The 143,982-nt window shown below is 39.2% G+C and overlaps 1 protein-coding gene and 1 non-coding gene across 2 annotated transcripts; both read right to left on the reverse strand.

Moving 5' to 3' along the window:
- Positions 1-14,798: 14,798 nt before the first annotated feature.
- On the reverse strand, positions 14,799-14,872 carry TRNAL-CAA (transfer RNA leucine (anticodon CAA)). The gene has a single exon. It is a non-coding gene; the product is annotated as a tRNA-Leu (tRNA).
- A 2,315-nt stretch (positions 14,873-17,187) lies between these two features.
- Positions 17,188-85,794, reverse strand: LOC136881828 (zinc finger protein 782-like). Its single transcript, XM_067154263.2, has 4 exons — positions 85,714-85,794; positions 72,980-73,060; positions 66,438-66,520; positions 17,188-18,379 (listed from the first exon to the last, which is right to left on the reverse strand). Exons 1-4 carry the CDS (start codon positions 85,792-85,794, stop codon positions 17,188-17,190), a joined length of 1,437 nt encoding a protein of 478 aa, XP_067010364.2.
- Positions 85,795-143,982: the final 58,188 nt, after the last annotated feature.

The following is a 143,982-nucleotide window of genomic DNA, read 5'->3' on the forward strand; positions in this document are numbered from 1 at the left end:
TGCGCGATGCAGGTTTAAACTTGTTCGATAAAGCTATGCCTTGACATAGGAGGTGGAGGGGGTGGTGGAGGAGGAGGAGGTGGAGAAGGAGGAGGAGAAGGATGAGGCCTTATCAGCCTATGTATAGCCGCCATTGTTTAAAGATGACAGCTGTCTTAAAAGCACGTAGAATTTTTTCAATTACCTGTCACCACATTTCAACAGTATGAGGTATAGTGCTGTAAAGATAGCAGCATTATGGTCTGTCAAAATTGCACATTACCCTCCACCACATGTATAAGGATGAGGTTTAGTGTCTTAAAGGTAGCAGCACGATCCGTTGTTGTTTAAAGATGGTGGTCGACAGCTATCAAAACCAGGTAGAATTGTTCAAATTGCCGCCACCACATTTCAAAGGTAGAAGCTAAAGGTGGCAGCACGGTGCTCTGTTAATAAAAGATGGCAGCTGTCACGTGGACATAGCCGCCTCCACATTTCAAAAGTAGTAGCTAAAGATGGCAGCACGGTGCTCTCTTGATTAAAGATGACCGCTGTCAAAAAGAACGTAGCTTTGAAGAGCACGTGGAATTTCAAATTGCCCTCTACCGCATGCATAACAGTAGCGGCTATCTTGCGCAGTAGCCTCTAGGCTAGCTTTCTTCATAAGAGCCGCCACCATCTAGTGCGAGCACCCCTAGGCCATCTCGTATAGAGCTGTGTATAGCCGCCATCTTGTCGCTGCCATCTCGCTCAAGCATCCCTAGAGCGTCTCATAAGGGAAGCAGTCATCTTGCGCAAGCACCCTTAAGCAGTCTCATAAGAAGCTATGTATAGCCGTCATTTTAAGTCCACCATCTTGCGCAAGCATTCCTAGGGAGTCTCATAAAAGCAGCAGCCATATTGTGCAAGCACCCTAAGCAGTCTTATAAAAAGCTACGTATAGCCGCCATCTTGTAGAATTAGGTAGCTATCAATGCCAAAGGGCCTAAGTAGGAACCGAACCGTTGATCTCATCATTAGACTACTTTTTTTCTTATGCTGTCATGTTCCTGATACTGCGAACCTGGCTATTAGGTGGAAAATATTTGTCCGTTTTGCTCTACGATGCACCGTTTTCGAGATATATAACATTTTGCATTTAAGCCCCAAATTGCATGAATCGAATCAGCACGGCCCGTTATAATCTCTACCATAGCAAAATCTAATCAAGTTACGAAAACTTGCTTCAATACAAGCTAAAACTGACTAAATGCCAAAAGGCTTAAGTAGGAGCCGACCCGTTGATATCATCATTAGACTACTTTTCTCTTATGCTAACATGTTCCTTATACTGCGAACCTGTGTATTAGGCAGAACACTTTTGTCCGTTTTGCTCTACGATACACCGTTTTCGAGATATTTCACATTTTGCCTTTAAGCCCCAAATTTAATGAATCGAACCGGCTCGGCACGTTAGCCTCTAAGCTAGTTTTCTTGATAAGAGCAGCAGCCATCTTGCGCAAGCACCCTTAAGGCGTCTCATAAGGAGCCGTGCACAGCCGCCATCCTGTGTCCGCCATCTTGCGCAAGCATCCTTAGGGTGTCTCAAGCCATCTTTTGCAAGCACCCTTAGGCCGTCTCAAGCCATCTTTCGCAAGCATCCTTAAGGCGTCTCATAAGGAGCCATGTATAGCCACCATCTTGCGCAAGCATCCCAAGGGCGTCTCACAAGAACCTATGTATAGCATCCATCTTGCATCCACCATCTTGCGTAAGCACCATTAAGGAGTCATGTATAGCCGCCATCTTGTGCAATTAGCGTCGAGAGATGTTTGCTGTAGAATTTTTAAAATTATCGCCACCATATTTTAAAGGTAGTAGCTAAAGAGTGCAGCACTGGGGTTTGCGATGCAAGATGGCGGTTGACAGCTGACGGAATTTTACAAATTGCCCGCTACTACGATAAAGATAGCAGCACGGTGCTCCGTGGATTAAGGATGGCGGATGACAGCTGTCAGAAAAAAACGTGGGCTTGTTTCCAAACAAGAGCACGTGGAATTTTTTAAATTGCCGCCACCAAATTTCAAAGGTAAATAGCTAAAGAGGGCAACACGGTGCTCTCTTGATTAAAGATGGCGGATGAAAGCTGTCAAAAAACCACGTGGATTTGTTTCCAAACAAGAGCACGTGGAAATTGCCGCCACCACATTTCAAAGGTAAGTAGCTAAAGAGTGCAGCATCGAGGTTTGTGATGCAAGATAGCAGATAGCTAAAGAGGGCAGCATGGTGCTCTCTTGATTAAAGATGGTGGATGCCAGCTGTCAATAAAGCACGTGAATTTGTTTGCAAACAAGAGCCCGTGGAATTTTTCAAATTGCCGCCACCACATTTCAAAGGTAAGTAGCTAATGAGTGCAGCACTGAGTTTTTTGCTGCAAGATGGCTGATGGCAGCTGTCAAAAAAGCACGTGGCTTTGTTTACCGATTCAAATCTCGCGCTAGTAAGGTTTAGTTGGCAGCACTGAGGTTTAGGCCCATCAAGATGGCAGCATTGAGGTTAGCAATACGGTGTTGTCAGTGATAGCTGCCAAAAGCACGTGGCTGTCAAAAAAGCACACGGCTTTGTTTACTCATTCAAATCTCGCGCTAGTAAGGTTTAGTTGGCACCACTGAGGTTTAGGCCCGTCAAGATGGCAGCAGTGAGGTTAGCGATGCGTTGTTGTCGATGACAGCTGTCCAAAAGCACGTGACTTTGTTTACAAATTCAAATTTCCTGCGGGAGGCGTTAGAGGCCCCTGGCAAGGCCCCTCAGGAGGAGGAGGAGGAGGAAGAGGCCCCTGGGAAGGCCCCGAGGAGGAGGAGGAGGAGCGGGCCCCTGGGAGCCGGAGGTGGAGGAGGCGGCCGAACCCGTGACTTTATCTACTGATGTCTATACAAGACCTGTCCCTTCTGAAAAGAAAGCGAACTACTCTGCGAGCAAATTTAACGCGCTTTGTCAATCTTTTTTAAAGACAAAACAATTACACCAGACTATGACGAAATAGAATATCATCGTAATAGACTTCAGAACACTTTGCAATTATTAGGTTTCTCAGATGATCTTGTACACGACCAGTTACCCGACACAGATTATGAAACAGATGTACAAGCATGTGACTACTATGTCGACAGTGCAACAAGAGCTATACACCATGCTGACAAAACTCTTACACGGAAATCAGCAGATACAAATGCGTCAACTTCCATTCCCAGTTCTAGCCATTACGTACAACCCCCTGTTGTTCCAGAAGTTAAACTCCCGACAATACACATCCAGCCATTCTCAGGTGACATCGAGTCCTGGTTTTGTTTCTGGGAACAGTTCGAGACAGCAGTTGACAAGAACACTACGATTCCAGATATAAGCAAGCACGTGTTATTAGGAGGTTATCTACGAGGTGAACCCAAGCAACACTCGATGGTATAGCATTTAGTTCAGAAACGTACGCCCAGATTAAGACTCTACTTACTGGACGTTATGGCGACAAGGATAAAATAATTCAGGCTCCTTTCAACTTCCTGGAGAATTTACCACCCACCTTATAACAGAAACCTGATGACCTCAACGTGACATACGTGGGGTGCCACCGTAGAGTTCAAGCCCTCAAGGCGCTCGGCGAAGACATTAATGTTTACGGACGCGTGATTGCCCCAAAGATTTTACGAGCTTTTCCAGCGGCAATCTGCACACGTTGGCTACTTCACGCAAAGCGCAACATAATCTCCGAAGGTCATATGATGTCTCTGATAGAATTTCTTCGTGAGGAGGTAGAAGCGGCCCTTAGCACTCAGAAAATCAGGGGGGAGGCCAGCATCGCACTTCCATCACTGTATCCACCTACAGCAGCTGCTCTCCAAGTCAGTACTAGGCCACAAAAGTTTAGGAGGGAGCAGAACAAGCCCGCAATAACACCATTCTGTGCCTTCTGCGAAAGCAGGGTTCACTGGGCACAGGATGCACACAAGTAGTCCTACCCCAAGCTAGGGTGGAGAAGCTGAAACTAACCTCAATCGAGGTCACAACGTCCAGAACTCCAACAAGAAGGGCAGAGTGTCATGCTCTAAATGCAAACAATTTCATCATGTATCCATCTGCAACCAGAGCCAGTCCCAGTCAACTTCTGTCGGAAAGATTGAAATAGGGCCACCCAGTTTCTCATTTCTGCAGATAGCCCGTGTTCAGTACAAGGACCAACAGGGTCACACAAGATCATACGATGCCTCCTAGACGCTGGAAGTCAATCAAGTTTTATTGCCACGTCATTATTGGACACTCTACAACGACCAGTAATATGTACTCGAGACCTAGCAGTCACAGCCTTCGAAACATCTAGCATTAGCTTACAGCCACGTCGACTCACCCAATTTGAAATGATCGGATTTTCGACAAAAACCGCCGTCACTATCACAGCTTTTGAAAGTGCCAACACTTATTCATCTCACCCAACAGTCACTCTTAACCACAGCATTCTAACACTCGCTGATCCAAAAACCAACGACGTCGATGACTTGCCGATTAAAATCCTTATTGGTGCAGACAATTATTGGAAAGTCGTGAAACTAGATCCTTCACAGCCCATCACACCTTCCTTAGTCCTACTTCCAACAATCTTCGGTTGGGTCCTCACAGGCAACCGTTTTGGTACCACTGTCAATCATGTCATGACGAACCACGTCTCCGTCAACAATGACGAGATATCTGACGACTCCATGCGACGGTTTTTGGGACCTTGAGACAATTGGCACTCGAGAGACGAAACACAGACAACTAGACGACACGGATGCTGCTATTCTCCAAGAGTTCCACGACAGTTACGGCATCCATGACGGACGAAGAGTCGTGACCCTTCCTCGCAAACGGGATACAGTCTTATCCGATAATTTCGCAACAACCGAGGCAAGGTTTCGAACATTATAGAGACCGCTACATCAAGACGAAACTTTCAAGAACATGTATCACACGCAAATGTTGGACTACGTGCTTCGAGAGCAAGTGAAACAAGGCCCTGATACCGTAATCCCCGGAAATATATTTTATCTGCCACACCATGCCGTCAAGAAGGAGAAACGAGATGCCACTAAATGGAGAATAGTGTACGACGCTTCCTCTCACGAACCAGGATTTCCATCCCTCAGCGATGCCCTCCACATGGGTCCAAATCTCCTACCCGAAATTTTTGCCAACCTTTTAAGGTTTCGATTACATAGAAAGGCCATCGCATGTGATGGTACCCAGGTATTTCTCCAGCTATCTCTCGACGAAAACGATAGAGATCTCACCAGATTTTTTTGGTACCGAATCGACACTACTACGGACGGAACCTACACGACAACAGAGGACGTCGTAACGTACCAATTTACCCTCCTACCTTTTGGCCTCACCTGTAGCCCGTTCCTCCTCTCGGCTACTCTCCGTGAACTAGCTACCCTACACCATAACACGTATCCCACGACAGCCCCTCTCCTAGATGCTTGCATATTCATGGATGACTTCACTGCCAGCGTAGAAGATGACAATACGGCCGTTATTCTTTATTATGAACTAACAGCCCTTCTGCGCCACATTCGACTCCCACTCTCCAAATGGGTCACGAATTCCTTGCCATTAATGAACATTTGGAAAGCAGAAAGTCGAGAACTCGTACTGCAGACACGAGTATTAGGTATCGACTGGAATGCGGAATCAGACCAACTCTTTACAACCCCAGGTGACGTCACTGCAAAACTACGTGCCGGGCAACTAAATGACAGTTACTGAAAGCCACCGCACGCTTCTACGACAGACTTGGACTATTTTCACCCGTGTCGATCACTGCCAAAATCCTTTTCCAAGACACTTGGTGCCAAGGACTGGCATGGGAAGAAATTTTACCACCTAATCTCACCCATCGATGGAACGATTAGCTCTCACACCTACAGTAACTCTCTCCAATCCGGATACCACGATTGATTGCCATTTCGAATTCCGGCACAGATTTATCACTGCACTTGTTTTGCGACTCCTCCGAAAGAGCATACGGCGCCGCATTGTATGTCCGGTCACTTGTCGACGACGCTTACACTGTTCGTTTAGTCTGCAGCAAGGCCAGACTGTCTCCTGTGAAGAAAGTGACCCTTCCCAGGCTCGAATTGTTAGCAGCCTTGGTCGGATCCCGACTTCTACATTATTTTTACGAAGCCACTGGAGTAATGTCCATCCCTGCCACGTTATGGAGTGATTCTACAGTCACACTAGGGTTGATAAGAAGTAATCCCAACCGTTGGAAGACATTTGTCTGTAACCGAGTGACTGAAATTTGACTCATACCACGTCCAGTCAGTAGAGACACTGTCCAGGAATCAACAACCCAGCTGACCACCTTTCTAGAGGACTTCAAGCACATCAACTAGAGTCCTTGGACTCATGGTGGCACGGACCTTCGTGGTTGAATGGACCTTCCTACTCATGGCCCAGAGATGTCATCCCCAATAATATGAGTCTACCCGAGGAAAGAAAGACCACTCAAGTTCTTGCAGCCAACACTCCAGAATCATAGTTTGCTGCCTCACGATTTAGTACATACTGGAAAATTTTACGAGTTACTGCGTGGATTCTACGATTCGTGAAATGCTTGAAGGAGAAAACCAAGTATTGTCACAACGTCACAGCCTCAGAAATGGAAGAAGCAAGAACGTACTGGGTAAAGCAAGTGCAACAGGAATGCTTTGCTTCTGAACTGCAAGCCCTGAAGCATAATCTTCCACTAGCACGAGCGTCGAAGATCTTTCGCTACAATCCATTTCTACAACATGGTATCCTCCGACTAGGCGGACGGCTACAACATGCAGACATCTCGAGCAACAAAAGCACCCAATACTTCTGGATGGCTCACACGCTTTCTGTAAACTTCTGATGAAGCAAACGCACGTAAGACTTCACCATCTAGGTGTTCCCGCTATCCTAACTGAACTACGTACAGAATTCTGGAACTTGCGAACATGCCAAACAATCAAGAAGATCTTACACACTTGCCTTCCGTGTAAAATTGTTCACCGGAGGAGACTGGCGGAATTAGAAGCACCACTTCCTCTGGATCGTCTACGTCCTTCCAGACCATTCGAAGTAACGGGTCTAGACTTCGCAGGACCACTGTACGTTACTTCTGGCAACCTCATGAAGAAAGCATACATTTCATTATTCACCTGTGCAACAACGCGTGCACGCGTGCATTACATTTGGAACTGTGCAGTGATATGTCAACAGACAATTTCCTACAGGCCTTAACAGATGTTTATAGGCCGACGCGGTATACCACACACGATCTACAGCGACAACGCTCAGACATTCCATTCAGCGAACACAGAGTTAACAGACTTGTGGAGAGAACTGACAGCGGCACGGGCACAGCACTATATAGCCCAACAAGGTATTACATGGAATTTCATTGCCGCACGTGCCGCTTGGTGGGGAGGATGGTGGGAAAGACTGATCAGCCTCACCAAGCGATGTTTGCGGAAAATAGTTGGACATTCCACTGTTGATGACGAAGGGTTTCGGACTGTTTTGACCAGCATAGAAGCCGTATTAAACACAAGACCCTTAACGCAACATGATGACAATGGTGGTGTATTGACTCCAGCCCACCTCCTCGTTGGCGATCGACTCACCACGATACCTACTGGACCAGAACCACCTAGGCGAGACGTTGTTAAAACCTTCAGACTACTCCAGCGAATGACTGACGACTTCTGGAAGCGTTGGAGTTAAGAGTATTTGCTACTATTACGGAATTTTCACGAAGTTAGCCAGCCCCGAGACCGCGGCTCAAGAATCAGGGTCGGTGAAGTAGTTTTACTACAAGAGGATACGTGCCCAAGATACGTGTGGAATAAGCACGGGTCGAAGAATTTCGCGAAGGACGTGACGGGAGAACTAGAACGGTTATTCTTCGCACCTCGGACGTAAACCATGTGACACGGCCTGTCCAGCTGGTCATCCCACTCGAGATAGACCAGGGTGGGGAGGATGTTGTAGATTCATAGTAAAGGACTCATACACACACTATCGGGGAATATGTGTACTTGAATCGATAATCTCTTTGTACTGGATTATGGTAAGTAATAATTTAAAAAATGCTAGCCGTAACGAAGTGAAGTGATTCAGTATATTATTTACTAGTGATATCCCCTACAGCTGTAGCCCTTGAGTTTGAGTGTCGTGCGCGGTAAACGTGTACCATAACGTTCGTGCGGCCCACTAGTTGGGAGAAGCGTAAGTGAACAATTACTAAATAGCACAATGTTTTATGTAGCAGTGACGTATTTTCCTACCCATGAAGAATAAATCCTCACTAGTATGGTGGTCGATATCACAAACGCACCCATGCACTTCCCTGAAGTCAATATTATCGCCATGAAACACTAATCAACAATAAAAGACACTACGAGGCCCATGTACATCACAAGATAGATACGAGGTTAGTACTAATCGTTATTTTTTATTTTTATTTGGGAAAGTAATAACCGCACACGGTCATCTACATAAATCTATAAATATCAATCACTTATGTTTCATTGTGGCGATTTTAAGTTTCCTAATTACCTCACACAAATCCCGAGGCAATAAAGCTATTATACAACTTCCTTGTAAGAAGTCGGCTGGAATATGCACCAACCATTTGGAATCCCACCTTTAAACTATATGAAAACAAAGTTGAAATGGTGCAAAACAAATTTCTTAGATACCTTACGTACAAAATAACTAATAATTATCCTAAATTTGATTCGTATGATGACTTAATGAAACAACTTGGCTATAAGTCCTTAGCAAAAAGACGAGTAATTGCAGTTCTTCTATTTGTCTACAAATTATTTAACAATATTATTGGTAGCTCTAACTTGCTCTCTCTGTTCAACTTGTCTGTCCCTAATCCATCTACACGCCCGAAATATGTTACTTTCTACTGCTCTAGATCAAGAACCCAACAACATAGTAATTCACCAGTGTTAAACTCAATGAAAATATTTAATAAATATAGCAATGAGTATAGAATAGATATATTTGCAACTACATACACATCCATAGTAAAACAATGTAAACAAATAACTTAATTGTTTTCTGTTTAAGTTAAAATCCCACTTTGCTGATTCCCATTGTTAGCCTCATAACTTTAGTTAATATTCTAGTTTCTAGTTATACCATCTAGCTCATCATCATTATTATCTTCGATAACTTCACTACCATCATGTATAATTACAGTACTAATGCAGCTTTAAAGCAGTTCGTAAATAATTTTAATTGTAATATTTTAAATACCTTGTTATAATATGTGCATATGTAACTGAATATTTGTAATACTATGTTACTGAAGAAAAGTGTATTTTTTAATTCATTTATGACTTTATTTTACAAGGACTTTCATAAGAGGTATTATAATTTTAATTTAATATTTGTTTTTATCTAATGTAATAGTATATGTATATGTGTTTCACATCATTAGGTTTGTACCTGTCTGAAGCACAATAAATAAATAAATAAATAAATAAATTATATAATATATAATTGGTTTAATGCATGTCCTCTTATGGTTGAGGGATTGCCTAAGTGAGTATTACTAAATGCGGTGTAAATATTAGTAATCACGAGTGTACAGATGTATTTGCTTAATGATCAGTCGACATGAAATTACTTTAGTTCAGAAAATATTATAATGTAGAAAAATTTATTTATAGGTTGTCATAGACTATTCACTGCCTGATCAAAAACATCTCAGGCATCAGCAACCATGGCAAAGCTATCAGCAAGGTAAAATTAACCGAATCAAACATTCCATGATGATCGGGCTGAAAACTATAATCTCAGTGGAAGAAGGAAGTTCAGAAAAGCACTAATATCTTAAGACTGAAATATTTAAACTTAATTTCAGCTCTTCCCCAAAGGAAAGCAACCCAGAAAACTAGGGTATTACAAAAACCCATAGCACTACAATAAGAAAGCTTACTATTAAAAGCTATATTCCTCATCTTGAAAGTAATCAGAAAGGAAACTGTTTTATTGCATAGCTAAGCAGGATATTTCTGAAGAAAAGGGGCGGTAGAAATCTAACAAAATGTTATATGGAATGGAAATATAAAAATAATTGTCAACAACAAAATTATACGAGATTCTAAAATTAATGTAACACTGTTTGGGAAATAATAAATTATGTAACTGGTAGGAGGTAATACGAGAGTCAACAGCCATTCCACCACATATCCTGATTTACTTATTTATAAACAAGGACAAACTGGAAAATAATTTTGAAATCCTTGAAAAGAATTACAGTTTACCTCCTGATATTCTGAGTTAACATTAATTACAGATGTAATGATGTAAATTGTATGTGACATGAAATTACATTTAAATGTTCTGTCCACGGTAACTAGTAGTATACATGAATTGTGTACGACTAGTGGCAAGTAAATAATAATATCCTTGTCTGTAATTCCTATTGCTCATTTCTCTCAAGTTGCCATCGTATTTGTGATGCTTTTCTTCACATGAATTCCTATTCTCTGATACTTCAAATTCTCGTTTACTGCAGTACGAAGGTATTTACTCCTCTTATGTCGTGTCCTAAAATAACATTTTAAACAGGAATTACCTGCTTGTGCCGCCGTGTCTCCCCTCATGATATTGTACATCACAATTACAAACAAAACAGGTGACTATATATTTAATAGATTTCAGACAACTTAATTATTTGTAGACTATAGCACGGAGCACTATTATAGAGTAAATACACGTGCATAACAGTATTTTGGAGTGTCATCGAGCTCGAACTGTGGAACTATAGGTTCCTGAGCGGCAACAATATTATTCATACAAGAAAACAAAGATCTACTTCCACTGTTGTTTTCACACAATTAAACTTTTAAAGATATTTCCACAAATCGAACATCTAATCAGCCATACTCCACAGTAAGTAGAAAGAAGGGAGTCAAATGGAACTTATTGGACAAACAAACCTTCAGGCACAGCAAAACTCCACGACACTTCTCCAGAGAGATAAGAATGTGATGTAATATTAACAATAATGTTACTAAGCCACACATCCCGGCTGTTGTTTAAGGAAAGACCTGTTAGAAAATCTTGGCACTGTATACATGAGAAAAGTGCGGCCTGAATCGTGTGTTAGTGGACTGGTAACATCGACGATTTTACCACTGGAAAAATGTATTATTGTATACATCGTTATCACAAACCATGTTAACCCTAGAACAATACTGCGAAAATCGTAAAATCAACGGTCGGGCTAGGTGTGATGGACGTAATATCAAAATAATTAGGTAAAGCATTTTATTGATTAATTTTGCACCAAAAATATTTTACAACAAAATGGCATGTCAATACCCTGAATATATTCTTAGAATAGTCGACTCAATTAAAATCTTTAAAATGTCCACTGAAAAATCAGCATAACGTTTAGGGTTCAAAACACACACGGATATGAAAATTTATGGCAAGCAATATGTACTTAATGCATTTATCTGTTAAGAGTATTGTCCAAAAATGAACACGATGATTCTCAATATGGCAAGCAAAATGTAACATGTACATGACACTTAGAGAAGTTCCAACTGGATCACATTCTTTGCTTTCCTCTGCCTTTATCAACAAAATAACGAGGAGAGCTATTTGCTTTTGAATCCGTAGTAATCACCGTAAAACTAAAATTAGCTATAGTCGCATCTCCAATGTCTTCCTCTCCTTCAATAAATTAGCTGTTGGATTCAATATTACTGGTTATCAGAAAAACTGGATCAGGGTATGAATCATCATTCTAGGGTTAAACAGTCGTCTTACAAGGTGAGGCTTCAGACATAAAGATATCTGCACGTTGAATACAAGGGTGTAGCCGTCCTATAAAATCTCTTCTTAGATTAAGAATTCCAGAAAATAACGTTGAAATGTACCATATAACAACATGAGCGTTACCGATAGGGTCTAAATATGTGTTCCCTGCTAGTGTACTTACAAAAAGAACAAACGACCAATGATACATAACATCAGTGTGGATGTTCACTAAGGTGAGCAACCAGGTCTGTCCGAAAATGAGTCTTGTGGGAAAACGTAATTAATTCATTTATTAAAATGGCTTGATCGTTCTGCAGTGTTAGCAAGTGAGTTCTTCTTAAGATAAAACTACGAAACGTAATACCACACATATAACACAGAAGCATCTATGCTGGAGACTGAGTGAGCAGGTGTTTATAAAATTGCCACACTCGTTACAAGAGTAAGAGAGGTTCCACCAAATTCTTCAGAGAAACGTCCCCGTTCCACACCGCAAGTCAGCATATGTTGTTTTATTGCACGCTTGAGAAAAATTACCATCATATTGACATCAACAGAGTGACCGTAGCTTGGAAAGACTCACCGGATGTTTTCCAACTCGCCTCTTCCCTAAATCTTTTACCTCATTGGTTAAACCAGTGGGAACGTTTTCCGTTATAAGTGACCTTGTGCATTCGAAAATTAGATTTTTGAATTACTTGCTGCCACATTTTTTACAAATTTGAAGGCGCCCAGCAATTTGCGTGGGCAGGTGGGTTTGAAGACTAGATATCGGGGGAAACTCACCTCAAGACTGCGGAAGCTCTACAATGTCTTTAAGCAGTTACTCATTAAGCGTGCACTTTTCACGAAACATTTTACCATATTAGTTACGACAGTTTGAGCGACAGATGTTTCCGAAAAATATATTGGTGGAAAACGCACTATAACATTCAGCATGAGAGTGTGACCAATATCCATCCAGTGTGTGTGTGTGTGTTGTGATAGTACATAAATCACACCCTCGCACTATATTCAAAAGTAGGAGATACTTTTGTCAGTATTTGATTTATTATTATTATCATCATCATCGTTATTTCATTTATATATTTATCCCTAATATTTTAAACTGGAAGGTATCCATATGTGATATGAGTATTTTTTTGTACAAACGGATGGGAAACAGTGCTAATTACAACTCGGAATTTGTATGAGTCATGCGGATATCCCAGAGTCCGATAAGGTGACCTTGTTGATGTTCTACTCGGAAAGTTCCTATGATTCATGTGAATAGCCCAGAGTCTGATGGGGATGTGTTGTTGATGTCATGAGATCCGCAAGAGGTTCGGGGCGTAGTCTTGACAAGATCTTCTACACGTGATTGGATGGCCAGGATCATCTAGACGTATCATATAAGAGGCCTATATAGGCATGTGATCAAACGGCGAGAAGCATACTGGACTTGGCTTCATACTGGACTGGATTTCAAACGTTGGTGCAGAAAACTTGACTTCAAACAGCAAAGGAGAGGAGATGAATCTTATAGGAACCTGGCTTTATTGTGTTTGTGAAGTGTGGTAATAACCTATAACTGTGGAGTGCTTAGGCACTTGGTATTGTACCTAATAAGGCAGCTTTGTGCTACATGTTGGTGCGAGGTATGGGGTGCTGTATTTCAGACTTTGCAAAATTTATGTTCCGGAACAACAAGCGTGTGTTGCTCGAGTGATGTGCCTTTAAACCAAGTGTTGAAGTAAATGAACACAGTATTACAACGGCACAGTATCTATCTGTGTGTTATGACACGTACCAATAATGAGAATATGCTACTGGTGCTGATATACAGAGAAAGTTAAGGGTACTTATTACACCCTCTAGCAGATAGAGCTGCGGGAACTTATCCTGGTTCTTGGCTCGGAGGCTGTAAATAAAATATACTTACCGCTACTGGAGATCCTATCTCATTGGTGATCAGTTCTTCGTCGCCTTCAGGGTACTAATAAGGATTGTCTAACTACGGGCTATCTATACTAACGAATAAACGAAATCTCATTTGACTCCGAGTGATTTTTAAATATAATTATTCTTTATGAACCCAAAAGGAAACATAAATACCACATCCTATTGATTGATGAAATAAAATATAAACAAAACTTGTTTAAATGCGAGCTTGCAAGCTTTACAGAAATTTTAAATTCTAAAATCAGTTTTACAAAATGTATGAATTAATAAACTATCACATTACTAATTCATCTTACATTTGACAAGGCTGTAATTATTATTTTGATCATCATTAATCTAAAGTGCATTACAATTGGTTAATAACCACCAGTTAAATGTTATGACTGATGCTTAATGTCACCAATTATTTCATTATAATAAATTATAATTTTACATCATGGGTTATTAACTTTTCATTTGCTTAGAACATTCCAATATGATTTGCTGGAGTCATTTCTCCCTTTTTCACCATTCTCTATTATTGAAATATGACGAACTTTCCTTGAAAATATAAAATAAAATAATAATCATTGTGTAACTTTCCATCATTTTACATCGGGTTTTCGAAACTGTTGTTACTTAAAATCTCGGGAATGACTGAATTTTGTTTTAAAATTTTACTCGAAACCGACATTCAACCTATTAGGTCGTAATACGTACATTTAGTACGTGTTGAAGAGATGTTAAGTACAGAACAAAAATGGCCAACCAGACACCAGTGGGATCCGAACCCATAACCTCCCGATTTCGCGTCGGTTGCTCTACCAATTGAGCTATTGTGGCCTAGGCTATCTTTGTTCTGTTGGAAGGGATCTAAGCTACAGGTCGGGTACTACTACCATCACACTGTAGAGTGCGTTTAAGTTGCCCGTTGAGGGCCAAGTCAATGAATATTGAATTTTCACGACCGCATTGTAATCGAAACCGACTTTCAACCTATTAGGTCGTGTTACGTACATTTAGTACGTGTTGAAGAGATGTTAAGTACAGTACAAAAATGGCCAACCAGACACCAATGGGATCCGAACCCACAACCTCCCGATTTTGCGTCGGATGCTCTACCAATTGAGCTATGGTGGTCCGTAGCTTAGATCCTTTCCAAAAGAACAAAGACGGCCTAGGCAAGTTACATCAATTGATCTACTAATATTCAGCTTCAGCACGTTTATGGATCTTCATACGTGTTCGATTGTGTTATGACATTGTGCCTGACAGTGTATACAAGCTAGCTCATTTAACCGTTCTCCGCTTTTCATAAAAATCATTATAAGACTTTGCCTAACACTGCGTGTGCCATACTGCCGCTCAGAAAATCTACGCACTGTTTCTATTAAGTGACATTTTACTTCTTCTGAATTTTACAGTGTCTACCCCCGTCATCTTTTATATCGCCTCTTCTACTGATCCGCAGTGAACTTGATCTTTTATTTTCTTTTTCCTATGCATTGTTTTTCATGTTTTGCTCGGCTGATGATGACCTGGACTAGCATTTTCCTCCAAACGCAGCTCACATATTTCCACACATATGAAATTTACTGCCTGATGAGTTTGCGTCAGCTTGAATACTGTCTGTCAACTGTTTTTTTCCCTGGCTACCTGCTCCTCGGCAAAGTCGTCCCGTTAATCCTATTATAAAATGTAATTCACCCCTCTTGTACTCGCCTTCTTATACACTTGACTTGTAGTACAACTGTTTGTTTACCATTACTCAACTAGTTATGTGCCCCCAGTCTCTAGAAAATGAAAGTATTTCCTTTGCAACATGCTGGCTGATCGCCATTGAAATGAAAGTTCCACCTTCTATGAACTGCCATCCACAGTTAAATATATCAAAGTGTTGTAACAGGAAAAATAATATTAATGATAACTGTTATTATATTAAAAATGAATAACTGTTCCTCGACGTGTGCTTATTTTTTGCCTCATATCTGCTATGATGGTGCAGTGTCATTATAAAAGCACAATCCATAACCCTATTCAATGCTTACATACTGCACAAAGATCTTCAAGTGTCCCATAAATACAATACATGAGCGTTCTCAGATCACGTTTTCATCTAACTACTTCCCAAATAAGAGTGTTCTCACTGGCGTGGCGTCTGTTCGCAGGTCCTGACACAGGTGCGGAGTGATATCCCTTGACTTACTCTGGGATTTTATGGTTGCCAGAGCGTCTTTTTTATTTACACACCAACTCTTGTCACTTCACTAATCGCACTTATAACAAACAAACATATAGCGATTCCATTGTTATGTCGTGATTGCAAAGTTGATAACTGACCTTTATATAATTCTGACGGCTTGGGTTCAAATACATTCATTCTCAAAAATAATGCTGATATATGGTGAAACAAAGCTATGGTGGGCGGTTTTCGGTTTTATATCATTTCGGGGCATGACCATATGGTGCATTTGACCTGCGGTCGTCGCACGGTAGCGCTCGCAGGGATCCAAATACGCAGAGGTGTGTTGGTGCATGTCAGAGTACGGTTCAGCGAGTAAGTGTGCAGATGTTTTCAGACGTGCTAATTTATGGCAACCATGTGTGAGGCGATCAAGTACGGTACTTTATTCATATTTTATTTTCGTAATATTGCAATGGTTAATTACTAACATTATATTACTGATGGCACCCAGCGTGAGGCGCTTAAGTATTTGAATTTATCATTTTCGTCATATGGCAAAGGTTATTAATGGTTTTAATTGTTATTCACATATATAACATTGTGTGTAAGATATTGTATTTTCGCTTTGCACAGTTCAAGAAACTTCTTACTTCATCCATTACGCCCATCTGGGCGCTATCCATTAATAACAAAAATCTGTTGTTGAATATTAGATTAGGTTGAAATATTACCGCATTGAACACAATGACGTGGACGTGTCTAATAACCGTTGTCTTTTTTCACGCAAGTAAGATATATATATAAGCAAGTGCATATTCAACTCAAGACTTTTCACCAAAATTGTTACACACATCGTTTTCAACGAATTGGGAGAGCTGCAATGTATCTTGTGTTTTCGAAGACTGGACTTGGTAATGACACTAAATATCGCATTGATTCCAGGAATGTACACGCTCCCCAGTATGGTTCAGCTAATGTTGTCCAAACGCTTCCTTTTCCGAAAACGTATTACGACATTGAACACAAGAATATGGACGCTCAACCAGTATGTGTAACACAGTATTGCCGACGATGTGACTTCAACGAAACCTTGCTACTACAGTAGCTACAAGAATATGGACGCTCACGAGTATGTGTAAGCAGGTAGTGCCGAAGATTCATATCAAAAAACTTCTTGCAGCATTCTCCACAGAATGTTAACGCTCACGAGAATATATAACCGGGTGTTGCCGAAGATGTGACACTTGAATAACGATAGAAACACATCGATCTCAAGAATCTGGACGTTCAACAGTATGTGTAAGCACGTGACGCTGAAGACGTGCCTTTTTAGAAAATTTAGAACCACATTGATCACAGCAATATGGACGCTCATTAGTATGTGTAAACAGATGTTGCCGAAGATTTGACATTCGATTAAACTTAGCACCACATAGATCACAAGAATATGGACGCTCAGCAGTATGTGTAAGCAGGTGTTGCCGCAGATGTGCTTTTTGAGTAAATTTAGAAGCACATTTATCACAGGAATATGGACGCTGAAAGATATGTGTAGTCAGGTGTCGCTGCAAATTTTGCTTTCGAGCAAACGTCTTACCACACTGTCTACAGGAATGCGAACGCTCACCAGTGTGTGTAACAAGGTGACGCCGAAGACATGTCTTTCGCTTAAACTTTGAACCACACTGATCACAAGAATGGGGACGCTGATCAGTATGTATAAGCAGATGTTGATTCAGGGCTTTCTTTAGAGAAAACTTGTTACCACATTGTTTACACGAATAAGGCCGATCATTAGTATGAGTAGCCAGGTGTTGTCGAAGACTTGACTTTAGAGCAAACTTAGAACCACACTGATCACAAGAATGTGGACGCTCCCCATTATGTATAAGAAAGTGACGGCGAAGAGAAGACGTCTGTGTAAATTCCTTACCACATAGTTTACAGGAAATTGAACGCTCCTTAGTATGAGTAACGAGGTGTTGTCGAAGACTTGACTTTAGAGCAAACTTAGAACCACACTGATCACAAGAATGTGGACGCTCCCCAGTATGTGTAAGAAAGTGACGGCGAAGAGAAGACGTATGTGTAAATTCCTTACCACATAGTTTACAAGAAATTGGACGCTCATCGATATGTGTAACCAGAGGTTGCCGAAGACTTGACAGTTGAGTAAACGTAGAACAAAATTGATCACAGTAAAGTGGACGCTCACCAGACGGTGTACTCAGATGTTGCTGAAGATTCCATTTCTGAGAAAACTTAGAACCGCATTCATTACGACCGAGTTCCAATTGGCTGTTGGGGTGGATTGGGCTTTGACCAAAGTCACAGAACATGCGTAGGCTGCATTCATTACGACTGGGCAAAATGCACATTACTTCACTTACTTCCATCAATATCTTGCACCTACTGTTACATGTACCCTCTTGACTTCCGGTCAATAGAGCAGCATTCCCAAATCTAGAAAACAGAAAACAAAGAGTTATCAGATTTTACGATTAAATAAAAAAATCTAATACAATATCGAGAAGTATACACAATATATGTAACAAGATTGCTTCTATCCTATTACATAGCACTCCAAATCTCAATAATTTCAGATGAAGCCTCTAACATTCACTGAAGAAAATGGAAATTGCGACACCCAGAAGGAGTGGTGCTACATTGCTGCAACTGAACATGCAGGACGAGTGTTCGGTTGTGATTCGATGATTACACTTTCAGGTCCCTCTGACCGCAAGTTTGGACAACAATCAATACAGGATGTGCCCACCACGAGCTGCAATACATTGATGAATTCGTCGAGGCATGGAGTCAATAAAGCCTTGGATCGCTTCCTGAGGAATTGCGGCCCATGCTTGCTGCACTGCACGGGTCAGTTGTTCCAGAGTTGTGAGTGGCTGAGGACGGTTGGCCAGTTGTCGACCCATCATTTCCACACATGCTCAATAGGACTGAGTTCCAGGGATCTGGCGGGCCATTTTAAGGTTGTGATATCATGGAGAGCTTCTCTGGAGATGCGTGCAGTGTGAACCTGGGCATTGTCCTGCTGAAACATCCCATTAGCAATGTTCACCATCATAAGGACAACCACTGGATTGAGTACCCTATCAACGTACTGCCGAGCAGTCATAGTGCCTTCAACAAGCACTAATTGTGCTTTCACATTAAAGCCAATAGCTCCCCAGACCATAATGCTTGGTGATGGCCCTGTGTGCCTCTCGACAATAAGATCTGGGCGGACCCTCTCCCCGTTACGTCAACGCACACGATTCCGACGATCACTGCGGGCAAGACAGAAGCGCGATTCATCACTAAAGACGAACCTATGCCATTCGTCGACCCACGTTGATTTTTCTCGACACCAGGCCAGCCTTACACATAGCTGTTGTGGGGTCAATGGAACACCTTCTGCAGGGACACGGACTCGTAAGCCAGCTGCATGCAGGCGATTACCAACTGTTTGTTGTGTAACGTGGGGTGGCACAGCTGCTCGAAGTTGCGCTGCTGTTGCATGGGGTTCCATCCGGGCCATCCAAATGATGCGGCGATCCTCTCTCAAGGTTGTCTGTCGCGCTGGGCCTGGGCCATGTCTACGAGTGTGGGTACCTTCATTTGCCCAGTGCTGCCTTACACGTTGTACCGTAGATGCCTGTCGGCCAACATATGGAGCGATAATCCGGCCTCAGACAGCCCAGTTATCCGAGCCCTCTCAAACAGCGACAGTTGTTGATAGCGTGCTCTTCTCTGTCGTCGAGGCATGTTTGACGGGGAACACTTCACTGCACAGACTGCAAGTCAACTACGCTACACCAGAGTCCGTATACTGGAGTTGATTCCTCCGCGACCAATCACGCGGGGAGACCTGTAGCAACAATCCAATGGGTCTGAAACTTTGATCGTTTACATACCAGTATGGCATCATTTCATATCTTGAAAATCAACACAAACGACCAATGCCTTCATGGTGTTGCAATTTCTATTTTCTTAGAGATTTCCTTACGTGCATTTTCCAAGTTTATTTTAACTGAGACTCATCACATTTAGGATGGCAAATAACACCTAATGTTTTAATAGCTTCATCCTTAATAAGGTTTAATGCTGACAAGATTTCCCTATCATTTACAGGGACATTGACCAGGGCTTCTGGACAATTGTATGTCCAACTTCTGAGATACACATCTGTACTATAAGGCCGGGAAGAAGTTTCTGACTGAAGCTCCCGGCCTGTTTCCATTGAGCTAGTACCTGTCAACACGATATCACCGTAAAAAGTATGCAGTAGGGTGAGATTCTGTGTGTCCTGCAGCAAGTTGAACTAGAAATCACGGAGCAAGAAATGGGGCAGAACTTGTAACAGTAGTAAGGTCCTTGAGCTCTTCATCAGAGGATTCATGCCATGCAATATTCTGAAGATTCTTGTGGTCGGGATGTATTAACACACATTTGTATACCTTAGGAATATCAGCTGAATGAGTAACAAGGTAGTTTATGAACCTTAAAACAACAGACAAGAAGTCAGGCTACATTTCAGGGTCAACCATTTACAAAGAGTTCAAAGCTGCCCCATTTCAAGATTCACAACATCTGTCAAACTCAATTCTTGGCTTGCTTGTGATGCTAGAATCTTTGAGGACACAATGATGGGGCATATGAAAGCTTGATGAGTTAGAAGTCACATGTGTCCCATCTCACTGTATTCACACATAAAGATACATACAGCTGTTTCAAATCTTGAAATCTAGCACACTTATTTTGAATATGTTCAAGAATTTTAACAGCATTATGCTTACACTGAACTACCGGTGACACTTCAGGACGATTAGGAAATTTGCCATTAAACTCGCCAGAATCATCCATTTCATCATTATTCAAGAAACTCTTCTTCACATGCCCTTTCTTCAGGAGTAAGAAATGGTTGATGGAGGTCTTCAAGCTTTCAAAACCTTTGCAATTTTGTGTAAAGAGAATCAAGGTTTATAAGCCTGACACACCAAACCTTGGCATTATTCCTAACATGAAACGCAGGGATGGTTCCTGACATTCCCCAACCAAATTTGGTCATCTAACAAGGTGAGATAACCTTTCTTATACAAGGTATTAAAAGACAAATCATAGTAGACTTCAGCACATAGTAAAATATAAATAGCGGAACACATAAAATGACATCACGAGCAATACACCAACTGGAACAATTCAATTTGCTGTGCAAGAACTTCTAAAATTCATATCATTATTGAGAATTGTTTGTCTTTACAAACCAATAAGGTGTGGGGTCCATTGTACCGGGAGCACTTGTGTCGCTTACACAGTTTAGTTAAATGAGAAGCTAAAAACTTAGATACCAAAGTTTACTTCCCCTCATAACGTTGCAGTGATATTCAATGTTTGTTCGAAATTTCTAACATTAGAATTGCTATGATTATCAAGTTTTCAACACTTACAATTAAAGGAAATGTTATTGTTGGTATTGTGAAATAAAACCTAAAACGAATGACAATGACAAAATGACCATGAATCAAAGACAATCAGTGGATCCAATTCACAATGCCTTATTTTCGGGGATGCTTATTGTCCAAAAGGTTCCACGATCCGTGTCACTGAACCTTCCAATAGTATTAATTACTAGTAAAGCAGAACCATGAGCTCCCACCTATAGTGGTACTAATCACAGTTAATATAGACACATGGCATGTCATACGTAATGGCACCACTCACAGGTAACACAGACCAATGGTGTTCCCCATATTATGGTACTACTCACAAGCAATACAGACCGATGGTGTTCCTCACATAGTGGGACTAAACACGGTCACCGACTAGACCAATGATGATGATGATGATGATCATAATTCTGGTTTAAGCGGCCTACCCGCTAGGTAACCAGACCCTATTGGTACGAGGTGCAACAAAATGAAGCAATAAATAAAACTTCATCATGAATTCATTGACAAGAATCTAACGTAAGTGATGATGGAAAATTAGCATGAATTCAAAATAATCAGTGGATCTGATTGAGAATACTTTAATGACGTCACTATGCAGGGTAGGATTAGAAAGAACTTTAGGATAAAACATACAACTTAGCTTGGATTCCCAATGCTCAATGCTGCATCAGCCTCTTTGCATCCCAGAGTCGGCGTGTTTTCCTCCTCCACAGAGCGAGTTTGCTACATGTTTTTCGGTCCTATAGCCAAGAATATCCACCAGAGGGATGGTAAGTTCGAATCCGCAGTTAAGAAGATAGTTTTTAAGTGGTTCCACATTTTCATACCAAGCTGGTTAACATAACGTCATTGTAGTTTGAAACTCCTTCTCCTCAAAGATGTAGTAGCGCTTGACCTCCTCCTTTTGGACACAGTAGTGTAAGACCTCTTCCTTCTCAGTACTCATTTCTGTTACAAAATTGAGTCAAGCTCAGATTTATCTAGACAATCAAACACCTTTTTCGAATAGACCTAAATGAACTGCTGTTAAAATTTATACTTCATCCATTCAGATTGAAATAAGTATCTCCATCACAACCACCATTAAGAAACAAACGCTGAATCTCTGAGTTCTGAGATAGAGATTTGAACCCCAAAAGCTACAACAATAACTACACTCGTTTTCACTCAGCAAACTAGTATTGATATAATCTTTTATAGAGAATCGGTTCATCATGAGATTCGAGTATTGAGTAGTATCACTATTATAATTAAACTTATGTTTTAATGATCCACCTTTTCAATCCTATATTATGCAATGTGTACAGACTATATGGTATTGGAAAGGTGGACCATTAAAACATAAGTTTAATTATTATTCAATGCGGATCAAAACCATGAAGTTTATATCCTATTATGTTGATTATTATGGCAAAGCAACTATGAGCTGCGACATAACATCTTCAACAGAAACCAACAGAGAGCACCATCAGTAAGGAATATACCACCTGCGGGAAATGCTTCTTCCGTGTGTGTCTGGAATTTCTATACCATCACCACCACCATTAGGACAACAAATTGCGATGGAGGAGAACGCAGGGAAGCAGGCTAGGAGCCTGGAAGACAGTAAATCTCCAAGCCCAAATCATTGCACGTACCTTGCTATTGCTCCTGAGGAATAAATCCCACTTGCATTTACTGGCAGAACACACACTCCACTCTCAATCAGGCAGCACATCACATATCAACATTAGAGTGATACTCTAGCACAGTTCTATTTGCCAGCTTCAAACCGCTTGTTGCTGTTCATACCATTAAATATCAGGAGCTAAACAGGGGCAGTAAAAAAACCCGCACTGCTCACACAAAGTACAACGTAGTAGCACAACAACGAACACTGGTCTTCCTGCCCCATTCTTTATGGTGAAGATGAGAAATCTGAACCGGATATTAACCACTGGCTCCAAACCTGCAATAGATTCACCGAGCTTCTTCCCAATGCCACACGATATTATCCCCTAGAAATTCAGTATAGCAAAGATGGCCAATTAATCAAAAGTTCACGAAATTATTACACAGTCCTAGTCAACAAAATAGGACTAGCATATTTTGGACACATTCTGCACTACAGAACCTGGCTCAACAATGCGGCAAAACTAACCGCGTTTGCGTCCTGCCTCCATCTGGTCAGCGGTGGCACATGGGATTGATAGCAGCTACACGGAGGACGTTATCACTGGTCATCTTCAGAAACAGGGACAACAAACATTCCGGGCCATTCGGATCCGGAATTCTAACTTACACACCTCGCTGCCGCGTATCCTGCCCCGGATTATTGCAACAATGAACCAGGTACTGAGGGAAGGTTTGCTGATCTATGTGAAGAGACATCATGTGGAGGCCTCTTGGTCTTTTTGACCACAGCGCAGACACTGCGATTGCTGCCAATTCTATGATCATCCTACTATTGCTTTCTTCAGAATGTATGTGCGAGTTGTAGTGGTCAACACACCTCAAGAGCTTGCACGAGAAAGGGATCACTAAAATGCAACACTTGCAGTGAACATCATCCCACTTTCTCAGTTAAGCGTAAGGGTAAAAGTCAACCTTCTCCCACTCAGCCGGAAAAAGTGTTGCATATCACACCAACTGACATCCCTGTCCCACCATTCCCTTGCACCCTTCCCCTCCTTCTACTGAGACCATTCTGAAAATCGTCACTATGGAGCTCGAGAATACTGTCCCATTTCAACGTCCTGACGTTCTGTATCGGATCCAACTAGCGGCCCGATTGATCTTCCAGACTCACTTTGACGGAACTTTCTCTGGGACGCGAAAGCACTGTGCATTATTTCTCCTTGATCCTAGTCGCAAATGAGTGTTTATTACATTAAATGTGTATTCTTTAAGGTTCAAGTGACTGCTGCCCCTATAGATGTCAGGGAGGGGTAGCAATTAGTATTCATAAATCCATCCCTTCGGAACAACATTATAATTCTTTAAATGAATATCTATCTGAAAAGATAAAAATAGAAATCAGTATTGGAAATCAAATAATAGCTTTAGCAACAATTCATATACCTCTTGGCTATTCCCCACATCAGAAATTTGTAGAAAATACTGATCGTAAATACAGTACTTACATCACGAGCACGGATTTTAAAATTACTTCATATACACAACAACAACAAGCTATGTACGATCAACTATTACATGATATACTCACCCCTCCCTTCCCCCAACCCGCCCTACATCAAATACAAGCCCTGAATTTCTCATCCTGAGCCCTAACCTAGCAATGAACCGTGATATCACCATGCTACCTTCAATGGGAAATGACCATGTCCCTGCATTACTAAACATAAAAATGTACGAACAAACCGATAGCAACATAACCGACGTCCCCAGTCATACGGTATACACGAAACTATTTGGTAGCAACAAACAATATCAGACATAATATGCAATACTTAACCACCTACTTCACAGCATGAATTAGAAGATAAAGTTAAGAAATTTCTTTTTTTGCTATTTGCTTTACGTCGCACCGACACAGAAATGTCTTACGGCGACGATGGGATAGGAAAGGCCTAGGAAATGGAAGGAAGCGGCCGTGGCCTTAATTAAGGCACAGCCCCGGCATTTGCCTGGTGTGAAAATGGAAAACCACGGAAAACCATCTTCAGGGCTGCCGACAGTGGAGCTCGAACCCACTATTTCCCGACTACTGGATACTGGCTGCACTTAAGCGACTGCAGCTATCGAGCTCGGCAAAGTTAAGAAACTAGAATCCACACTAGCTATTGTCAACCGACTCCACATTCCTGACCACACCTGCCATCTATGCGAACCTCCCCTGCCTCCCAAAACACTTCAAATATTAAAATATTCCCATGAACATTACAAGGCAAATATTCGGGAAGAGAAGAGTTCGAACCCTTTTTTACTCTTCCTTCCGCGTTTGTAATTCCAACATGATTAATTTGGCTTTCATCATTTTTTTCATTTTTTATCAGGTTTCCATGGTCCAATATCGAACTGGGAATCACGCATGGTTTCAAAATAAGATCTTGATATGACCATACTATTTTCTCTGGAACCACCTGAATTAAGACCTCAAATGCCACACCTTATACAAACAAGAGTTATTCTTCATATGAATGATATATGCTTTGCAATTTTTATTTACCAGGACAATGATATAAACATTTTATAACATATGCTTCAAGCTGGATCATCTCTCATGTGTGTACGGACTTAGCAACTGAGTTTCTCACCTTAGATATTAAAGAATTTTACTTCATGGTCTGACGCGTCATAATCTCATTCCATATTTTTGTACCATAATTTTAAGTTATTTTTCATCACGATTATACGTGTGCTAAGTGTTTGATACTGTTTTTGGATGTTTGTATTTTGTTTAATTGTATCACTGGCTGATGAAGACACGTAATTAGTGTCGAAAATAGTACAACTCTTTTATGAACCGCATGTGGTATAATTCACACCAATAAAGTAGTACTAAAAATGTGAACACAAAATACCTTTAATTCACTGACAAACATAAAGCAATCCTACCCCTAGAATCTACTAATGCATAACAAATCTGCACTCAGTGATAATAAAACAGTAACTGACATTTTTGCAGATCAATATAAAGTAATTTTCTCACCACCGACCGATCCCATTATCTACCATCCTGACCACGATGCAATGTCGGAATATTCAGGTATCATACAAAAACCTCTTCACCTTACCTTAGTATCCCCTCCAGCTCTTAACTCACAGCATCCCCTAAATGCTCCTATTACATTCTAAGATATAAAAGACGCACTCAGGACTAAAAGAACACTGCCCCTGGACTAGATAAAATTACTTACCGACACATTGAAAGAAGCTCCACGTCCCTTCGTACAACTCAAAAATGAAGTATAGATCGTAAATCTCCATACTGGATTCTTCCCCACCCCTCCCCCAAACTGGATACATGCCAAAAATTTGTCATTTTGAAAACCCCCAAAACTACCATCCCAATTAACTTCATATTGTCTCATAAATCTTCCAACAGAGTGTTCTAAATCTTGGAAATCATCTTAGCAAACTCTATATATACCTGTCTCGACTCCCTCCATCTCATACCTCAGTAACATGCCAGTTTCTATGCTCAGCACTCCATACATGACCACGTCTTTCATATCTCTGCATCTATCACAAAATATTTACCTACAAAAATACCCGCAGCACTTACATTTGGATCCAATTTATAAAAAGGCAACCCACAGGATTCACCTCCTCCCCTGGGGATTAAAAGCCATACAAATCACACCTCCTACCAAGCATCACTTGCCGCTTCCGAGTCAGACCATAGATAACTTTAAACTCAAAATGGAATTATGGTCAAATACAGATCGCACAACTCTGGGCGAGGTTGCCCTTGTTATTTTTTCCTCAGAAATTATGACAACTTGGCTTATTCACATGGAGAAGAATTAGTTAATAACTTTACGTCATCGACTGTATACTGAAACTTAAAATATATATAACTGTATCTAAATTAATATATAAAATAAATATATTTACCATTGTTTCACATCGAGAAAGACAACGTTTTTTGTTCTGTTATTATATTTTTAGTGATTCAATACTTTAACAAGAAAGCTATTTTTATTTCTGACAACGTGTTTTACAAAAGCTGAAGAAACGTTTTTTTATTTACTTCCATAAAACATGTGAAATTAGCACGCAACCATAACTGAAAAAAAATCTGCAAATGTAATTGGCCAAAGAGTCAATTCGTTAAACTGATGGTTCGTTCATGTAGTGGGGAGAATGTAATAACTATTACACTAAAATGGTTCGTTCATCTCTCTTTGCCTCTCTCTGTCTTTAGGAAAATATCTATCATGAAACAACCTACCCCGGGTTATATTTGCAAAGATTGTGGAAGAACCTTTCTCTGGGGGTACAACAAGAGTGCCATAAGATGTCGTGTAGTGCAATTTTTTGAGCAAACACGGTAAAAGTCTGTTCTACTACCCTTCCAATGGCAAACATCATGAAGAAGTTTGTAGTGTAGCTTCATCAAGAAAGAAGTTTAAAGAGCTGAAACGTATTCTACCAGATAATTATTTAATTATGAATAGTAAACCTTAACAAATTATTTCAAAATCTACTTCATTGTCTAGATTTACAACAAGTTCTGTTCCTATGCACACATCTCTAGAGGAAGAGAAGCAAGATAAAGAAGAGGAAGAAAAAGATGATCTCAATGGTATTTAAAATCAGAGTTTTTAATTTTACTTCATTGCCTAAGCCTACTACGTGTTCTATCGCAGTGCAAACATCTAAAGGAGGAGAGCAGCAGGATGAAGTACAAAATAAAGAAGGCGATGAAAAAGAAGACGACCGAGAAGCTCTCAACCCGTTTTTACCACCAAAGCAGTTAAATATAGTTTTCTACATATCAACTCTCTGCACGTAGTCCGAAATGTTAACAACAAGCATCTGTTACCGCATGTAGATGTAAGATCCCAACCTACCCGTAGAACGTTTGTAACTGACCAGAGACGATCTAGATTGTCATTACACAAAGCATGAAGCAGAGATTCTAGAAATAGGGCAAGAATTACATTATGTGGGTATTACTGAATAATAGATTTTACGGTACAGTCAGTACAGTACCTTTCTTTTTTTCTGTAGCATACAGTACACTATAATGTTGGAGACTCTTCAATAACCTACATCTTTTAGGGTGCTGTCTCCAACTCTATCTGTAGAGCAGGTCTCAAGCCCGGATAAAGCAAGAGAGACATCCGAAATAGTAGGCTAGCTAAAATTGTAGTTTAGAGGGAAGTATGAAATGTAATTCTTGTATATCAGTGTTAGTAGTCATTTTATTGATCTATACTACATAACTAAAAATGTAAAACATAACTTTTCTAATGAATTTTGGCCGAACTTGAGTTTTCAAATTTTTGTACAGGCTATATTAACACAGATAATCATGAATATAAACTTAACTGAGTTGTAAGGAGATAGTTGCGTAAAATGTAAAAAACTTGTAATGCCCACCTCATTAATCCACACTTTTCAGTCACTGCTTATTAGACAGCACTCATTAGTAACTGCTAATATGCCTTGGTCAATTGCCCCCCGATCATTTGCAATTGTTTATTAGACCCTGCTCCTTAAGTCATGATAACTGATCGTTGCTAATTAGCGACAGCTCATTGCTGACGACCACGCACCTAGGCAGTTTATCACACTTGGAAGATGGATGGGTGTTTGTAGCATATTTAGAATTTTTTTCTAGTTGCTTTACGTCGCACCGACACAAATAGGTCTTATGGCGAAGATATATTTAGAATTAGATGACATTTTCTCAGCCTAAGTCTATACAAACTAGATATGACAACATGGCACTGGTTGAGTAGTGGGTGTGTGACAATAGTGCTCCTCAATAATTTGTGATTATGGTTTTACCTAGTTTGAATAACGAAGTGAAACTGTGTGCCGCTGGTTTACTAAGGTTTCAGTCAAATTTCATCATTTGAGGAAGAATCTGTGTATATAAACATTGAGGTGAACTGCTACCAACTTGAACATATATCCAAAGAGTAGTGAAGTGCGTTACCCTGAGTCTACACAATCAATTTCTATATCAGTCATGATACCATTCTTCACCACCATGAGCTCTTGTGTAGCATGTTAGAAGGCTGTTTCTGGGCAAAATATAAATGCTAAGATTCAGAGTAGTAACTGTCAACATTGGTTCCATTGCAAATGTATTAATATAGGAGACGTAGATTTACATTTTTCTGTCAATCTGAAAATTAAGTTTGGAGGTGTGCTTGTTGTGAAAAGGAAAGACGAAATAATGTACATGGCTTGGAACTAGCAACAACACAATCTATTGGGGAAATCTATCAGCTCTTACATGGGGTGAAAAAAGAAATTGCAGAGCTTAAGAAATCAAGTGTAGAGGTTGAGCGAGAGTTAGGCAAACGTTTGGAGTTAGCTCACGTAAAGTTGGATGAGAATGCAACATTTATTTTAAAAAGTCAGAAGAAATAAATCAATGCATGGAGAAAATGAAGAAATTGAGAGAAGAAAATTTAAAACTTAAGACTAATGTATTAAAATTTATACAATATGTGTATGCTGCTTTGAATAGTCAAGGACATGTCGACGTAATATACACAGATTTCTCCAAAGCTTTCGACAAATTAGATCATTACATTACCTAGCCAGCACTGGAAACAATCTTCGAGAATGGGACCGTTAAATTGAGAAAAAACTGAGAATGCTGTTATTCTACAAATTTTAAGTACAACGGCATTTTTCCATCACTTATCACATGCATTTCATCTGGCACATTGGCTCCTCTCAAAATTGGTTTCTCAAGATTTTCGCTCCTCTCCTAGCCGTTCGTGTTGTTGGCATTTCTACAAAATACATACTATCAGCCTGAATTTTCATCAGTGTTTTCACCTTGTTTTTTGGATTGTTATCAAACTAAAATTTTTAGACTAACAGGTCTGCAATCTTACCATAAGCACTTATTGTCCATTTCCGTCTGTATCATTTGTTTTCATTTCTTTTCTTCTCAGGCTAGCACAATTTTGAACTCAATTATGTTTTATATTAACCCTTTTTTCACTGAATTTGTCCAAGCGAGTTATTTATTGCTCCTTCTAAATGTAAATATTGTATGGTACATTGTTATTGATTTTATTTCCGTCGTGTCTCTTTTGCCTTTCATTTGTTCCTTCATTATGTTTTTAGCACATTTTTAGCTTGTATTATGTAGATTAATCCCCATCCTTCTTTCACTGAAGATGGCTCAAATGAGCCGAAACCTGTTTGAATTTTATTGTTCCATATAATGATGGAATTATGCTTTGTACTGAATTAGGACACATTTAATTTTTTCCTTTGTAAATTAGATCATGGCATATTAATGAGAAAACTGTCGTGTTTTGGTCTGACCCATCCTTGGATAAAACTGCTTGCATATTATCTTAGTGCACGGAAACAATATGTTTGCTATCATCAACATGAGTCTTAGGCATACAATGCTACTTCTGGTGTACCACAAGGGTCAAACCTTGGCCCTGTATCTTTTATTGTATATAATAAATATTTGCCCGCTATAATTAGATGTTCTCAATGTTTATTATATGCTGATGATGTCAAACTTTATAAAGAGATTAAAAATGTTGATGATATGTTAAAATTACAGTATGATTTGTATTACTTATATGCATGGAGTATTGAAAACTGTTTGCAACTTAATGTAAATAAATCCTGTTTCCTTCAGATTTCAAATAAGAAATATACATTGAATTATAAATATAAAATTAATAACGAAGAATTCAAATACATTGAATTATAAATATAAAATTAATAACGAAGTCAAATTTGTTCACTCTGTTAATGACTTAGGGGTAATTGTTACAAGAAATTCATCTTTTAAGGAGCATATTAATACCATGGTTAATGATTCCCATAAAAATTGGGTTTTTAAAATAGAAATTCAAGAGATTTGATAAACACGTATGCACTCACCTTATTGATCAATAGTATTGTGTGATCAAAACTTGAGTATTTATGTATAATTTGGTCTCCATGTTATACATATTATCGAAATCAAGTTGAAAGATTGCAGAAACGCTTTTTAAAATATCTTTATTATAAAAATATAAGATATTCCCTTTTAGAAATTGTTTCATATGAATTTTTGTTGAATGAATTTAAATATGTATCACTAGTCAGTAGGCATGTAGTAGCACAAGAAATTTATCTCTATAAGATTGTTAATGCATTAGTTGACGATAATACTTTGCTTCACGAGTTATGCTTTAATGTTAGAAAAGGAAATTTAAGATTTTGGCAATTGTTCATATCTCCAGTCTACAAAACTGTATTTTTTTAAAGAACTCTCCCTTTATCAATAAGTGTGAAACATACAATAACTTCATTCTTCTTCTCCTTCGTTTTGCCCCATGACTGAGGCGTTGTGACTATCATAATATTCAGCCCTCTAGCCGATGAACCATACTCCGCCATTCTTCCCTATCTAAAGCTTTCAATGTGGTTGCTCTGAGAGAACTCTGTAGGGGGCCGTTCACCATGTCAATCCATCGTGTTGGTACTCGTCCTCGTTGTCTGGTTCCCTGGACTTTGCCCTCAACAATCAGCTTTTGAAGACTACCATCTCGGCGCATTATATGTCCAAAGTAGCGTACAATACGCTGAGAGACCTTACACGATAGACGAACTTTTATCTGAAGTTGGTTCAGGATTGATGTATTCGTGCGATGAGCTGTAAAAGGAATCCTAAACATTTTCCTGCGGCACCACATTTCACAGCTTTCTATCCGTTCACGATCACATTTGAGGATGGTCCACGTTTCTGCGCCATACAAGAAGACTGAAAAGACTAGAGATTCAAAAAGCTTCTTTTTTGTATTGATGGTGATGTTATTATCTTTCCAGATCTTCCGCAGATGGATCATCGCTACCTTTGCTATTTCAATTCTTCGCTTTATTTCATTTTTGGAACCACCAGAATATGATAGTAAGGAGCCTAGATATATATACATATGTACAACTTCACACCCTCCAATCTGTTTGATATGTGGACTGTTGTTCTTACGATCAACAATCATGACTTTGGTTTTCTGTCGATTTAAGCGTAATACAATTTCTAGGCTTGCTTCCTCCACTCTCTTGATCAGCTCTGTCAACTCTTCTTCAGATGATGCTATCAAGGTGGTGTCATCAGCAAATCTCAAGTTGTTGATCTTGCATCCCCCAATGGAAAACCCTTTGTCCCAGTCATCTAACGCAGTTCTCATTGCATATTCACCATAGAGATTGAAAAGTAACGGTGACAGGATACATCCCTGGCGAACTCCAGCCCTTGTACGAAACTGCTGAGACTGTTTGTTTTGAATCTTCACAGTGGCTGTATTGTCCTTGTACAAGGACTTGAGGATACCAATCAAATGGAGTGGCAAACCCATGTCATCCAAAATTTTCCAAAGATGGTTCCATTTGACAGTATCGAAGGCCTTTTGGTAATCAATAAAGCACAGGTATACCGGAACACTGAATTCTCTAGCCTTTTCTATGATTTGTCTTAGACTTAAGGTCTGTTCTCGAGTGCCTTTTCTTTCATGAATCCAGTATGGACTTCAGGAATTTGATACTCTAGGAATGCCCGGAGTCTCTTGTGCAGGATATGAAGCATAACTTTACTGGCACGAGAAATCAAAGCAATTAAGCGATAATTTCCACTTTTTTCCTCGATCCTTTCTTGTGGATTGGGACAAAGATTGACTTTACCCATTCCTCGGGCCATCTTCTAGAATTCCATATTGCTTGACAGATTTTCCACAGCATTTCAATTACAGCATCGTTGGTAGCTTTCAAGACTTCTGCACTTATTCCATCAGGTCCACACACTTTTCCGGTTCTCAGCATTTTCAAAGCCATTTCTACTTCATCCCGGAGGATGTTAGGTTCAGGATCTGATTGTTTGTCTATATTCACCTGGTCTTGTGCATTACATTGTTCACTGTACAGATCCTGGCAGTACAATCTCTATGTTTCCAGAACATTCACTATATCCACATCATCATCACCCTGTGAGTTCTGTATATTCCAGGAATATGGCTTGAATTCTCGAGTGATTATTCTAATTTTGTTAAAAAAATCCTTGCTGTGATTTTGATTTGCATGGTCTTCAATCTCAAAAGAAATGTTACTATGGAAATTATTCTTATCTCTTGTACAAGAAGACTGAATCCTTTTATCAAGATCAGACATTTGCTCTTTTTTTTCTTTAGTGTTAATGTCAGATATTTTAAGGCACCTTCTTTCTTCTACAAGCTGAAGGGTCAAGTCAGAGATCCACTGTTGCCTTCTAGTATTTCGTACACGAGATTCATTCAAAGAGGACTCTATCCAGTTTTTAGTCACAATCCACAGCCCTTCTGCAGTTGTTACTGGTTCCTGTACGATGGAGGCTCTTCGCGCCAATGATTCCTTGAATGGCGACACATTAACTACTTGTGGTATCCTGTGTGATCTTTTAACTGGTGCTTGAAGTTTTATTCTTATTTCTGTTTTAAGAAGCTGGTAATCACTGCCACATACTGGACCTGGACAGGTTTTGGTGTCTATTACAGAAGACCTCCATCTTGAACTGATAAAAATGTAGTAAATCTGATTTTTATATTGACCATCAGGCGAAGTCATTGTGTACATGTTCCGTATGTGATGCTTGAAGACTGTATTAGTTATAGTGAACCTGATTTGAATTGCAAACTCAAGAAGCCTGCTCCCCACCGTTCATTTCTTTCTCCAATTCCGTACCTTCCTATCGATGTTCTGACATGCTCACCATGTTGTGTTGAACCAATTTTGGCATTGAAGTCGCCCATAACAATAGTTATTTCTCTGTTTGGAAAAGCTAAAGCAGTAGCATCAAGATCTTGATAGATGTGGTCGATTATTTCATCAGACGCATCAGCTGTTGGGGCATAAACCTGAATGATGTTGATTGAAAGTGGCTTGCATTTGAGACTTAGTGTTATAATGCGATCATTAAGAGTTTTATATCCTTTCACTAGGCCGTTCAGTTTGTCACTGATCACAATTGCGACCCCGTTACTGCTTTTTTCTTCATTTCCAGAAAAGTAGACCCAATGATTACCACTTCTAAAATTGCCATTGTTTTCCCAGTGAGTTTCACTTAGCCCAGCCACTCCTATATTATACCTTTCCAGCTCTTTTATTATTAGGAGAAGTTTTCCTGAAGCTAAAAGTCCTCTCACATTCCCAAGTAGCCACATTCTGCTTTGTTCTTCCAGTCACAAATTTCTCATATGCAGCCTGGTTGCCTACATGCACATGCCCAGTAGCACATTTCACACTTTGCAGCCAGGAACCGCAAACGCGCCAGTTGTCAGCCGGGTCGCATGCCGAATTACATCCATTTAAAGCAGCTATCATGATAGTGTTCATGGGAATAATAGTGTAGTGAGATCCCTCTCTCTTCCACACCGCAGTACCACAACCGAAAAACCAGTCATTCTGGTGACGCTTCAGGCTCCCCGCTCTTGACCCATCTCGAGCATGAATTGCTCTGCGCATCAAGGCGATACTGATGGCGCTGCTGCCCGACATAAGGTTTTCAGTAGATTCCAGTGGCATTTTCTCCACTGAGGGACCATCGCCCTTCCTCAAGGAGCTCATCCGCCCGAAGCCGTTGGCTCCCTGAGGGTGTCAGGTTATTTCTCGCCGCCTAACACTCGGCGTGGAGTTGCTGACAGTACGGTCTACTCCATACCGTCAAAAATACGTCCATTGTAATGGTGTAAACAGGTGTAGGCTTTAGTTACTTGGCAACGTCGATAAGAGCATGCATAGTTTCCATCTTTGTCATAGTTTCCATGGCATTGATGGCAGATAGAAAAAAATGGCTGACACTTATTTATTTATTTATTTATTTATTTCATGCCTTCATTTGTGGCGAAGGTAAGGTTCACGGCCCTCTTTTACACTTAACCACACATCTAATAAACTTTATAAAACAGAACAATGAAATAATATAACAAAATATAAATCCTAACCTCATTCATTCTTCCATTCATACTGACATTCATACAAGCTGGTTATACATTTAATAGGTAATCTCGGCAAGACCGTTTGAAAGAAACTAAGGAAGTGCAATTCCTAACACTAACTGGAAGGGAATTCCATAGCCTTGCACCAGACACTTGAAAGGAGCGGTTAAATGAAGATGAGCGATCCACAGGAATTGAGAGTGTATTAGACGATCGTGTGTTGTGTTCATGAGAGGAGGAGAGTAAATTAAACTTTGAGGATAAATACTGGGGTTTAGATTCATTCAGCAGACGAAATACGAGAGTAGCAACGTGAAGATGTCGTAGTTTATCGATTTTTAACCAGGAGAGAAGTTCATAATAGGGGGAGATACGAGTTGAAAATTTAATTGAAAATATAAACCTAATGCATGAGTCCATTGCCCTCTGTAATTTTAGTGTCTGTTCCATGGTGGCATCTATCATTACAATATCACAATAATTAAGTATGGGAAATATGAGGGTCTGGATAAGTTTAATTTTCAAGCTTAGTGGAAGAAGTGATTGGCGAGTTTTGAGAGGGTGAAGTGACGAGTGAATTTTCCTACAGGGCAATGCAAATATAGAAAATAATTATATTGAGTGTCTGTCTTAGTAATGTTGTCTATGGATTGAGGGTAAAACAAGATGACTATCGCCTATGGCATAAAAACACAACAGACCCACGTTAAAAATCAATATCAAATGATCCCAAATTCACTAGACAACACTCACACACAGCAAATACATGCCACAATGCCATGAACACTGCCAGGAAGCTTCTGACAAAGCACAGTTCCCCCCCATATACAGACATTTGATGCTCAAACACCATTTCATTAATAAATATCATACAGATGTTGACTGTGTGTATGAATATGACACATATGTATAAATATTACAATAATTGTACTTGTCAAAGTGATTTGTTTATATGTATAATATTTACATGATTTGTTTACAATTTATTTTTAAATGTAGCAACAGACTTCTGTATATGAGATACTGTTCCATCCATTTCATCATCCCATTTACATAGCATCTTCATATTTCTTCTTTATGGTATTTCTGTGTGACTGGTGTAAAATAATTTGTAAAAGCCACCTATAACTGGAGTGTGTCACAATAAATAAATAAATAAATAAATGCTACTAAGTATTTAAGTTCACTTCTGACTATCATTTTTAGATCAGCGCCATGCAGCATTTCAAGACTCAAAAAGCTAGTGCTCTGCCACTTAAACTACTCAGTCTAAGTTAGTCTGCAATGTTCCAACATCACCTCTGCCCAGTGATCCTTAGATTAGCCCATTAGGCTCATGACAGTGGAGTGCTAAACTCCTAAGTTAGTCTACACAGACTTGATAGCTATCTTTCAACACACTTTTTTTAAATTCTGAAGCCAAAGCTTTAATCTCTAAGGGCCATTTTCTCCAAATCGAGTTAAACCTGGTATAAATTAAACCCGTTTAACTTTAGAACCTAGTGTAAACCTGCGTCCATTTTCTCCACCAATTTCTGACACTCGTTTAGTTTAAACGACAGCTCGCCCGTTTAAATTAATGATGTCAAGTTTGCGCTAGCGTTGGCTGCACTGAAGGAATAGTCGAAGGCATGGTCGATTGGAACTGTCCAATCAGAGCGAAGTAATTCAGTGACCGACATTTTTGTATTAATATCAGCTGTTTGTGGCGAATTAATGCTGTCGTACGTAGTGAATAAAGAAGAAATTTGGCGGGATATTAGCTTTACTGATAAATACACTGACTGACAGAGCAAATGCAACACCAAGAAGGAGTGGTCAGAACTTTATGCCAATTGCAGGGTAGACTGACGTCACTGAGGTATGCTCATGATATGAAATGCGCCGCTGTGCTGCGCACGTAGCGAACGATAAATGGGACACGGCGTTGGCGAATGGCCCACTTCGTACCGTGATTTCTCAGCCGACAGTCATTGTACAACGTGTTGACGTGTGCCACAGGACACGTGTATAGCTAGGAATGCCAGGCCGCCGTCAACGGAGGCATTTCCAGCAGACAGACGACTTTACGAGGGGTATGGTGATCGGGCTGAGAAGGGCAGGTTGGTCGCTTCGTCAAATCGCAGCCGATACCCACAGGGATGTGTCCACGGTGATGCGCCTGTGGCGAAGATGGTTGGCGCAGGGACATGTGGCACGTGCGAGGGGTCCAGGCGCAGCCCGAGTGACGTCAGCACGCGAGAATCGGCGCATCCGCCGCCAAGCGGTGGCAGCCCCGCACGCCACGTCAACCGCCATTCTTCAGCATGTGCAAGACACCCTGGCTGTTCCAATATCGACCAGAACAATTTCCCGTCGATTGGTTGAAGGAGGCCTGCACTCCCGGCGACCGCTCAGAAGACTACCATTGACTCCACAGCATAGACGTGCACGCCTGGCATGGTGCCGGGCTAGAGCGACTTGGATGAGGGAATGGCGGAACGTCGTGTTCTCCGATGAGTCACGCTTCTGTTCTGTCAGTGATAGTCACCGCAGACGAGTGTGGCGTCGGCGTGGAGAAAGGTCAAATCCGGCAGTAACTGTGGAGCGCCCTACCGCTAGACAACGCGGCATCATGGTTTGGGGCGCTATTGCGTATGATTCCACGTCACCTCTAGTGCGTATTCAAGGCACGTTAAATGCCCACCGCTACGTGCAGCATGTGCTGCGGCCGGTGGCACTCCCGTACCTCCAGGGGCTGCCGAATGCTCTGTTTCAGCAGGATAATGCCCGCCCACACACTGCTCGCATCTCCCAACAGGCTCTACGAGGTGTACAGATGCTTCCGTGGCCAGCGTACTCTCCGGATCTCTCACCAATCGAACACGTGTGGGATCTCATTTGACGCCGTTTGCAAACTCTGCCCCAGCCTCGTACGGACGACCAACTGTGGCAAATGGTTGACAGAGAATGGAGAACCATCCCTCAGGACACCATCCGCACTCTTATTGACTCTGTACCTCGACGTGTTTCTGCGTGCATCGCCGCTCGCGGTGGTCCTACATCCTACTGAGTCGATGCCGTGCGCATCGTGTAACCTGCATATCGGTTTGAAATAAACATCAATTATTCATCCGTGCCGTCTCTGTTTTTTCCCCAACTTTCATCCCTTTCGAACCACTCCTCCTTGGTGTTGCATTTGCTCTGTCAGTCGGTGTAAATTGTTTACATTTGTGCGAAGTGTTGTGTCATATAATTTTAGCCATTTCTGTCTACAATTTCTTGGAACGCACTTTTATGCCTTATTTTTCTCTGTCATGCTTTAGGCCTACCGTGGGCCTAATATGTGTCTTTTGATGTCTGTATTGTCTTACGGAACACATGGGAACGTTGAGATATTAAAATCCTAGTCTTTTAGCAATACGGTATTCCTTTCCTCAGAAAATCAACATTTATGTGAATTTCAAGTAAACAAATTCCAATCATGCCCGGGATCTATCTCCTATTAAAATCCATCGCCCTCGGCCGGGATCAATCTCACAAATCTCGGATCCAGCAGACAGACCACTGAGGATGTATTATTTGGAGATGTGTTACTTGATTCTATATTCGTTTATAACATAACCAAGTTCGCAGTATGTCGTACTGTATGCATAATACTCTTCTCCCTATTGCATTAATATTTCTTTTGCTGGTATGCTGGCAATAGTTACGATGAAACATTTTATTATTTTTCTGATCCTATAAATATATGATCTAGTGATTAGAAATTGTATACCACCACCTCTCCTGCCGTGCCGGCCAACATTCTGATGGTAAAAATACTTTTGACGAACTGGACTCGAACCGTCTAATCACAGCTTCGGAGGATACTGCACTGTGAGTGGACGTATTACAGCTCTTATGTAAGAATAATTTTTATGCTTCACATTACAGTATTTATACCACCAACAGTATTTTATATAATATTATAAAAAGACTGCAATTTAAGGCCCGTGGTCCCCGTTGTTAATGAGAAAATTACCTACTGCATAATATCTTAAAGCAACCAGAATCATTGCTACTAGCGGAATAGCATTATTTCGTGCAGTTGACATTTTAAATGAATCCTTTGATACTAGACAATCCTTGCTGTTCGCTTATGAATTATAAATCCATCAAAATACTCCGTTACATCCGATTTTCCATGATTGTAGACTTTTGTTGGAATGTGGCTTCTTAATCTCACTTGAATCTCAAAATTATTTCCTATTTAACCAAAGACTTCAATAAATTCTTCCATTTTTCTAATGCTAACACTACGTTCTAATTTTAGTACGTTTTCTGTTAAAGTGCTGCAGTACTGGTAGTCAAAACTAACCCTTCTACTAGGAAAATCACAGATACGTTAATAAAATGTCAAGAAGGTTGAATATAAACATCAGTTTAAACCTACAATATAGAAGGTTTAACTTTGAACCAAGTTTAAACTTGAAACAAAGTTTAAACCAATATGGTGAAAATGAATGTTAGTTTAAACTCAGACTTTAACCAGATTAAAATAAACCAAGTTTAAACTCATTTGGGGAAAACGGCCCTAAGTGATGTAAACAATATGGAATGCAATTAGAAGTCTCTAAAGTTCTAATTTATAAGCTCAAAAAGTTAAAATCAAGAAGTGAGTGACTCCGTGGTCGCTCAGCTCTGAGATCGACCTGTATTATATCCATACAAGCAATTCAAATGTGTTAGGCTTTACACCACATAAACATATAAACAATGTATACACACTATCATGTACAGAACAACTAGTTCAACTCTGATTCCCTCAGGTTGCCTTCCATAATGCCCCTATCAGTATTAAACGTTACACCATCTCCCTAGTTCCATCAGCAAAATGTGCAGCCACCATCTTGTTCCAAGTTCAGCACCGGGTCCCAAAGATCACCCTTCAGTCTTTCCCCTCTATGAGTAAATCATACTTATTAAGCCTTACACCATGTCCCCAGTCTCATTAGTACAATGTGTAGCTGAAATTTTGTTCCAAGGTCCGCTCCGAGGTACATTTTATGTTATAGAACATCGAATATTGATGTACTATGTGTTACTAGTTTTTATCACATCCATATCTTGGAATATTCTAGAATGCTGGGTACAAACATATCCATGAATGTATGCAACGATTTACCAACATGAATTAAACTCGAAAGTGTACCTCAGAATGCTATAAATATTTAAGTGTAAAAATTGTATTTTAACAAATTATCTGTTACTCACGAACAGTACACCAGAATTTTAAGTAACATATGCATGTCATAAAATATCGACGCTTGTTTTTTAAACCTGAGGACACATAATATCATTGTATATTTTAATATTATCACTCTTATGTGACTTTCTAGTAATGTTTTAAATTATATGTTAAGTTAACTTTGGATCTCATGACTAGTTAAGGATGACCTTTGTGAAAGTCGAAACCGGTACTGAATAGTAATATGTCATAATAAAGTATTGATTAGATGGATGGTACCCATTCTTTGTAATTGCGAATACAAGTATCAATAAGGACATGACACGGACAGATTATAATATTGAAGCCAACCAGGCAAAACAGAATGCATAAGATACCAAAATTTAAAGATCAAAGTAACGAACGGAATTAAAAGCATTGCTTTCTGGAAGGAATGCCTATAGAATGAACTAACACCAAGATTTCTTATGATATACAACAACAAACATAGGAATACCACCCAGATACACAATACACAGAGAAAGACTACTAAAATTTGGTTAAAAGATGAAATAAAATATCTATCCGGAAATTTTTTATTTTTTTTTTGCTAGTGGCTTTACGTCGCACCGACACAGATAGGTCTTATGGCGACGATCGGAAAAAAAAATAATTCCTCAACATACAACTTTATGAAGCACATTTAAGACCCTAGCAAAATCTACCACGTAGCTATTGGGATAACTTCCTAATAACGTCACAAAAAAAATGAGCAGACATAGCAGTCCAGAAACAAAATACATTAGACAGGAAATTAAACGCACTTAGACATTCACACAATCAAAGCACACAGGACAATTCTCTCGATGAAAACATCTCACATAATCCTAACAAAGCTGTTAAACATATATTTCACCCACCTATAAAAACTTAACAAAGACAAACTTTAATGAAATAGAAGCTGACATATTGAGTAGAGGACCCAAACACAACTGGGGGGTATTCAACCTTTCAAATCAACACGACCATCATCACGGAAAGTGAAAAAGCCCTAAACAAAATTCCGCATAACTTACAAGACTACCGTAATATAACAACAAGATTAATAATAATAATAATAATAATAATAACTGATTTGATGGACAGTGGTGAATGAGGCCAAATGAGGATTTGTACAGCAAGACAGAACCTCTCACAGCGTCAATTAAGAAGAGACGGCTACTATTTTACGGTCATCTCTTGAGGATGACTGATGATCGACTAACAAAAAGAATATGGAATTTTATTCAATCTACGACAACAAGGCCGAGATGGTTCCAGGAATGTGAAAAAGATCTGAGGCAGATTGGTATTTCAGACCAAGAAATTCATGACAGGAACGCATTCAGAAGATTGGTGAACAACTACCAAGGTTTCCAAATGGCATCAACTTCCAGAAGACGGAAAGGACATTTGTCTGAAGAGCATAAACAGGCATTCGTTGCAGGGCTCAGAAGATACAGGCAGGAAGTCAAAGCCAGAACAAGAACAAGACCTAGACACTGACATGAAGTTGGTTGTTACCACGCAGTCCATAGAGGCTCAACTCGATGTATAAAAAAAATAACAGAAATACTGTCAATATCACACAAATAAAAACTGAAAGACAAAATCAAGCAAAATAATTTAATAGTGATGAAAGCAGATAAAGGCAACACTACTGTCATAATAGACAAAAATGAATACATAACCAAAACCAAACAGTGTTCTCTAGATAGTACTTTTCAAATTAAACGTAAAGACCCCACCACCAATATCCAAAAAAATCTGAAAATGTGATTGAAGAATACTCACTTTCTTTTAAATCAACAAGAAATCGTGAAGTTAACTCTAATGAACCCAAAACTACCGACCGCAAAAACTTTCTCCCAAAAATTCATAAAGAAAATATACATATGAGACCAATCATAAATTATAGATCTAGCCCAGCTTACAAATTGTTGCAGATTATTAAAACATTCCTGAAAAAGAATTACACATTTCTAGCCATGAAAATACAGAACTCTATATAATTTTGCAACATTACCAAAAACTAGAAATCAAGCAGTACCATAGTCTAGCATCATACGATATAACGAACATGTACCCTAACATACCTACTCACAAAACAATAAAATTAATTGAAAATAACTTAAACCACAGTAACTTAAGCATCCTCAAAATAGAAGAGTTTATGATTTTACTTCAATTTACTTAACCATCAATAATAATTATTTCAAATTCCATACACTATTTAATAACAACAACAAGGTCTTCCTATGGGATCTCCTGCTTCAGGTATACTAGCAGAAATCTACATTGACCATTTAGAGCACAAAGAGATAAGCAAAACTGAGAACATCTTTTACTGGTGCAGATTTCTAGATGACATTTCTGTTATTGTAGACAATAGATTCACCAATGAGGCAAATGTATTAGAACAACTAAATTAAATAGACCCACATATAAAATTAACATTAGAAAAAGAAAATGACTGCACTTTGAATTATTTAGAAATATCCATCACTAAACAGCATGATCACCTGACATATCAAGTATATAGGAAACCACACAAAACTCCAATACAATAAAAATAGATTCTATCCACTCTGAAACCCACAAAATATCAGCTTATTACACTGTGGTACTCAGAGCATTCAATATAACTCTTTCCCATGAAGAGCTGAAAAAAGAATTAAACATGTTTTAAGAAATAGCCCATCAAAACGGATTTAATAGAGAAATGGTCAATAAAATAAAAGATAAAATATCAACCCAAATCAAGACTAACCAGAGCTAATGACTCCAAGAAGGATTACGTACTTTTCACATACAATAATACCCATGTTCATTCCATAACTAATATAACTAATATGTCTAAAATTAGGAAATAAAACCACGCATAACAGTGTCAACATTTTGCACAACACCAAATCCGTTAATGATAATAGTAGATACAGTTGTTCAGGAGTGTATTGAGTGAAATGCGACAATTGTGAGGCTAGCTAAATTGGACGTACTGGAAGAAATTTCTTTATCTGTTACAATGAACACATTAACACCTTAAAACATAATCACTTTTCATCTAGAGCTCAACATAACGAGAATTATACGCATAATTTTACATATATTGAAAATGAAATGCAGATTCTAAATCTGATCTCCAAGGACCCTCCACCCAATATAACGGAAGAATTTTACATTAGTATAGATCAATAGGCAAACCCAAATTTTAAATGAAATTACAGATAGTTAATATTCTCTTCAATACAGTTATCCCGATTTTAAAAAACACCTACATAAAAATAGTTAAAAAACAGAATCCAATACATATCATGGAACCTCCCGAACACACGCCCAGCTCTACCTCACTTTCTCCAATCATTACCCCTATTGCCCCTCTACTTCCCCTCTCCGTCACCTCTACCTTACCTTCCCCAAACAATACCCCTCATGCCACTTCACTTCCCCTCTCCATAACCGCTAGTACCAGCCCTAGACATACACGAAGCAGTGCACGATGTGCTCTCTAACAGTACACATCGACCAGTCAACAGTACTATGTAAGCACGCACTTATTCCACATGTTCAATAGACATTCTATTGACAAAACACTTATACGTCATTTTCTTCTCTATTCTCACAGATAACTAGCATGTCCAACAACACAACTACAAGGAGGGAGCATCTGCACCTATTCAATATCTTATAACGAGATTAGTAAAAAGAAAATTAATGACACACCACAATATTTCGATGTAAATCATCCAACATTCTCAACTGTATGAACGCACAAGATAAACAATTCACATTATTGAACATTATAGAATGCTTGGTACAAACATACCTGAGAATGTACACAGTGCTTTACCAACATTAATATAACTCCAAAGTGTACCACAAGAATACTGTGACATTTTATGTTATAGAATATTGTATTTTAATGTGCTGTGTGTTACTAGCTTTTATCACATCCATATCTTGGAATATTCTGCAATGCTTGGTACCAACATATCCATGAACGTATGCAACGATTTACCAACATGAATTAAAGTCCGAAGTGTTCCTCAAGAATGTTATAAACATTTTAAGTGTAAAAATTGTATTTGAACAAATTATCTGTTACTCACCAACAGTACACCAGAATTTTAAGTAACATATGCATGTCATAAAATACTGACGCTTGTTTTTTAAACCAGAGGACACATAATATTTTAATATCATCACTCATATCATGTGACTTTCTTCATTAGATTTAGTAATGTTTTCAAATTATACATTACGTTTACATTGGATCTCATGACCAGCTGAGGATGACTTCTGTGAAGGTCGAACCCGGTACTGCATAGTAATAAGATATAATAAAGTATTGATTAGGTGGACAGTGCACATTCTTTGTAACTGTGAATACAAGTATTAATACGGACATGAAAATGATAGATTATAATATAAAATTCTGCCTTTGTTTCCAGCAGCTCAAAGCGCACACCGTTGAATTCGGGTTTCATGGCAATAAGTGTTCCTCCCCCTGAAGTTTCCTAAATACTGCGTATGACTGAGGCATCACTTCTTTGCCATAGATTGACGAATTTAGCCAGGATCCACTAACGAACACAATTGGTGGGTCTAAAGCAGCAAGAGGGGACAGAACACCTGTTTACACTCCATATATTTCAGGCTGTGAGCACTAAATCAAAATGAGCAGTCCAATTTTCTGAGTTGCTAACATTATTATTTACACTGCTTGATGTAATGTTAAAAAGTGATTCTGAGATTGAGGAGAACTACATTTCCAACATGACTATGTCTGCACCCCTGAGTTAATTTTCTACAGTAGACAAGTATTAATCATTGCACATGTCCTCCAGACTGGTGAGTGACAAAATATACATGTCACAAATAGCTGATTCACATGATGTTGCACCATCAGCTAGGTAACCCGAGCCAACCCAGCTGATCGGCAGTAAAAACTGCAGTACACAGGACAAAAGGTCCAGTGCAAGAGAAACAAACAGGAAGCATCACATACACTACACACCCAGTACACCAATAAAGAACATAGAAACACAAAAAACTTACCTCCAGGTGGTAGAAAACAACAAAACGGGTGGATCAAGCTACCAACTAACAGTGTGCCAAATAATTGTTGAGCAGAAAACAAGACAAATATTTCTTTTTAAAAATAAATATAATTCATGAAACTCAAAGAGAAATTAAGACAACGAATTACAGGTCATCCTCGCAGTTAGTTTTACCAAGACGAAACAGGTACCAGAAACTAAATTAAATCAGATTGAAATAGAATAAGAATAAAGAGGTCATTTAAAAAACCTCAAATTAGATTAAATTTAAGTAACCTGATCTCAGTAAATCCACAGGAAAACTCCCATTAAATTCAAATTGAACACCAAAGGTAAATTAAAGGGAAATTTATTTAAAAAACCGCCGTTCGGTAAGAAATTAATAAAAGAACTGAAGACCTTAAATAAACTAAATTAAATCACAAACCGCCGGTCGGCAAGAAATGATTTAAAAGAAAGGAATGTTACAATCATATCTTCAGTTTACCTTCGCAACAAACTCAAAATCCTTTTCCTTAATAGACGAAATAATTCATGATTTAGGAAAATGACACTTGCTAAGAAATAAAATATACCAACTTTCACTACTTCTTCGATATACTTTGAGAGATGGATACTCTCTTTCCGATTTACATCAGTTATAGGGTAACCAAAATACAGTGGGAGGTCCAGCACAGGATATCAAGTGCTTCTAGTTAAATTTTCAAAGGAAAGGAAAACCACCACCACAAATCCCAAAAGGAAAGGGAATGAGCGTAAATGAGGGCCAAAAGAAACAATCACACTCAACACGCTTTCATAAAATTACAGAAGAAACATACGACAGGGCTGTCTCCCTATATAAAAATCATCATCACCATCACTTCTTTTGAAAAAACAATCATCATCACCAAGGCAACCATAATTAATTGTTAAACCAGGGGAGAACCAATCCCGTTAGTGGACCAACAATGGTAGGAAAAATGGAGGAAAATAAACAACAAACCATCCCTAGATACATGTAAAAACCTAAAATAAACGATATTAAATAAAAGCATAAGAAAGAATTTAGAACAACCGGCATCGCACAAATAATCCTTACTAGAACTCCCATGTATTACTCCACATTTAAACCAAAGATTATTTCAAAAGAACAGTAAAATCATTACATAATAATAATAATAATAATAATAATAATAATAATAATAATAATAATAATAATAATAATTTACATTTCTTACTTTTCTTTACAATTCAGCCAGGTAACATATAAATTCCATCAAGAAGTAAGTATAAATAACCACCTAATCAATACTTTATTATTGCCTCAGGCAAAATTGAATATAATTAAAACCTAAATCTTCTTTTAATTGTGAAGAATTCCCACCCCCCGTCATGAACTTGTCGAACACGATGTTTACAGAACAAGAAATACAATTATTAAGCAAAGGGCCTAATCACAATTGGCATAGTTTCGATAACAGACAAGTATTAATACAAACTTTAGCAGAAACAGAGACAGCCATACAAACCCTTCCATTCGACATTCAGAATCACGTACGGTACGAAGCAAAGAAAAAAATTCCCTCCATACTTAAAGGGTTACTAATCAATTCCACAAACACTAAGATCGAGAAGGATCTTCAGCGTAAAATTAGACAAAGTGATGTAGTGATAACGAAAGCTGATAAAGCTGGAACAGTAGTAATATTAAATGAAACAGAATACATCAATAAAACAGAAACTTTTTTCACTAACAACAAATTTAAGGTAATTAAGAAAGACCCCACCCTAAAAATTCAAAAGAATTTGAAAGGGATACTGAAGCAAAGCTCCTTCCTTTTTAACAACCAAGATATTAAAAAATTCATTAATATGAATCCAGGACTTCCTAAAGCAAGAGCTATGCCTAAATTACATAAAAAGGATGCACCTATGAGACCTATAATTAATTTTCGGAGAAGCCCCACATACAAAATATCCCAATTTATTCATACTGTAGGTTCTTAACTCATAATTACGTATTTTATACCAAATCTTCGATAAAAAACTCCAAAGAGTTCTGCATTGCTATTAAAGATTTCAAGTTAACTTCATCTCATGTAACAAGTTCCTTCGACATCAAGGACATGCACACGAACATTCCTATTAAGAACACCGTTGAGATTATAAGGACGAATTTATTAGTTCACAAACGTATCAGTATACCTGAAATAGAAAACTTCATTACTGTCTTGGAATTCGTTTTGAACCACAATTTCTTTTCTTTTAATAATAAAATATATCAGCAAGATGGACCTCCAATGGGAGGCTTCTGGAATTTTAGCTAACATTTACCTCGACTATTTGGAACACACTCAGATAGTAGGCCACATTAAAGGACTCGATCTCTGGCTTCGATATGTTGATGATACCTATGCCATAATTAACAAGAAAATAAATGACAGGCACAGTATCCTTAATACTTTGAATAATTTAGACCCAAACATAAAATTTACAGCTGAAGAAAAAGAGAAAGGCATACTCAATTTTCTGGATATCCAAACATTTCGGAAAGACAACCATTTCCAATTTAAAATATACAGGAAACCCACTTTTACCCCGACCACAATCAAAAGTGATTATTTACATCCCATCTCGCAAAAGAAATCCGCTTATTATAGTTTCGTCAACAGAGCCTTTGAAATTCTGCTAACAGAAACAGACAGAAAAAAGGAACTTTCTTTCATTCGTCAACAGGCTCTACATAATGGTTTCAGTTTGAAATTCATCAATAAAATCATCACTAAATGCAAATACCAACAACAAATTAAACTTAAACAGCATTCAGAAAAAGAAAGAGGATATGTAAAATTCACCTTTAATAACCCGAAGATTTAAGAAATCACCAACTTATTCAAGAAACACAATACCAAAGTAGCCTTCTCTACAAACAACAACACGAAACATAGATTCTTTAGTCACAATAAAGCTAATAAACTTAAAGATGACGAATTCCAGGAATCGGATATTTATAAGCTGACTTGTGCCCAATGTAAAAAAACTTACGTGGGACAATCTGGAAGGAACTTCTTAATTAGATATCAAGAACACGTCAATGCTGAAAAATACAAAAGATTCTCTGCCATGGGATCCCATATGAAAGAGTCCAACCACAAATTCACCAATATAAAACAGGACCTTCAAATTATGTGTATGATAAATAAAGGTAATCTTATGAACAACCTGGAAAACAACCTGGAAAATTGGAAAACGGTGAAGAGAATCTCAACGAAAACAACGAGCATAAAAATATCTTATACGAGAATATTAGCAAATACTTAGAATGGGTAGACATGAAACAGACTAGACGAACAAGAGATATAATCAAACACGACATCGCAGAAGCACAGCCCAATCTCCCTCCTCCCTCACATGTTATTTTAGATGACGATAAAACTCTACTTCCCTTCTCTCCAGAGCTTACCATGAACTGTCAGACTATCACATCGTTACTTCATCAGGTCGCGCTCAAAGACGGACCCAGTAGACAGCGCAGAATAAACATCTTTTCCAAACAAGAACGAGAGGCAAGATGTCCTATTCTGATGACCTCCATTTTTATCAAAGGAGTCTCCAAAGAACATTTATTTGTGCTTATTGTCATAATGTTTTTTCTTCTCAATTCTTTATTTATACAGCTGAAGAGGACCACTAAGTGGTTGAAACATGTCCTGTAAGTTTTAATTATATTCAAATTTGCCTGAGGCAATAATAAAGTATCGATTAGGTGGTTATTTATACTTACTTCTTGATTAAACATCGATACGGTCATGAAATGGACAACTTGTAATATAAATTCCATATCGTGAAAGATTACACACTAGGTGCATAAATTAAACCAAATTAATACATTTTTAACCCGATCTTGTTTGCTTGAAAAGGTTCTTTAAATTTAGGTACCTAACAATGGTCCACATAATTTTGCTGCGTACATCACTTATTTTGGTGATTAAAGGGTTTCTTCGAAGAAATTACAGAAGCAGTTCACCGCCGATGAAAATAGCAATGTAAAAAAGAATGTTGACTTACAGTTTGGTTGCTCTAGCAGTAGAAAGATTTGACATGGGCAAGCCATGTTTAGCTTACCAGATGAAGATCACATTTTCAAGGTAAATAATAAATTATACACTACGAGGATAAAGGTAGAATCTTCAGAGGGTGTGGAGCACAACCCTACATCATTTAAAACTACTATCCCAAGTCCATGTCGCTACTCCAATACATCACTTGGAGACTGATACACCAACGTCTCCTTTCCCTGTTAGGAAGACAGCGAATGCAAGGCTTCGCTTCCCTCTCTCACTGGAGTTGAGAGTTTCCAAAATGGCCGACTCAAGCGTCTTGATTGGCAGGAGCAAGACTAAGAGGGAAGGCGACAAATAGTTCCCACAGTAGCCGTAAGATAGCAGTAACAATCAGAGCTTACATGCCCTCGCAGAATGAAACATCAAAAATGTGAAAACACCGTTTAAGCTGTAGGAAAATAAGTATACTGACTTCTATGCCGTGACAGGCTATCCCAAAACGTAGATGGTGCGGAGACTAATACAAAACTTCAGTTTCAGCCTCCCCCACTTGAAGGGTTTCATATTTTCATTCGTCACCCTTAGACGTACACCAGTGTATGAAATTAAGCTAGTTTTTAGGTGTTTTCAGTCCACAACAAATAAAAGTCACTGGTACCGAGTCCAACTTCAGATATCCATAGCATGCAGAAGTGAAGGCATTCCTAAATCAGCAATGTTCATAACTCACCAACAATCATACCATTAAGTTGATAGATAACTAATATCTTTAAACTTACACTGTGCTGCAACACTGTTTTCCTTTTGAAATCCACTTTTCCGAAACCATTCAGGTTTCAATTTTCCTACATGTTTTACACCAAGTTCACTTTAGATATACTTTTCGCATACAGTTTCATAGTAGAACCTTTACCATTCCCCAAGTTCATCAGGAGTTTGATAAGTTTTTGAAATTTTACACATAACTAGAATAAATGTTCTTCGCTTGCAGACTTCAATCACCAAACACCTTCTTGATTATAAGAGAAGTTCAAAGGACCATTAAAGATCAATTAATTAAGTCCACTACAGTTCAGGATAGATCACCTAACACTTCTTACAATACCTTTCCAACTATTAAACTTTTTTTTTCATTAAATTGGGTTGTTAATAAAGAAACGCACCATCAATATAGTTTCTATTGCAGCAAAATAGGCCACAATATATAATGAAAAACAAGCACGATTGGGAGGGAAGGAAAATGCAATGTTGGTGAGTGATCAGAAATAAAAGTGATAAAGTCCAAAATATACAGTTCACATCATAAATTAGGTTGGCACTAGAGTATATCTTTGGCTTAAGAAGGTATCAAAAGTGAGGAAAAGCAAGCGACCAGAACCAGATGAAACAAACACAAAATAGGAACAGTAAGATAGAATGTACCTCCCTAAGAACATCAACTACACAGGGCAGAAGGGACTTATGCAGAGAAGAGCCCAAAACCCCAATGAATAAACAAATTAAGAGGAGGAAAGGAACATTACCAAACAGAATATTTTCCCTTTTAAATAGTAAGTTCCAATTTTACAAGAATTAGAGAATTCACATGCACACTATCGAGCTCAATCAAGGTTTCCAATACCACAAGTGAAACGCATAAAATAAAGTACATAAATATTTACACCAATTAATTAAGGAGAATCAATGCACCCAACGAAGGAGCGCACTCACAATTAATGCAACAAAAGTAGTTAGGCTACTCACAGACACAGCTTAACCTTAGGAAAGGAAAGCTAAACGAACCCCAAATCCTCACATAAGGAAGTTCAACTAGATGTCTTGAAGGTAGGTACATTCTTGCAATGTTAAATACAATGTATCAAAGAAAGGTATAGTTTAGGTTATAGACAAAATTTTTGATAAAATTCCACAGAACTACCACAGAACCACCCATAGTTGAGCCAACTAAAGGCCAGCTTATCAAATACACTACAGAAATCTTCCAGAAAATAGTAATTATCCTGGTTTACAATGCCACACACATAATCACATACATAACCAAGTAGAATGAAAATATGAAACAGTAACAGTGAACAGAGTAGGTTAGCAATAATCAAATCCATGGCTACAGGGTAATAGTTTTACTCAGCAAATGCAAATTGACAGAACAGACGGAGACTTCTAGAGCTCAAATAGATGGAGGGTACGCGTTCAAGTTGGTCATCCATAGCCAATCAGTCAACAGCATCAAGCAACGAGTAACAGGGATGGACAGAATGAAATTTCACCAGACCATAGCAGTACCATGGGAATAACAGAACAGGAAAGGTTTTAAAAGATAAATAACATGAGGGTAGACACAAGTACAGCCAACAGACCAACCAACTTCAGCAAAGCACAAGTTAATTCCCAGTAGGACACCTAATCAAAATGAACAGAAACGTGAAATATGCCTCAGATCAGTAGACCAGCAGGGAATAGGGAACCATGTCCTGCACAACATAATCTACGGGTTGCCCGTTTGGACCTCGACACAATTCGGACTAAAAATAAGTGACATAATAATCACTCTGTTGCTCTACAGCAGACAGGTACCTATTTCCATTTCCCAAGGAAATGAGGAAAATAAAAGAATAAATGGCAGAAAATGAGACAGGACGATAGAGAATTTTCCATAAGACAAGGAAAAAGGCAGGAAGGCTACCCACATACCCCATGATCTTTAAGCGGAAAGACGCTAGCATTCGTCCAGAGTTTCAGCAAAATAATCCCATACTTATTCGATGAAACACACAACAGTAGATGTTAAAACACCCATATCAACAAGCATCAAAATCCACTAAGAAACACCTAGAGCGGCAGGTTGACATAAATGAACTTTACAGTATAATAATGGAATACATGATGATGTCTGAGAAACAGGTTATGCATGAAAACAAGGAGATGGCAGAACCAGAACACAACAGTAAACCAGTTAGATAAATCCACCTTCATACTATTCTACAAGAGTTGCAAGTGCAAGAAAATAAACAATTCCCAAATCTACCAGGACACAGGCAAAATCACAAGGCCATACAACTTCTATCAAGTGCCATCACTGCCCAATAACTACTACACAATATCAGAACCACAATAACTTCCAAGAACATGTGTCAGCCCTTCAGGGTTTAAAGGAATACACAATCTTCAACAACATGCTAAGAAGTCATCATGCGACCATCAAATTTACACTCAAAACAACACATCGGTACCGAAATAACATCACCAGATACAGGCCCAGCACCAAACCTATCACGGCTAAAGAAGTAGAATTCTCAGGTTAAGGACCTTTCTTTGACAACACAACACTACAACAACAGGTAGATATAGTAGGATATACTAATACTACAACAACACACAACTCGAGTAGAGTGACACAGAACAGGAAATTAAACAAATAATTTGAAATAATGAACCTGGCGAATAAAGCTTCCAGCAGAGCACAGAACTAAATGTTGGACGTGGGGCTACAGAAAACAATAATGGAAAAGATACATTCAATAGTTATCCAAAATGAGTACGAAGATCTTTTAGGTAGGACGAACTGGAGACGAGCCAATCTCAAGAAGAACACACAACTCCGAAAGAGATGGGAATAGTTGAGAACAGGGCACTAGAAGTATCAACAATAGAGGAGCACCTATTACCAACAGTCAGAAAGCAGAGAGCCAGAAAGACAGAAATCCATGCACAAGGCACAGAAGGTTACCCCTCCCAACACTGATTGATAGAGCTCCTTCACAACTAATAACAGCTGCCAAGGATTTGATATAGAGAAGGCGTCACTAACAGTTAGTAAGGGTTTTTCAAACCTACACCAATAAATAAAATGATATTACAGGGCAAAGCATATCCTGCGATGAGTGCACCATTGCCCTACTACCAGCACAAGTGAACAAACATACAGTAGAAAAGAAACCAACAGCCATAGACAGAAGAACAGAGATGAAAACAGAGATAATCATAATGCACAACATCCTTAAAGAATGCCAAAACATAACAATGCTTTCTCAAATCATGATCAACTTCGATAACTTCAAATTATGCAGATTTAGAATTTTTAGGAAGAACAATCCAGGGTCGTAGACAAACCAAACCAACCATAGGATGGTAACAAGAAATACAACCTTGCAGGGCACGGAAAAGTAGCACAGGCTGGACAAATATAACCAACAAAATTTAAATGAATAGTAGTAGATTGACAAGTAATTCATAATATACCAGAGCTACAAGACCTTCGTATGGTAATTAAACTTCACATGCCAAATCCTCTTCGCCACGAAATATCAATAAGAGACCATTACAGGATAATTTTTCCACACTTATCAAAGGAAAAGCTCATGCAGAAAACCATCATAAGCCAGGGAGTCAATACAGACATTTGAAATCAGAAAATATTACATGGTTTTTCTCAATCTTAGGACAACCCTCACACCATGTTTTCCTAATCAAAACCATTTTTAACAAGAATAATTACATTACACACTACACATGAATTAACCATAGTTAGCTCACAAAAAGGTAGTTCTTAGGCACATGTTCAGACAGTACACCACATCCTACCCAAGGTTGCACCAACACTGAAATTTTAAAAAAAGAAACTTAAGGGAAACTACACCTTATACAGTTTTGATCTGAGACAGATGAACTCGCCTAATTCTCTTAGCGATGGGATCACTAAATAACACAGATACAGGAGACAAGAACTGTAAAATGGTACAAGGTCCTTGATACCTAGGAGCCAGTTTAGCAGTAAATTTATTGATAGCTTTACTAATTGGGTAACATTTGATGAAGACTTGATCTCCAACCTTCAACCTTGTTGATTTTCTACCTGTGTTATACCATTTCGTAGCCTTCTCGTACGATACAGACAAATTTCTCCTCACTTCATCCCAAATATTCTGAAGATCATTGGGTTTGGACAGGTCAGGAAGAAGGTCATCAATACCAAGTAGGTTGGACATGGGTGAATACGGGGGGCAACCAAACATGAGAGATATGGGCGTCTTACCATGAGATTCATGTAAAGCTGAGTTGAATGCATGGGCCAACCAACGCAGGCAAGAGTCCCACCTGGACTGATTGTTGTGATGATACGCAATCAAGGCTGACTTTAGATTCCTGTTCATTCTCTCTGCGTAAGATGGGTTTGGATAGTATGGAGTGGTAATAACATGTGAGATGCTCAACTCAAACAAATATTTTCTGAACGAATGGCTGGTGAAAGGACTGGCGTTGTTGGTGACTAATAACTTGGGAGTACCAAAGGATGCAAAGATTGAGTTCAAACAATTGATTGATGTTCGAGTGTTAGTAGATCTCGTAGGGATAATCCAGCTGAACCGAGAAAAAGCATCAATGCACACGAAAATATGGGAGTTTCCCAAGGTAGATCGGGGGAGCGGACCCAGGAAATCGATGAAAAGCCTTTCCATAGGGCGAGAGACTTGTGAAGAAGATAAAAATCCCACATGGTTGTTCAAGCTCGGTTTACTAATAGCACAGGATTGACAAGATTTCACCATGGTTCTAATATCATTGTCCGTCTTTTTGCAAATGAAGAACTGTCTAATCTTTTGCCTTGTTTTGAATGTATCCAAATGTCCACCAATGGGAGAGCAGTGATAATATTTGAAAATGACCAGGACGAGTACCCTAGGAACAACAATTTTGAAATCACGCCCCTTTTGACCTTTACAACAAAGAACACCTTTAACTAGAGAGTAAGGCTTTACCACAGACCCATCGTTAATTTTATCAATGATCTCCTTCAAATCTGGATCAGTTTTCTGATGATCTCCAATTTCATGATATAGTAGAGGAAGATCCGAAAGAATGGCATTGACTCCAAGAACATTAGTTACAAATTTTTCATCAACAGATTTTACATCGGTACCATAATTATCCTCAAACATCCTACTTAGGCCATCGGTAATGACATTTTCAGAACCCTGGATATGCTTGACATTGAAATTGAAAGATGAAATCCTCAGAGCCCATCTAGTGATTCGACCAGTTCTTTTGGGCCGATTTAATACCCACGAGAGAGCTTGGTTGTCGGTCTCAAGATCAAAACTGACATGCTCGATGAAGGGCCTGAACTTTTCCAGGGCAAACAACATGGCCAGACATTCCAACTCATAAACTGAGTATTTATTTTCGAGGTTGGTAAGAGTCCTAGACACATAAGCCACGGGCCTACGTCCATTCTCATACTCTTGTAGGAGAACACCAGCTATCGCTTTGCCAGAGACGTCAGTTTGCACAATGAATCTTTTATTAAAATTTGAAATAGCCAAAACAGGAGCATTCATCAGAGCGAGCTTTAAAGCTTCAAAAGCTTCCTGCTGAGGACGACCCCAGAAGAACTTGACATCTTTACGTCTGAGATGATTTAAAGTAGCTGCAATCTCTGCAAAATTAGGAATGAACTTCCTGAACAAGTTTACCATCCCTACAAACCGTGCGATGCCTTTGACATCTTTAGGGGGTAGAAAGTCCCTAATAGCCTGAGTCCTAGAGTGGTCAATGGAGATACCATCGGAGGAAACCACATGTCCAAGGAAAGACATACTCGGCATAGCAAACACTACCTTCGACAACTTGACAGTTAGTCCAGCTTTCCTCAAGCGATTCAGGACTTCTCCAACGTGTTCGACATGTTCTTCAAAGGAATTTGAGAATATAATCAGGTCATCAAGGTAATTAAAGACGAATTTGAACTTAATATCTGAGAGAATCGAATCTAACAGTCTCATGAGAACTGCCGCACCAGAAGAGATCCCAAAGGGAAGCCTCAGAAATTCGTAAAGGTTCCAATCAGTAATGAAAGCAGTCAGTGGAATGGATGACTTAGACAACGAGACTTGAAATATGCTTGATTGAGATGTAACACTGTGAAAAACTTGGCAACCGAGAACCACCCAAAACAAGTGTGCACATTGGGTAAAGGGATGGATTGCAAGATAATAATAATGATAATAATCATCATATGGCCTCAGCTACTGTGTGCAGACGTTTCAATTTGACACCATCTGGCTGTCTGCTCGTCAATTTCGACGTTCCGTTTTACTCTAGGCCCCCACTAGATGGCAGACCGAGTGAACCGAAACTCTCTTGGGCGTCTATGGCTGAGATTTAATGAATTTCGTCGGGTAAACACCAAATGTGTCACCAGAGATCTTGTACATGCCGACATCGAACATCGTACGACATGGAGTGTCGAATGGACTTTTTTCCGCCCTTCAAAAATCCGACTACCTCTGCCGGGTTTGAACCCGCTATCTTGGGATCCAGAGGCCGACACTCTACTGCTGATCCACAGTGGCAGCTGACTGCAAGATGATCTTGCGGTTCAAAGCCCTGTAGTCGATAGCTGCCCTGAACCCTCCAGAGGGTTTAGGTACCAGGAAGACCGGGGATGCATAGGGAGAGGTAGATGGTCTGATGACTCCGTCAGCTAACATTTGGTCAATAATCTTTTTAAGCTCGAGCATACGAGGAGGTGAAAGGCAGTAAGGAGGGTATCTGACAGATGTGTTATCTGATAACTCAATCCGATACTCGAGAACATCAGTAACTCCTAACTTGCTAGTGAACACATCAGGGAAATCATTACATAGAACACGAATACATTCAGTTTCCTCCTTACTTAAATGGCTGAGATCTAATTTATCAATTTCATTAATTTCTTCCAGTACTGATTCATCTACACAGGAAACCTTCATTGCACATGAGGGAAGATCCCTTAAGTTAAATTTAGAATCAGGAGAAAATTTATCTTGAAGATCCAAAACTAGTCCCGTTTTCGACAAGAACCCTGCCCCTAAAATCATGTTGCAAGACAGGTTAGGTGCCACAAGGCACGTGATTTTCCAGGTGAAATTCCCTATTCTTAATTTTACTTTTACAGCCCCCACAATTTCCAACTTGTTCCCATTAGCAGCCACACACTTCACACCAACAGGTAATAATTCATCCAATTTACAAGCACTCTTCAGCTTGGAATACCATGCAAAATTAATCACATTGACAATACTACCCGAATCAATCAATGCTAACAGAGGTTCATTATTTACTTCAACTTCAGTAAAGGTACTCTGGGTAACACCACTAGTAGTAATCTTATTACACTCCTGTGGACAGATAACGTTATCAGAACCTGGAGAATCCTAAGATTAGAGTTTTTACTCTTTATTTGGGGAACTTTTAGTCATTGACCACAATTTGGAGCCGACAAGGGACAATTATTCTTAAGATGCAAAGCAGATCCACAGGTATAGCAACAATCCCTAGAGTTGTGCTTAACTACAGTACAAGCATTCCTCAGGTGGTTCCTAGAACCACAGTTAAAACATTTCTTGGCATTCGCATTCTTAGACATTGGAGAGGGGACAGGATAAACAGGTTTGGCAGGAGGAGGTAAACTTACAGGTCTGGAGGCATCTCCATGCTTGACATCTTCAGCAAAGGAACATAGAACTTCCAGTTCATCAAAAGTGGTTGGGCATTTACTCAGGGAAAGGTAGGATCTGTATGAGGGAGAGAACCCTTTTAAAATCCTTGCCACCATTTCTTCTTTGGGGACAGATATTTTGAAAACTTTACAGTAGAATCTGAGGTCAAGGATATACGCAAGCAAATTTTCATGAAGGAACTGTGTCCGAAAACAATGTTGAGGTATTAGGCTCTGTAGCGCCAAAGAAGGAATACATTTTTTCAATACCGATTCATGAAATTCAACAACTTTCAGTTTCAGGGAAATAGCCTCCGAAATTTCCCTTTTCAGAATACCTTCACAATGGGAGTAAAGAGCACGAAGGATGCCCAAATCATCGATTGAATACACTTTACCAGAATCCTTCATTTCTACTAAAAACCTCAGAAAACGAATGATTTTCCTCAATAGAATCTACAGAGAAATTTTTCACCCCATGGAAAAGTTCTTTTAAAGGGCTGTAAGAGGGAGTAAGGCTCATTTTAGACAACAAAATTTCCAGGACAGGAGAGGTAGCACAACATAAGGCAGGGTTATTAGCAGAGGTAACTACATCATTTGAGGAGCACTGAGGAATAGGGTCAGATGGAATTCCCTTTTGACAGATTTATAACTTATCCATTTCTCTGCTGGCAATCATCAGATCCAGCTCAGCAGAGATGCTAGAGGCAATAGTCAATAATTTGGTGCATTCAGATATAAACTCAGGTTCATGTTTAAGCAACAACAAATCATGCATCCTTCCCAAGTAATGATATACTCTAGCCTTTAAACGGTCAATTTGTGCTTTGGTGGGAGACAATTCCCAGAACTCTTCCCGTACCACCTCGATTTCGGTTAAAGCATCACTCACCAACATTGCTGGGGCGAACACGAGAAGGATTAATAGGCACCTGAATTAGCTCAGAAAGAAGGTTAGCACACTCAGCAACTGAACCAGCAGGATTAGCTCCACTAATGGCTAACTCATAAATTAACTCTGCCTTATGGAGCTTGTGGGGAAACAGGACCGCTTGAGCCATCGTGAAGGTACATGCAACAAAATTCCAACAAATTAGTTAAGATTTTTTTTTTTTTTTTTTTGCTAGGGGCTTTACGTCGCACCGACACAGATAGGTCTTATGGCGACGATGGGATAGGAAAGGCCTAGGAGTTGGAAGGAAGCGGCCGTGGCCTTAATTAAGGTACAGCCCCAGCATTTGCCTGGTGTGAAAATGGGAAACCACGGAAAACCATCTTCAGAGCTGCCGATAGCGGGATTCGAACCTACTATCTCCCGGATGCAAGCTCACAGCCGCGCGCCTCTACGCGCACGGCCAACTCGCCCGGTTTAGTTAAGATTAATTAGCTTCTTTTCACAAAAATAAGTGACCTTTAAGACCTTTTGCCCTTCTTCCACCACTCAACCATTTGACACACTGATCAGTTTTCAAAGAAAGGGGGATACAACTGACCTACAGGTTATTAACAGTAGCAAAAGCGTAGTTAACATAGGAACCATGCTCTAGAAGCTGCCACAAACTGCCCCACCAGCTAGGTAACCCGAGCCAACCCAGCTGATCGGCAGTAAAAACTGCACTACACAGGACAAAAGGTCCAGTGCAAGAGAAACAAACAGGAAGCGTCACATACACTACACACCCAGTACACCAATAAAGAACATAGAAACACAAAAAACTTACCTCCAGGTGGTAGAAAACAACAAAACGGGTGGATCAAGCTACCAACTAACAGTGTGCCAAATAATTGTTGAGCAGAAAACAAGACAAATCTTTCTCTTTAAAAATAAATATAATTCATGAAACTTAAAGAGAAATTAACACAACGAATTACAGGTCATCCTCGCAGTTAGTTTTACCAAGACAAAATAGGTACCAGAAACTAAATTAAATCAGATTGAAATAGAATAAGAATAAAGAGGTCATTTAAAAACATCAAATTAGATTAAATTTAAGTAACCTGACCTCAGAAAATCCACAGGAAAACTCCCATTAAATTCAAATTGAACACCAAAGGTAAATTAAAGGGAAATTTATTTAAAAAACTGCCGTTCGGTAAGAAATTAATTAAAGGAATAAAATGGTACCTTCAAGTAGAACTGAAAAACTTAAATAAACTAAATTAAATCACATAAGCCGGTCAGCAAGAAATGATTTAAAAGAAAGGAATGTTACAATCATATCTTCAGTTTACCTTCGCAACAAACTCAAAATCCTTTTCCTTAATAGACGAAATAATTCATGATTTAGGAAAATGACACTTGCTAAGAAATAAAATATACACTTTCACTACTTCTTCGATATACTTTGAGAGGTGGATACTCTCTTTCCGATTTACATCAGTTATAGGGTAACCAAAATACAGTGGGAGGTCCAGCACAGGATATCAAGTGCTTCTAGTTAAATTTTCAAAGGAAAGGAAAACCACCACCACAAATCCCAAAAGGAAAGGGAATGAGCGTAAATGAGGGCCAAAAGAAACAATCACACTCAACACGCTTTCATAAAATTACAGAAGAAACATACGACAGGGCTGTCTCCCTATATAAAAATCATCACCACCATCACTTCTTTTGAAAAAACAATCATCATCACCAAGGCAACCATAATTAATTGTTAAACCAGGGGAGAACCAATCCCGTTAGTGGACCAACAATGGTAGGAAAAATGGAGGAAAATAAACAACAAACCATCCCTAGATACACGTAAAAACCTAATATAAATGATATTAAATAAAAGCATAAGAAAGAATTTAGAACAACCGGCATCGCACAAATAATCCTTACTGGAACTCCCATGTATTACCCCACATTTAAACCAAAGATTATTTCAAAACAGCAGTAACATCATTACATAATAATAATAATAATAATAATAATAATAATAATAATAATAATAATAATAATAATAATAATAATAATTTTATTTATTTATTACCGTTCCGGCCATCTATGGACCACGTTTTACAGTCTTTACGTTATTTTTCACCAGTCCTGACTTCACATTCTGCCAGTACTTCTTCATCCTTGCACTGACTTCTTTCTTCTGTTCTTCTGTGTAGGTTCTCTTCTTCTTCTTCTTCTTCTTCTTCTTCACAAGTTCTTCCCCAGTCTCCTGGAAACCCTTGAACTCCTTCACTTTTTGTCTAAATTTGTTTCTGTCCAGTACGTCCTCTTTTTCTACTCCTATCCGGGCCAGGGCGGTCCTTACTTCCCGAAACCATTTTGGTTCCGTCTTCCTTAGGCTGAAGAAGCTGAAAATCCTTTTTGTCAGTCGGTTGAGGTCCATTCTCTGTAGATGTCCATAAAATTGAAGCCTTCGCTTTTTCATCAGTACGACAACTTCCTCTGTCTTCTGGTATAGTTCTTTGTTGGGTCTAAGTCTCCTCTCCCCACCTTTCATTTTCGGGCCCAAGCTCTTCCGGAGCATTTTCCTCTCTTTCTTTTTGATGTTCTCTAGATCTCCTTTTCCAATCATGTCCAATGTTTCTGCTGCGTATAAGCATTCAGGTCTGATGACTGTGTCCAGATGTCTTAATTTGGCTCCATATGATAAAGCTTCCTTGTTGTAGGTGTCTCTAGTGAGCTGATATGCTGTTTCCATTTCTCTCGCTCATTCTATCAGAGCTAGCTTCTCTGATCCATTCTCTTGAACTATTTGTCCAAGATACTTGAAGCTCTTTACTCTTTTGACTTTCCCCTCTTTCAACTTTAACATTTGGGGAGCCTCTTTGATGTTGGTCATAAATTCAGTCTTACTGTATGATATTTGCAGTCCAGTCATTTCTGCTATGCTATGGAGTTGTTCCACTCTTTTCTTTGCTATTTCTATGTCACTGGCAAAGACTGCGATATCATCAGCATATGCCAGGCAGTCTATCCGTATAGCACCTGCCCCTCTTCCAATACGGAATGCTTCTTTGTCTGGGATTCCTTCTTTCCACTTCCTTATCACCTTTTCCAAGACACAGTTGAATTGGTGAGAGTCCATTCCCTTGTCTCACACCAGTCTTGACTTCAAAGGACTCCGATATTTCACCCATGAACTTGACCTTTGACTTGGTATTGGTAAGTGTCTGTTTGATGATATTCCTTGTTTTACTGTCCACACCAAATTCTTCCAGTATTCCGAATAACGTCTCTCTATCTACCGAATCGTAGGCCTTCTTAAAATCCACGAAGACTACAACATATTTGCTTCGTCCCAGCATCTTGTATTTTATGATGTTCTTGAGATTAAAAATCTGCTCAGCGCATGATCTGCCTTTCCAGAATCCAGCTTGGTACTCGCCCAGTTCTTCATCGAGTCTTTCTTCAACCCTGGTTTGAAGGGCTTTAGACAGCATTTTATATGGGACCGAAAGCAGCGAAATTCCTCTATAATTATTGACATCCTTCTTGTTCCCTTTTTTGTGTAATGGATGTATTAAAGCAGTTAGCCAGTCTTCTGTAATTCTTTCTGTTTCCCAAATAATTTTAAATAAATGGGTCAATGATGAGATTAATTCTGCATTACCCATTTTGAGCAGTTCTGCCACAATACCGTCTTCACCTGCTGCCTTGTTATTTTTTACCTCCTGGATGATTTTGGATACCTCACGTTCGTCAGGTGGCTTTGAATCTGGCATTGTTACCTGTGGTCGTTTAATTGCCCGTCTTTCCTTATTGTTCATTCCTAGTTTACCCTCTTCATCCTCAAAACATAGACCAGGTGATTGATATCCTTTTAACCGTGACTTAAAGGTCTGATAGAAATTTCTGGTGTTATTTTTCTGGAAATCTTCTGAGGTCTTCTTCAGCTGATCTGTTTCATATTGTCTTTTCGCTTGCCTGAAAGTTTGTGCTGTCAATTTTCTTTGATCTCTGAAGGCAATCAAGTCACAGTTCCTTCTGGTGGAACTCCATTTCTTCCATGCCTCCATTCTGCGCAAGAGTGCATCTTCACATGTTTCATTCCACCATTCACGTATCTTTCGTTTCGCCAAGAGAATGGTTTTACTTGCAGTATGTTTAATATTGTCTCGAATGTCATCCCAGTTTACTGAATTAATGTTTTCCAGCTCTTTTTGGTATTGATGCTTTATTTCCTCACTAAGTTTTAATCCTCCCATATCGTATCTTGGTACGCTTTTCCCCTTTTGTCTTTTCCTGACTGGGAGAAGTCTCATCTTTATTTTGGTTAAATAATGATCAGAATCAACTTGGGCACCTCGTAATACTTTCACGTTCATGATTTCTTTTTGCGCTTGTTTAGAGATCGCCACATGGTCAATTTGGAATTCACCCAGAATCGGATTGGGAGATCTCCACGTTTTTTGTTTTCTTGGCAAGTGTCTGAATTTAGTTGACATGAGTTGTAGATTAAAGGCTCGGCACAACTCAATAAGCCTCTCTCCATTCCTGTTTGTCCGCCTGTGTGCCGGATATTCCCCTACTATTTTTCTGAACTTTTTCTCTCTTCCTATCTGAGCATTGAAGTCCCCCATTCATACCTTCACATTTCTTTCGGGAATCCGAGAGATCTGATCTTCCAATTCCTCCCAAAAACTATCAACTTTGTCTGCTTTTTTGCGGTTGTCTTCATTGGTCGGGGCGTGGGCATTGATTAATGTGTACGTTTTGTTTCCACATCCTAAATGCAGAAATGATAGGCGTTCAGAGAAACTCTCGAAACCTACAACAGAGTCTATTAAACACTTGTCTACAATGAATGCTGTTCCGAATAGTGGGAGAGATTTAGTGTGGTCCACTATGATGGCTGGTTTTCCTTTATATATCCTAAACTTTCCAGTATCGAGTAAGTCCTCGTCTCTGTATCTTGTTTCTTGAACAGCCAAAACTCTTATTTCTCTTTCTTCCATTGTCTTTGTTAGTTCTTTCAATTTTCCACCCTTAAGTAGTGAGTTTACATTCAGAGTTCCTAGCCAGAACTTGCGTTTCATCTTGAGTCTGTGGTTCCCAGGGGACAAAATTTACATTTCTTACTTTTCTTTGCAATTTAGCCAGATAACATATAAATTCCATATCATGAAAGATTACACACTAGGTGCATAAATTAAACCAAATTAATACATTTCTAACCCGATCTTGTTTGTTTGAAAAGGTTCTTTAAATTTAGCTACCTAACAATGGTCCACATAATTTTACTGTGCACATCACTTATTTTGGTGATTAAAGGGTTTCTTCAAAGAAATTACAGAAGCAGTTCACCGCCGATGAAAATAGCAATGTAAATAAGAATGTTGACTTACAGTTTGGTTGCTCCAGAAGTAGAAAGATTTAACATGGGCAAGCCATGTTTAGCTTACCAGACAAAGATCACATTTTCAAGGTAAATAATAAATGATACACTATGAGGATAAAGGTAGAATCTTCAGAGGGTGTGGAGCACAACCCTACATCATTTAAAACTACTATCCAAAGTCCATGCCGCTACTCCACTACATCACTTGGAGACTGATACACCAATGTCTCCTTTCCATGTTGGGAGTTGAAAGTTTCCAAAATGGCCGACTCAAGTGTTTTGATTGGCCGGAGCAAGACTAAGAGGGAAGGCAACAAATAGTTCCCACAGTAGCCGTAAGATAGCAGTAACAATCAGAGCTTACATGCCCTCGCAAAATGAAACATCAAAAATGTGAGAACACCGTTTAAGCTGTAGGAAAATAAGCATACTGATTTCTATGCCGTAACAGGCTATCCCAAAACGTAGATGGTGCGGAGACTAATACGAAACCTTGGTTTCTATGTTTAGATTTACACATGTTACACAGGCATTTGAATACGACTTTTGTGGTTGGTCCTGGGTTCAATTCCACATCTCCACTAAGGCCAATTGAACACATCACAAATTGGGGAAATGATACGGGCGGTTTGGCAAATTTGCTCCCTTCGGCAACCCTCCACCCCACCAGAAGTCCGATGCCCATTCCTACGGTGGACTGTAGACCTTCATGTCTACACCATGCCCAACAATTAATCTCAGAAATAGATACTACTAATAAGCACTTATTAATTTTTAAATCTGTGTACAATTCTCTGTTTGTCAAGGAGTACCTTCATATACTTTTGCAGATGTTATTACAATTTTTATTGTTAAAAATACGACACAAACTCGGAGAATTCGTATTACAACGGAGCTGCTTGCCACCATCTGGAACTATTTTCTGGTTATTTTGTTGTGATGAGCTGCAGATTTAAATATTCACGAATAGCATTCTTGCTAAACTAAACATATGAATTCGTCACCTTCATACAACACAGCCAGACAAGAAGCCGTGTTGCCAAAATTCCTATTCCAGAATATACTTTCTACCTGCCTGAGCAATGAGAATGCCGAGGCCAACCTCTCACTCTGGATGAACCCCACTTTTGCCTTTGCTTACTCACTTAATTTCACCATACCAGGATGCATTTCTAAAATAGGTTGCTTACCTGTTACTCATGACCATATTTCAGTTTTATTGATTGGATAGTTCTTGGAACATTGTGATGAGTGAGTGAGTGGTGCTTTGCATTTCTACCATGCATTGCCCGTGATTGTGCAGAAATCAGCTACTACCTACACTGTCAGATGTAGATTGTGAAAAAGCAACAGGAGGAAAGTTAAATGTTGGAGAGCGATAAAGACTTGACATTTGGACACTGAAATATCTCCAAACTGCAAGGAGCAGTGTTCGTAATGAGGTGATAGAGGTGAAGAAGAATAAACAAAATACAGATGATGGAATATAACGCAGCAGCTACAGTGGATCATTGCTGCATTTTCAGCCACTGGATCCCAAGATCAAATTTTCAAAGGTCAGACTAAATTCTGCGTCCGGAAAGCAAATTGAGTACATCAGAACATCGTCATCCAACTGCTAGGAATCAGGCCTTGAAATACAGTATAAGAAAGATTCCAGGCAGGCTTTTGATGTTATTCATCCACCTGTAACAACATTAAAAAATATGTACCTAATAACACCAAGATAAAAATTACTATGCCATCATACGAGCCATTATATTTAATGGCTTTGAAACTTAACAAGCCACTGAAGGCGACAGTAAATATATCGATATCACAGGAAGATGGTATTTGTGAAGTGTCACTAATGAAAGAAATAGGCGTTTCAAAAGAAAAATCATAAAGATTTGCAGAGGTATGAAAGGAGACAGATTAGAGTACCTAACACACAGCAGGTTGATTCTCTGGACTGGTCATGTTTCAAGAATGGCCAACAGCAAAGTCATGGTCAACCAGACACCCCAAGAACACCTATTACAATATGGAGAAAAGAACTGGGATGGTAATATTAATAATCACTGATTGGTGCCAACTAGGCGGCCTGCTGATCACTGGATACCACAGGTCAACTTATTTTAATTTTGTGAAATTTTCTCACGAGCCATGATCAAACCAACAAATTTGGACCATGAGTGAAGTACAGGAGACAGAATTCGAGAATGATCTAGATGGACCTGCCCACGTCTTGAACCCAAGATATTGGGATATCGAGGACTTCACTCCACCTTTTGTCTGCAGAGGGAGCTACTGAACATACCAATAGCGAATTCCATACTGTCGAGGGTTAGGGGTGTAAAATCTAATTACGCTAAACAGTACTTACTTGTCTTCTTCTTTGAAACAAGTGACCAACTGACCTACTGGGTGTTCATCTACAGTTATTTCATTCTTAATATTGCTGGAGGGCTGTAATGAACAAACATGCAAAACAAAGTAAGAAATGTTGAGTAAAGAGATAACTAAAATAAAAGTTCATAAACAGACATGACAGCTGATAAAATAAACTGCATATTTGCACAATAAAAATATCTATTTTTTCTCCCAATGTAAAAAGGAAAAAAGCAAACTAGTGTCAAGTCAAAATTATATGAAAAACAGGAACAAGAAAAGGAAATCATAATAAGGTAAACAGGACAGCACTAAACTTGAAGGACACATTAATCTCAGCCATTTTTTTCTTCTCTTCCTACAACTTCCTGTCATCGTGTTCATCCTATTATGTGTTCTTAATTGACTGGTCACTTGTTTGTTTCCTGTGTTCCCACAGATGACTCCGATTGTCAGATAGACATACATTGAATTTTAACCTGAGAAAGGTCAATCTCTTGCCTACCATGTTCAAGTTCGTATAACAAATAGTCAGTTGTTGGACTTTTCATTGACTCTAGACAATCTGAAGGCTTTATTAATATAGACTTACAACACGAAGTTCAGATTTTAAAGGACAATGATGGCCATGCTTTCTACAAATAGCAACTTTACTGCATTCCCTGACGCCCCAGAATTGATTCTCGGACAAGTCAAAGATTATTATCAGACTCTGACGGCTAGTTGCTGGTCCAGTCAGGCTGTATGAGAACAAAGAAGTTTTTAATTGATAGAGAGGTAGAGTCCATAGTCTAAAAAGCCAAGAATAATGGCTAAGAAAATTTGTTTTTCTCACCACACACCAACTTATAAGCTGTAGGCCATCAGACTGAGCAGCTGTTGCCTGACAGGATAACGCTTATCAGAGCTGTAGAGCCACAGGTTTTGGTTTGGTCTTAAAAGGACTCTTTTTAGAGAGTTTAAAACTACCTAGTATGTTTTCTAAAAATGACCAGAACAGCCTAACCTTTTAAAAAAATTATAATTCAACTGAAGTAGTCAACACTTGACTTTGTATGCAATGTTAGATTAATGTTATCTCTTGGAATTTTTGAACGAGAGAAACCTTACACTTTACTTCCTCACAAGTGAACCTTCAACTGTTTTCACAAACGTGAAAGGATTCAATTTAGTTATATGTCATTGATTATTTCATCAATAGAGAAATATTCAAATGAATTCATCAATCTAAACATTACTAATGACAGCTGAAGGATCATAACTAATGTTGTATATTTTGAAACTAACAACCAGCAAAAGAGAAGGAACTCCCAATTTCCTGTGTAGCAAATGTTGCAAAAAAATTCAAGGATCCAAAGCACAAGGGTTACACTTCCCTGGAAACTCTCAAGGCAAAATTCTTCTCAGATGAGTCTCTTTAGGATCGGCTGCATCTATGGATATGCCATGAAGCACATGTAAAATCATATTAACTTCAATGTAAAATTTTATACTGGAAAGGCAACCCCACTTGTTCACAACAACAAAGCTTTAAACAACAATCTATATTAACTTCATGAGAAGAAACATGCTGGAAATAGGCGATTCTCCAGATATATCATATGGTCATATGAAGATTAAGTAGACCAAAGGTGAATGAAAACAGAAATGTTTAATTAGGTCTAGAAAATGAAGGTGAACAGGAGTACGGGATAATAAGATGGTTGGAACTTTAAGAGTGACAACACTGCTGATGATACACCATGCAATGGAATCTAATAATGTCACTGACAGCACACATTTCTTGTATACCTACCTTACCTCAGAGCATACCTTCTCATATCAGATGCATGCAAACTGGCATAATGAGCACTGCTTAGCGGTAGCTGGCAATCTAAGTCAGTGTTGTCATGATGTTTTTGAAATAGGAACAATGGAAATGGATCAAAGTTGATTGTGCCAGAGGTCATACAGCACGAGAATGTCCTCAAGGTCTTCAAGAATCCTGCAGCGAAACTGCATAGCCTTACAGGACAGTGGCAAGGTGGGTAAAATTCTTTAACAAGGGACACCAATAAGTGGCAGACGTGTCAGCCAGGTCATCCTAGTGTCAGTAAAGGAGAAGTGCATGTTCTTAGCGTGTTATTGTACACTGGTCGATGTCATATGATATGTGAGCTGGCCCAAGACACCACGTTAGCGAATACGACTGTGCTTCATATTAGAAGGCACTCTGGGCATGAAAAAACTTTCATCAAAATGGGTTCAGCATGATTCAACGGACATGCAGAAATGATTGCGATACAATGCTGCTCGTAATCATTTGGAGTACTGTAAGTACAATGAAGAGGCGTTCTTATGAAATATCGTTATGCTGGATGAGACATGGGCTAAACTGTGTGAGCCACAGCTGAAATTCTGATTGAAATAATGGCATCATTACGGGAAACCACAAATTTTCAGAGTTTGTGAGAACTGCAGCCATGTGAAAGTTATTGTTATATTCATGTATGACTGCGATGGTTTTATCCTAATGCACTATGTTCCTCTACAGCATACCGTCAATGCGTATTACCAATCATTTCCACAACAATGCACGGCTGCATACAGTGAAAACATGGCTGATTTGTTTGGTAGATGGGGCTGAGAGCTGATGAACCATATACTATAATCCACAGATTTAAGCCGTTGTGACTTTGACTTGATATACAAGATGAAGAAACCACTTCGGGGCTTTTGCTCCAGAACTGTTTCAGAGATTGGTCAGGAAGTAAACTGCTCCACTCGAACTATCAACATAACAGGTGCTGCAATATCCTATGATGTCTACATTGTTGGTAACAAGATGTACACAATGCTGGTGACTACTCTGAAGGACAGTAAATCATGGTATAACATTCATATCTTTTGCATGAGTCGTAATTGAATATTTGCTACTATAAAGTTCCAGCCCAATAAGTTTCTATTTACAACTTGCTTCATGGTGCTCTGGCACAGATAGGTCTTATGGCAATGATGGGATTGGAAAGGGCTACGAGTGGGAAGGAAGCAATCTTGGCATTGCGTCATTGGCGCAGAATTACGGAACCGTTCCTTACGCCGCCAATTTGAACCGAACACCGACACACAGAACTGTTCTGTTCCAACCTATAAATGTTTAGAGTTTTAGTTACTAGCAAGTGATAAGTTTTGCACTGCATGTAGATTACTCCTTGAAGTTCAGTGAAACTTCTACACTAGTTCTCAAAAGTTAAGCATGATCACTAAACAAGGCCATACCGCCTGATAGGAATGAGAGATGGATTGCTGAACAAACGGTAGCTGAATCACACACCATATGTCACACAACTTGTCCAAAAAAAAAAAACAGTTTCAAAAAGGTTCTGATATTTAAGGTACACCATTGCCAACAACTAACAAAACTTGGCAATGTCTTCCACAACAAAATATGCTGTTAAAAGGGTGTATGGTTTCCTCTAATGGCCATACATGCTTCGCAGCGATGTGGCATGCTCTCTATCAGATGGTCCAAGAGCTCTTGTGGAAGTCGATCCCATTCCTCCGAAAGGGCAATGCCAGGGTCTTGGAGGGTCCTTGGTGGAGGCCAAAGGGACGCAATTCGCCTCCCCAGTGCATCCCAGGCATGTTCTACAAGTTTCAGATCTGCAGACCTTGCTGGCCAGTCCATGTGATGAATGTTTTCCCCAGCCACAATTTCATCCACCAGAGCGGCGCGGTGCGGTCAGGCATTATCGTCCATTAAATGGAAGTCCGGACAAACTGCACGTCTGAAGAGTCAAACATATGGCCTGAGTACCTCATCCCTATCTCTCGAAGCGCTAACAGTATTCCTCGGACTACCCATGAAGATGTGCAGCTCCGTACGGCCCTTCAACATAATGCCGCCCCACAACCATACTAATCCTGTTCCACGATGTTCCTGTAGTTGTATTGGCTACCCGGTGCTCTCCAGATTAATGTGCGATGGGAATGGTTCTGCAAACTAAAGCGGGATTAATCTGTGAAGAGTACATGCCTCCATTCATTCATGGTCCAGTTTCGATGTTGATGGCTCCACAGTAAACGGGCCTGTCTCTGTGCTGGAGTGAGTGCGACGCACTACGCTGGACGTCGGGCAAACGGCTCTGCTGTTCTGAGCCTCCGGTACACAGTTTGCTTGGAAACAGCAACCCCTGAGACAGCTGAAACCTCCACCGACAGTTGTCTTGCAGATGCATTGTGATTTCGTCAGGTGGTTAAGGCCAAATATCGGTTCTGCTGTAGGGTGGTTACTCTTGGTTGACCTGGTAGTGGCCTACGAATAATATCTCCTGTGTCTCGAAATTGTCTCCAAAGCCTGGAAATGAAACTTTGAGGCACATTCAAGGATATGGCGACTTTGGTCAGTGTCTGGCCTGCTTCCAGGCGGGCGAGTATTCTACCCTGCAAAACAGGGTCCAAATGGCGTCGTTGTGCCATTACGTTGTCACGACCACCACAAGGCTACACTCCGCACACTATAACAGGGCAAACACAACTGAGGGAATATGGGGTGCAACACTTGCAGTGTTTAGCTTGTGAACAAATTTGCACCTTTCAAACAGTGATAAATGGATTACTTAGATGTTTCTGAACACATTTGTCTGGAGCATGTTGTTGTATGGAAGACAAACATGGATGATAACTAGCTCAGGAAAAAAGAGGGTGGAAGCTCTTGAAATATAGTGTTAAAGATGAATGCTGAAGGTAAGTTGGGTGGATCGATCACGAACGAAGAGATAGGGAATTAAATTGGTGAGAGATCAATTTGGCTAAATTTGACTAGAAGAGATAGAGTGATAGGACATATCTTAAGACACCCAGGAATTGTACAGTTGGTTTTTGAGAGAATTGTAGTCAGTAAGAAAAGTAGGGGTAGACCAAGATAGGAATATGACAAGCAGATCAGAGCGGATGTAGGATGTAGTAGTTATGTAGAGATGAAAAGCATACCACAGGATAGGGGAACATGAAGAGCTGCATCAAACGAGTCTTTGGACTGGACTCTCAAACAATAACAAGTGAAAAATTGTGTCCTGGTTAACAGAGACTGCAATTCGTTTCCAAGAGGATGTGCTGAGAACCCGGTTATACTCATTAATCAAGATGAAAAAGCCAGTCCAGTACACTTATAAAATAGACTGTATTTAAGCCAAACATGGTCATACTGTATTACACCTTTCTCCATATCACCCAGAATTGAATCCCATTAAGTTGTTATAATAATATAATGTTAATAATAATAATAATAATAATAATAATAATAATAATAATAATAATAATAATAATGTTATTTTACGTCCCACTAACTACTCTTTTACGGTTTTTGGAGACGCCGAGGAGCCGGAATTTAGTCTTGCAGGAGTTCTTTTACGTGCCAGTAAATCTACCAACACGAGGCTGACGTATTTGAGCACCTTCAAATACCACCGGACTGAGCCAGGATCGAAACTGCCAAGTTGGGGTCAGAAAGCCAGCACCTTAACCATCTGAGCTACTCAGCCCGGCCCCATTAAGCTGATATGTGCAAGTAACATGAATGGCATTTCTGAACAAAGTGTGATGTTCAGAATGGAAGCATTTCTATAATTTACGGTGAACAATTTTTTTCTATTACAAATGAGGACTGGAGGTAAATTTTGTAAGAACGTAAATAAATTTGAAGATCAGTAATTTCAACTGAAGGTTTATTGGAGCATGGTAAACATGAACGTGGCAAATGAAATGGACAGAAATAGTGACAGTGATGGAAGCAATACTGAATCCGCAAGATAGAGTGGTAATAAAACGACAGACACTGCCAGTGGAATTGAAATAGGCATGAATAGAGAATATGATGAAACAGTGGGAGGGGCATTCTCTAAGAGATTTAGTATACCTAGATATAGCGACAGTGAATGATCCATAGTCTTCTATCAAGTGATCAACATACTGAGTTATGTGTAATGTGCAGTTATGTGTACAATTATTGGAAAGATTGGTGAAAGGCTTCTTAAGAAGAATACTATAATTTACGATGAGATTGTATGTTTCATAAGGCGTGCATTGTACAACAGTCTCACTTATATCCTCTTATGTATATTACAAGAAATATTTTGAGGAAAAATTTAGGCAAAAGAGGACTTGAAGAAGACGGACATCTTGGATCAACATTTTGAAGAAATGGGTTGGAGCTCTTTGGCACATGACAAAAGGAAGATAGCCATGCTCGTAGCCTAATCCAGTTAGGATAACGTAGCAGTAACAGTGAAGAAACCAGCCACAAGAAGCCATGAAGAGGAGGGACTTTGAACAATAATAACTGCTATACATTACTTAGCATAACATTTCAAACTACATGAAGAAAATATGAAAATCGTTTCAAAATATTGGAAACCTCACTATACGTCTTTCCAAAGATCATCAAAATGTCTGCTTTAAAATGAGGAGTTGCTCAATTAAGTCTATTAAGCAGTTTGTTAAAATTTCCATTATCAGAAAAATGTCATCAAAATATTAGATTACTTCAAATGTGTTCACCTGTGTTTCTCTTGGCATTGCCAACTCTGATTTTGGTTCTCCTTTCAAATGCATCTCTTCTGATATAATTTTGTAATTGTCCTGTGGAAAAGTAAATATATTAGGCAAATTTTTCAAACGCATCTGGAAATGTATTTATATACGAGTGGGCTGAACAATTCATCATTTCCTAGTAAATGAGACAGTTTCAGTTTCAAATCCTCATTATCATTTGTCAGAAAATCACCATGTTGAGTATCCATAACAGCATGACAACTAAGAGTCCTTCAGGAGTGGAGGAATGTTCTATTTGAATGCTTAGAGTTATTTTTGAAGAGTAGAATAATTATACAATTTAAAACCTTCCAAAATAACACTAAATGATCAGCAAAATGTACAGACATACTTACAAATAATCTGCTCATTATAAATAAACCAGTTCTGAAATATTAAGAACTTCACAATTTATCACTGTTACATTTCACATCCTGTACCAACAAACACATCTCAGCAGGAAAATGTATCTGCCATATTTCCTCTTGTATATGAAGTGCTGAGCCTGAAGGCAGGGAGGATCCTCAACAGCTCTACCATCAGCTGCCATACAGAGCTAGGTGTCACTGAGGAGGCAAACTAAGGAAATGAAGGGTATGGTAGTTTCCCATTGCTTTCCTCTTCCAGCCAGACAATGCTGTTACATACCAGTCTCTCATATTCACTGCACTGTACACAGAGACCAGCTATTTCACACCTTTTCCTATAGGATCTGGCTGTATTAGGAATTGTGTTACCCATACTGCTCATATCTCAGACACTTTCATATCATAAGAGCCAAGGATGAGACTGAGACCCAAAATTCAAGTGACAAACTTGTTCTGGGCATATCTAGAAGACAACATGCATTCAGCACACAGTATCTCACCAGAGGTGGATTAGGGCAGGTCACCCAATAAGGAAGACATAAGCCCCAAACAACATGAACCATAACCTATAGGTCATCTACAATATCATAGAGGGCCTGTATGCCTGACATCAGTGCTCCTACATAAGGCACAAGTACAAATGGTCAGCTGACAGGGATACTGCAACTTGCTTTACGTTGCACCTACACAGATAGGTCTTTTGGTGACAATGGAACAGGAAAGGGCTAGGACTGGAAATGAAGTTATCATGACCCTAATTAAGGTACAGCCCCAGCATTTTCCTGGCATGAAAACGGGAAACCACGGAAAACCATCTTCGGCCCACTATTTCCCGAATATAAGCTCACAGCTGTATGACCCTAACCACATGAACACTTGCTCAATATAAATATATTGTTCATTGTGACAGGACTTCATATGTATTGAGAAGCAAAAGGTCAGACTGTTGTCTCAAGAATGCCAGCCCTATGTTCCGCATGTGGCTGCACTAATCAGTGTAACTAATTCAAGGATACATTTTGTTTTCCTAAGTGTTACAAAATTATAACTGAAAATGCTTTTGCAACTCCTGTTTGATATTAAACCCATTTTAATGTTCGAACAGAGGAAGTACTGTGAGACAGAGTTATTATTCATTTTACCATGTTTTTGATTTCCTTTTTAAAGACCACAGAATTACCTCAACAATGGATTGTGAGGATGAAAAGAGACAAATTGTATCCCACCCAATACAGTCATTTATGCTGCACACACTTCGAAGTTAAGTACATGTATCAAATGACCAGTGGCTATTACTGCCAAACATGGCATGGTTCTAAGCATTATATTTTCCCTCACATTTGCAAACAAAGAAAATAGAGTGCTCACTGCCAATAAAACATAACCAAGAAAACCCACCGGAGGCAACCTGTTAAAATTAAAGTATATAAAGGAGAGACTATTAAGTAGTTTTAAATTATCTTTCCCTAACCATTTGCTGCTCCTATTTATCATGCAATTTAAAATTGTAGTGATTGGGGTGACATTGTTTTAACATTGTTTTAATTTTATTTTTTAAATCACCAAACCTATGACCAAAACTACAGCTTTTTTCCCATCCCTACGAAATTAAAGCAGCAATTGGTGCAAGCTACCAGGAAAATAAACAACTGAAATCATAGCAAAGCAAACAAAGAGGAACAGGAGGAAAGTCTTCCATCAGCAAGAAATCACTGAAGGTCTTCACAAGAAACGTAATGATTCAGGTCTCAATGTTCACGGTAGCTATTTCCAAGAGGTGATCCAAGACCTTGTCAAGCTCCAGGCCAACTGAACCATGCATCAATATCCCCAGTATCCCTATTGTTACTGGTACCTCAGGATTTTTTTACACCACTCCATCTTCAAAATCTTTGTCGCTGGGCAACATCTACTGATGGCAGTCGAGGTTTTACAGAGGAGAGCTTTTAAAAGAAAGAAGAAGTTAAGGCTATTTCACAATCAATCCTCGGAACCTAGATGTTTAATGAAATGGCTGTTAAGGAGAACTTGGTGCGGGCAATAAACAGTTTTATGTCATGTTGACTTAGGTCAGGGATATTTAGACACTGGTGAGTATGAAGTGGCCAAGGAAGTATTAGACTTATGGTTACAACACTGAATAGTAGCTCAAAAATACCAATGAGTGGCAGGCTCATACAAGAAAATTATATAGTCAGCAGCTGTGTGGTATTGCGACTAAAAACCTTAGGAATGAAGTTTGTTAGACTGAACTCCCAGTGTTCTTTTCCACATCCAGCAGAGTTTGAGCAAAAGGCTTTAACTTCCCTTGATACTGCTCACAATATAAAACTTGCAATTAATTCCCTAGGAGAAAAGCAGGTTCTCATAAAAGGTAGTGCTCCAGACCAAGAAAATATTACTGAGGTGAAATACCTGGAAGAACTTGGTACTATTAGAGGAAGTGAGAGGCCTGCACACTCGTTAGAGATTAAGGAAAAAGAATTTAGAGTGGGTGAAACAGAAGATAAACATTTCCTTAGGTGCATAAACCTTCAGTAATTCTGTGACTAATGCCCTTAAATTTTGCAGTGATCTGGGTCTTGAAGTGTTCACAGATTGTGAAAGTAGCATTCAGTCTGCAGTGTTCCTAAATTTTGCATTTGATTTAATAAATTCATGCCATCTTACGTGTAAGCAAACCAAGGCTGCAAACAGATATTTCAACGAGGCCAAAATCTGTACTGATATTGTAATATGCATAAGTTACCTTAATACTACTATGTTAACTGATGTCCCTCTGTAACTCTAAGAAAATAACTGCAATGAATGGTATCATTTCTGACTGAAGTGTGCCAGGTATTGCAGAAACATATGTCTGGGGAGAGGATTCTATACTAAGATACCTCCTTACATGGAAAGCCAGGATCACCAGGAATTCATCCACTCACATGTAAGGAACAGAGATGGATATACAACTCTGGTCAACTCAAAGCTGCATACAGGAAGTGTCTCAATGGTCAGATTGTCTGGCTCCATGGCTAAATGGTTTAGCATGCTGGCCTTTGGTCACAGGAGTACCCGGTTCGATTCCCGGCATGGTCGGAAATTTTAACCATAATTGGCTAATTTCACTTCTATGGGGGCTGTGTGTATGTGTCGTCTTCATCATCATTTCATCCTCATCAAGATGCACAGGTCGTCTACGGGCGTCAAATCAAATGACCTGCATCTGGTGAGCCGAACTTATCATCAGACACTCCCAACACTAAAAGCCATACACTATTTAATTTTTCTTACTGATAAGATCGACCCATCTTGTAATTCTAATACAGGTTTCTGAAAGGCACTGTTTTATTGAACCCTGGTCTTGTACAAACAATTCAACAAGAAATTGATTTTGACAGACTTAATCAAGATTAAGTCACCAGTTATACAGTCCTTTATTTATATAGAGAATATGTTCATTATATTGCAAGCAGTGGTAAAATATTAAGAGACAAGAATTTCATAGTGTTCCATATTGAGGTGAGTTCACTATTATGTTAAAAAAAGATATATGATGGTTTAACCTTCCATTACTATTAAAATAAGAAATGTAATTTTTACATTCCTACTTAATTATAATTGGTACATATTTCGACCATTATTCTTGGTCATCATCAGCCGATCACAAATAATTATTAAAGACAATGCACAGGTAAATAAAATGTGAAGTTTAAACAATTCTGTTAGGTGCTGTCTGCGAAGCACTATAACACTTAGGGAACACTGTGTGTTGGAAATTCAATGTTATGAAGAAGTCTAGGATTAATACGTATTTTTAGTTGTAGTTTGTGAGGCACTATATAATTTTAGGGATCAGCACTGCATGTTGATAGTTCTTAAGTCATGAAGAAGTCGTAGATCAAATATGTAAATGTAGTATGGAATAAGTTCTTGAAGAGTAGCAAGACATGTGCTGATCGGCACTATGCTTCATGAACTACAACTAAAAATACATATTTGATGCTAGACTCCTTCATAACATTGAATTTCCAACACACAGTGCTCTCAAAAGTGTTATGGCGTTTCTTGGACAGCATCTAATGGAATTTTTTGAACTTCACATTTTGTTTACCTGTGCATTGCATTTGCGATTGGCTGAATTTCCAACACGCAGTGCTCCCTAAAGTGTTTTAGTGCTTCACAAACAGTAACTGATGAAATTATTTAAACTTCACATTTTATTTACCTGTGCATTGTCTTTTATACTTATTTGTGAACGGCTGATGATGACCAAGAATAATGGTCGAAACCGGTACCAATTATAATTAAATAGGAATGTAAAAATTACATTTCTTATTTTAATAGTGGGGTACTGAAAGTTTGAACCATCATATATCTTCTTTTAACTTAATAGTGTGTAAAATATACCACTAAATCTATTAAATATGAGTAGTATTTGCATCTTTTGCAGGGTTTCATAATATCTGCTTCATATCCATACTGGCAGTACTGAATAATACACCTACATGATTTTATTACACCCTCTTAATCAACACATACTTCCAGGTAACTTCACTGAAAACTTCAGGCTATGCTGCCAAACACGGACACTGCAGTTCATATCTTGTATTGAATATGAGGATCCAATATAGTCATATAAAGGTATAATTCCCTTGTAGTGCACAAGCACTGACACATGTGGGTTGGTGCAGTGTAATGAGTCTACATGAAACACATCCTTTTCTTATCATCATGGTTGAGATGCACAGTATGGAAGATATGACACATTTATTGATCTTTGCCTCAGTGCTTAGACATTCATGTTTTTCTATAGGTGTCAGTTCAAAAAAAAATGCAACACGCCAAAATTATTATTATTATTAATATTATTATTATTATTATTATTATTATTATTATTATTATTATTATTATTATTAATGGCTAAATTAAGACGAGAAGGACCATTCAATGAAAATTTTGTTTCATTCCTTTTAAGTGCTGAGTTACCAGTTGACTGTTTGGTAGCTCAGTGCTGAGTTTTTTCATTCGAAAGTAAAAAAGAAAATGTGTAAAAGCCTCAATTATTAACTTATCAGTGAGATAATTAAAATGTTTATAAATGTTGGTTCTTTATAAATCTAAATGCAAAGAAAAAATCCTACACATATGTTCAATATTACCTTGAGAAAAAACAAAATTAACATTTCTGCCCATGTGTACATTATCTTTATACAAAGTAAAGAACACAAAATTATATTATTTCCTAAAATCTGTAGGCTACTAATACATGTAACTTCTCAGATGGTCATAAGTTGATACTTTAAAATACTTTCTAAAGCTGGAATGTGGTGATAGTTCAATGTTTAGTACTGGTTTTTTGTGATACCGATTTGTTAAATTATCTGCACCAACTCCACTACCACAAAAGTTTCTAAATGTAAAATGATTTTCTGGGATGTCATCAAACACTACTTGGCTCTCCGAGTGTGTCACAGTTACTTGAAAGTCTGGTGGAGAAAAGCAATCCGTCCACCATGAAAATTGTGATAAAATAGCTTTTGAACTCACCATGATTTTCTTCTTTCGTTTAGAAGGAGGCTCTGTTTCTTTCTCACATACAATATTTTCGGCACTCCCTGTATCACTCTCTTTCAAAATCGCTTAACAATTCATTAAAATCATCATTTCCATCATTACTTTCCGCTGTGGTTAATAACTGAAAGATTGTTTGATCCCTAATAACACCGCCGCAAGAGAAACTAGATTGTTATTCCGCCATGTTTGTTTACATCAAAGATAAACTCCACAGACATCTACAAAAAGCTCTGTAAGTTACTGCCCAAAGGTATAATCTGTGATGAATTATTTCTACATAATGCCCACGAGAAGGCAGAACATGTCAGAGTTCAAATTGGATTTCAAGAGTGAACAGGAAAATTCAAAAAAGTTAAGATTCTCGCACATGATCTATAGACCAGCATTGCAATGCTGGACCTGCCGCACCAGCCCGTCTATAGGAAAGCATAGCACTCATCAGGGTTAATGGGGCTAACTGATTAAAAATCACCATCAAGGAGGACAACTAAAAGTGAACCAACACTCAAATCAGATAGCATTATTGTATATCATGTAATAAGGCAATAAACTGATGATTGTTTGTAAGAATGCATTTAGTATTTTGTACTGCATAAAGAACAGAGGAATCTTTCAGGTAACTTCACACCATGCTGCCAATAGTGGTACACATGGACATGGCGCTACTGCAATTGTTATCCATGAGCACATTATGAAATGTCCTCTTGAAGAATAGATACATATTCATTATAGACTGTTATTCCCTTTGGTGTTCAGTCTGCAAGCCTCTGTGAATGAACTAATCACCACAACAATCCCCTATTTCTAACGAGTCCTATATCTCTTATCTTTAAATGATTAGAAACTGAGTGTAATCATCATCACCTTGGTTGCAAAGTATTCCTCTTACCCTCCATGACCGACTCCATCATTCTCCTGGTTCGAACCCTATTGTCGGCAGTCCTGAAGATGGTTCTCCATGGTTACCCATTTTCACACCAGGCAAATGCTAGGGCTGTACCTTAATTAGGGCCATGGCCGCTTCCTTCCCAGTCCTAGCCCTTCCCTGTCCCATTGTCGCCATAAGACCTATCTGTGTCGGTGTGACGTAAAGCAAGTAGCAAAAAAGAAAAAAAAAAAAAAAGACATCATTCTCCTAGGTAACCTATCCTGTTCCATTCGCCTCACATGGACCCACCATGATTCGCTTCATGATTACAGCTCCATCCATTGAGTTAAATCCTAAATTAGCTTTTATTTCTTCATAACAACTACCCTCCTCTTATTGTTCCCACCAGTTTTCACCACCAATCATTCTTGCTACTTTCATATCTGTTACTTCTAAAGTTGTGAATAAGGTATTCTGCACCCACCAAGCTTTCACTCCCGTATAGCAAAGTTGGTCTGAAAACACACCAATGTAAAGATAGTTTCATCCAGGAGCTGACTTCATTCTTCCAGAATACTGTTGAATGCAAATGTGAGCAGACTGAATTAGCTTGATTCAAGTTCACTTACTATATTACCAGCCTGGGAGTGCACACATCCTAAATATTTAAATTATCTTCCTCTTCCAACTTCATATCCCCAATTGGCTTTCATTTATCTTGGATGTCTTATCTACTGATATCAATTTAGTTTTAGAAAGGCTAATTTTTATACCATACTCAATGTACCTATTTCCAAGTTCCAAGAGAGCAGACTGCTAGCTTTAGGCAAAATCTGCTGTTATGATAAAGTTGTCAGCATATGCCAGATTGCTTACTAAAGTTTCACCTTACTGAATCACTTCCTGCAACTTTATACCTTTTAGCAGATGGTCTATGTAAACTACAAACAACAAAGACATTTCAAAATTCTGGCGAATACAGAAAACCCGATCCTGACACAATGCTTTTCATCCTACTTCCCCTGAACCACTGACCTCACCTCCCTTCCAAGATGCCAGTGAACACCTTGCCTGGTATACTGATTATTATGATACCTTGATAATTGTTGCAATCCTTCATCTTTGCTTGCAAATAACTAGGTGCAAATACAGCTTTCATCCAATCTGAAGGTTCCTTACTGACACTCCATGATAATCTTAATTTATGAAGCCATTTCAACCCTTTCTTCCCACCATATCTCACAATTTCTGGTCTAATTTCATTTATTCTTGCTGCTTTATGACAATGGAGTTTATCTACCATCCTTCCCAATTCCTTAAGAATAATTTCACCAACATCATTGCCCCCTTGACACAGGAGTTGAGAAACAATAGGGATTGCAAGTAATATATGACACAGCGATGTTGCAGAAAAAAGACTGTGTTCTATGATAGAGAAAATTATTCATGAGAATTAATTTGATGAGTATGATGCTGTACTGCAAGAATGGGCTAAAGATGGTTTTGTTGACGAGAGACATTATGAAGGGGCTAGACGTAAATGTTACACTCTACCTCATCGGGGTGTACTTAAGGACAGTGCAACAATGCGAATCAGGCCCATATTCGACGCATCCAGTAAAAGGAAGAGGGAGTCGTCACAGAATGACTGTATGACAAAGGTCCAAACTTAATTGAACTTACTCCTGTTCAGGTTTAAAGAGAGGCCAGTGGGTGTTATAATATTACACGTTGGCACTCGCATGTTACTGTTGCTCTTCACGTGAAAGATTTTTAGTTATACAAGGAACTCTATTGGAAAACAGAATAAAAGATGCTGTGGTATTTGGGGTGACAGTTGTAGACATTGCTGGACTCTTGATACTGAAAGTAAAAAGGAAGGGGTGGATTATGCTCTTTACATTTGCTGTGTATAGGGCAGTGCACTTGGAACTGGTCAGCAATTTCATAACAAATGGATTTTTACCGAGTGTTCGACATTTCATCACTCCATGAGAAAGACCAAAAGTGTCTACAACAACAATGGAACAAATTTTACTGGTACAGATAATTTGTTTTGAACTGTCAACTAGAACCACACAGAAAGAGAGTCCACAATGCAGCGAATACAGTAGAGGATTAACCCTACCACAGCGGGAGAGCTTCACTGTGTTGCGAAGAGACGACGACACTACTGTGTGAGTGTGAAGCCCTTGTTAATTCCCGTCCTCTTACCTACTTACCTGAGAAGCCTGAATATCTCAACCAACTTTAACCTTCAAGTATTTTGCAAGACGATGTCTGCATGGGAATATTAGATTTAGATCAACTGGATTCTGTGAACTTATCATGGAGATTTTGATTTCTATGACAGTTGCAATAATATTTTGAGGAGAGTACCTCAGTCAGTTGATCCATAAGCAGAATAAGATGTCTATACACACTGCAGAAGGGGATGTGGTGCTGGTTTTGCAGCTGATGGGAAGAAATGGATCGACTGGCCATTAACACAGGTGCTGGAAATGAATCATGGGAAAGAGCTGGAAGATTTGTGAGGTTGAAAACATTGTCAGGTGAGGTGATTAGTCCACATCAGTGAATTCTGATACTGCAAAGGAGGATGCTGACGACTGCCCGAGTAGCTTTCACTCTCATGAACAGTCTGACTCATCAGACTCCTCAAAGTGGTATTATGACAGCACATCTACTGTTTTATGTGAATATAAAAACTGATTAAATCTAAGCGATTTATAATAAATGTGAAGTTCCTCTCAGGTAAAAAGAAAGTTTCTCACAGGCTATGTGCTTTAGGAATTAAGACTGTAAGGCATTCTGAAAAGATATCTCCATCATTAATACTCCTATCAAAATAGTGTACATGAGCAGAAAGTTTTACAAATAGATTTCCAGTAAGGTTGGTAGATTTCAAATACAGTAGGCCATGTATATTTTCCGGCAGAGTAAAATCACTGTTTCAGTCTTCACATAAATCCCTAGTCAACTCATGGATGCTGAAATGATATTGAACCTAAAATCTGTCCATGGATAAGAGAATTCAAAATGTGGGTTCAAATACATCCAGTAGTTTTTCAGTTACAAGAACACAAACAACAAACAAAAGAAAAGCAAGACCCCTAAGCTAAAAATATTTAGGTATCATTATTACACCTGAAAAGGATGATTACAAGAAAATGCAGCCAAAATAATCAATATATTGATTCACAGCTGTTACAATGTTTTTTCATATACAGTAGATTAAAGTCATTACTAGTATGCATGGCCTATCAGTCTATGGACTGGAGTGATGCAGGTTTCCATGTGAATTTATCGTGTCCTACCAGCTTCTTCTCTAACTAGTGCAGTGTTTTCCCCAGAAATTTTGTCAGCCGGGTATCAGGAATGAGTGGCTAGGTGGGGAGTACTACGTACTAAAACGGATATGAAACAATTTCTATTTATTCCCCTCATGGCATTCGTATTAACAGACGGGTAACAGTAACTGCAAAATTGAACTATTTTAGTATTTTCACCCTGAACAAGACAACAGAGGATTTTGAACTTCTAGTGTTCCACAGCTCATTCATAATCCTTCAATAACGGGGATTACTAATCTATTGCTGTAGAATGCCATATAGGTTTGTGACATTGTTCAAAACAGCTAAACATTTAAACTCTGATGTAATTATGCTGTTGTTAACTAAACAGTTTTACTGTATGTAAATAGTACGTATCTAGGTTATGTTAGCTGGGCGGTCTGTTAACACGGCAGGGCACTTCACCCATTAAGAGGTCTTAGGGTTAGCACTGTAGTTGAACTAATATTTACTACAATTCCTTTATCACGTTAACATCATGGCCTGCCCTATCACTATAAACCTCTAGACTTGCTCCTAAACTAAATTAATGAAATCCTGCAGGAATTTGTTTCTAAAAAGATAACAATAATAAGGTTGTTATAACATTCCTTCAGTTGTAGTAGATTTCATGGAACATTAATAGAGCTGTTACAGTACATACAGCCACACAATCGGGATAGGTGATACCAGTGTTGTAATATCATGGTGGAAAAAGAGGTAGTCAAGTATTTTGCCATTAACTGGTTTCTAAATGAAGTATAAGATGACTTTTCACTTCAATGGAGTATTCAACCATCTCACTATCCACATGACCCCTGTTAATTCCCGACTCTAACAGGGAATAAGTATAGTACTCCCCTACATTTATCCATCTGTACAATCTCAAAAGCAACAGTTTACGAATCCTTAAGAGTATTGTGACAGTGGAAAATCCTAATATCAAAGTTAACCATCAATGTTAAAAATGTTAAAAATCTTTTCAATCAGGAGAAAAGATGAGTAAAAGTCAATAATGATCAAGCTCCACATATAAACGTTAATTTAAATCTGTTGGTGCCAAAGAGGATAAAGTAGAATTTTTTTTTTGCTAGTTGCTTTACGTCGCACCGACACAGACAGGTCTTATGGCGACGATGGGACAGGACAGGGCTGGGAGTGGGAAGGAAGCAGCCGGGGCCTTAATTAAGGTACAGCCCCAGCATTTGCCTGGTGTGAAAACAGGAAACCACAGAAAACCATCTTCAGGGCTGCCAACAGTGGGGTTCGAATCTTCTATCTCCAGAATACCGGATACTGGCCGCACTTAAGCGACTGCAGCTATCGATCTCGGTGATATGGAATTATATATACTGCATTGATGGAATCGATCCCCTGATGATTTTAGGCGAAAAGGAACCGACAACTCAAAACCAGTAATGTTATGATGAAAAGTAACCTAAATGTCAGTGTAGAAGTTTTACCTAATGAAGAAAAGTCCATACCACTCATAGGATCCAGAATCAGCACTAAGTTTCAGGTACTGATATCTCAAACTAATTGGAAATCTTACTGGGGCCTTGTAGGTAAGATAAAGGTGCTCATTCTTTAATGAATAGGGCCTGCTCAGTTAATTTACACTGAAAATAATTAATGTTAAGTAACCAATCATTAAACTATCCATGGGGAAAAATAATGAATACAAGGTTCCAATGGCAACAAAAATCCACTATTTGTAATAACAATGAATGACATCCAGCATATAATATACAATGGGTGATGGTTTGTTCTGCCCTGTCAATATATTATCAGTTTCTAATTTTGTGCAATTATTTCACTCTTACATGTTTCGGGAGGCCCAACTCACTTCATCAGTGATTTCTACACCATAAATCAATATTCCCCATATCCTAAGGTCTAATATTATTCATCTATACATAAGACATCATCAATATATACCATTAATTTTTAACAGATACACACATAATGACCATTTCCTGACAATGTTTGTTGTAATGGAACACTTTAAAACATAGTGGAACACTTTAGAAAATTTATAAAAAGTTAAACTGGTTATTGGTATGTTATTTAACACTTTAAACATGTATTAAAACATCAGATTGTTTCCTTAGAAAAATCGATCAGAGATAAAATGTTTCTTGCTACTGTCTGTTCAGTTGTAGCCCACTTAAGCGTAGGCCTATTAAAAAATTAACTATATACTACCAAAGTTAATATTTTTGGCTTGTTATTCGTAGAACACTTTCTAGAATGAAATGATTTACCACTGAATTATTTGACTCCTTAAGATCTAAACGTGTAATTCATTATATCATGTCAGACGGAATCTTTCTATGTTTGTGCTGGGCTGGAATTCTGACAGAGCGATTCAAACCTCCCATCATGTCCTTCAATTTGTGGCTATTATTTGCTCTTCTTATTGTAAATTATTGAAGCGGAGGAAGACTACCCGCTCACCAGACTAACACTTATTGATTCTATGTGGTGCAAACTAGTTTTAAAGGTTTCAAAACACTAAGATGATGGAAAACGTTCCCTCAAGAGGCTAATGTATTTGAGCACCTTTAATACCATCAGGGTGATAAAAATATAATATGCCAACTTGAAACCAGAAGGCAAGCTCTCCACAACCTGAGCTACTCGGATGGCCATTTTTACTGGCAAGAGCTACAAAGCAAAGAGAGATGAAGAGAAACCTACTTCATCAGCTTTCAGACATACTGTGCCAAATAAAAGTGCATACCTGTAAATTCTGCATTTGTGTAATCATAAAAAGTATACTTAGTCAATTAGAGATTAGTATTCATATATGTGCCTTAAGAATAGACAGCAAGATACTCATATATCTCCTGAATATCAGATAAAAGTAGAGTTATGTAACCAGTGAAACTCAGACTGCTAAGTGTTTAAATGTGATCACTATAAAGTTACCTGGAATGATACTTACCCCTGAAGTATTTGATGCTTCCTCAAAGCAGATTGGTTCCTCTTTGACCTTTACTACCAAGTCCATTTTAAATAGCGAGTGAAGGTATCGATGGTTTTGGGATGGAGAGTACGTCCACAGATCTTGCACTGAAACATGAGCAACGAACACTATTACTGCTGTTTAGTAGTCAAGTCTGTAGTTTTAGGTGACTGTTGATATTGTGTTCATAGGCAAAGGACCTCCAGTTTTACCTGGAAACTGATGCTTGTTGTTTAAAGGGGCCCAACATCGAAGGTCATCGGCCCAACCTGGAAACTGAACCTCAGGGATACACATTTTCAATGAAAGAACATCCCATACCTGCAGAATGGGATTAATTTATACACCACTTGTGAAAATCCTGTGTCTATGCAACTTATGTATCGCCCATCACACTGCGAGTCTAATGACTGGTTTGATGTACCTTCATTTTTATACGATTTGTTTACATCACACTGACATAGAGAGGACTTATGGCATTATGGCTAGAAGTGGGAAGCAAGTGACTGTGGCCTTGAGTAAGGTAGAGTTCCAGCATTTCATTGCTGTGAAAATGGGAAAACACAGAAAACCTTCTCTACGGCTGCAACTTTCTTCCCACTCCTCGCGTTTTCCTATCCCATCATTACCATAAGTCCTATCTGTGTCAGTGTAATGTAAAGCCGATTGTAACAACAACAAAAATTCTACAACCAAACCTTCGAAAACCGAGCTCGATAGCTGCAGGCGTTTAAGTGTGGCCAGTATCCAGTATTCGGGAGATAGTAGGTTCGAACCCCACTGTCGGCAGCCCTGAAAATGGTTTTCCGTGGTTTCCCATTTTCACACCAGGCAAATGCTGGGGCTGTACCTTAATTAAGGCCACGGCCGCTTCCTTCCCACTCCTAGCCCCTTCCTGTCCCATCGTCGCCGTAAGACCTACCTGTAATACAAATATAAATGGTCCGTTATTGGACATTATAAATTTTCCAGCTAACTCATTCTTGGTTGCCAGCGTTTCGCCCTCGTGTGCTAGGGTGGGCTCATCAGTTGGTACCTAGCACACCTACCAATACGCTGGCTAGTGCATTCCGTGGAGGCCACTGCGTAGGCTAACTGGAGCCACCGGCAGTGCCAATGCACTAAGAGACTTGGTCTCATTATCATAAATTGATGCCTGCTTGGCCATCAGATGATATAGATGTTGATTCCCATAGGGAATCTGAAACACTTGTCCTGAATGAGTAAATTTATAATACCAATATAAATGGTCCATTATTGGACATTATAAATTTTCCAGTTAACTCATTCTTGGTTGCCAGCGTTTCGCCCTCGTGTGCTAGGGTGGGCTCATCAGTTGCTACCTAGCACACCTACCAATACGCTGGCTAGTGCATTCCGTGGAGGCCACTGCGTAGGCTAACTGGAGCCACCGGCAGTGCCAATGCACTAAGAGACTTGGTCTCATTATCATAAATTGATGCCTGCTTAGCCATCAGATGATATAGATGTTGATTCCCATAGGGAATCTGAAACACTTGTCCTGAATGAGTAAATTTATAATACCAATATAAATGGTCCATTATTGGATATTATAAATTTTCCAGTTAACTCATTCTTGGTTGCCAGCGTTTCGCCCTCGTGTGCTAGGGTGGGCTCATCAGTTGGTACCTAGCACACCTACCAATACGCTGGCTAGTGCAATCCGTGGAGGCCACTGCGTAGGCTAACTGGAGCCACCGGCAGTGCCAATGCACTAAGAGACTTGGTCTCATTATCAAAAATTGATGCCTGCTTGGCCATCAGATGATATAGATGTTGATTCCCATAGGGAATCTGAAATACTTCTCCTGAATGAATAAATTTATAATACCAATATAAATGGTCCATTATTGGACATTATAAATTTTCCAGCTAACTCATTCTTGGTTGCCAGCGTTTTGCCCTCGTGTGCTAGGGTGGGCTCATCAGTTGGTACCTAGCACACCTACCAATACGCTGGCTAGTGCATTCCGTGGAGGCCACTGCGTAGGCTAACTGGAGCCACCGGCAGTGCCAATGCACTAAGAGACTTGGTCTCATTATCAAAAATTGATGCCTGCTTGGTAGGTGTGCTAGGTACCAACTGATGAGCCCACCCTAGCACACGAGGGCGAAACGCTGGCAACCAAGAATGAGTTAGCTGGAAAATTTATAATGTCCAATAACGGACCATTTATATTGGTATTATAAATTTACTCATTCAGGACAAGTATTTCAGATTCCCTATGGGAATCAACATCTATATCAGACCTACCTGTGTTGGTGCGACGTAAAACAACTAGCAAAAAAAAAAAAAACAACCTTGGAAAGTATTAATTTATTGCTCAACTTGCAGGGCAAATGATCAACTTTCAACCACTGTGAAGACACAATCCCCACGCCCTCTCCCTCCGCTAGCTCTATTGGCAGTGAACATTTTGTACTGCTCAATATAAACCTCACTCTCCTTACACTAGAGCCCACCGGCGATTCAGATACAATATAAAATTTGTAAGTCACTATTAGGAATGTTCTGATATAGTACATTCAGTTCTGTTTTCAATCCACAAACCTTCGGATAGTAAGTGGTGATCCCAGTCTTATGCATCACACTTACAAATTATGTAAATCATTCTGAATGTTAATGACAATTGTGGGGAAGCCCTGTGCCTTATGTATTTTAATAAGCCTGTTTCTTACAAATATATAGCCATAGTTCTTCTCCTGATGCACAGCACTCACCTGGGCTAGCAGCCTCTTTAACAGCTACCAAACAATATGATGAATTCAGTAGCAGTTCAGCCAGATTCCTCATTGATCAAACAAATTATTTGATTAAGAATAGCCAGGTACTCATTGGCAACTTTATCCAGAAAGTTGCAACCATTACTGATTATGCTACAATATATACTCTATGTCCATTACAAAAAACAGTTCTGACTGGCTATGAACTCCTTCATTACAACAAACAAATCAGGACTGGCTATAAACTATTTTGTTACAACAAACAGTTCTGAACTGGCTATAAACTACTTCACAAATAAACAAGGGAATTCACTGAAGAAAATTATGTGATAGATTCTACAAGCCTGTTAAATCTTCACATTACATTTATTTAGTTATACGGGACCGGTTTCGACAAAATTGTATCTCATCATCAGCCAAGAAAAGGAAACACGACATAAGAAATACATTAAAATTCACATCTGTATTAAAAAATACCAATAATTTACAAAATTATTCATATTAGGGCTAAAATGTTTATACAAACATGAACTGGTAATCGCATTACATCAGTGTATGTTTTATATGATGAGGTGTACACCATAATAATTGTAATTGAGAGATATGCTAAAATTTTTGGTACTAAATAACTGTAATATTTTTGTTTACACAGAATTTAATACATTATTAAAAATAGATGGGTATACAAAGGCTGTATTCCAATTAGAATGTTCTAACACCATCATTGTATATACTTTCATGGAACGACTTATAATTGAGTACCTGTTTTTTTTTTTTCTATTGGCTTTTCGTCGCACCGACACAGATAGGTCTTACGGCGATGATGGCACAGGAAAGGTCTAGGAATGGGAAGGAAGCGGCCATGGCCTTAATTAAGGTACAGCCCCAGCATTTGCCTGGCGTGAAAATGGGAAACCACGGAAAACCATCTTCAGGGTTGCTGACAGTGGGGTTCGAACCCACTGTTTCCCGAATACTGGATACTGGCCGCACTTAAGCGACTGCAGCTATCGAGCTCAGTACCTGTTTTTTAGCCTCATGAAACTTGATTAAATACCCATCTATTTTTAATAATGTATTAAATTTTGTGTAAACAAAAACATTACAGTTATTTAGTACTCAAAATTGACAAAAGTATACATTTTACTACAAAGTGTATTGTAAAAAAGTTTTTAGCATATCTCTCAATTACAATTATTATGGTGTACACCTCATCATATAAAACATACACCGATGTAATATGATTACCAGTTCACGTTTGTATAAACATTTTAGCCCTAATATGAATAATCTTGTAAATTATTGGAATATTTTACTACAGATGTAAATTATGATGTATTTCTTATGCCTTGTTTCCTTTTCTTGGCTGATGATGTCATACAACTTTGTCAAAATCGGTCCCATATGACTAAATAAATGACATGTGAAGATTTAACAGACTCGTAGAACCTATCACATAATTTTCTTCAGTATTGAATAGGTGGACCTTATAATTCCCTTGTTTATTTGTAAATCTCGATTCAATACGGAACCAATAATGAAGTTTTTGACTTTAAATAAACTACTTCATTATAACAAACAAATCCAAACTGGCTATGAACTACTTGAAAATTATCTTGATGAGCATGCATGAACCAGAATGCTTCCAGAACTCATTGTTAATAATGGTTTGTTGGAATTAGTAAATGGCATTTGTGAACTGTATCAACGCCATCTACAAATTGTTACAAAATGTTAAACGATGGATGATGAAAGACCACACTATTCCAGTGAGAAGTACTGCATGTAGTCACACCATTTACTGGTCGAATCAAATGTGCATGTGTATAACATGCAGTCCCTGGTATTGAACGCGCACTGCTGGCATTAGCTCTGATATGGTTCTGAATGTAGTTAGAACAGCTTGAATTCAGAACTCACAGTTCAGTACATTATATGTATACCATTAACCCTTACTCAATAAAGGAAATAATTTGTATATTAAGCTATTTTTTAAACACAACATAAACACATGTAATCTATTCAATTAGGGTTTTCTCCTGCTCAGAAAATATTGGCACACTGTTCGTCGTTTGTTATTGAGCTTTACAGACAGCACCGTGCGTACCAGATTTGCACAATCAGAGTTGACAAACAGTTCAGTCGCTTGCTTGACACCAGTGTATGGGTCATTCACTTGTTATGATTAATCCGAAGGCGAAGGAGCATTCCGTGTCATTCCAAACCAAGGTGGTTTTCTTGCATACGCAGAGTAAAAGTTGCTGTGAAATTGGTAAAGAACTTTCTGGTACTTATTCAACAGTGCAGGTAATCATCAAGAAGTTTCAAGAGACTGGTACAACAGACAATAAACGCAGATCTGGATGTCCAAGAGTTCTTACATGTAGGGAGCGTCGAAGCATAGTTTGTCTTGCACTAAAAGAGTCCTTTAAAATGCAGGGTCGATTGTACTGGACATCCAGTCAACATCCAAAAAACCAGTGAGTCCTAAAACTATTACGAATGGTTTGAACGCAGCTGATATTCATGGGAGATCTCCCAGAAAGGAACCATTTATTTTGGAAGTTAACCGAAGAAAACACTTCCAGTTCGCCAAAGATTATGTCAATAAATCAATTGAATTTTGGAATTCTGTGATATTTTCTAACAAATCCAAGTTTAACTGGTTTGGATCTGATGGAAATGTAAAAACGTGGTGCAAAGCAAATACAGAGCTCCAATCACAACATGCCCTACCTACAGTAAAACATGGGGGAGGAAGCATAGTGGTTTGGGGATGCATACGATCTTCTGTTCTTGGTGACTTGGCAATTATTGAAGGTGTCATGGATCATCGTAAATATACCGATGTGTTGCAAGGCCACTTATGTAGCAGTGCACAGAAACTGGGTCTTGATGGCATCTTTAACTTTTAACAAGACAATGACCCGAAACATACGGCTCTGTGAACGTAGGAGTGTTTACTATATAATGCACCAAGAAGAGCTTTCACTCCACACAGAGCCCTGATCTTAACCCAGTAGAGCATCTTTGGGCTCACTTGGAGACAAAAGTTTGAAAATATCATTCTACAGCATTGTTGGAGGAATGGTCAAAGATCTCAGGAGAGATATCTCTCAACACGGTTCCCTCCATGGCTAGATGTCTACAAGCTGTCACCAGTGCCAACGGTATGCACACAGGCTACTAGACTTGAGTTCTGTGAATTACAGAGATTTTAATTTCATTTGTGTATAGGTGTGCCAATACTTTTTTGATGTGTAGAGCAACCGATTTTGTTTTGTAAACTATTATTTTTGTTGTGCGAAACCAATTATACTCGAAGAACCTTATATTTACTACTGTACATTTCAATAAAGATATCAGTGTTTTGACACCACATTTATTTGTGCGAAATGTACATATAATTTTTGGTGCCAGTGTATACTACTGCGCATGACCAGACTATTCAGAAACAATTCTGTACCATGTTGGAACAAATTTGCATGTATTATCACTAAGAATGGTAGCTGAGATATATTTAATGTAGACAGCCTACAGTCGGCTGAAAAACAGAATATCTGCCGCTTATCTTTTATGTTTAAATACGAACTGAACAATTTTTTTTAAGTTGCTTTACGTCGCACCGACACAGATAGGTCTTACGGCGACGATGGGACAAGGACGGGCTAGGAGTGGGAAGGAAGCGGCCGTGGCCTTAATTAAGGTACAGCCCCAGCATTTGCCTGGTGTGAAAATGGGAAACCACGGAAAACCATTTTCGGGGCTGCCGACAGTGGGGTTCGAACCTACTATCTCCCGAATACTGGATACTGGCCGCACTTAAGCGACTGCCGCTATCGAGCTCGGTAAACTGAACAATAAAGCTTAGCTTATTTCCTATCACGTAAAATAAAGTTCCTTATGGAGATGTACAAGACTGAGACTCCTTTGGACACGGTGTAAAACGTAAGAAACTGCAATTACCTGATGTAGAAAATCTTAAGGGAAATAGGATAAACAACAGAATAAATCTGCACAAGCAGCCGCAATTATGTCCGAGATGCACAGTACAAAATAAATCAATTCGAACATTAAATAACGCCAAGCCAACCACTTCGAAAGTAAACCAGAAATTGCGAATACGGCTCCTCAGAAATTTACGGGTTAATTAATGTCTGGGAGAGGTGCCAACGTTAGAAGAAATTAGTACACTACGAAAGTGTAGGGTTAGCTATGCAATGAAGCTAATTACAGCAGGTAATGACGAAACTTAAGAAAATACCAATTTTATTTAGGCTAAACTATCAGGGCATAACACAAAAACACTGGGACACAAGGTTCTAATTCTTCACGTCTGTGTGGTCTGTCACAACGTCTCACTACAAACACACAAGACCGGACCACAAATAGGGGTTGGGATGTGAAAGTCCGTACCTAGAGGAAAGGATAAGGTTACAACTGGATGTTACAGGTAACTAAAAAATTGAGTATTAGGCCTAAGTCTACAACGCGAAAAGTCGGATGGAACACTAAACACGAAACATTTCACGGCAGTTGGTAACCCGCTTTAACCCTCAAGCACACGCGCCAAAGTTTAGGACGCAGACACACGCGTGGGGGTGCTTTCCACCCCGCATATCATTGTATTGTAAAATATGAATTACTGTATTATTTGGAGATTTTAAGATAGATTATATAAGAATAACTTTCTGCGGGGATCCAGGCAAAAAGATATATAAGAGCGGGCAGAGCACAGGAGAGTTATTTGTACATTTCACTAGGAAATAAAATGACTTAGCTATGAATTCGCGACGTTGATGTTCATATGTCTGACACTGAAAAAAGATGTGATTTACAGTACCGACTGCTCATCCGCATGGACATAAGTTACTTTCGATAAGATTAAGGCGATAGAGATGTGCAGGCGTACAGACATGATTTAGACCAAATACAGTAGAGACTGTATTTGTTTAGACGGAGCTGTATGATTGTAGTAATATGACGCCGAGTGTAGTTACCAAAAGCGAACCACGGTTTATTAGGAATGTCAGGCATAAGCGTGAATAAGTGCTTCCCTTTAAACTGGGAAGTTCGGCGCCATTCTGCACTCCACTGATCGTGGATGAAATGACGACAGTGTTCCCATAAGTCTGTATGTGGAACTGCGATCTAGTAGTCTAATCCGGTACCTACCCTGGGCCGCCTCTTTAGCTAGGTTACCGGTATCTGCTGTGATGTTACCTTGTATTCCAGAATGGCCCGGGATCCAGGCGAATAATACCGGTACATTAACATTACGGAGGGACAAGTCATAACTTAATTTGCGTAAATTTTGAATGTACCACTTATTTGTATGTTCGGGATACTCTAAAGCCATCAAAGTGCTTAAGAGGAGTCAGTAAAAATTAAGAGCTTTTAATATTCCGGAATATTTTATGTACAATAAAGCCTGGCGTATTGCAAGTATTTCGGCCGTGAAAGAAGAAGCTAGGTGTGGGAGAGTGTATTTTTTGTTCACAGCCAGTTGGGGGGAGTAAAATGCAGCATCTACACCAGTTGGAGATAGATTCTTTGAACCATCAGTGTAGAAAGTGATATATTGCTCGTGGTTAGGCCTACTTAACGCAATTTGACATAGACTGTTCGTGACATGACTATTGGTTCGTAGTATTGGAGGACTATTTTCGAAGATAGTGTGAAGAATATCGGGTTTAAATGTACTAGCTCGAAAAGGTATGGTATAGAGTATTTCGGGTGGTTTAATGTTTGTACCATGCTAGTACGAAAGTGACCGAATTGGTTAAATGCCCATAATAGAGCCGGTTGATGTTCTTCATTAACATTCCGGTTTTGATAATATTCGTGTAACAGCTGTAGTTTCGGGAGGATTTGGTGGCGATATTTATTTAATTTGTTTAGAAGATATTTGCTGGCGAGTAGTCGTCGTCGAAACTTTAATGGCGGTTCCGATGCTTCAGCTAAAAGTGCGTTCGTTGGGGAGGAGGACATAGTCCCCATGATTAAGTGGAGTATTTTAAACTGAAAGGTATCAAGTTTGCGTAGGTGGCTAGTAGATGCTATATAAAAAAAAGTGACAGCCATATTCGAATACTGACCGGATGATATTTTTATATACCGTAAGAAGGACATATGGATCCGATCCCGAGGTGCGTTTAGTGAGAGATTTAATGATATGATATTTAGTTTCTAATTTGGAAAGAATATATTCGATATGTTCTTTCCAGAGTAATTTGTAATCAATTTTAATTCCTAAATATTTGATCGAAGTTTGGTACTAATCTCATGGGAGCTAAAGGTTATTGGCGTATGATAATAATTTCGTTTCGTAAAAATCATTGCAGAGGATTTTTTATATTCTATTTCTAAATTGTGATGTAGAAGCCATCTATGGAGGATCGTTAGTGTACGTTCAATGGTAGTAGGGGATTCAATTGCCGATTCTTTAATGGAATAAATAACTATATCGTCAGCATATTGTAGGATTCTAGCCTGTTGAGAAATCACCCGCTCTAAGTCAAAGGTATATAAGAGATATAAGATAGGGCTCAAAATATCACCTTGTGGGAGACCTTTGGAAGTGTACCTAGAATCGAGACTCTGGCCATTGTTCTTTATAAAAATGTGACGATTAGTGAATAATTGCCGTATGATATTAATAAAGGGAAGAGGAAATTGCCACTTATGTAATTTGGCAAGAAGTACTGCGATGTCCACATTATCATATGCTCCTTTTATATCGAGAAATATAGCCGTCGAAACGTCACCTCGACTTCGAGCGAGTAATAAGTCTGTAAAAAATATATTAAGAGCGTCTGCCGTACTTCGGTCTTTCTAAAACCCAAACTGATACACTGGAAGTATATTATAATATTCTAAACACCATAGAAGACAGTGCAAGAGGACTCGTTGAAAAGTTTGACGAAGGCAGGAACCCAAAACGATCCTTCTATACCCGTTTGCGTCTTGAGGATGTTTATCTTTCTTCAATAGTGGTATAATTTGAAAATCGTTCCAATCGACAGGAATTGCATGGCTGTCGAGTATGGCATTAAATGTATTTAGCAGCGTTTGCTTAGCGTGGGACGGTAGATATTTCAACATTTTATAAGTTATAGAATCTCTGCCCGGACTAGTATCTTTTCGATGTTCGAGTGCCATATCTAGCTCATGGAGAGAGATATTCTGTAATAGACTAGAAAATTTTGCGGAGGCAGGTATTAAACTATATTCATAAGAAGGTTCCACGTAATCTGGTGTTAGTTGGTGGTACAACTGGGCAATTCCGTTAGGGTGCGATTGAGAAACTAAATTTGTGTGAGCATTACTTAAATGTTTGATGGCTGCCCATATATCTTTGATAGGAGTTTGTCGATTGATAGATGTGACAAATACCTTCCACGCTGTTCGTCGTTTTTCATTAAAAATAGTCTGTATAGAAGCGACTATTTTTTTTATTGGATATAGTGGTCATAGGTGCCATATGTTCTATAAGCTTTTAAGGCAGCTTGTCTTCGACGAACTAAAGAAGCACATTCGGAATCCCACCAACGAATAGAATTGCTCTGCATTTTAAAATGCTGCTTGTGTTCAATGGGGTGATAGGTATCTAAATAAGAATGAATAAAGGATAATAGTAGATCATATCAAGAATATGTGGATCTGGAATTGTAGAGCGTATTTTATCTGCGAGAAAGGTCGTGAATAGTGTAGAATCAAACGAGCGGAGATTACGGGATGCAGTAAAGTGAGAGACATTCCTGTGAACCTGTGGGCCTATATCTATTAGAATGGGGAAATGGTCGCTTTGATGGGTATCATAAATTACACTCCAATTTGTTTTGTGTGCCAAATCAACTGTGCATGTAGTGAGATCTACTGCACTTTTATTAATGTTAGGAGCTGTTAGATGAGTAGCAGAACCGTCGTTGAGGATAACCAGTTCCTGTTTTACGGTGATTTTTTCAATATTCCTCCCTTTGGAGCAGCTAGATATGCTCCCCCAAAGAGGATTGTGGGCATTAAAATCACCAGCTATGAGAGTGTTTTTTTTGTGAAAATTGCGATAAAAAAATGTCCCATTGGGCATAATTACCTTTTATCCACGGCGGGCAGTATATTGAAACCACGTACCAATCTTGAATTTTTACTGCAAGGGCTTGAGTTCCCGGTATAATATAGTTTAATGGGGCTTCCTGAAAGTAAATGTCTTGTTTGAGTAAAATGCATGTACCTCCAGAGATGGGTGCATCATGCCGTAGGACCGTAAAACCTTTCATACGAAAATGAAAATGAGATATCACCAAGTTTCGCTCAATAACATTACCGCAGGATCAAGAGAATTTAACAAACTCACTAATTCATGTTTCTTATTTAGTATGATCCTACAATTCCATTGCAATAACCGTATGTTTTACTTGGAAGAAGTGGAATGTCCCAATAAAAGAAGAACCTCATCATGTAATAACTAACAGATGCTTCCATTGGACGTTTTGTCCCATGTGTTCCATTAAATCTTCAAATTTTTAGAGACGTTTCGACATTTTTCATTAGAATTAACATTTGAATTACAATGTAAAGCCATGACAGAGGGAGATGCTGATATTTGTGCGTGGGGATCCGAAGGTTGCTCTTGGTGACTTGACTTCCATGATGTAGATGCAGGCTCGTTAGGAGTAGCAGGTATCAAACGCACTACTGGAGTGCCAGAATGTTCTGGAACCGTCTTCGGATTACTTATCAAATTCAGATATGATGCCCTGTCATAACCTGGTTTAACGGGTGGGCGGGGAGGGTTACTAACCACCATAGTAAATTTACGCTTTCGAGGGAGAGTTTCTTCCGATTGGGAAGGTCTATTGGGTAAAGGAGGGAAATGTTGTGGCATCATAAGGGGGTTGGCTATGGACTCTAATGGGGCAAAATAGTTTTTTACTTCTAAATATGATTTGTTTTCAACACTCATAAAACGTTTGATTTATTTCTGTTGTTTGTAGATTTCACAACGTTCAGCCCCCGCAGGATGATTTTCTGCACAATTAGCGCATTTAACTAGTTGGTGAGAGCAATCTTCGGTAGAGTGATTAAGGGAACATTTTCCACATCTCGGCTCCCTTGAACGACAATTAGTACCGCTGACATCGTTTACATAATAAAGGAGAGAATATAAAGGCCTGAACCTCTAAAATGACCTTAAAATGGACACACTTTTCGGAAGTTGTTGACTTTCAAATACAACCTTCACAGTACCTGTAGGGATATATTCAATTTTTCCCTCTGTGGATGATCGTCTATTTAGACGTTGTACTTTCACTACAGGATATAGCGATTCTAAATAGGTGAGAATGTCGGATTCGGAAATAGTAGTGCCTACTCCCCGTACTACCCCTACTCGATGAATATTCGAGGACTAATAAAAGCTTTCAATTTCTTTTCCTTAAGAATGGGATGAGAAAGAAAGGCGTTTGCAGCCTTACTAGACATGAAAGTAATTTGGATCCTATTTCTTCCCTTCCTATGGATGGCCTTGACTTCACCAATTTGCCTCTCATAGAAAATCCGACCCAGAGTCATAGGGTGAATATGTCCTATTTTATTTTGAGATTCGGTCGATTCTACATATACTATGTAGGGGCCAAGATGAGTGTTAGAATATGTAGATACAGGAACGTGCTGGCGCTGATCCATGTGACGTATTGTATCTTGAGAACTGTCTCGTTGGGTATCAGTATTACTAGCGTCCATGTGTAAGTCCTCACTCATGGCATCATTGCCAATATCAGGAGGTCTTCCTAAAGGGCCACCACCACTATCTACAGACATAGTACTCCGAAAGGTGATTACACTATACTAGCAACGAAACAACTACAAGAGAAGAATTACTAGGATACAAACACAAACACAGAACACTCTACTTATCTACAGACGTGAAAAAGCCGCTGCACCAGTGACCGGAGAGAGACGTGTGCACTGCACAACAGCCGAACACCGAATCGACCATGTAATTGTCACTACCAACGAGCTAGAACTTAGCCTACAAGGAATCGATTCCTACAACTCCGAAGTCGCACTCAGTGTCGCATGAAACACGGCCGACTGGATCCCTCGCTACGCTCCTTATACCGGCCTTGACAATTGTTTGTGAAGCCCAGCATAAAGCTGTAATCGTAAAGTTTCACCGTAATGCCGCTGGATCGCTGGCCTACTACCCACTGACAGGAAGCTGTATACCGCAAATTGCAGCATTTCCAGTTTTATTTATATGATTTTGCTGTCGTAAATGTTGGCTATGTATTCGCACTGAGGTGCTTGTTGGCTTGATATTGAGATCTGATAGTTTTGCACTAGTGAGTTTATTTTTTATTGTGTAGTGTGGTGGTTATATTTTTAAAATGTGTTTACAAATCTTGGAATTTGTGACATTCTTGAGGTACTTTTTCGTATTTCGAGCAGAAATTTTATGGAAACAACAACAAAGTGATTTCTCGCTGTAACTGAACAAGGATTTTATTTTATGCGCTAATTCGTTTTCAACTGGTGTGGCGATTTGTTTTTCTTCAACTGTGTTCGGAATTATTCGAATATATATTGCTGTGTGACTTTTTTGTATTCCGAACAGGAAAAAAGAGCAAAGGACACTATCATTTCACGAATTCTCTGTAGACCAGGACAAAACTACGGAATGGCTAAAAGCAGGTAGCACTCTCATCTTAGTTTTCCGTTTCTATTTCGGGTATTTACCTTCTTTCTTTCTTTCTTTCTTTCTTTCTTTCTTACTTACTCTGTTTACCCCTCCGGGGTTGGCTTTTCACTCGGACTCAGTGAGGGATCCCACCTCTACCACTTCAAGGGTAGTGTCCTGGAGCGTGAGACTGCGGTTCGGGGTATACAACTGGGAAGGATGACCAGCACCTCGTCCAGGCCGCCTCAACTTCTATGCTGAACAGGGGCCTTGTGTTGGGGATGGGAAGATTGGAAGGCATAGACAAGGAAGAGAGAAGGAAGCAGCCGTGGCCTTAAGTTAGTTACCTTCCCGGCACTTGCTTGGAGGAGAAGTGGGAAACTTCGAGGATGTCTGAGGTGGGAATCGATACCCCCCTCTACACAGTTGACCTCCAAGGCTGAGTGGACCCCGTTCCAGCCTTCGTACCACTTTTGAAATTTCGTGGCAGGGCCAGGAATCGAACTGGGGCCTCTGGGAGTGGCAGCTAATCACGCTAATCAGGTATTTTTACCGATGAATTTTCTTTCATAGAATAATCCTTTAGGCGGTGTCATATTTGCCATATGACAGCAACACAACACATTTTTATCCAAGATAATCTGAACTTTAACCATTAAACATTGACAAGTAAGAATCACTATTGCTATGACGGTAAGGCCAACGTATGAAGTGTTCTTACCTGAGCAATGGGGCCGATGACCCAGATGTTAGGCCCCTTTAGACAACAAGCATCATCATCATCATCATCGAGCAGAGAACAGTTTACAATTTATTTACTCAAAATACTTTTCTCTCACTGAATTTTTTAAAATTCTTCTTCTTTTTTCGCTACTTGTTTTACGTCGCACCGACACAGATAGGTCTTATGACGCCGGTGGAATAGGAAAGGGCTAGCAGTGGAATTAAGGTACAGACTAATGTGAAAATGGGAAACCACGCAAAACCATCTCCAGGGCGGCCGACAGTGGGGTTCAAACCCACTATCTCCCAGATGCAAGCTCACAGCTGCACGCTGCGCGGCCAACCTGTTCCACCCTACTCCATTTCAAGTAAAAATTATTGTCTGAATTTAGCGCGGCCAACTTGCCCGATATTTAATATTCTAGTGAAAGGTATGAATGAAATGTAATCTGAAACTATATGTATTGAAATTAAAATTTAAACATGTTTGAGACAAAATATTTATGTTATGCATACAACAAATATGTAAAAAGTAAGACTTCTATGTTTTGTCCAGCCCCGTTCCTGAAAGCAGCGCTTGAAGAATTTTAAAACTCTAATTGAACAATGACTCTTAATCTCAAGATTGACATCAAAAGACAAAAGTATTGTAGTATGTTCTGCTATGTATCTAAATGCTGTGATAATAAAAACGATTACTATTATTCCTCACAATTAAGGAACGTCAGTTGGACTACTCCATCCTCCGCAGTTTCATTTCACGACGTTGTTTCGGCACATATCAATGAAAGTAGCCTTTAGGGTTAATCATTTTAACAGTATTAACCTGTGTAACATTCTCCATAACTCTAAATTACGATAAATCGGCAATCAAAGTCAATGCATTTTCCATAAAGAAGTATGCATTTTTACTGCAAATAGGTCGGCCCCCAGCGCCACTCCCCCTGTGGGTGGGGGCGGTAGAATAACACCCACGGTATCCCCTGCCTGTCGTAAGAGGCGACTAAAAGGGGCCACAGCGGCTCTGAACTTCGGAGCGTGGGTTGGCGACCACGGGGCCCTTAGCTGAGTGCTGGCATTGCTTCTACTTACTTGTGCCTGGCTCCTCACTTTCAACTATCCTATCTGACCTTCCTTGATCAACTCTTGTTCTTTTCCGATCCCGACGGTATTACGTATGGAGGCCTAGGGAGTCTTTCATTTTCACGCCCTTCGTGGCCCTTGTCTTCCTTTGGCCGATACCTTCATTTTTCGAAGTGTCGGACCCCTTCCATTTTTTCTCTCTGATTAGAGTTATGTAGAGGATGGTTGCCTAGTTGTACTTCTTCTTAAAACAATAATCACCACCACCACACCCCAGCGCCACGTGTCGAGCTGTGTAACTATTCCGATTACAGTGCGTGGACCCGATTGTCAAGGCCGTTAAGGAGATATAAAACTGAAATTCAAGTCAAGAGCTTAGGAAAAGTATCCTTCCGCATGTGATCACGTCCCCTGTTCCTCCTTCCCGTCTCGTCGCCGTTCCCCATCTCCGCCACAACCAGCTTAACATTAACGCCGTGCGTCCATCTGACAAGTACAGTACTTCATTCTGAAATAGTGAAGCATCAAACGAAATCACTTCCTTTCATATAGCTGTACTTTGAATACGTACAATACCTATTTATTCCTTTATTGACCATGTAAAACCTACAGATTACTGGCGAATACCGAGGCAAGAGAAGCAAGGTTTATTTTTATTTCCTAATGCAATTTGTATGAGGCACATGGAGACTTAACATAAGTATACGATTCCGCTCTCGTGCAACGACTGTCAGTGGCAGTTTCTCACAGTCAAAAAAGCTGAAGAACCCACCCGTGAGTGGGATTGCAAAATACAATGTTTCCAGGAATGTTATAAATATTGTAGTCTCGTCATTCGGAAGGTAAAAACGAACTCAAGATCCCCTCATGACAACATTTCTGCAGGTAGAGGGCGGTTACAAATATAAAGTAAAGTACACATTATTATTATTATTATCATCGAATACGCCAAGGATCCTATTATCATACCGTGTTAAGGCCCTTCCTGTTTTATTTACGGCGAGTGCATAGTTTGAACTGAGCTGACACATCGACCTTTCGCTGGAGAGTTGGATTTTCCTTGGAGTTTAGATTCCAAGCGAGCGGCGTAAACACTGTACACAGAAATGCCGGTCAGGTCTTTTTCACGTCTTCCACAGTCCACAGCGGATTCTAAACTTTTAGGCTACTGTAAACGTTTAAAACAATTTGGTTTAGATTTCCTACTTAATTTTTCTTCACTTTTGTTAGCTTTAAAGTATTTCACAGGGGACTCAAGCGCCACAGTATCACACACGTCTTGCTCACAGCTGGCAGCCATTATGAATACTGAACACGCTGTTGCAGCCAGTATTGCCAACAGTTTTCTTGGATCCACCTTCAATGTCGCACATATTATGCGAACTTATCAGCAATGGAATGAACTCGAACAAAGCTTACTAAGTACACAGTGCAATAAGATATCAATATCATATTAAATAATTATTATTTTTCTACATACACCACTGAGAACAATAACTATTCGTAGCCATCTACGTATGAAATATAAGAGTAGGTAACGAACCCGAATAACATACAACCTTTGATATATTTTCAATTTTTATACAGGGCAAAAATTTTCAATTCGTCAAGTCTGTTCACCAGAATATCTAACCAAAGTGAAGAAAGCTCCTGACTTCAGGAACAAGTAACAAACCTAGGGAACTATTTGGCGCTGCGGAAGCCTTTTCACCGACCAGAAGTTTAACATCAAAGGGACCGCTACGGTCTTGAGTTGACTCTCAGTACAGCTAGAGCGACGCATCAAGTCGGCCGTGCATGAAAGGAATCGGTTTCCGATGACGTCACCAGAGTGTGCTGGGCATACTCACTATTTATTGATTTATTTATTTATTTATTTATTTATTTATTTATTTATTTATTTATTTATTTATTTATTTATTTATTTATTTATTTATTTATTTATGTTTTTTTCAGTAGCGAAGTTAGGGCTCGAGGCCCTCCCTTTGACTTAACCACATACTAATCAAAACTAGGTAATACTACAAAAATTAATAGAATTGAGAATAAATTTAAATAAATTATTAAATTACTAATTAACATTAAAAACTCTTTATAATGGCTAATCCTCAGGCGCGCACACATTCATACTTCAACTATTCAGTGAGCTGTCCTCAGCAGGTAGTCTCGGCGAGTGACCTTAAATCTTTGTAAAGAGCTAGTTTCACTAACCTGAGCTGGCAGGGAATTCCATAATCTGGCGCTGGTCACTACAAACGATCTATTAATTTTATTTGTGCGGTGCACTGGAATAGAAAAGGAGGATCTGGAACGTGTATTTAAGTTGTGAAATGATGATAAAAAGTGAATTTAGAATAAATATACAATGGCTGACTCTCAGCTAACACTAAACACCATCGTTAAAATGTGTAAATGCCAACGTTTATCAGGCTTTAACCCTAGAGGGAGCCTGATAGTATGGGTGATATGAACATCGTACCCGATATTGTAAATAAATCGCAGGCAGGAATTCAGTGCTCGTTGAAGTTTACGTGTTTCTCCTCTCGTCATATCAACTAGAACAATGTCACAATAATCAAGAATAGGGAGAACCAGTGGCTGTATTAGTTTGGCCTTTAGCTCAAATGGAAATACATCCCTTTGCCATTTACGAGGGTGAAGCACTCCAAAAATCTTTTTACGGATTTGTTTCGTTTGATCAGACCAATCAAGTATTTCATTTATAATTACGCCCAGATTTTTAACTGTTTTACTGTAGGAAATAATTTTACCATTCAGTAGGATAGGCGGGATTGCAACATTGTTTGAGACGTTCAGTAATTTTCGTGATCCAATAATGATTGCCTGAGATTTTGTGGAGTTTAGTATAAGAGAATTTCGTTGTGCATATATACTGAGTCGACGGAGGTCATTGTTCATATCTTGTATTGTTTCATCTAAGTCTGAAGTCTTGCAGTGTCGATAAATTTAAAGATCGTCAGCATAGAGGTGGTGCGTGTTATTTCCTGTCACAGATGGAATGTCATTGATATAAATGCAAAACGTAAGGGCCCTAGAATACTGCCCTGTGTGTCTCCACTAAGTTTCACCTTCCATTTAGAGGCCTTGTCGTTTACTGTTACACGCTGTTGAAGGTTACTCAAATAAGAACTAGGAAACTTAAGCGCAGCCAGGTCAAAATTTAGCAGTTTCATTTCCTTTATCATAGTCTGAATTTCTATAGTGTCAAAGGCGCTATTAAAGTCAAGAAGGATAATTATAGTGAGCAGTCGTTGGTCCATAGCGTTTCTAATGTCTTCAGTAACCTTCAAAAGTGCTGTCGCGGTACTGTGACCCTTCATAAATCCATATTGCAAAGGGTTCAAAAGGGCATTTTATTTAGGTACTCCAGAACTTGCTCGTATACTAAACGTTCAAAGGCTTTAGAAAGTGCGGGGAGTATGGGCACCGTACGATAGAGGGTGATTGTGGGTCTAAACTCTTAGGTACCGGTATAATATTGACTGTTTTTCAGACAGTTGGGAAAGTTCCGTTTAGTAAACAGTAGTTCAGTGTGTGCGTCAGTATAGGCAGGGCAGCACCAATAATGATATGTATAAAACTAATAGTAATATCATGAACACCTGTGGCCTTTGATTTAATCGAGTACAAAGCATTTTAACCTGATTTTCTGTGACCCTGTGAAATGTGAATGGTGGATTGGCTGGAGGGGAGGCCAGTAATCGTTCAGTTCGTCAAGTGGAATGTCAGGAGTTGTCTGTCTCTGTTGATGTTTTCCTATTCCCAGAGCTCTAAGTTAGTCCCATCCACGATTAGAATTTATGTTGTTAGATAAATTCCGGAAATATGTACATTTTTATTTCTGATTAACTGCTTTGTACGATTTCTTAAGATGCGGTAAGATTCGAAATCTGTGTCATCTAGGGTTTGTTTATAATGTCGAATTAACGAGTCAAGATGGGCTATCATTCTCCTGGTTTCATCATCTAACCATGGATAAGAACAGAGAGAAACCTTTATTCGACGTTTAGGGGCATGTCTGTCACATACGATTTTTACCATCGTGTTAAAGAAGTTAACTTTGGCGTCGTTATCATTTATACTCCGTATATCGTCCCACGGTAGTTGATAAGCGTCATAATTCAAGTAATCCAAGTTTATGTCCTTCATATTTCTGACAGTTATGTACTTGGGTTTGTATTTAGGCACTTTGAGGGAATACGATAAATAAGGTCGTGGGTCGAAATGGATTGTACAGGGATTTGCCCATGGGTTATTACTTTACCTGGGTTGTTCGTTATAATGAGATCGATGAGTGTATGTGACGAACGGTTTGTTGCATACACGTGGCTCGTTGGTTGTAGCGGGAGAATAGTCATGTTTCAAGTAGTAAACAAATCTACTAATCGATTGCTGCCATGAGTCGTATTAAGTAGGTTGCAGTTAAAGTCACCCGTAATTATTATGTGTTCATAAATAGCCTGGAAGTCTAGTAAACACGTTTCAAATTCGGTCATATCTGTGACACCAGGCGGTTTGTATATGACATAAATCATCACCTTTTTTTCTGTTAATATTTACTTCAACGAACATGAATTCCGGCCGTGTTCGTAACTTGTGTAACGGGAACACAGTGTGTGGAGCCGTTCGGAACATCTCGGAACATTTCGGCTCTTTTCGGTTCCACGAACTATAACTGGGTGAGCGGCTCTCTTCGGTTCACGAACTAGGCTGGACTTGGCTACTTGTGTCACAAGCGTCTGCGTATAACACTGCAATAACACGACCTGGCCAATCACAACGTATTCTCGCAGTGTCTGGCTGTTGCCGCTTTTATTCCCATAATTCCCTTGCTTTGGTGATGGCGACTTGGTGATTAGTTTGTTTACGATGATCAGCTGGTGAGGGCATCAGTGATCGAATCCAGCCTATTTATACCTTTATGTACGTTTGTCTGGTAACCTACAACAGAATAATTAAATTTATTAAAGTAGTAATTTAAACTCGAATACAAAAGTATATGATTCTTTTTTCGTTTTACTATGAATGATTTAAGGTTAAGTTGCTCAGAAAACTGGGGCAGTGTTTTTATAGTCCACGTTAATAATTATGGAATTATTTCAGGTTGTTACACAGAAATCCGAGTCAGTACTCTCATTTGTCCACGTTTAGAATTACATAACCGATAGTTTTGTATAAGGTATTCGATTTTTCAAGCTATGTTAGCAGAAAAACGACGATTAGAGATGTTCTTTATACATGATAATATAACTGATGAATTATGAAGGATTCTATAAAATCAATCATCATTGATCTGCATTTAGGACTGTCTATACCTCGAGGAATTAGTGTCCGTGCTTTCATTATTCGCATTTACAACTGCATAACCTGTAGTTTTGTACAATTTATTAGACTTTTCAACCTTGGTTAGCAGAAATAATGCGGATTCGGGATTTGTTTTACGTGTTATAATTTCATTGATGAATTATGAAGGATTCTATCAAGTCCGTGATCAATGATCTATATTTAGAGCTGTAGCTCATGTGCAGATTCCCTATCATTTTACCTAGTCTTTTCTTCCATGATTTCAAAGAACTCGGAAATCTGTCAAACATTTCCCACGATAAATTGATCCAATCCCCAACTTGTCTTCTTACAAATAAATATTTGCCCTAATTTGTCCTCTTGAATTCCAACATTATCCTCATGTTGTGAACTATCCTACCAATAAAAGCTCCACACCAAGCTTTTCCGTCTACTAATGCCATTACACCCCAGTTGCGGATCAACTTATGGGAGGAGGCTTAAAGTTACGAAATTATGTTATAACACAATGAAGGTGCTTGTGGGTGTGCACTTTGTATGCTCAGTGAGACATACTTGAGTGTCATCATAAAGACATTAATACAAATGAATTACGTTGATATTCAGCTTGCAGTACACTACAGAATCTTACACTGAAATACAGAAAAAGCTATACGATCAAGCTCAGCAGTTTTACAGCGAATGGTATGTTCAGTTTACAACCTAAAATCCAACTTTCGAGGCTTCTTAGAAGACAGATTCAAGTGATCTGTTGGTTTTACAATTATATCTCTGTGAATATTCAAAAGAGCCAACCCATTAAGTCGACATTCACTTGTTTATTGTCATTTTCCCTTTATTTTATTTTATAAAATTTCCATTGGGTTTTTAACACCCGGTAAACCCGCCACTCCTGGCTACGCCTGTTCACGCCATCTCTCCGCTGACAGCTCAGAGCTGAAACATGCTCGTTTAGCATGTTCATTACATGTAGGTTTATCTGTGGTTGCTAAGAGCTTGCATTAGCTCTCGTTTGACTTCACTAAACTGACTATTAACTATTTCCCAAACTGTACCGCAGAGGGCAGCGCCCCTGCTTTGTAAATGGATGGTCCTTCCTTCCGCGCGTCTTTTATCTCCTTGACCTGAAGTCTTTGTTGTTGCTATGACCTGAAGGACAGACAGAAAGATGGAGTCGCCTCTACTCGGAGTAACACTTTGGAATTATCGATGGGCTTTTAACAGGTTTAAACTCTGCCTGTATTCATATTCTGATATTTTTATTGATCAGCTTCAACCTCAGGTAATGTGAGCCTGTGTTTTCACTTTTATTTTATGTTTATCTTGTGGCTGTTTCAAGTGCCTTGTAATCGCGACTGACTGATATACGTCTTTGCCCCGCGATATGAATGGGTGTGTGTTTGCGGGCATTATTGTAGTGGTGGTGACGAGGTAACTGGGTCTCTACGAGAATTGTCATTATGTACACGACAATATACTTCTTTATTGCCACCAAATGTTAGTAGGCTCTGGGTGTCGACACGGAGATACGTCGTACCCAGCGCCTGTGTTGGTGGGCTTGTACGTGGACCGTGGGTCCATGTCGTCCTGCTTATAACATTTTTGCAGTGTGCACGTTTCTACGTCGTGTGTTGGAACTTACTTATGGCCAGGTGTGTCATACTACATGTGTTTACGATCTGTTTTGATAAGAGGTTATTGACCCTATTGTTGCCCGATGTCGACAATGCCTGAATGTTTGTGTGTATGTGTGAGAGCGAGCGAGAGGCTAAAAGGATGTCGTATCGGTTAGTTAATTTATGTTTCCTTTTCATTTATTCCTTGTACACTTTGTTTTCACTTCGAGTGCTGTGTTTATTATTTTTATCTTGGTCTATTTTATGACCGTTTTGCTCGTTCTTATGGCCGCCATTTTGATTCATTTCAATTCGGGTGATGCGCACACCCGCTTTATTTTCTTTGCCTTTTGTGTGCTCTTTGGTACAGAGATGCTGCACCCCTGGCCATCTCGATACCTTCATTGCCTTCATGTAACTATTGTTCGCTCTACTCCGAGAGGCTGCGTTATCTTTTATCCTTGTGTTGGTCATTGTTGATGCTGTAATAATGATGGAGGTTTGAGTAATGTTTGGAAAATATAATGTGAACTGCTTCGCGGAAAGAAATGACCAAAATAAGTCTGTGAGGATCCTTCCTGTTATAGGTGTTTAAAGATGTTGTGAAAATATCAATTAAGCCGTGAGCACATCTCAAGGTATTGTTTATCCATATGTTTATGGTATGTTGTGCTCAAAAGGTTACGATGCTAGCTTCTACTAACCTGAAGGACAAAAGCACGTATCTAATAATGTTTCAATATTTTTGTTTTTTGGGTGGCTTCCTTTTTGCATTTACGTTTTATCTTAATAAACCCTCATTTAATTTCATTTGATTTTTATTGCTGGTACCGGTAGTTAGTTGTTTTTCCTTGTCATGAATTATTATTAATCAGCGTCTTCAGTTCGAGGCTGTTATCTGCCTCTCCTGATCGGAGTCCACGTCCTCGAATCTCCCGTCGGTTATATATGTGTTTTTTCGTATTGGGTCCGGTGCAGAGCATCCCACTTAGTCCAGCATCTCGTCTCCTTACTCCCAGGTCTTTTCTTTGCAACATATTCAAAAACTACTCCTTTGTTGGAAATCACCGGAAGAAATTATGCTGCTTTCCTTTGGATCTTCTCCAGTTTTTGTATCAAGTAATCCTAATGGGAGTCTTACACACTGAAACCATCTTCTGATTGGGGGTCTTAACAGAGACTTACTGTATATGCCATCCGGTTTACCTCCTTACTACAACCATTAAATACCCTCATAACAATATGAAGAGATGTGTAAACTTTATGTACTATCTCATTCATGAATGAAGATCTTTCCTTATATTAAGACCTAGACCCCATGATCTCCATGAGGTACGGTCCCCTGATCAACAGAGTAATTAAATCTGAGAGGACTTTTCCTCTTTATGAAAATTACAACCATACTTTTCATCCCATTTACCATCATACCCTTGTCTCCTGTTCATCTCACAATATTGTTGATCTCTTTTTGTAGTCGCTTACAAATCTGTAGCTTATTTAACATATACAGTGTAACATCTTCAGCAAAAAAGCCTTATCTTTAATTCCAGATCTCAGGATGAGATAATGCTTCAACTACTCTAATTCTATGAATTCTTTCTAGAAATTTAGCCATCCATTCAACCACTCTTTTGTCAGTAGTCTCTAATGATCTATCCTTTCAAAATCCTTGAATTGATACCTCCTGTGGGTGCGGGCAATCCCATGCCTGCCATAAGAGGCAACTAAAAGGAGCCCAGGAACTCTAAACTTGCAAGCACGGGTTGATGACCGTGGGGACTTTGGCTGAGTCCTGGCATCGCTTCCCTGTACTTACACACCAAGTTCTTCACTTTCATTTATCCTATTCGATCTCCTTTGGTAGTTTCTTGTTCTTTTCTGACTCCCGTGGTAATAGGTTTTTGAGGTCTAGAGAGACATTCACTTTACCAGTCTTCATGGCCCTCACCTTCCTTTGACCGCTACCTTCTTTTCTCGAAGTGTCCGATCTCTTTTCTCTTATTAGTATTAATAAAGGATGGTTGCCCAGTTCTTCTTAAAACAGTAATCACCACCACCACCACCACCATCATGGATGGATACATATAGTCCATTCGACCTGAATGTAAATTATCTGCTATATCATGTTGCAATCCTACAAGTTGAACCTCAATGGGATAACTTTTCCTAAACGTGAACAGCCTTCTATCAAACCAGAGCTTACATGCAACACATGTTAAGCAGACTGGCCTGTAATTATCTGCTTTATGTTTATCATCCTTTCCTTTATACAGTGGGGCTAGAGCTTCTTCTTACAAACAGTAAACAAATACATATTTCTGATATGGCAGCATATTTTTACTGCTTACCCTGAATAAGTAATAAAGCCAACTGCTTTCTTTTAGCTTTCAGCTTTTGTATCTTTTTTGTAAATGTCTTTATTTTCATAGGTAAATTTCACTACTTTGCCTGTATTAGTCACCTCCTCAACCTGGAAATTATTTTTACATCCAACTATCTTTGCGTAATGCTAACTGAATTCTTATGCTTTCTAGAAGTCATCACATATACACTCTCCTAGTTCATTAATTTTCCCTGGAATGTCCTGGAACTTGTGTCTGCCTTAAAGTACCTATACATACCCATCCATTACTCACTAAAATTCATATGGTTGTCAATTATGCTTGCCGTCATGCTATGCTTAGCTGATTTTTTTGCTAAATTAAATTTCCTTGTAGGTTCTTTCAGTTTTTCCTTACTTCCTCATATATTCCTATTTCTTCCTCATCTGCACCTCTGTTATAATACAGTGGTTCTTTACCATTACAGACCACTTTAGAAAAATACTATACCTGTTTTCAAACTCCCTAACAATTTCATTAAATGCATCCCATGGTCTGTTTATTTTTTCATTCAACATTTTTAACTATTCATAATTCATTTTCAAAAACTCCCCTATGTCTCTCTTATCAACCTTATGATATTGCTTAAATAGTCTTACAGCATTCTTTTCTCTCATATTTATTTTCAACTACAACAGAAAAGATCCTCATGATCACTTCAATTTTTCTATAGTGCTCATCTGGTTTCATTAACACTATGTCTAGAATATTTTTATCTCTATATTTTTTGTTTCATCACTTTCTGATTCAGCTGTCCTTCCCAGATTAACTTATTCACCATTTGTCGGTCATGTTTTCTGTTATTCGCATCAGTCACCACTGATCTGCATTTAGGGCAGTTGCCCAGGTGGCAGATACCCTGTTTGTTGTTTACTCATCTTCTCTTCAAGAACTGCAAAGAGTTTTTAAATGTATTAAACATCTCCCATGCTAAATGCTAAATTATTCCAATCACTAACTCCTCTTCTTATAAAATAATATTTGTCCCAGCATGTCCTCTTTTAATTTTAACATTATCTTCAGATTGTGATCTCAAACTTATTCGATTACCAATGTCATTCCACACCATCTCTCCACTGGCAGCTCAGAATGTACCACTTAGTCTCCTTACACCCAAGTCTCCCCATCCCGAATTCTGCAACATTTTTGTAACACTTCTCTTCTATCAGAAATCACCCAGAAGAAATCGAGCTGCTTTTCTTTGGATTTCTCCATTTCTCAAGTCTAGTAATCCTGCTGAAGGTCCCATACACTGGAGACTTACTCTTAATTGGGGCATTACCAGGGACTTATATGCCCTCTCCTTTATATCCTTACTGCAACCCCTAAACACCCTCACAACCATGTGCAGGAATCGGTACCCTTTATTTACAATCACAGTTATGTGATTACCCCAATTAAGATCTTTACTTATATCAACACGTACGTACATCTTCATGAGGAACTTTCACACCATCAATGCAGTAATGAAAACTGAGTGGACCTTTTCCTATTAGTGAAACTCACAACCTGACTTAACACCTGCTGTCCATCTCGCAACATTGTCGAAGTCTTCTCTATACAGTATGACATCATCCGCAAAAAGCCTTATCTCGGATTCTAGTTCTTTACTCATATTATTTAAGCTCCAATAATACTGCCTTGAGGAATTCCCCTCGTAATGATTGCAGGATCATTATCAGTATTGAAACACCAACTGCATTTTACAGTAATATGTAGAAATTATTTTCACTAAATGTTAACTCATTATTTTTATGTACATTCATTTATTAAAATATTAATATAATAGTACATGAGAAAACATGTCAAAATGATACACTCCTCATCTTGCAGCCATTAAGAACTCATTGGTACTGTTTTACGTTAAAGTTAAGCAGGGTATTTTGGAAGGCAAAGAAAGGTACAATGCTATTAAATAATTATGTAGAAGACAGTGGCGGTTTCTGGTATAGAGCAATGGAGCAATGAACCTCCAGTTTATATCAAATTTTACTCAACTACTTAATATTCATAACTCCCTTGTCAATCTCGAGGCTCTTGCTTAGCCCACCTATCCGTAATATACGCTTTCAGTTCACGTGAACTGCGCACGTTCCGTGGCTGGATACTTGTCTGGAATGAACCCGCTTGGAAGGCGATTTCTCCGTTCATACCTGGGCGAAGGGAGTGGCGAGGTGCGGGGGGACATAGGCCGACACGTAGACAAGACCAGGATATCGCAGAAACAGATATCTGTGGTTTACGTGTGCGCAATATGCCCTCTCTCAAGTCGTGTTATCGGGGGTGTTGGGGTAAGTATGTGCCTGCCATCTGTTGCCCTTACAGGAATTCAACTACGTAGCAGAAAATAGTGCACATAATTAGCGCTAGTGTTGAAGAGCATCATTACTACCAGCAGTCACATTAAACTGCCAAATTCCAATTGATGTCTTTTGTCAAATACATCAATACTTACTAAACATCTATTCATTTGCCTTCTTTGGAATAATTACTTTTTGGAGACAAAATTAACTTTAAAATTACTTAGGCAAAGAGTAGCGGGAATGTATTACCAATGAAAACGCTAATTGCCTAGCCATAGCAGTTCTTAAAATTAAGTTACCAACAGTGAACAGTGCGAACACACATCCCTAAAGTTTACTCGTGTTTTTCAAGTGTGATGCTAGTGTTTACAAAAGTTTGAAATAGTTATCATAATACGTAGTATTATTGTACGCTGTGCAAGCGTGTGAGTGCTTTTCTGCACTGTTGTGCCGTTCAGAAACGTAATTTTTTGGACATAAAAAAGTTACAATATTTTGTCCGTGTGTGTATTTTTGTGCACTGTACTTCTGTCCATAATCTTTGTCCCCGGGAGAGGTAAGGAGCTACATAATGAGTTTGAACAGTGATATGATACTTAAGAAGACAAACTTTTCTTTTCTTTCTCTCTCCCTCTCTCTTGAGCGTAAACTTAAGATTAAGTTTAAGGATGCCGGACGCCCAATGCCTGATCTTGATATAACGAGGCATCCTAAAAGTATAATAATAATGGGGTGTGGTCTCCGGGGAGACCTAGTGCAGGTCTTTTGATCCGACATCCGTAGGCGACCTGCGCGTCATAATGATGATGAAGACGACACATACACCCATTCCCGGTGCCAGGGAAGTTAACCAATCAAGGTTAAAATTCCCGACCCTGCCGGGAATCGAACCGGGGACCCCTCTGACCAAAGGCCAGCACGCTAACCATTTAGCCATGGAGCCGGACATCCGAAAAGTAAAAGTAATGAAATCGTGCGTAAATTCAGAATGGATACATATAAAAGAATCGAGTGGATCTCTGGGTGCGAAATTATTAACATATTGATTTATTTTCCTTTTCTTATGATTCATGAATGATGAAAGCGAAGGGACTTGGACCAAAGTCGGAGTGGTAGATTTAGGACATTTGTTCCCAAAAAATAAACACAAAAGTTCTAAATCTCACATGCTTGCCCAGTTACAATTCGATCTCCTGGAAAGACACGATAACCGTCAGTAATTTGACAGTGCTTACAGGCAGTCTGTGAAAAGGTACAACGATCAAGTACGGAAAAATCGTTATGTGCTCTGTAAAGTTCTGTGGCGCGTTTGAGATGGCACTGCGCGGTCATGACGAAACAAGTGAATAATCGAATCCTGGCATATTTCGAGGCCTCGTTAATTTTGGTTCTGAAATTGACGTTACATTAAGAGACCATCTGTCTAAAGCTACTGTTTTCAAAGGCACCTCGAAAGACATTCAGAATGATTTGCTTTCGTGCATGTATGAAATCTGTCGTGAGGAAAAAAAAATCACCACAGCCCACTTCATTTCGGTAATCGCAGATGAGACCACCGATATATCAGCTAAAGCACAATTTGTTATCGTTCTTCCCAACGGTAAGCCAGTTGAAAGATCTGGGGTTTCTTCTTACCCTCTAGTCATGATGGTAAGAAAATAGCAGTGTTTAAAATTTTCTTTGAGCGAAGTTGTGGATAATCCAGATAAGTTGATTTCACAAGGTTACGATGGAGCAAATGTAATGAGTGTTCGCCATTCAGGGTGCAAATTCTCATCAGGGAATATTTGAGGCATGCACATTATGTTATGCCTATTCTTTGAACTTATGGCACAGGGGCAGGGGGGAGAGGAGATATTGAAGGGGGGAATTTTCCTTCTGTTTAACCCCCAGTGACGAAAGTCACGCGCCGCCACTGGTAGAAGACACATTGAAAAATAATTTCCAATGACAAATTCATTAGTTCCAAAAATAAATGCATGATAGTTTGTGCTGAGATAATGAAAGTGGCAGGAAGGTAACAAAGAAGCCCATAGCCATTGTGCCAAATATACTGAATGATTAGTTTGAAAATACTTTATAAACATGTCTAAACTGGAAAATAACCTTGACTTACTAAAGGAGAATGAAGATACATTGACAGATATGCTGAATAAACTATAAAATACCATGAACAAGTGGAATAAAATATACATGGCATGAAGTTGCGCCTAGGGAAAATTTTCAAAAACAGTTAAAGAACTCAGGAACTCCAGGACAGATGAGTACAATGGGCTCTCCTCAACAACCAAATGAATATGTTTACACATTGTAAAATGCTAATAATAGTCACAGCATGTATATGGATACTCTTGAATACATATTTTATATTCAGAGCAAATCAATGGGCAGCAGAATGACCTGTTACACATTCTTTCCTGATGCTATAAAACTCATCTGTCCTCCAGCTTTCAACCTTACAGGAAGTGGATTTTTCCACTGTCACATCATCAATACACATATTTACTTTTAGCAACCTATCAAACACTTTGTGCTTTACCACTGACATCACAGCATTTATGCTCTTATCCATCATACTGACTCAAAGACCTTTCATTAGCACTTGTTTTAAGACTTGGTGGAAGACTTCTAATTGCATACTGGTATTAATGTGCATTCCTAATCGGTAACAATAAGCCCACTGATCACACCTACTAGCATATTCCTTTTCGAAGTACACACCAAACTCTGTACATGTGTCACCATTTTCACAAGCATCTAGGAAGTTGTTGAGCTCACTGTGGAATTCAACTACATCTTCACACTGCAACAATATCCTTAGGTGTTTGGACACAGTTGCTTTGAATTCCTGGCTACCATGAATTTTAAGAGGAAATGTTCCTTCTCCAAGCCCTATCCACATGCTACAGGCATAGAAGTTTTTTAAAGGGGCACCCATGACTTCCACCCATGCATTAGAGGATGAAGCCTAATTATCAGTTATCAATATCTGCAAAGGAAAGTCAACTGCAGATATTGATTGTTTGACAACATTAAAACACATTTCAGCACACTGCAGGCTGTTTGATTAGTGTAACAGAATACAACAGAGAATCTCTCGCTGTATTCATCTAACATCAATGGTGTTGTAAGTCATAAGTCATAAGATTTTGTCCCATGAGTACCGGTACTGTCCATATAAATTTCTTTTCTCATACTCAACAAGCATTTCTTTCTGCACACCTGTAATGATTATTAATGCAAAAAATTCCTGTCAATCGGTATTGTGGGTTGGAAATTCCTTGTAATTTATCAAACCGGATATACCGTACTCATTACCTTGTTCCTTTAACCTATCTATCAAAATGCACACACTTTCTACATCTTTCTGACTCTGTTTATCACTGTCTAATATAAAATCATGAAGAGTAGTACTCAGGTCATGTCTTTGCAGAAGGTGTAGCCTGGTAATCTGTTATGGTGGGTGTTTATGACTGGATGCCCTTCCTAACGCCAACCTCATCATCAGAGGAGTTCATGAGATGAAATGAATGACGTGATATATGATTCTAGGAAGGGTGGGGGCGAAACCCGGTGCCGGCACATAGCCTACTCTTGTCGAACAGCACCAAGGGGTCTGTTCAAGGCTTAACGTCTCCATCTGATGGACGAATCACCATCAACAGCGTCATATGCCCTCACTCCATATGAGCACTGAGGAGAGGATTGGAATTTAACCCAGGCTTTTGGCGTGCAATCTAGTGGTTATAAATTGTATACCACCCCCTCCCCTACCCTGCCGGCCAACATTATGACGGTCAAATTTTTTTCGACCAACGGGACTCGAACCGGCTAACCTCGGTGTCAGACAGTTTACACTTCAATGCCTTAACTATCATGTCCACCAGGCAGGCTGATCTAATGTTTATTGTTGTTTTAAAAATGACTATCTCAACATAAAAATGTAATTTACATGCATACTTCTATAAATAAATTTGAACTTGATAATTTTAAGTGAGCTTCAGATAATTTTGATAAATACCTCTATGGTCTGTCTGTTAACTTGGATCCTCAAAAAGCACCATTAAATTCAAGTACCACTGGACTGGGCTAGGATAGAACCTGAGCTCAGAAAGCCAGTGCTCTACTGCCCAGCCCAACCTGAACAGCTGATCAGTATATCCAAGCACTGAATTGCTCAGAAAAAATTACTGGAAATCACTTCCGAATATGAATATCCACAGCCTGTTTCCAGTCATTCAAGCGCGTCAGAAATGGAACACATGAAGCCCCATCTAGTAGTGAGGATAGGAACTGTGCCGGCTTCCAAAGCCTGTCGCACTCCTCTGGGGCAAGGATTAATAACTGAGAGTTGAAATGATACTGGAGCGTGTTGCAGGAATTAAAGATGACAGGGAAAACTGAACTACCTGGAGAAAAACCTCTCCTGCCTCCTTTTTGTCCAGGACAAATCTCCCAATGAGTGACTACGATTTGAAACACAGAACCCAGCGGTGAGAGTCTGGCGCGTAGCCGCCTGAGCCACGGAGGCTGGAAATCACTCTTCAAGTGCTACTGTTGACTCAATTAATCACTCACCAAGACTTCTGTAACTTGATCCAACAACAGGTTTATATTTTTGGAAGAAAGTAGTGGTTATAAATTATTTTCTGGAAAACTATACTTCTGTTCTTCAAAATGCAATTCTTTACATCTGGAATAAACCACTCACTATTCAATTTCCTTTTCCAGAGTTTCAAGCAAGCTTACTGAATGACAAAATAGTATTTCCTTAGCAGTTATTTCAAAAGATATATTTTTTTTTTCAGAGAAAGTTGATGAATTACATGAGGATGTAACAAGTATTACTTCATAAATTTATGTAAATACCTGGAAGATTTTGGTAAGGAAATGAGCACTTTTCTTGCCACTTCAGAAAGACAAAGATAATTTAATGGTATTGGTGGTGCAGTCAATGATTTTTTGAATCTAAAAGTTGATAAAACAGATCCTTAACTCCCACAGGAACTATATTTGTGGACAAAATAGATTATAGAAGAGGTAGCCTAAACATCCAATTTGTCATGAACTGTGGAATGGAACAAATAAGGACAGATTATAGACAAGATTAAAGAACGTAAGTATTCAATCTTACTATGCAAACATTCCCATCCCTAAGTTATTCCTGAAAATTAAAATAATGATTTTATCTGAGAATGAAAGTAATGATGAAATATTGCATAAAATGCAGGTTTGCGCTAGATCAATAGGTGCGACATCAACACACTGACTTCCTATGTTAATTCTAAAATGAAATCCGAATTCACTCCGGCCACTGCAGCCTTGCAACAATTATATTTTACAGGGGGAAGTAATCATCCTATATTCAAAACAGACATATAATTTAAAATGTAGGGTTACACCATGGACTAATATGTTGGGAATTTTGTGCACATTCTTTCCATGGATATAATGCTGTAACTGCTAGAACTGGGTAAGTCTTAACAGAATATCTTAATATAGTACTTTAATGAATTTAGCTAGAACCATAGGCCCCCTTCTTGAGATTTCAAAGAATGATAAAATTAAAATGTATTTAGTACCAGTATAACAATTTTAGATGACACATTAATTAAATCTGAAAGTTCACCCTAAGGGAATCTTCCCCTCATGCAAATAATTTATTTCGAATAAATACTGAAAATATTAAGGAAAATCTTTCCGAAAGCATGACTTTTGGTGGCGAGTACATTTTGAGCAACATTAGGCCTAATGGAACTATTAATAGGAATAGAAATTTATACTGATTTAAAGAATATTGGTACCCGTATTTAATGAACATGTGAGGAAAATGTTATAACATTTTGTGAAGAGCTTATAGCAGGTTGTGATATTGTATGGAATACCCTTCATAAACTTTAATGGACAGTTAAAGAACATTTATTATGATACAATGGTTGAACATTCTCCCTACCTTTCATGTTACCGAAACACGTTTCTGTGATAGAACATCCTTCAAGAATTAATTCACAGTGGTCACGCAACACATGATGACTCAACTCTTGGTGATTCACAGTTATATACGAACAATTCACCACTGAAATGGAAAAGACAGGCTTTTGAGTAAGAACATACCAATCCATTACCTCTAACCTATTCAACTCCTAATATGGAAATCATCAGCACTTAACAGGGCAGTCTATATGAATTTTGAATCTTCTGACTGAATGTACGATGCTTATATAACCCCGCAACTCTTGTTCTCTCGATATGTCCCAGCTACAAAATATACAAGTAAATCCAGTTCCATTGGGCCGCCCACGCTTTGGTGATTCAGATGACAACTCGTGTACTTGTAATTTACGTCTCTTTACCAGATATCTCGTGGCAAAAGACACATCGCAGATTTCACAGGTTTTCATGATTCCTAAATATAATTTTTCATCGTGTAGATAGCAGAAATTATCCAAATGAACATATTGACCACACTAGAAATGATCCAAATGAACTTATTGACCATGTGTTGACGCAGTTCAAACAAATATTAAAAATTATCCACACGAACGTATTGACCACGTGTTAAACACAATTCAGACAACAATGATTCCCCTCCACTTACACAAAAATAATTGCTAATCAATTGTCATATTTACTACGAATCATACCAGATGTCAGCACTTTCGTAAACGGCTGAGACCATGAGCGGCCATACTTTTCAAGAATGCATCCTGACTGGTCAAGTCGTATTATCGCAGTGTTATACCAAGACGCTTGTCCAGTCAGCTGATAGAGATGTTGTCTTCACGCCGCAACATGGACAAGGTGGCACTATGCGCGCTCTATAGTACTAATGCTCTAAGTTGTAGCCAACTCCGCACGAAGTTGGCAGCGACCATTGCCGATCCGTCCCGAAGTCTGTGAGTGAGAGATGAGGGTAATGACCTCGCCTTGACGCTGTTTTAGGAAAGGTAATTCCAGGCTACAGTACAGGTCACCTACAGTATCTATAACAGAGTTGAAACAAAATTTTACATTTTCACTTCGTAGACTTTCACGGCCGGGGGTAATGCTGTCAATCAAAGTTGAATTCCGGATTGTTGCACAGCGACTATTATTCATAGTCGACTATTCGTCATCGTTCCAGATGATTTAATCACCAACATTAATTATACAGATGGTAATAAGTTCGATTTCCTAATATTTTGTACGGCTACAAAGTACCGGCACTGCATTAGAAAAGGAAGAAAATATGAATGTAACTGCGTATAAGTGCTTGACTGAGATGGCTGAATCGCCTATTAAAGGGAACAGCAGAAAATAGGCAGAAGAGGATAACAGTAAGATCGAAACAATGATGTATGAAAACAATGACGAGTACTCGTACCTTATGTTGGAGGATTTAGTAGACACATGATGCAAAATAGGCCCATATGCTTGGAATTTCACTTGTGTTTATAAATTACGGGGAGAAACACTATCTTAGATAAATTTGTGGACTAAGGCGTCGTCCCAACTCAGTTAAAGTATTTCCGCTCACACGAAACAGAACTACCGACAACACACAGTCGTCTTAACATCAGCTGGTGCAGCCTTGGATGCCCGTTTCTTGCCTCCACCTAAAAGGACCCGCCTTCCTTGCTTAATTTTTTTACAAATGGCTTTATGTCGCACCGACACATATAGGTCATATGCAGTGGCGGCGCGTTCTATATGTTCAGTGGTTCAGTGAACCCCCTAGAAATATATAACTCTTAGTAAAATGGTTAATCAAGTGCATATTTCTTTAATTACGTCTGTAAATTTGCGCTCGGAGCGATAATTTTGACATCAACACTCGATTGCTCTCCGGAATCAGCGAAAAGGTTCAATTTCTGGATTGCGGGCGCGCGGTGGTGGGACGTAAGGAGGGTGAGCTTGGCGCGGGGCCGTGTGAGGCAAGGGGGGTAACCCGAGAACAAAGCTAAACTATCGCTGGTGACTAGACCAGCTCTTGGCAGCCCTCGACACGATCTACATCGAACAAGCCCGAAGTTAGCCGATGTATTGTCTCAAAGCGCGCGGTTAAAATTTGCTGTATATGGTACGTTTTGAAGGGATTTTAATTTCACGATTTTGCGTTTTACACGTAATTAACCGCAATGAATCAAAATACTTTGGTAACTAGGATTTGTGTAACATAAATAGGCATACGTAGCTTATGTGTATGTAATTATCGTAAACTTTTAATCAGTAAGAATTGTTCATAAAAGCAAAATACGTCAATAAAAGAACACAAGTAACAACAGGCTGACTAACACGTTCTTGAAGCAGTATTTATTTCTGACCTTTCAGTTCAACCACTTCCGGAACAGTACCGTAGCGAATATCTACTCAAGACTGTGTTTAGTAAAGTGCTCTATTGTATCTGACGTCATTATCACTGTGTTTGGCGGTGTCTTGATGCGTGTGTCGTGTATTCATCAGTCTGGAAATGAATACCGTTCAGTTTCTTCTCGAGAATACCTTTCCAACACTTGGTTTAGAAGAAAAATGCAGAATAAAGCAGCTGGGCAGGCCTCTTCCCTCCCTGAACATTATTCAGAAGCAAACTAGTAGAGGTAAGGATTTTTGTAGAACATTTAAGCCACAGATTTACGAGAGGAATACTTGGCTATGTGGTTGCGATACCATTAATAGGTTTTTCTGTTTCCCGTGCTTGCTTTTTGCTAAGGGTAAGGACACGAATTGGACAAAAACAGGGGTATCAGATCTCAGCCATTTAACACAAAAGATCAAAAAGCACGAAGCATCTATTACACATAAGAGTGCATGTTTGGATCTTTCAGTTCTGGGGAAAACAGATATTAGGCAGCAGCTAAGTAGCGCTTTCAGAAGGAATATTGAGAGACATAATGATAGTGTGGGAAAAAATAGGTACGTGCTCTCGAAGATCATTGACTGTGTGAAGTTCTGTGGTGAATTTGAACTTGCTTTGAGAGGTCATGACGAAACACTCGCTTCAAACCATCCAGGCGTATTCAGAGGACTCATTAATTTTACTTCGGCATTGGATACCGTTGTTAGGGGTCATTTCAACAGTGCTACAGTCTTCAAGGGTACGTCGAAGGACATTCAAAATGACATTCTGGAATGCATGTTGCAAGTGTGTCGCGAGAATATTTTAGCTGAAGTAGCTACTGCAGATTTCGTCTCCGTAATAGCAGATGAAACATCTGATGTGTCTTCAAAGTGTCAGTTAGTCATTGTACTTCGATATGTATTAGCTAATGGGGAGCCTGTGGAAAGGTTCTGGACTTTCTTAAACCCAGCAGGAAACGACGCATTCTCATTAGCCGATTGTATAAAACGGGTCCTCACTGAAGTAGTTGGAGAGGACAAAGAAAAAGTAGTCTCCCAAAGTTACGATGGTGCCAATGTTATGAGCGGCCGACTCTGCGGAGTACAAACAATTGTAAGGCAAGACTACCCGTTTGCTTACTTTGTGCATTGTTACGCCCATCAGTTGAATTTATTTCTGGCCCAGGCTGCTAGCCACGGCAAAGAAGTGCGATTGTTCTTTGCCACCATTGGGGAGATTCCAGAATTTTTTTCTCATTCGCCTCAGAGAGTGGCTATTCTTGATGAGGTTGTGGGCAGAAGAGTTCCGCAAAGCTCAGCTACGAGATGGAACTTTAAATCAAGATGTGTTCTTACATTGCATGAGCATAAGGAAGCAATAGTGGAATGCTTGGAGAAAATTGAAGACACGAGCAGACAAACAGCTACTATGAACCAAGGACACAGACTGTGTCTGAAAATACAACAGCCAACGTTTACTTTTTGATTAGAGTTCTATTACAGGGTTATGCCTCACGTGGACATTCTATACAACCAAGTACAAAAGCGTTCTGCTAACCCTGTATCAGTGCGAAGTGCAGTAAGCTCCTTTGAAACGGCAATTTCGACAGTAAGGGACAATGTTGACAACATTGTTGTGGAGGAAAATGTGCAAGAAGACGACAGAGGGAAAAGAAGATGCGAAAACAGTTACTACTCGAGGAACATTGCGGCAAAAGAGGTATGTGACGTGATTATAAATCACAGCAAAGAGAGGTTCAACTTCTCTAACCATTTACTGGCCTCCAGCTTCTTTGATCACCAATTCTTCCCATCCTTCCGAAATAATTTTCCAGAGGAGAATCTTACATATATAATACAATCATATCCTTTTCTTGACAAACATAAACTGAAAACCGAACTGCAAGTGATTTACTCAAGAAGTGATTTTAAAGAAATGAACAATGCAACTGATTTACTTGTTTTTTTGATAGAGAACAATCTCAAGAAACCTTTCGGAGAAGTGATGAAACTTTTGAAATTAATTATTACTGTCCCCATGACTACTTCTGAAGCAGAAAGATGTTTTTCCACTTTAAAGCGGGTTAAGACATTCCTAAGCAGTACAATGGATGAAGAAAGACTGTCTGCTCTTGCTATGTTGTCCATCGAGAAGGAGATGACCCATAAATTAGTCGATTTTAATGAAAAGGTAATGGACCTATTTGCCGCCAGGAAGGAAAGGAGGATGGATTTCCTGTACACACAGACGACAGCTGTTATACCAACGCCAGCAACGTCTTCATCATTAGACGAAACTGGATCAACTTAAGGTAATTACACTTTATATTCTCTGTCTTTCATTATTCGTTCTGGTAACTTCTTCTTTTTTTTTTTTTTTTTTGCTAGTTGTTTTACGTCGCACCGACACAGATAGGTCTTACGGCGACGATGGGACAGGAAAGGGCTAGGAGTGGGAAGGAAGCGGCCGTGGCCTTAATTAAGGTACAGCCGCAGCATTTGCCTGGTGTGAAAATGGGAAACCACGGAAAACCATTTTCAGGGTTGCCGACAGTGGGGTTCGAACCTACTATCTCCCGAATACTGGATACTGGCCGCACTTAAGCGACTGCAGCTATCGAGCTCTGTGGGTAACTTCTTCGAGCTGCAGCCGTCTCCATTCAAACGAAAGTCACCTTTCTAGTCAAACAATGTCACTCTTTTACATCTATGCAAATATCAAGTAACATTAAATTTGGACACGTTATTTTTCAAAGTAGTGAACCCCCAGATGTTTTATCCACGCGCCGCCACTGGTCATATGACGACTATAGGATAGGAAAGACCTGCGAGTGGGAAGGAAGTGGTCCTGGCCTTAATTAAGGTACAGCCCCAGCATTTGACTGGTGTGAAAATGGGAAACCACGGAATACCATATTCAGGGCTACCGACAGTTGGGTTCGAACCCACTATCTCCCGGATGCAAGTTCACCACTGTGCGACCCTAACCGCACGGCCAACTCGCCTGGTCTGAAATGGTTCATAAATATACTTATATTCTATTATCGTGGCAGCCAGCGGCGTAACGGGGTTTGTAAATTGTTTAACACTGGAGACGAATGCTCCCCAGAATAAATCTTCGTCCGAGTCCCCTACATGTTGTTGCTGTCCTATTGCCTTGGCACATCATCGCAGGAAATTCTCACAGATGCAGGTTTCTGGACAAGCGATTGTTTCACCTTATTGTACGCTGCAGTAGACAGGAAAGCTTGCTTCTTTAATTTAGGATCGAGCAAGGGGCTTCAGCTAAAATTGTCATTAATATTAGCAAGTAATTCAAACTGAAGAATACCGGGTACACATGCCCTTATGCTTGAGCCGCCATTTTGTACCTCTAACATCTATGATATCGTACGTGTATTGTATCTCTAACCTCTACATCATCCGTTCGCGAAGGCTCACTGGAAGCTTAGCCTCCATTGAGTCGATGTGGAGCCTGGTATACAGATATGTTGGGCGTAATAATAAAACTCGTAGAAGGCAGGATATTAATGAAGCACTGGTGAGTGTGGTGGTGACGGGAGAGAATGACATCCTGGGGATTGGTCGGTCTGTACAGTATGATTGTCGACCGTCTGGTCGTTAAACCGAATGATACGAGCAACAATGAAAAAGAGGGGAGGGAGGGAGGGAGGGAGTTCTCCTTTATCAGATTATAATTTGGTAAAGTTATTTGAATTTGCTTGAATATTGGCTTTTCAAAACGAGTTTCCCATTTGTTTTAGGTCGCACCGACGCAAACAAAGACTTTAATATTACTTATCTAGACTCACAGAGCGCGCTGATGCTAAGCGGAATATTGAACACTTTCGCTCATTGCCATGTTGCGGGCGCTTCAGCTTCGAATGCATGGCTAGCACGTGGTAATGTTTACAGACCCTTACATGTTTTCGATTTGAATCATGCCTGTTAGTGGATCTGGTTTGGTATTACATGTGACGGAGTGATAATATATTGTCAAATATTTCCAAGGAAGGTGGTAGCTGATATATTACGTTAGATAAACTGATCGGCAATATTAGGCCTAAAGTTAGCATTACCGGTGGAATGGAAAGATATTTACGAGGGTGAATTCGTTAGCAGCCTTCATTTGTACAGACTGCTATCAGAAGGGATCTGGTATTTCTTTTCACATGTGAGTAGAAATTGAACTGTTAAAAAATAACTTCTATTTACCATAATCGAGAACTAAACAGGTTATAGGGTGGTTGATTCAGAGAACCCATGGACATGAAATTTAGAATATTTAGGCTTCGTTTTCTTGTTTGCCTTTTTTCCAATTCATCGGGGATAATTGTTTAGAACTAAAAAGCTGTTCTGAAAAAGGCTACATATTTTTTATACATAGGCTTACTGTGTACCGATATTACAGATCTGATAAACCTGGGCCTAGAATCCGTAAGCTATGATTGATACAACTTGATAAAACCTTCCAATATTAGGGTAAGGTATTGCTTCAAATTATCTGAATAATTACACTGGTCAACAATGATTTTGTTAAATGTATAATTTATGGTGATTCTTATGTACTTTTGTGTGCTGATTACGAATATGGAACCAGAAACTTCCCATCACCCGCAGTTTTTTTGTAATTTCAAATCTTTGTTTTCATATTTACGGGTTAGCATGCTACCATTAACAAAGATTAATAAACTATTATAATTGTTGGTTTATCATACTCTTACTATATTTTTTTACTTTTTATTCTCTTAAGAATGTACAGAATTCCATATTATAGATTGTTGCCACAACAATGAGAAACTTTAAAACATTGCAGTTGTCAGTTGAATTAGAGATTTCTTTCATGCGACTGTCTGCATAGAGTTGTGCTTCCAGAGTCTATTGAAAGGAGATAGTTTGTGTTCAATATTTTATTTTATTGTGTAAAAAATGCCTCGCAACTGTAAAAATAAACCAGATAGTTTCTGTAATATATGTGGCGAGTTAACCCTTAAAGCGCAGAGGCGAAGTGTTACTACTTTAATTAAGGAAGCTTATGAGTTGTATTTTGATTGCAAGATGGATCTGAATCAGAATTGGGCCCCTAACATATGTTGTGCTTCATGTGTAACTCTACTGACTGGATGGATGAAGGGGACTCGCCATATGCCTTTTGGAATTCCGATGCAGTGGAGGGAACCTACGGATCATTTGACCGATTGCTATTTTTGTGTGACTAATATCTCTGGTATATCTTCAAAGTCAAAACATACAGTTGTATATCCGTCTCTGAAATCAGCAACCAGACTGGTTCTACATGGTCCAGGGCTTCCTATACCTTCTCCACCAGATAGATCGTTGATGCATGGAGATGAAGAAGTTGATGTTGGTGAAGAGTTATGTGATGATAAAATAGATGATGACCAACCCTTTGCAGAAAGTTATGCTGCTTCTTCTGAGCCTCATTTACTTATACAATCAGATCAAGGTAGTTTGAGTAAGAGGTAGGGAACACGCGCAGGTCTCCCCACCACGCTTGGCCGTCGATGGCGTCATGTGAACCCTCAGCGCCTTGTGTTCTGCATGAGGTAGGCTAACACACAGCTGTAAGCTATTCTGTTTTAGCCACAAGTTAGAGATAACAGAACTTCATTGATATTTTAACACCACCTCACAAAAGGCATTGCACTTCACTATTACAGTAGAGTAATAATAGGAGATCAAAAAATACAGTGTGAATCCAGCTGCATTTCTGAAGTATTTCGATCTGTATAAAAGGTTGTAACAATGCTAAGACTGTGATCGCAGTGGAATGACCATTCCATACCTTCATGTTCTCAACACCTATGATAACAATAACAAGGGGCTCTAATTGTTACAGTTACAGACGCGAACATTAAAGCTTGATGACTGCAAGAAATATGTCCGTTGTTACAAGCAACATTGGGAAACTATATACACTGTCAACAACACAAACAGCAAATGTTAGGAAACTGTCCACAACACAAGCAGTACAGTAAATGTTCTCCAAGTGCCAGGCACTGACAAATTCCACGTTAACATCAGATAGGCCACATCAATTAATGAGCCTTTATATTAACATTCTTAGCACTGGTTTCATATAAAACATAATAAAATGCCTTTCATAAAAAAATAACAGGTACTTTATACACAAAGTGTAATGCTGATATTTAAAAAAAAGAATATCAAACACACTTATCCCTATCATCAATGGAATTTCTTTGCTTTTCTTCTTTCTATATCGGTATTTTATTAACTGAAAGCCGGTCTCTTGAATGTCTTACTTTTTTTTAAAGCGCCCATTCGAATAAAAGAACGGCTTCTCACGAAGCAACTTGCAAACTCATAAATTTCGGGGAATTCCTTCTTCAGGATATCCGTAAGGTTTGTGATGATGTTAGAACCCTCTTTCAGTTCTTTCCCGTGGTAAAATTGAAACTACCGAGCTTGATAACTGCAGTCGCTTAAGTGCGGCCAGTATTCAGTATTCGGGAGATAGTGGGTTCGAACCCCACTGTCGGCAGCCCTGAAGGAGGTTTTCCGTGGTTTCCCATTTTCACACCAAGCAAATGCTGGGGCTGTACCTTAATTAAGGCCACGGACGCTTCCTTCCCATTCCTAGCCCTTTCCTGTCCAATAGTCGCCATAAGACCTATCTTTGTCGGTGCGACGTAAAGCATCTTGCAAAAATGGACCTCTTTTTGAAATCTAATTTTCACCCCTTGTAGTTTGACCTGTTTTCTCTCCGTAATTGTTTTCTATATCGAGGTTCTTCTTCTTTACCCTAAAAGCTACAATATAGCCTGTGAAGTTTCAAGCAGCTCATCACGATCCTTGGTTTCGCGACTGTCCTCGAGCTGTTTTACTAGCTCTTCAAGGGCTTTAACGAACCCTTGCTCCTCTTTTTGAAATCTAATTTCCACCCCTTGTAGTTTGACCTGTTTTCTCTCCGTAATTGTTTTCTATATCGAGGTTCTTCTTCTTTACCCTAAAAGCTACAATATAGCCTGTGAAGTTTCAAGCAGCTCATCACGATCCTTGGTTTTGCGACTGTCCTCGAGCTGTTTTACTAGCTCTTCAAGGGCTTTAACGAACCCTTGCTCATCCTCCGGTAAATAATAGGATGTTGTGGGCTCAACGCTGGCCTTAGACTGGCACACGATATCCGAGTTTTGATCGAGTTCATCAGTAGCATGTAACATATTTGGGCGTAATGTTTCATAATCTTTCGAAGAACAGATGGAATTCCTTATCGCCTCGGAAGCATTGAGGCTAAGAAGCAATGATCTCACCTTTCGCGTCACAGCTGTCGGAAGAGGATGGTCATAAAGCCTTCCCAACCCTCGAAGCTGAGAAAGATAGGTTTCGCTGATGTCTTGATTACTTTTGTCACCATTCATTTAGGTCAGTGGCTTTAGGGAATAAATGAAAGTGTATGTTTCGTTCCTTTGCGTGCCTGTTATGATTTGTGCAGCCTGCAATGGCATGACAAAGCATATTGAAAAGTGTACCCTATTACTGCTTTTTACGTTTTATCACATAAAATAAACACACACGGTTTCTTATACACCACAGATATGTTACTATCGTGTATAATTAGCATCTAGCTTCTGCGTGTACAGCGATTCTTATTCGAACTATACCTGATTCAGAGCAGATTCAACGCGAGGGTCCTGCGTGACGTCACAGCTCTGCTTGCTACTGCGCACCTCTCTCGTGATCCCTACCTTGTATTCTACGTACCTTGCAATCAGATCTAAATGATTTGGTTCGTGATCTTAATTTGTCTACAGCCAAATCAGAATTACTCGCTTCAAGACTAAAAGGCTGGAACCTTACAGAGAAAGATACCAAAGTCTGCTTCTTCCGCCAACGTCAAAAGGAATTTGAGCATCTTTTTTCTAAAAAGGAAGAACTAGTTTTCTGCAATGATGTTACAGGTCTCTTCGAGTTACTAGGGCAGCAGCATAATCCGAAGAATGGCGTTTATTCATTGATTCTTCAAAAAGAAGTTTGAAAGCGGTACTGCTTAACAATGGAAATACATTTCCATCAGTTCCTGTAGCCCATGCAGCTAACTTACAGGAATCATATGAGAACATGAAAATGGTACTATCCGCTATCCAGTATGAAAAGTATTCCTGGCAGATATGTTCGGATTTGAAAGTTGTAGCTCTCTTACTTGGTTTGCAGTTAGGATATACGAAATTTTGCTGCTTTTTATGCAAGTGGGATTGTCGAGATAGAAATAATCACTATATAAAGAAGAACTGGCCAAAAAGACAGTCATTTACTCCAGGACAGGAAAATGTCGTTCATCAGCCTCTTGTTGCATCTGACAAAATCATACTGCCCCCATTACACATAAAACTAGGTTTGATTAAGAATTTTGTAAAAACACTTGATCATAGTACGGATGCATTTCAATTTCTCTAAACCAAATTTCCAAAAATATCTGTGGCTAAACTAAAGGAAGGCATATTTGTTGGTCCTCAGATCAAAGGACTGATGAAAGATACAGTGTTTGAAAGCAAGTTAAAAACATACGAACAAGCTGCATGGTCATCACTTAAGAAGGTGGTCACAAACTTTCTAGGAAACTACAGGTCAGATAATTACAGGGAACATATTAGTGAACTTCTACAAAACTATAAACACATGGGATGTAATATGTCTCTTAAAATACACTTCTTGGACTCGCATCTTGACTTTTTCCCCAAAAATCTCGGCGCTGTCTCAGACGAACACGGGGAACGTTTCCATCAAGACATCGTCGAATTTGAAAGCCGTTACCAGGGAAAATGGGGTCCAAATATGCTGGCTGACTACTGCTGGTCACTCAAAAGGGATGTTCCTCAAGCTAAGTTCAGCCGAAAATGTACCTCTCATAATTTTTAGGTATGTAAATGAAATTTAAGTTTAGATAATAAATTTTAGTAGGAACAACAACATTTTTTTATTTTTGAAAATTACTCTAAAACTGTGAGTGATGGAAAAATTCTAAAAACGGATTTGAAATCAGCAGAAAAAAGTGTTTGTAAATTAAAATGCATGTAAATTCAATTTAAGTTAAGATAATAAATTTTAGTAGGAATAACAATTTTTTACATTTTTTAAATATTTTGAAAATTACTCAAAAACTGTGCGTGATAGAAAATATTCTAAAAACAGATTTGAAATCAGCAGAAAAAAGTGTACCAGAAACACCCTTTCACTTCCATTTAACAAACAAAAATTTAAATTTTGTTGCCCAGTGTTATTTATTAGTATCGTATGTATTAATTTCCCAAATTTTTCCCACTTGCTTTATAATAAAAGAATACAATTGTTAATACGCTACTCCAGAAAAATCTGACAATATAAAGTCTAAACAAAGCCCATTACAATCTTGTCAATCCTAGTCTGCATTGGAAAACGCTAATCAAATTAACTTTTCACTATGATATTAATATTTTTTGTTTGCAAGTGCTTTACTTTCAATTTCATTTTATTTTCTTTCTAGTGTAAATCATGGTGCTCATATTAGAGAAAAATTAGAACGCACTTTCAATTTTTATGTGCTCATAAAAATGTTAATTCAGAATGAGTTTTTAAAAGCAGTAATATTTAAGAAGGTGATATTATGAGGAGGGTTTTACATCTTAAATGTTAACATTCTTACTTAAGCCAAACCGGGCGAGTTGGCCGTCCTTGTTATGGTGGAAGAACTAGTGATACTTTTATTGTTAACAATTCAGGCTTCCTAAATATTTTGAGTGAAGAGGACATTATATTAGCTGAGAAGGGATTCCCAGGTTTTAAAACACAGTCACCACATTCTTTACTTGTTATGTCGCCTTATCTTCACAATGGAAGATTAGAGAAGATGAAGTGTTACAAACTCAGAGTGTAGCAAGTGTGCGATTTCATGTTGAAAATGCATATAGAGGGTGAAAATTTTCAAAATCTTGAAAAATATTGCGTATATAAGCGACATTGCTTACGTAGCTTGTGTGTTAGCAAATGTCTTGCCACCAATGATAAAGAACGTAGAATTGTAACCCCTGTACATAATCCACTTTTATAAATCTATCTTATCAGAACTTCGCGTAGCAGCATGACGTGTTATCTACTTATTACAACTGAATTCCTGTTTATTTGCTTAGCGGATGCTGCCGGTCAAAAGTTTGTCAAAAGCACAGTCAATTTCATCGGAAATCTCACTCGCGAAATTTGAGTTTTCACAGATTCATAGCTGTGAGGTAGTTACAATATTGTTATTAATTTCGCCCTGTGACAACAATATCAGGTTTAAATGTATTGTTATATGTACAGCATTACAACTTCCATAGCATTACTTCATATTTACCTTGACGACAAGATGCAACAATATTTTTTGCCGTAACTATGAAGCAAGTCTTCCAGCGGAAAGCACCCTCACCGTATTAATTCTCGGAACTCCGCCAGAGCGCTCTGTTACTAGTACCGTGCACCCTCCCTATAACGAAATTCTGGAAACATGTAGTAATACTGCCTTACCTGGTATATAATTCACGTATAAAATCGTAAGTAAAATTATTGCAATACGATCTTTGCAATTCAATTGGGTGTTTAAGACTGCTTCAATAAATATTCATCAAGATAAATTCTTATGGATTACGTATAATTACGTTACTTAGCGATGGTGTGTCATGTTGGTTTATATTCTTCTATCGTTCTATGCACATCAACTTTTAATGTTCTATTAAGGCGCTTATCCTTACCCTCGATGTCATTACTTCCTCGGCTCAACGCCGGCATTTATTTTCTCAGCTCTATGGCTAGAATATTTATTAAATTACATCAGCTCTACGGCTGGAATACTGTCTCTTCTGCTCTACGGCTGGCATATACAATTTTCATCTCATTATCCTTGAGAAGGGCCCTAGGAACTGACCTAGGGAGAGTCTCTGCGACCACCTTGAGACTCTGGCTAAATGGAGGTGTGATGCGAATATAAGAACTCAACAAGAGAGTTCTCTTAGCCTCTCTCACCTCAATTCTCCATTTCCTACCTACACGTGGTGCCCCTGTTAAGCCGAGCAGCCCAGTGGAAGGTTGGGTAACAACACCAGCGGGAACCTGGGTCGCTGAGCAGAGTGGAATTGGGGGTCAGTGGAAGGCAACGGGAAACCACCACTGTTAATTTTCCCAAGACAACCTCATGGCTTTACTCAATCACAAATCAGTGTCCGGAGTAAGTCTCCCAGTCGGATCTCCGGGGGAGACATGGTTGAGAGGAGCATCTGAACGTGCAAATCAATCCAAACCAACTTTGCCCATAGTTAGAAAGATTGCAACCTGGAATGTACGAGGTCTCTTACAGACAGGAAAACTGGCTATCGTTGAAAGAGCAATGAGCCTACATGATCTGGACATACTTGGACTCGGCGAGACACATTGGAAAGGTTGTGGCCACTTTGTCACTCACTTGGATAACACCATATATTTTTCTGGAAGTGAGGATCTCAGTCGGAATGGTGTCGCTGTAGTGATTCCTAAAATACTAGCCAGTGCTGTCGTCGGATATGAGCCTGTCTCTGACAGAATCATCTCCATTAAGATGAATGCTTTTCCGTGTAGGATCAACTTCATTCGGTTTATGAACCTACTGCAGTTGCACTGGATGATGAAATCGATGAATTCTACGAGTTGCTGGAACACACCATCAGAAAGATTCCTCAGAAGGAAATATTAGTCATTCAGGGTGATTTTAATGCGAAGATAGGCGAGACTATTGAAGACAATCATTTGGGACATGTGGTTGGAAGGCACGGTCTAGGTGTGAGAAATGAGCGTGGTAAGCGTATACTGGAGTTTTATGTTGGCAATAACTTGTCTATCTGCAATACTCTCTTCCAACATCACGCACGGCGTCGATACACATGGATTTCTCCTGGCGACAGGGTTCGAAATCAGATTGATTTCATTTTGGTGAGGCAACGATGGCGGACTTCCGTACTGGATTGCAAAACCTATCCTGGAGCAGACTATGGTAGTGACCACATTATGCTATCCATGAAAATGCGAATCAAACTGAAATTGACCAAGAAGAAGAGACTGACACAGGTTCGCGTTACTGACAAAAATGCTCTCCAAGATTTTGGGGAAAGAATAAGGCCAAAACTCAAGCAAGTACAGGTGGAAGGATCAGCCTCCCAAACATGGGATAACCTCAAGTCAATCATTAACTCTTCTCTCCCTGAACCATTTACTAATTCTTTCCAAGCTGAGCACCCCTGGATATCGAACCCCACTCTACTGCTGATAGAAGAGCGGAGCATACTGAAGAAACGTGGCATTCAAACCAAGCAAGACGAAGAAGCATACAGTGAACTTTGCCGTGAAATACAGCGCAATTGCAGAACTGACAAGACACGGTATCTCACCAGTATTTGTGATGAAATAGACCAACATCATAGGCTGAATCAAACACGTGATCTTTTTAAAAACAGTCAACAGCATTACCCGTGAGTTCAAACCACGCGCATGGGTGATTGAAGATGAAGACGGCAACCTTATTACTGATAAGAACAAAGCAATAGTGAGGTGGAAACAATACTGTGAAATGCTGTATTGCAAAGGAAATAATTCTGCCGAAAGGAAATGAGGTATGACGAAGAACCTGTTATTTTATTCACTGAAATTGTGAATGCTGTCAATCATTTGCAGAACAACAAAGCCCCAGGTATGGATGGTATTTCGGGAGAAATGCTGAAAGTGATGGGGGAGGAGCGCATGCGTGTTTTACATTCGGTAGGTAATATGGTGTGGAAAACTGGTGAATGGCCCAAGGACTGGACAACATCAATACTAATCCCTCTTCACAAAAAGGGGTCTATAAGGGATTGTTCCAATTATCGTACTATCGCATTAATATCCCATGCAAGCAAAGTTCTGCTCTACATAATAAATCAACGCCTAAAACCATTCCTGCAACCTCAGATATCAGCAGAACAAGCAGGCTTTGTTGCAGATAAAGGAACATGAGAGTCTATCCTGAACATGAGACAGATAATTGAGAATTGTCGTGAGTTTTGTGTCCCTGCCTTTATTTGCTTCCTCGACTACAAAAAGGCCTTTGATTGTGTTATGTGGGACAAGTTGTGGCAGGTGCTAAAGGAATTTGGGGTTCCACTGCACTTAATATCGCTACTGAAAAGCCTGTATAAAAACCACGCATCAACCATAAAGGTGGATGGCGATCTCTCAGGCATTTTCAATGTGACAAATGGAGTAAGGCAAGGTTGTATAATATCACCTCAACTCTACAACATCTATGCTGAGTGTGTCATCAAAAGAGCTCTCAATGGCTGGAATGGTGGAATTTCGATTGGTGGCAGAAAAATTAATAACCTACGCTTTGCAGATGACACTTCCCTCATCGCTCGTAGTGAAGAGGAACTTCATGACCTGCTTACAAGGGTGAAAAACACTAGTCTTCAGTATGGTCTAGAGATAAACATAAAAAAACCAAGCTAATGGTAGTTGATCGGCAAGGTCAAATCCAACTTAGGGATATCTAAAGGACCTGGATATTGTTAAGGAATTTGTATACTTGGGGTCTGTCATCGATGACAGGGAAGCTGTGATAAAGAGGTAAAAAGACGTATTGTCTTAGGTCGTGCTGCAATGGTTAAACTTACTAAGATCTGGCAGAACCGGGCAATATCAAAAGCCACGAAGATGCGCTTGGTAGAATCACTAGTGTTCTCCGTCTTTTTGTACGGCTGTGAGACCTGGACCGTGAATGCTAAAGAGAAAAAGCGCATTGATGCCTTTGAGATGTGGTGTTGGCGGAGAATGCTACGTGTACCCTGGACAGAAAGAAGAACTAATGTTTCCATTCTGGACGAACTCTGCATCAAGAAACGCCTATCTTCCCGTGTGAGTGAGCGTTACCTCCAGTTCCTTGGCCACATTTTAAGACCTTGGAAAAGGTAATTTTACAAGGCAAAATTGAAGGCAGTAGACCACGAGGAAGAACAGCAAGCAGATGGATGGACCAGGCGAAGAAGATCACTGGGCTACCACTTCAGGTCATATTATCGAAATGTGAAAACCGCTGGGGATGGAGACATCTTGTCAAGGTTGCAACACGGAAATGATGGAGTTATGAGGTCACGACGCTCAGTAATGAGCACAACGACTAATGATGATGATGATCCTTGAGAATTTTTATCTATATTGCATATCGACCTATCACTAATACCTCTCTTTCAACACGTCATAAAACTTGTCACACAACATCGCTTCCCCGTACAGAATTTCCACATTACCTCAGTACATCATTTTACACTCCCCAATTGGCTGCTTTAAATCGTTACCTTGCAATATACAATATGACACCACTGACCTACTCATTATCAATTACCTGAGGATGTTCATTTTTCAACTATCTCCTGTTTAAATTCTAATTACCTTCACCTGTCCATGTTTCTAGTATTCAGGTAAAGCATATCCCGATTTACGAAACTCATCCAAAATTGAACATAATGATTACTACGTGGCAAAGTTTAACATTAAGGAAAATCTCATTAATACCACTACAACTGCAAATGTAAGTATTATAATGCACAATCTCATCAAAACTCATCGTAACGGCCGATAATTTAGATTCAATGCAGGCCTTAACATAAATCCAAATTAGTAAAACTGATAATAATAATAATAATAATAATAATAATAATAATAATAATAATAATAATAATAATAATAATAACAATAATAATAATAATAATCTATACATATATAAATGGATGTATGTGTGTATGTCGGTGTGTGTGAGTGTGTGTGTGTAAATGAAACATCTCCTAAACCACTGGAGCAATTTCAACCAAACTTGGTACACGTATGACTTACTATCTGGAGACGAGCACTGCGGGGGTAAGCCATCCATAGCTCCCTTAGGGGTGGGGAATCGGGGGCAATATATAAAAATAATCGAAAAAGTGTCGAATCCACAGTTTTCGGGGTCGCTGAAATGAATAATGACACTCCCGATTTTTTAAAAGTCAAAGTTCGGCCCCCCTTTTGGGTGGTGGGCGAGGGGGGGGAGTGATATATAAAATAAAAATAAAATAGTGTCGAATACATAGTTTTCGATATCGCCAAGGTGAATTTTACACTCCGAATTTTTAGTATCAGGAGACAAACCACGTGGGGATAGGACACACCAAGAACGCCTAGGCGCGGGGTGGGGCGAGAGGGGTGAGATAAAAATATCATCGAAAGTGGTATCGAATCCATATTCTTCGGGCTCGCTGAAATGAATAGCAACACTCCAGAATTTCTTAATGCCCAAGTTTAGCCCTTTTCGTGATGGGGGCGATGGAGGAGTGATATATAAAATTAATCGAAAATAGTGTACAATACATAGTTTCCGGAGTCGCCGAGGTGAATTGTACACTTCGAATTTTTGATTATCAAGAGACAAACCGCGTGGCGTAGGACACCCCAGGAACCCTTAGGGGCGGGAGAGGGGGGTACGAGGGGCTGAGATATAAAAATTATCGAAAGTAGTGTCGAATCCATTATTTTCGGGGTCGTTGAGATGAATACTGACTTTCCGGAATTTTTAAAATTCATCCCCCTTTTCAGGGGAGAGGGGGATTGAGATATAAAATATATGAAAATAGTGTCGAATCCATAGTTTACGGGGTCACTGAGATGAATAGTAACACTCACGATTTTTTAAAACTCAATGTTTAGCCCCCTTGGGGGTGGGGAGTGAGATACAATAATAATCGAATTACTGCCGAATCCATCGTTTTCCGGGACGCCTTGATGAATAATAACATTCCGGGTTTTTAAAGTCCAACTTCAGCCCCTTTTGGCATAGGGGTGAAAAGGGGTTAAAATAAATAGTCAAAAATGACCGAGATAATGGACGTATTTATATTCCGGTATGACTATCAAGTATGACTTACTACCTGGAAAACATACTGTGGGGCGAAGACGCCCCTAGAACCACTACGGAAGCGGGTGAAGTATAATCCATATTAATAAATGGAAGTCACTTTAGCGCGATCTATATATACTGTACTATATATATATATTGTAACAGGAACGCCCGTACTTCAGTTTATCGGAGAGCATGAGGAACGACAAGGCGTGTACGGCCCATGCTAAGAGAGTAAGAGAGAAGGGTAGTGAAAGAAAAATTCATGATTAAGTGGATCCTTCAGTTTATTCAATGAATAGGCAAATAATTATGTCACCTTTTATAGCTGAATTGTAGATTTGTCCCTGAGGGCGTGAAGAGGACGTTGTCCCGCGGCGGCTGCGTCGTCTTGCGGTCGGCGTCGGCGTTGTCTTCCGTCGTTGGTGTTTGTATTAGTGTTGATGACTCGAACCAGAGGCAGGAACGGGGAAATGTGGAGCTTCCACATTTGACGTCATGGGGTACTGGTGTGACACTTCCCTATGGCGAAGCACGCCGAAATAGTTCCCACAGCAGCAAGGATAAAGTTAGAGTCACAGTTCGTATTTGGAATAATACGCAAATGAAACAATCTAGAACCTTCCGAGGTGCGGTGATCAAGCACTTCATAAAGAAAATTAAATTTATCGAGTACAGTCTCTGCACTGTACTCCACCAGCATAATACATTTGTTGAAATAAATGATAGTCCAAATTCCCGTACGTCGTGATTTTCAGATTAACACTGGCACTTAAGATCATAATGCAACACAGTTCAACGGATAGACATAGTCTTTAAATGAAATTGAGGCTGGCTAGAAATACTACCGCTGCTTTCACACAGTCTTTGAACGAAATCAATGCTGGCACAGTTAATGCAAGAACACAGTCTTTAAATGAAATAAAGCTGACACAATTAATGCGAGAACACAGTTTTTAAACGAATTCAAAGCTGGCACCGTTTATGTGAGAACACAGTCTTTAAATGAATTCAAGCTGGCGAGAACACAGTCTTTAAACGAATTCAAAGCTGACATAATTAATGCAAGAACACAGTCTTTAAACGAATTCAAAGCTGGCACAGTTTATGTGAGAACACAGTCTTTAAATGAATTCAAGCTGGCGAGAACACAGTCTTTAAACGAATTCAAAGCTGACACAATTAATGCAAGAACACAGTTTTTAAACGAATTCAAAGCTGGCACCGTTTATGTGAGAACACAGTCTTTAAATGAATTCAAGCTGGCGAGAACACAGTCTTTAAACGAATTCAAAGCTGACACAATTAATGCAAGAACACAGTCTTTAAACGAATTCAAAGCTGGCACAGTTTATGTGAGAACACAGTCTTTAAATGAATTCAAGCTGGCGAGAACACAGTCTTTAAACGAATTCAAATATACAGCCGGACCGAGAGACGAATTATGTCGCGACGTGCTTACTTGCACACACTCGCTGACTCACGGCTTACTGCCGACTCACTCCACTCTCTGCCTTCAGCACACTGCCGTCGCATACGGCACACTCTCTCTGCTTTACTGCAGGCTCTCTGCTTACCTTCTGCCTTACCCCAGGCTGGCGACTCGCTTATATTTCGTTCATGCAGCAATGGAACACGAAGGAACCTTCTGCGTGACGTCGCTTGTCCTTGGCCGGTGTTCTGGAACGTCGCGAACTTGCTCGCAGTTCCCATTATGCCTGTGCGTTCGGCGCAAGTTTTAAAGGCTTACGGCCGGGTGTTAGCGAGCTTCTCTTAATAAAAGAATGAAACGTGAATGCTCGTAGGGTGTTACCGTTTCATCTCCCCCCCTGCTCGGGAAAAAGAAAATTGCTGGGCGATTTTCTTTTCGCTCATCTCCTTGTAAACTATTTCTTGAGATTGGCCGAGTTGAAGATTCCCTCAACGTCGCTATCTGCCCTTCCTACTTCGTAGGCACCATTATCTAGTGCGGTAAGTATCCTGAAGGGTCCTATGAACAAGGGACAAAATTTGGCGTAAATTCCCTGGTCAGGGTGTGAAACTGCAGGCTTGCGTATTAATACTAGGTCATCCACTTGTAAGGGTTGTCGAAACTTGTGATGTCGTAACTTCTTTTCTCGGATTTGAGCAGCATGTCGTAATTGCCGAAGTGCCTTAGTAATGCGAGCTTGTTGGCTCACTGCTGCGTCAGGTTGATCAGGCAAAGCTCGATCCCAAGGTCTGTCAGGGGTGAGGCCTTTATGTACACTCAAAGGGATGTCCTGAATAGACTCATGCATGGTGGTATTGACGATCCTTTGCATAATGGGCAGGACTTCAACCCACTTCCAATGCTGTTGTCCACAATACAATCTACAGAATCTGGCAATTTCGCGCATAACCCGTTCGGCTGGGTTGGCTTCCGGGTGTCGGATAAGGCCGTTTCTTATAAGGTGATGTGTCAGTAACATCTAAGTGGTGCTTGAAACCCTTAATGACTCCAGGTTTCTCAGAAAATACATCTGGAAACTTCTTAAAAAGCTCTTGGATTGCCTTTATTACTTTATCATCATCGTAATCTGGGCTTTCAGCTACATTGGCGTAAAGCGTCAAGTTGTAGTGGTCCTCGTTAAACTCATCATCGATAATGGACGCCATCTGGTCCTCTACGGGTCCCACTTCTTCGGGTCGCCCCTCTTCGTGGACGCTTTCTTCGACAGGCGGAGCCTCGCTCATCTTGCCTTCTACTATGCCCACCGGGGTCTCACATTCCGGATTCTTCACGTCATTATAAGTAACCAACTGTAGCCCTACAGATTCGACGTGGAAAAATTTAATCACATTAGCGGGATAATCAATGATTCCCCCATGTTGAATGAGAAAGTCTGATCCAAGAATTAAGTCAAATTTCATTTGCGTCAAGATCAAAAATATATGTTGGAACTTAACACCACCAATTTCTAACTCAAGAAACGCCTGGAATTTGCATTTAATAGCTTTGTCAGGAACTATGCCTTTAACCTTAACTTGAGCAACCGGCAAGATGGAGATGTAGGTCGTCTCCTGCGCCACATCTATTAATTTCTGCGAAATTAGTGAGGCTTGCGATCCCGAGTCTACTAGAGAGTGGACAATCATATTGCCTAACTTAATGATAATGATCGGTAAGCCGCGTTGTATCTGAGGCTGTCGCGGTGTTGAATCCTCATATAGTAAGTCTGCATCCTCTAAATACCAATGGTTAATGAGTGCGCTACATACTACTTCTCCTCCCTCCGGGTTTTCAGGCAGTCTCTTTATTGCTTCGACAAAGTTTTTTTTTTGTACCCGTAGCTCTTGGATCCATTTCCGTTCTCTCATTTCTTCTCTGTATCTCTGCCTGGTATTCCAAAGAAGCTGCTCCAGGTAAGCCCTCTTCCCTGTTCTTATTCCTTACATATTCCGTAGTCTCTCTCCAACGTTTCTCTAATTCTTCCCGCTGGGAGTTCCTATTATCATTGGGTTGATTAGCTGCCTGCCTCCATGAAGGTCCAGGTTGAAACTTAGCCCTCCCTTCGTAGGGGCGATTCCTAGATCTTCTATACCGAAACGGAATATCTCGGCGAGTTTCTCTTTCTTCTCGCGGTTCTGGATTTACTTGAACCGGAGTTTTCATTTCTGTAAAGTTGGTTGTAGTTTCTTTGGTTCGAGCTGCTTTTGCTGCGCTCTGAGTGTGCGCAGTATCGAGTTTCCTCAGGACATCATCGAGCTGCTCCAAGTCCTGGACGTTTGCTGCCACCAATATTTCCTGAACATTTGGTGGAAATTGCAGCGTTATGACCTGAATAAGTTCTTGCTCCGGTAAAGGAGGGTTGAAAAACTGCATCTTTTTAAGCTGAGATATGAGATAATCTGAATATCGCGAGGAATTGACGGACGTGTTATACTTTCTAGAGTATAATTGAAGTTTTATCAGGTGCTGAGCCTCAGCACTCCAAAATCGTCTAAGTAAGGCTTCCTTAAATTCTTCGTAAGTGTTAATACTGAATTTAAAAGCGGTAAACCACATTAACGCCTTGCCTTCTAACAATCGAGATGCTATTCGTAAACGACGGTCGGTCTTAACGTGATTTTCTTGAAAGAATTCTTCGAGGTTGAGGAGAAACTCCTTAGCAGTATACTCCTCTTTTCCCGAAAATTTGGCTGGTTTTTCCTCAGTTATTTTAAAAATTGTGGAAACATTCATGGATTCTCCACTAGTGTTGTGAAGGCTAGATGATGAAACATCCTGTTCGATTTGCGATACTTTGCTGTTGAGAGCTTCTATACCCCCTTGGAGTTCAAGTTTTAGGGTTTTAATTTTCCCCTGTACGGAATTCTCAATTTCCTTGACCTCCTTCTCTATGTCGGTCTTGACTTCTGCTACATCGCGACAGATACGAGTAATCTGCGTGTGAGCATTATCTAACTGAGTCTTGACACGTTTATCGGCCTCCTCTTGCTGACTTTTCAGAAGAGTAATTTCGTTTCCCAACTTCATGAAATTATTTTTAACAGATTCATGAAGTTTGTCTTGAATAGACGCGATTTTAGTTTGCGCAAGAGATAATTGAGCATGGGACTCTTGAAATTCTTCCTTTAAGCTTTCTACTTCTTTAAGGACTTCCTGAGAAGAAGACGGGAAAGCAAGTTTTAAGTCCTCCGCCACTTGTGATTTTATGTCTTGCTTAATGGTTTCTAAGTCACGTGTTAATCTTTCATTTATTTCCGTAAACTTAGAATCCATTCTTTTGTTAGATTCTTTAAATCTTTTTTCAATTTCGGCACCTGCACTATTGAGCCTACGTTCCAAATTATTATTAACTTCCGCAAATTTTTGATCAACAGATTCTGTCAATTTTACAATGTTGGCATCATTAGCTTCCCTTAGTTGAGTGATACTACGATTAGTTGCTTCATTAGCCTCCCTTAGTTGAGTGATACTACGATTAGTTGCTTCATTAGCCTCCCTAAGTTGACCTATACTAGCCTTAGTGGCTTCCAGGGTCGCGTTAGATTCTTTAAGTTGAGCTCCTAAAGTATTGTTAGATTCTTTAAGTTGAGCTCCTAAAGTGTTATTAGATTCAGCAATCCTACGCCCGAGATTAGTGTTACTTTCCGTAATCCTGTCATTTAGACTGATTTTTAAAGCCTCGATGGCAGCTAGTATATTTTCGATATTAATGTCGTTATTTTCACAAAATGCAGAAAATACAATCATTCACCTCATACGTAAAATCACCATTATTGTCCAATGGTAAAGTTCAAAATTTCACCAACACAAAATATCAAACACTTGTGCATAAAATTAAAAATCACCATTATTGTCCAATGGTAAAGTTCAAAATTTCACCAACATAAATATCAAAATTTATATAAGCCTGTGCATGAATATTATGCCTGAAATGTTTTACATAGCAAGAGAAAGAGAAAAATAATCACTTGTGCCATAAACTTGATCAGAGTTCTGTGCCAAAAGTTTAAAATTTCGTCAAAGTCATTGAATTGAACTTCGTAAAATTTTAACACATTCACTGAACTGGAATTAACGTACGTACTATGCACTTTTATTTGAATTGGTAAGTTAAGATATCACTGATTTCAAAGTTAATTTTTATCACTTTACTCTCTTTAATCTGGCCCCAACGTCACGGGTGCCACTATTCACTACCTTCTCTCTGTAACAGGAACGCCCGTACTTCAGTTTATCGGAGAGCATGAGGAACGACAAGGCGTGTATGGCCCATACTAAGAGAGTAAAAGAGAAGGGTAGTGAAGGAAAAATTCATGATTAAGTGGATCCTTCAGTTTATTCAATGAATAGGCAAATAATTATGTCACCTTTTATAGCTGAATTGTAGATTTGTCCCTGAGGGCGTGAAGAGGACGTTGTCCCGCGGCGGCTGCGTCGTCTTGCGGTCGGCGTCGGCGTTGTCATCCGTCGTTGGTGTTTGTATTAGTGTTGATGACTCGAACCAGAGGCAGGAACGGGGAAATGTGGAGCTTCCACATTTGACGTCATGGGGTACTGGTGTGACACTTCCCTATGGCGAAGCACGCCGAAATAGTTCCCACAGCAGCAAGGATAAAGTTAGAGTCACAGTTCGTATTTGGAATAATACGCAAATGAAACAATCTAGAACCTTCCGAGGTGCGGTGATCAAGCACTTCATAAAGAAAATTAAATTTATCGAGTACAGTCTCTGCACTGTACTCCACCAGCATAATACATTTGTTGAAATAAATGATAGTCCAAATTCCCGTACGTCGTGATTTTCAGATTAACACTGGCACTTAAGATCATAATGCAACACAGTTCAACGGATAGACATAGTCTTTAAATGAAATTGAGGCTGGCTAGAAATACTACCGCTGCTTTCACACAGTCTTTGAACGAAATCAATGCTGGCACAGTTAATGCAAGAACACAGTCTTTAAATGAAATAAAGCTGACACAATTAATGCGTGAACACAGTTTTTAAACGAATTCAAAGCTGGCACCGTTTATGTGAGAACACAGTCTTTAAATGAATTCAAGCTGGCGAGAACACAGTCTTTAAACGAATTCAAAGCTGACATAATTAATGCAAGAACACAGTCTTTAAACGAATTCAAAGCTGGCACAGTTTATGTGAGAACACAGTCTTTAAATGAATTCAAGCTGGCGAGAACACAGTCTTTAAACGAATTCAAAGCTGACACAATTAATGCAAGAACACAGTTTTTAAACGAATTCAAAGCTGGCACCGTTTATGTGAGAACACAGTCTTTAAATGAATTCAA

Source organism: Anabrus simplex, chromosome 10 (genome assembly GCF_040414725.1).
Source record: "Anabrus simplex isolate iqAnaSimp1 chromosome 10, ASM4041472v1, whole genome shotgun sequence".
Taxonomy (NCBI): domain Eukaryota; kingdom Metazoa; phylum Arthropoda; class Insecta; order Orthoptera; family Tettigoniidae; genus Anabrus; species Anabrus simplex.

Coding starts and splice junctions, on each gene's coding strand:
- LOC136881828 (XM_067154263.2), bottom strand. CDS start 85,794: ATGGCCATCCGAGTAGCTCAGGTTGTGGAGAGCTTGCCTTCTGGTTTC. Junction 73,061..85,713: donor ATATTTTTATCACCCTGATG/GTATTAAAGGTG, acceptor ACTTTTCCACAG/GACAATTACAAAATTATATC. Junction 66,521..72,979: donor CAATGCCAAGAGAAACACAG/GTGAACACATTT, acceptor TGTTCATTACAG/CCCTCCAGCAATATTAAGAA.